General features: G+C 43.8%; 2 protein-coding genes across 10 annotated transcripts in view; both read left to right on the forward strand.

Annotated features, from left to right (window-relative positions):
* Positions 1-8,475, forward strand: part of serinc2l (serine incorporator 2, like) — a 27,632-nt gene extending 19,157 nt beyond the window's left edge. Inside the window, exons 6-11 of the mRNA XM_055903667.1 lie at positions 2,341-2,478; positions 2,808-2,977; positions 3,190-3,280; positions 3,770-3,920; positions 4,288-4,497; positions 4,838-8,475. Of these exons, the coding sequence (XP_055759642.1) occupies positions 2,341-2,478; positions 2,808-2,977; positions 3,190-3,280; positions 3,770-3,920; positions 4,288-4,497; positions 4,838-4,976 (899 nt within the window). The 3' untranslated portion in view covers positions 4,977-8,475. The remainder of the gene's footprint in view (positions 1-2,340; positions 2,479-2,807; positions 2,978-3,189; positions 3,281-3,769; positions 3,921-4,287; positions 4,498-4,837) is intronic.
* A 22,355-nt stretch (positions 8,476-30,830) lies between these two features.
* Positions 30,831-113,858, forward strand: LOC129837473 (transcription factor HIVEP3-like). 9 transcript variants are annotated; one of them, XM_055903659.1, is made up of 8 exons: positions 30,834-31,063; positions 79,021-79,215; positions 92,652-97,313; positions 97,599-97,735; positions 106,372-106,547; positions 109,325-109,426; positions 111,035-111,669; positions 112,105-113,858. In XM_055903659.1, exons 3-8 carry the CDS (start codon positions 93,063-93,065, stop codon positions 112,678-112,680), a joined length of 5,877 nt encoding a protein of 1,958 aa, XP_055759634.1. In that variant the 5' UTR covers positions 30,834-31,063; positions 79,021-79,215; positions 92,652-93,062; the 3' UTR covers positions 112,681-113,858. The 9 variants fall into 9 exon arrangements, with proteins under 9 accessions (XP_055759641.1, XP_055759639.1, XP_055759638.1 ...); XM_055903660.1 differs by having other exon boundaries at positions 79,021-79,131; XM_055903664.1 differs by lacking the exon at positions 79,021-79,215 and having other exon boundaries at positions 30,833-31,063; positions 112,620-113,858.
* The last annotated feature ends 30,321 nt before the right edge of the window (positions 113,859-144,179 follow it).

Genomic DNA, 144,179 nt, shown 5'->3' on the forward strand with positions numbered 1-144,179 from the left:
CGCCGAGTGCTGAAGTGATTTAATAAAAAATGGTCTGCAGTGGTGTAAAGCTTGCCGCCATTGGACTCTGGAACAGAGGGGTGATGAATCAAGCTTCACCATCTGGCAGTCCGACGGACAAATCTGTGTTTGGAGGATGCCAGGAGAACGCTACCTTCCCCAGTGCGTAGTGCCAACTGTAAAGTTTGGTGGAGGAGAAATAATGGTCTGGGACTGTTTTTCATGGTTCGGGCTGGGACCCTTAGTTCCAGTGAAGGAAAATCTTAACGCTATTGTATACAATGACATTCTAGATGATTCTGTGCCTCCAACTTTGTGGCAACAGTTTGGGGAAGGTCCTTTCCTGTTTTAACATGTCAATGCCTCAGTGCACAAAGCAAGGTCCATACAGAAACACCTTTGGGAGGAATTGGAACGCCGACTGCGAGCGTCCTAATCGCCTAACATCAGTGCCCGACCTCACTAAAGCTCTTGTGGCTGAATGGAAGCAAGTCCCCGCAACAATGTTTCAACATCAAAACTCGGCAATAAAAGAAACGTCCCTCTTTCAGGACCCTGTCTTTCAAAGATAATTCGGGAAAATCCTTCACAGATCTCCATTGTAAAGGGTTTAAATACTGTTTCCCATGCTTGTTCAATGAACTATAAACAATTAATGAACATGCACCTGTGGAACAGTCGTTAAGACACTAACAGCTTACAGACGGTAGGCAATTAAGGTCAGTTATGAAAACTTAGGACACTAAAGAGGCCTTTCTACTGACTCTGAAAAACACCAAAAGAAAGATGCCCAGGGTCCCTGCCCATCTGCGTGAACGTGCCTTAGGCATGCTGCAAGGAGGCATGAGGACTGCAGATGTGGCCAGGGCAATAAATTGCAATGTCCGTACTGTGAGACGCCTAAGACAGCGCTACAGGGAGACAGGACAGACAGCTGATCGTCCTCGCAGTGGAAGATCACGTGTAACAACACCTGCACAGGATCGGTACATCCGAACATCACACCTGTGGGACAGGTACAGGATGGCAACAACAACTGCCCGAGTTACACCAGGAACGCACAATCCCTCCATCAGTGCTCAGGCTGTCCGCAATAGGCTGAGAGAGGCGTGTAGGCCTGTTGTAAATATTGGTGCAGTCCATGAGGAGGAGATGCACAGCAGTACGTAATGCAGCTGGTGGCTACACCAGATCCTCACCAGACATCACCGGCAACAACGTTGCGTATGGGCACAAACCCACCGTCGCTGGACTGGACAGGACTGGCAAAAAGTGCTCTTCACTGACGAGTCGCGGTTTTGTCTCACTAGGGGTGATGGTTGGATTTGCGTTTATCGTCGAAGGAATGAGCATTACACCGAGGCCTGTACTCTGGAGCGTGATCGATTTGGAGGTGGAGGGTCCGTCATGGTCTGTGGCGGTGTGTCACAGCATCATCGGACTGAGCTTGTTGTCATTGCAGACAATCTCAGTGTTGTGCGTTACAGGGAAGACATCCTCCTCCCTCGTGGTACCCTTCCTGAAGGCTCGTCCTGACATCACCCTCCATCATGACAATGCCACCAGCCATACTGTTTGTTCCGTGTGTGATGTCCTGCAAGACAGGAATGTCAGTGTTCTGCCATGCCCACCGAAGAGCCCAGATCTCAATCCCATTGAGCACTTCTGGGACCTGTTTGATCGGAGGGTGAGGGCTAGGGCCATTGCCCCCAGAAATGTCCGGGAACTTGCACGTGCCTTTGTGGAAGAGTGTTGTAACATCTTACAGCAAGAACTGGCAAATCTGGTGCAGTCCATGAGGAGGAGATGCACTGCAGTACGTAATGCAGCTGGTGGCCACACCAGATAGACTGTTGATTTTGACCCCCCCCCCCCCAACCCTTGTTCAGGGACATTTTTCCATTTCTGTTAGTCACGTGTCTGTGGAACTTGTTCAGTTGATGTCTCAGTTGTTGAATCTTGTTATGTTCATACAAATATTTACACATGTCAAGTTTCATTTACACATGAAAATAAACTCAGTTGACAGTGAGAGGACGTTTCTTTTTTTTGCTGAGTTTAGTAGAGAGCCTTCCCAGAAGTGGAGGCTGTTATAGCAGCAAAGGGGGGACCATCTCCTTATCAATGTCCATAATTTTGGAATGAGATGTTTGACGACCAGGTGTCCATATACTTTTGGTCATGTGGTGTATACTTTTATAAACAATGGAAAACTCACGTTTCATCCCCTCACAATACCGTAGTGTTAGTTAAACCTTGATGTCAATCAACATGCAATGGGTTCCAGGAAGTTGGTTGTATTTATATGTTTATTGATCTGCCTCTTTTCTCCTCCGGCAGTATGGTTTTACTTTGGCGTGGTTGGCTCCTTCATCTTCATCGTCATCCAGCTTATCCTTCTCATCGACTTTGCCCACTCTTGGAACAAGATATGGGTGGGGAACGCCGAAGAGGGCAACTCAAAGTGCTGGTTTGCAGGTACAATTACAGTACTTTCTCCAGAGGACATAGTACCTTAACGCTGCTCAAGAAGTTATACTACCATGACTGTGTTTATTCTTCTAAGGCAGCAGGGTTCTTCAACCAGCCAATCAACCAATCATCAACCCTTGATACGTTGAATGTGGTGTTAGTAGTAATGGACTGGAACAAAAGCCTGCACACCTTGTGGCTCTCCAGGACCACGGTTGAAGAACCCTGCTGCTCTAGAAGAACATAGAACGAGTATATGCATCTGAAGAGTATGGGGGTGTTCGTCATACAGGACTGTTTTTACCGACCCTCTCCATGTTGCCCCTCTCCCTCAGGCTTATTGTCGTTCACCTTCCTCCACTACGCACTGGCCTTCACCTCAGTGGTGCTGTTCTACATCTACTACACCCAGCCTAACGACTGCACCGAGCACAAGGTCTTCATCAGCCTCAACCTCATCTTCAGCGTCATCATCTCCATCGTCTCCGTCCTGCCCAAAGTACAGGTATTGTGGCGGTTTCATTGTTCCTTCATTTGAGAAGGAGGGCAGTTTTAGCAATTATATCAGTAATAATTTGTACAATGTTTGGTAAGGGAATGCTTTTAGTAGTCCGTTTTCGTTGATAACGGTGTTGACAATTGTATGCATTGCAGGATGATGAATTTGTTTCACTGCATACATGTGTTTACCAGTGCCTATGTTCTTGTGTGTCACAGGAAGCCCAGCCCCAGTCTGGTTTGCTCCAGGCCTCTCTCATCTCCCTCTACACCATGTATGTCACCTGGTCCGCCATGACCAACAACCCAAGTGAGTCTCAGCCTCTTTCCCATTCCAGTTTCAACAGAGTTTCTGCCATTGTTGTCATTTTGACTTTCTCCCTCCAGTTTGTTTATCTTTGCTTTCCAAACCACTGCAGCACTATGAGTGTTTCCTACTGGTGAGTTTGGCCGACTTTGGTAGTTCACGTCACCTTCCCCAACTCGTTACATTTACTAGGGCCTGGAGTTGTTTTCTTGTTAAGTCACATGGTCAGGAAAAACTCCTGGTCCTACTTATGGCCCGTGCTTGTGCTTGTAGTCGGTCCGTGGATAAGCTCAGACAGGTGTTGGGTTGTCTCTGCAAGAGCCTGCACTCAAGTGCTGTATTTAAGAGACACTTGGTATATCTGTTGTGATAGTTGGTTTAGAGCCCTGGCTGTTGCCTTCCTCAAGACTGCAGGTCACTTTATGTGGTTTTTTTTCTTCCCTATAACTATCCTGCATTCTATGGCTGATTTGCTGTGTCTGTCTTTCTCAGACCGTAACTGTAACCCCAGCCTGCTGAGTCTGGTGTCAAATGTCAGCTCCAGTGAGCCCACACCCACCAGTGCCCCAGGACAGGTGCAGTGGTGGGACGCCCAGAGCATTGTGGGTTTGGTCATCTTCCTCTTCTGCACTCTCTATGCCAGGTAGCTAGCTACTCCAATTTGAATCCATATCATGGCTGCTTATTGAATTGTCCGTTATGCTATGATCTTAATAGATCTCCCATGCTCTCGCCCCTTCTCTCTTCTTTCTCCCTTGCTCTGTCTGTCTCGTTCACTTTTTCCCATTCTCTTTCCTTTCCGACCACACCTTTTTAGCTTTGCTTTACCTTAAGGTGCTTTTTAGTCAGTTGTTATTGTTATGCTTTTGTTTTTTATCCTCTTATGTTTGTTGTGTAGTAAATAGTTATGTTTTTATTTTCTTATTTTTTTTCCTGTGAAGCACATTGTGTTGCATTCCATGTCTGAAATGTGCTGTATAAATAAAGCTTGATTTGACTCCCTCCCCCAGTATCCGTTCGTCCAGCAACACCCAGGTGAACAAGCTGATGCAGACCGAGGAGGGCGGGGGTTATGGAGGAGAGGGCGAGGTAGGGGAGGACGGTGTGCGACGTGCCGTGGATAATGAGGAGGAGGGGGTCACCTACAGCTACTCCTTCTTCCACTTCCACCTCTGTCTGGCCTCCCTCTACATCATGATGACACTCACCAACTGGTACCAGTAAGTAGAGCAACAGCTGACCATCAGAGCCACAGCTCAATAGAAATGTTAGAACATTTTACAATATTTCTAGGTGTGATATTGGGTATGTTTTGTATGTATGTATTCCTTGTCAGTTTGAAAGCCATGGGATCAGGAGGGATATATCTTTGGGTGAACCTCAATATCCTTTGTGTGAAAGCTTTGCGAAAGCAAATCACTAATAGGCAGCGTTAATCCACCATATTGCTCTGACCTGTTCTGTGTTTTCAGATTAGTCTAAATTAAGGGGGTGAGACAAGGATAGAAATACTATCAAGATCCACTCTTTAAACTGACACCTTCTCCCTTCATTCCTCAGGCCTGACACCACCACCCAGGCCATGCAGAGCAGTATGCCAGCTGTGTGGGTGAAGATCAGCTCCAGTTGGCTGGGACTGGGCCTCTACCTCTGGACCCTGCTCGCCCCTCTCATGTTTCCCGACCGAGACTTCAGCTGAACAGCCCCCCATGGGGTCACCATGGGCTTGTAAGATGTTGTGAGGAAGTTTATTATAATTCTTTAAAATACAAGTCCGCATTTTTGCATTGGTCTCTGTTGGTGTGTTTAATCTTTTGTTTTGAATTATTTTACATGTTATTAATTATTTACCTTGGCTGCATGGGGTATGGTTATCACTACATTGTTAGATATTATTGGATGCTTTTAAGGGGCTTTTAATATCCATACTGAGAATGTTTTATTGATTTAGCCATTCAATTATTTTATTTGCCTATATGCAAAACTGCACTTAACTCTGTCTACCTTAACACAATCTTCTGAGATGAGCATCGGTTTGTCCCAGAATGCACATTAGTGAACTATAGCAAAGACTTGATAACAGGCGCTTATTACCTCACTTTTACAATAATATATTAGTTGGGATTCCCATGTTGTTAAAGTAGGCCTGGTTCCAGTTGATTGTATTTGTATTTATTATGGATCCCCATTAGCTGCTGCCAAAGCAGCAGGTTGGGGATTCCCCCTCATTGGCTGAGCTCCCGCAGTTCTGGAGCTTTAAGAGTGACCCTCTCCAGAGCCCTAGAGAGACGGTGTGTGAGGGAGATAAACCAGGGGGGCACACCCTCGAGGGGGTTCTCCGAGTCTGAGCCCTCTTACTGAAATGATGTAATATGTACACATCCTGATTAAAGCTCACTGGACTGTGAAGTATCAACCTACCCCCTGCTCTAACTACATATTTCTGAACCCTGGAGGTCAGTTGTAATACCTCCTACCTACCCCACCCTAAGGCTTAGCTCTCTACCCCAACTATGCCTGATTCACGTAGGGCCGACCTGAACCGTACTGGTTCAGATATTTTCTTTTCCCATGATCCTTGCCAGCACGGTTCCAGAAACTATGGGGGATGCATATTCAGGGCAGTACAGCTCAGACTTGGTTTGGCTCAGGAGTGTGAAAATGGTACTACAGTGCTCTCAACACCAACCTTAGCCCATTTAACTCTGGTGCTACACCATGCCCTGTCCCTAAAGATATCTGTGTTTCTGCTCTATCTCTAGCCCTGTTTCTGGGTCTTCTATAGTCATGGGTCAGTGCTAGTACATGCTTGTATCTGCAGTGAGGTGACATATTCTGATCCGATAGTGTCAATCTCTTGGGGGCAGTTTCTCGGACACAGATTATTTTATTTCACCTTTATTTAACCAGGGAGGCTAGTTGAGAACAAGGTCTCATTTTCATTTGCGACCTGGCCAAGATAAAGCATAGCAATTCGACACATACAACAACACATGGAATAAGCAAAACATACAGTCAATAATACAGTAGGAAAAAAGAAAACAAAAAAGTCTATACAGTGAGTGCAAATGAGGTAAGATAAGGGAGTTAAGGTAATACATAGGCCATGGTGGCGAAGTAATTACAATATAGCAATTAAACACTGGAATGGTAGATGTGCAGAAGATGAATGTGCAAGTAGAGATACTGGGGTGCAAAGGAGCAAGATAAATAAATACAGGATGAGGTAGATAGATGAGCAGTTTACAGATGGGGTATGTACAGGTGCAGTGATCTGTGAGCTCCTCTGACAGGTGATGCTTAAAGCGTAGTCCTGGACTAAGACGATATTTCAATTGAGATTTTCCATTGACCATGGTTTTTAGTCCCGGGCTAGGCTTAATCTGTGGCTGGAAAACTGTCCCTTGAAGTCTACAGGGGTTTAGGTGAGGAAGTGGGATTCTGAACCTTTCACTTCTGCTCTGAGAAATGCCATATGTTGCCACGATGTTACTGAGTCAGTTAATTAATCAGTCAATAGTGTACAGCTCTATAACAATGCATTTCAAGAACGATATGTTGGTGTTTGATGATATTTTAAATGGTTATAATTCAATGGATATTGCTTTCAAATATGATAATTATGAGTTGTTGCACACATTCATGTCAGATTATTTACCTGTTAATGGATATGAAGTTTCCCAATGTGACTGAAATAAGATCAATATGTTTCACTCGTGGTGAAAAGATTGGTGTACTTAAGAGATGTGACATTTTTAAATTGGTGGTCTATTGAAGAATCTTGACTGAACTGTACTAATTATAAAAATACAATATTTAACCTTTATTTAACTAGGCAAGTCAGTTAAGAACACATTCTTATTTACATTGACTGCCTAGGAACAGTGGGTTAACTGCCTTGTTCAGGGGCAGAACGACAGATTTTTACCTTGTCAGCTCGGGGATTTGATCTAGCAATCTTTCAGTTACTGGCCCAACTCTCTAACCACTAGGCTACCTGCCGGCCCAGTGCAAAAATTTGAGTATTGTGAATTTGATTGTTTAAAAGTGAAATTGAAGACAATAATTCAATTCTGATAAACATTAAAGTGTACAGAACACGGTCCTAATTTTGAGTTGCACACCCTTTTGCCCTCAGAACAGCCTCAATTCGTCAGGCCATGAAATCTACAAGGTGTTGAAAGCATTCCACAGGGATACTTACAACATTCCAGTTGGCTGGATGTCCTTTGGGTGGTGGACCATTCTCGATACACATGGGAAACTGTTGAGCGTGAAAAACCCAGCAGTGTTGCAGTTCTTGACACACTCAAACCGGTGCGCCAGGCACCTACTACCATACCCCGTTCAAAGGCACTTCAATCTTTTGTCTTGCCCTTTCACCCTACACACACACAATCCATGACTCAATTGTCTCAAGGCTTAAAAATCATTATTTAACCTGTCTCCCCTTTATCTACACGGATTGAAGTGGATTTAACAGGTGAAATCAATAAGGGATCATAGCTTTCAGCTAGATTCACCTGGTCAGTCTGTCACGGAAACTCAGTGTATTGTACAGTATATGTTGCATGTGAGCATAATGTATTATGGTTCATTGCCCATACAGATGAATTAACCCAAGCATGGTTTCAAGTGATGATCCTTCAGTATTGAATGAAGAATTATCAAGGGTGTTTTTGAGAACAACAATATTGAGTGCCTTTTTATATATAAATGCATTTCAAAAAGAGCTTCTGGTAGATATAAATTCAAACCTGCAATAACGTGGCTTCCACATTTTGTGTTAAATGCATGTTTTAGCATGTCACAAGGAGTGTCTCAGCTAATTTCATAGTTTGGTTATATAGGTACAGTATCTGAAAATTATTTTTCAATAAAATCATCAACATAATCCCATGAAGGTATTAAAAAAAATCATCTTTACAGTATACTTTCTTCACAATTGCAGTACGATTAGTGCTCATGTTGCCCACTAGGTGGAACTGAAGCGCCTTAAATATTGTTTTCTTTGCTGTTATCAGATACCATACTACACAGGAGACTGCAGTACACTACAGAAATGTTATAAGGATATTTTCTAATCAACGGACTGAGGTTGCTCAGAGCTTTACCCTGTGCTCTGAGAAACTTGAGAACTGCGAAGAGTGAACGTGATGTGACCCAATAAACCTGTCCTCTGGATGTTGTTGATTGTACAGTATGCTGTTGATCCTTATTGACACAAAAGGTCTCTTATTTTGGGAAGTTCACCAGAGGGAGAAATCTTGTCTATTTGCTGGGATTATGATAGCATTTCCATCAGATTGCTACTGTAAGGGGACCCCACAGTCCTCACAGCACAATCAGAGATTCGACTGGGGAGGCACTGGGGATGGATGGGGACAGAAGAGGGCCAAAAGGGGGCACTGCAACTTTTTGTCTTTCACTGTAGCCTATCCATGAGTCTATCGTGTACAAAATCAAACCTGCACTTGTTTGATATTCATTGATCATGTTATTTAAAACAACCTGAAGTCACTGAAGGTTTCTGAGGAACATGGGACTGAGTTACACTGCCATAGATGTAATATTTAGTTTTTAGGTACCGGTTGTGTAAAAAGTAGTCCCAATTGTTGATCCCTTTCCCTTGATGTAAAGACTTCTTTTGGCATTACTCAAATTAAACCACCTTTGAATTGATCGTTTCAGTTAAACATATGCCTTAAATATGACAATTGTCTGACCGGTGATGCTTCATACATTGTTAATTATTGTGGTATGGCCTCTGTGGAAATGTTGATTATGTCCATGACAGAATGCCAAGCACATGACTTGAGTGCTTGGTTAACCCTAAATCTAGTTTTAAAGGGTGTTTGCTTTTCATGTGTATGGGGTGACACTAGGCAAGTTTCCATAGACCGCTTTCCGCACAAGTTGGTGGCAGAACAAGGAGTTCGTTTAGAATGCCAGCAAAAAAAAGACTGTTTGCATGTTGCTTATGAGAGCATGTCACACTACTTTTGGATTATAATTGGATTTTAAGGCTCGTATGAATGTCCCGCTTAATATAATGTAGGTGTCATCATCGCAAATCAACTGCATTATTCTTAAAGACTTCAAACGGTAAAATGGCTCTTTGGCTAGCTTTTGCTACAGCCTATGTCAACGAGCGTTAGCATTCCAGCTAACAACTGCTGCATCCAAAATAGATATTTTGCAAAGATCACAACCAAATATAATCTTAGCGACTGTTCAAGCAAGAATGAAAACATGTGAGAATCCTAAAAAGTTATTTTGTTTAGAAGTAATAACATATAGCCTAGATTTATGTTGAATGGGTGCAGATGGCGTTCTTACTGCCGCGCTTGACGTCAGTGTGTTGTGTACTGGAAAGGAATCTAATGACCCAGGTTTATTCGACAAAAGCAATGTTGCAACAACAAAAAAATCATTGCGACGTGTAATGGAAACAGCAGATGTAGAAATGTTCTAAAGATTGAATACATTGATCGGTTCGGCAGGGGTGGATTTTTCTTTTGTTTTAACTTTATTGTGACAAATGATCATGGAAACAGTGTTTCTCAAATCAATTATTATTGCCGAATAATTTTGAAGGTAGGCCTACACAGGGCAAGTGATTTTATACCGTAACTATAACACTCCACTTCACATTTGATTCTAAATGCCTACTGCTTGCAAAATCCATTTGTTCAACTATAAAATAATGTTTATTTTCTGGAAAAAGTTTGTCTTGACTTTCAAGAATGCCTGAATTACTTCACATTGCAATTTAAGTTTCACCATCAAATTGTTTTAGCTCTAGATCTAGGTTAGTACAAATTACTGTGGCAATAAGTAGGCACGTGAGAAATATTAGAATATGGCAAATATTAGAGAATTCTTGCATTCTATCCATGCAAGTTTTTGCGGGCTACTTGAGACATGAAACAGATAGGTGGGAGGGCATTCATGCTGTCACCACTTTATTAATGAGCCTATAATGAGCCTATAATTTGCCTAGTAGGATAATGGAAACACTTCAAGCACACTTTTTAATCCACTTTTTAATCCACGTTCTAGGTTTTTTGCGAAAACCTTTTTTCTAAGGTGTGACGTCATTACGTCCAGCTGTTTTCATCGACACGGTATTTCAATGGAAACGCACTATGACATGCAATTGTTGTATTTAATTTCTATGTGAAAGTTCTAAATGTAGAGAACCAAAAAAAAAGTTTATGGAAAAAAATATATTGACAAACTAAACTGGAAAATGTAAAGAACATAAAGGTCCAATACAGATGTTTTTTTTTAAATCTCAATATCAAATAATTTCTGGGTAACAATTAAGTACCTTGCTGTGATTATTTTATTAAAGATGCACTATGTTTGTTGCAAAAATTCTAATAGTTCGCCTCATTTCCATTTGTGACAAAAGCAAGTATATAGTAGAGAATCATTGTAATATCTAAACCACTGCAATGTATTTTCCAAAACCAAAAATATTGTATTTTCAACTGTCTGAAGCTGTTATACAAAACCGCAAGTAAAAGACGCAAAAACAAAACTTATGAAGAGGAAGCCTAGAAAAAGTGCACATAGAACAGATCTACTGCTTCTTAGACCTGCTTTCAATGAGAATGACATATCTATAACACACATTTCTGTGTGAAATTGGTCAAGTCGCCCAAAAAGTTACATATTGCAGCTTTAAAATGGTCTAAAAGAAACAAAAATAGCTTCTTAGCAATTTCTCAAGCAAGAATTTTGCTTGGACTGAGTGAAGTGAGTGAGTGGGGAGGGTAAAACTGAAAGCTAGCTGTTATTGGCAGAGGTTTGGCTTATTTGTCTGTTAACTAATTCACCAGGAAGGCCCTAACTCCATCCCACCAAAACAGGCTGAAATTTCTGGCGGTCTCTTCAAACAGCCTTACACTAAAATGCCATTATGAACATTTTCACAATTTCCCAGTATTATTCCAACCTGACTGCACTGGGCCTTTTAAATTGACATTCTTTTCTCATAGCCTTTTCATTGCCACCAAAGCATCTGAGAATGAAATCCATCCCATACTGTAAGATTTTATTTGCCAACAAAGCATTATTAATATTCCCATAAAACACAGTAGTGTGTTGTATGTTTTAGATTGTAAGATTTCAAGTGGGTCTATCTAGAGTACTGTAGATCTAACCCATTTGGCTCACTAGATGATGGATATAGAGATTTGTCTGGTCTGTGCTGGTCTTGGTGCTCTATGTTCCAACCAGAGACTGAGACAGGGCTCCATGCAGCTGTCTGCCTCCTCTGTGTTATTTCCTTCTGGCCTCACTGGCAGACGGGGCATGTTGACTTTGGCTGCTCCTATCACAGACTCCAGTTGGCACAGCCTGAGTCCTTAGGACATTCTGCCTCTCGTCACTGCTCCTCTCCCTGGCTGGCTTCCCTCAGCTTTCAACTGGTCACAAGGTTTATGCATTGTGTCACAGGCTGACATTGGGAAAAGAGTTCCCAAACAAGTAAAGAGTGGGGCCAGATAATCAAGGCTAGACGACTATAGACAGACACACGAAGTATGAGAAGAGCATTTTGCTATGTTGTCACACACATGTATACACAAACTTGTACAAAAACACAAATTCCTGTTGATTGTCCCTACACTACATTTCACCCTCTCAGAGCACACGGTCATTGCAGATAGTGTCTGATGTGAATAGAAGTGGGATAGTCTATCTGGACCATATAACCTATTCCTCTACAAACCTGTTATGGCCTTTTCGTTCTTAATTGCTTCAGTCTCGTAAGACACACAAAGGTTTTTAAAAATAACTGTCCTCAAGTTCTGGAACCTCCTGCAAACCTCCACAATGTTTCTCCTTTCTGTCTCCCACATTCTCCCTGATGAAAATTGTACAGTGCACTCGGCTCAGAGCTTGCACAGAATAAAACTCCCACTCAGTTCACCTTCAGATGGCTCATCCCGGCTCTCTAGCTCGCTTGCTTTCTCCCACAGAAAAACTAAACCAAAGAATAGATATCAGATACACACAAACACCTTCACATATTAACCATCACCTCATAAACTCCAGCTATCGAAAATGTCAACTCTAGTGGAGCTGTAGTGAACTGTGGAAACGTCTTCTCAATGACAACGCATCTCAGATGGGCTGAGAGCTTCTCCATATTCCCTTCCCACTGTAGCCATCAGTTTCACCGTCATAAATCCCATCTTCATTTCCTTGTGGGATAATTGGTGTAATTTGTAGGCGAATGATAGCTAGCATAACGAACCATTCCGTGGTAGTCCCCCACCGTGCTTGGTTGAGCCTCAATGGCATTGTTCAAAACAGACTGTGTTTCCTAGTTACTGCGACCCCGGAGAGTGACTCTGTCTGTCCTTATCTACTGTAGTTAGAGAGACTTTCACAGCTAAGCTTAACCTCTCCTCCCTTTCTTGCCATTTAGATCAAGTATGCACAGGGGTCTATTCAGAAGGGTGCAACAATACAAACTGTTCAGAAGGAAATACACTGAGTATACCAAACATTAGGAACACCTTAGTTGGCCTCTGAGGGCCCTTTTGCCCTCAGAACAGCCTCAGATTGTCAGGGCATGGACTCTACAAGGTGTCGAAAGTGTCATCCTCTGAATGGTACACACACAATCCATGACTCAATTGTCTCAAGGCTTAAAAATCATTATTTAACCTGTCTCCTCCCCTTTATCTACACTGATTGAAGTGGATTTAACAAGTGACATCAATAAGGGAGCATAGCTTTCACCTGGTCAGTCTATGTCATGGAAAGAGCAGGTGTTCTTCATTTTTTATATACTCAGTATATTTTAAAGAACAAATACGTTTTTCTGTACGGTAGCATAGGGAATTGTTTTCTCTATTCATTACATTTCTATCGTCAACGTTCATAATGTTTCACCTCATTAGACCCCAGATCTTCATCAGAGTTTTCTCCTCTGCAGTCTTTTTGATATGTCAACCCTTTTCCTGTTGGATTCATTCATTGTGCCAGGTAGTCAGTTGGAATTTTTCACATCATGAACTCCATTTCGATGTTACAGAAAAACAGGTCCATTAACAATAATCTCCTAAGGATAATTCATAGTCTCCAGCCATATCATATTGATTTGGATAAGACCCCTGACCACCACTAATTACAGAATGACTGGGAAAGCCCGTCTGATGAGTAATTGCATTTTAAGTGTGGGATCCAGGCACACTGAATTACACTGCACAGAGGAGGAGCTTATTCAGTCTAGGCCCTGCTGGCATGTCTATGCTGGAAACATTTAGATCCCAATTAGGCCTCTCTAGGATGAGGAACCTGGCGCTAGGTTAGGGGGTGGGAGGGAGCTGCCTGGTAGATAGGGTCTGTGTCAGGCCCCCTCAACTAGATTCACTCTGACAGGGAGCCCCGGTAGGACTGGTCCAAAACTGTAACTCATCCACCATGGGTTCTGCTGAAGGTATACTGATTGGGTATCAAGTGGAGCTGTACCAAGTCATACATTTTAATTTCATACTTATGGTTATACTATATTTCCATTGGTTCTGTATTTCCATCCTTCACACTCCTATCCCCTGTAGATCCCGTGTGTGTGTGAGTGTGAGTGTGAGTGTGAGTGAGTGTGTGTGTGTGTGTGTGTGTGTGTGTGTGTGTGTGTGTGTGTGTGTGTGTGTGTGTGTGTGTGTTGGCTGCAGTACAGATCTCGCTCTAGTGCTGGCAGGCAGTGAGTGCTGTGCGCATGCTCTGGCCAGCTCAGAGGAGCTGTTAATGTAGTTATACAACAGGCAGTGCAGCTGGCGTCTGCTGAGTGCCAGGCCAGCCTGGTTACGTAAGCCTGTCAGAGTCATATTGTAGCAGCACGGAGAGCTCACACCACAGTGTGTTCCTGCACCAGCTTCTGCTCCTCCCACCGTCTCTTGCTCTGTCTATCGCTCCCTCATACTCTGCTTCTCTTCCTCCCTATTGCCCTCCCTCTATTTTTTTCTCTCCCTTTCTCTCTCTGTCCTTCCCTCCCATCTCTTTCTGTTGAGGTTCTGGAGTCAACTGAGGGAACGAAGGCTGAACACGCTAGAGGATGCAGATGCATAGACTTAACATGGCTCAGGGGGGTATGTGCACAAAGGTATTTTTTTATATAAACATCATGACTGCACGCTATTGCGAGAGAATAAACAAGCAAGCGTCCCCTCACCCCCATGGCTTGTCTGCGTCGCCATGGCACTATTTGATATGAAGTGACAGGGGCAAGCGTGCCGTGACTCACCACCTAAGAGCTCTGATGTCCACTGACCTTTAAACGTCTGGTTGGCCCCCTGAGGGGCCGTCCCTTTACCTTTACTGACCATGTTCCTCACAGCACTGCCATCCCACACCATCACCACAACACTGCATCAGAGCCACAACAATTAATGGGTGGCATGAGTCACACTTCCTGAAGTCCCCTAGTATGGATTATTAGTGTGTGGCCACTGCCCAGTGCCCAACTACTACGGGGAGCATGGGTTACACTTTAAGGTCCCCTTGATATGAAGGGGAGAGAGGCAAGCTGTGTGGAAGAGCTGCTGCCTGACAGGAAATGAAAGTAATGTACATTTGCTATTGTGATGCACACAGAGGTCCTTTCTTATCATTTACATAGTTACTTTGACGACTATCTCTGTGTCACACAGGCTGTAAATGTGCAATCACCGTTTGGGCATGCATTATAATTATAATTATAAATTATATGGCTTATAATGGTGGCCTCAAATTAAAAGAAATTGTCAGATTTAGAAATGCCAGGGCCTATTTCGTGTCTCAGTCTGCCCCTTTCTGGAAGAGAACATAAATCAAAATGTTTCATGATTTACTAGACCTGACTAGTTTGCTGCTCTTTTAACAGTTTTAATAAAGTGTCATTAATCCTGCCCCACAATTTACTATGGTGAAAAAAAAATATGCCTTAATGTATTCCTCTGTATGTTTTCAACCACTGAGTATAACTGCGCAAAAGCAACACAGGAACAGAGGTTTGTGAAAATAGGCATTAAGCTTAACTCTACGTTGTAGCGACGCAACGGTCTAAGGCACCGCATCTCAGTGCTAGAGGCGTCACTACAGCCACCCCGGTTCGAATCCAGGCTGTATCACAACCGGCCGTGATTGGAAGTCCCATAGTGTGGCGCACAATTGACCGAGCGTCGTCCGAGTTTATTTTTTTTAACGTAATTTAATCTTCAGGCGTAACTGCTAAAGTTCAGGTTGACAGTCACTGGATCAGGGTTCCTGTCCTAACCCTAACCTCTGAATTTGCTACAATAAAATAAAATATATCTTTACTGTGCAGTCTACAGGTAATGTACATTCTTTACCTTGCTCTTTTCTCTGAACCTCCCTTCACTCTCACTCTAGGGAAGGGGCTAATTGAATCGAGACACACATGTATCTGTGGCTTACCCCTGTAATAGTCCCTTTGTGGGCAATGCATTATGTTGCCATTGATGATCGGTTAAGTGATTTAAACTTGCAAGGAGGCCACAAGCCTAGAGTTAGCTTGAATCAAAGTTGGCAGCAACCCATCAACTCCCCACGTACAATCAACTAGTAGGCTATTGTAACCAGAATGTGAGTGATGGTGGTGAGGGAGGTCATAATTCTTGAACACTGGGGGATCCTCTGTTCTAATTGATGCTTTGGATCTTGATGTAATTTGTGGTGGGTATAGAGCTTGCCAGTTTGTAGTACTAAAAAACAGAAATGAGTTACCTCTGGTTCGTTCAGCCATTCCTATGGGGGAAACGAATGGGGAAAGAATGGGGTTTTGGGATAAATGCTGAAAATAAGGTCTGAGGTTTACTCAGGCTTTGGACCTTATACGTTTTGTTCTATGAGATAATATTAGTGAATTAACATGACCTTTATGAATTATGAAGCCTTTATGTGCTTGTTTTGATTACATAACGTCAAGAAAACAATGCGTTTTTATGATTCTGATGGCCAGATAGCTAGCAACAATGACAAGAAATTGTCGTGGTGAATTTTAAGTGGCTCGTTCCAGCTCGTTTGATCTTGTTCTTGATACCATGTCATTTATTGAGGGGTTTTAAATGTCACATCTATGCTAATATGGCTAACTAACCAACAAATGTAACAATATATTTGCGAGACAAGTGGTCATTGTGCAACTTTATTTTTCCATATAGTTTACATGTTATTAACAATCTAAGCCAAGCCTGTCTGTTTTGCCGCATCGGTTTTGTTACTAAACAACCAACCCGTCTATAAGCTATGCTTCAGAGAAGGTTTCAGAGAGGGCTTCTTGTTGCTTGAGCATGGGTCCATTTGCAGGAAGTGTCATCCATCAAGGTGTATGGCTGGTGCTTTCGTTTCCACATTTATCCCATTTTGTGTGACTTGCTTCAGCTCTTTGAAAGTATTTGTACGCTTTGATAGTAGTGGAAAAAGTTTAAAACATTTTAATTAAGTGAAGCTGTCACACCCTGGCCTTAGTATTCTTTGTTTTCTTTATTATTTTAGTTAGGTCAGGGTGTGACATGGGGAAGTTTGTGTGTTTTTTGTATTGTCTAGGGTGTTGTATGTTTTAGGGAGTTTAGTAGAGGAGATGGTTTAGTGTTCAGTGTAGGTGTCTAGGAAAGTCTATGGTTGCCTGAATTGGGTCTCAATTAGAGACAGCTGGTTATTGTTGTCTCTGATTGGGAGCCATATTTAAGGGAACCATAGGCTTTAGTTTTTGGTGGGTAATTGTCTATGTCAGTGTGTAGTGGTCAGTGTCAGCACCATTTTCTGTTTATATAGCTTCACGGTCGTCTGTTTGTTATTTTGTTGGTTTAGTTGTATAGTGTTCGTTTCGTGGTTTTTCCCTCTTCTTAATAAAGAGAAGATGTATTTCTCACACGCCGCGCCTTGGTCCTCTCTATCTCCCTGTGACGATCGTGACAGAATTACCCACCAATGCAGGACCAAGCGGCGTGTAAAGCGGCAACAGGACCCACCTACACAGGATTCATGGACATGGGAGGAGATACTGGATGGTAAGGGGCCTTGGGCACAACCGGGAGAATATCGCCTCCCTCGTGAAGAGCTGGAGGCAGCTAAAGCCGAGAGGAGGCGATATGAGGAGGCAGCACGGAAGCAAGGCTGGAAGCCCGTGAGTACAACCCAAAAATTTCTTGGGGGGGGGCCTTAAAGGGAGTGTGGCGAAGTCAGGTAGGAGACCTGCGCCTACTCCCTGTACTTACCGTGGAGAGCGAGAGTACGGGCAGACACCGTGTTACGCAGTAGAGCGCATGGTGTCTCCTGTACACGTGCATAGCCCAGTTCGGTACATTCCAGCTCCACGTATCGGCCGGGCTAGATTGAGCGTTGAGCCGGATGTCATGAAGCCGGCCCAACGCATCTGGTCACCAGTGCGTCTCCTCGGGCCGGCTTACATGGCACCAGCCTTACGCATGGTGTCCCCGGTTCGCCTACATAGCCCGGTGCGGGTTATTCCACCTCCCCGCACTGGTCGGGCGAAGGGGAGCATACAACCAGGTAAGGTTGGGCAGGCTCAGTGCTCAAGGGAGCCAGTACGCCTGCACGGTCCGGTATTTCCGGCGCCAACTCCCCGCCCCAACCCAGTACCACCAGTGCCTCCTCCACGCACTAGCCCTATGGTGCGTGTCTCCAGCCCTTTACCACCAGTGCCTAAACCACGCACCAAGCCTCCTGTGTGTCCCCAGAGTCCTGTGCGTCCTGTTGCTGCTCCCCGCACTAGCCCTGAGATGCGTGTCCCCAGCCCGGTACCACCAGTTCCGGCACCACGCACTAGGCCTAATGTGCGTCCCCAGGGTCCAGTATGCCCTGTTCCTTCTCCCCGCACTAGCCTTGAGATGCGTGTCCCCAGCCCAGTAACACCAGTTCCGGCACCACGCACCAGGCCTACAGTGCGCCTCAGCCGGCCAGAGTCTGCCGTCTGCACAGCGATGCCTGAACTGCCCGTCTGCCAAGCGCCATCTGAGCCATCCGTCTACCCAGCGCCATCTGAGCCATCCGTCTACCCAGCGCCATCTGAGCCATCCGTCTGCCCCGAACCATTAGAGCCGCCCGTCTGTCCCGAGCCGTCAGAGCCGTTCGTCAGTCAGGAGCCGCTAGAGCCATTCGTCAGACAGGATCTGCCAGAGCCGCCAACCAGACAGGATCTGCCAGAGCCGCCAACCAGACAGGATCTGCCAGAGCCGCCAACCAGACAGGATCTGCCAGAGCCGCCAACCAGACAGGATCTGCCAGAGCCGCCAACCAGACAGGATCTGCCAGATCCGCCAGCCAGCCATGTGCAGCCAGATCCGCCAGCCAGCCATGAGCAGCCAGATCCGCCAGCCAGCCATGAGCAGCCAGATCAGTCAGCCAGCCATGAGCAGCCAGATCAGTCAGCCAGCCATGAACAGCCAGATCCGTCAGCCAGCCATGAGCAGCCAGATCCGTCAGCCAGCCATGAGCAGCCAGATCCGTCAGCCAGCCATGAGCAGCCAGATCCGTCAGCCAGCCATGAGCAGCCAGATCCGTCAGCCAGCCATGAGCAGCCAGATCCGTCAGCCAGCCATGAGCAGCCAGATCCGTCAGCCAGCCATGAGCAGCCAGATCCGTCAGCCAGCCATGAGCCGTCCAGCCAGGATCCGCCAGAGCCGTCATCCAGCCAGGATCCGCCAGAGCCGTCATCCAGCCAGGATCCGCCAGAGCCAGCGAGCCAGGATCCGCCAGCCAGCCAGGATCCACCAGAGCCAGCCAGCCAGGATCCGCCATCCAGCCAGGATCCGTCCCTCAGTCCGGAGCTGCCCCTTATCCTGGTGCTGCCCCTTATCCTGGTGCTGCCCCTTATCCTGGTGCTGCCCCTTATCCTGGTGCTGCCCCTTAGTCCGGTGCTGCCCCTTAGTCCGGTGCTGCCCCTTAGTCCGGTGCTGCCCCTTAGTCCGGTGCTGCCCCTTAGTCCGGTGCTGCCCCTTAGTCCGGTGCTGCCCCTTAGTCCGGTGCTGCCCCTTAGTCCGGTGCTGCCCCTTAGTCCGGTGCTGCCCCTTAATCCAGTGGGGTTAATGTGGAGGGTGGCCATTTGGAGGAGGCTACGAAAGCGGGTAGTGACTATGGTGGGGTCCGGACCACGACCAGTGCCAGAGCCGCCACCGTGGATAGACGCCCACCCAGACCCTCCCCTAGACTTGATCTTGGTGCGCCCGGAGTTCGCACCTTAAGGGGGGGGGTTATGTCACACCCTGGCCTTAGTATTCTTTGTTTTCTTTATTATTTTAGTTAGGTCAGGGTGTGACATGGGGAAGTTTGTGTGTTTTTTGTATTGTCTAGGGTGTTGTATGTTTTAGGGAGTTTAGTAGAGGAGATGGTTTAGTGTTCAGTGTAGGTGTCTAGGAAAGTCTATGGTTGCCTGAATTGGGTCTCAATTAGAGACAGCTGGTTATTGTTGTCTCTGATTGGGAGCCATATTTAAGGGAACCATAGGCTTTAGTTTTTGGTGGGTAATTGTCTATGTCAGTGTGTAGTGGTCAGTGTCAGCACCATTTTCTGTTTATATAGCTTCACGGTCGTCTGTTTGTTATTTTGTTGGTTTAGTTGTATAGTGTTCGTTTCGTGGTTTTTCCCTCTTCTTAATAAAGAGAAGATGTATTTCTCACACGCCGCGCCTTGGTCCTCTCTATCTCCCTGTGACGATCGTGACAGAAGCGGTGAAATATAGTCAAAGTTCAGTATATTAAAATATCTGGTCTGATTACTTTGATAGACTATATCAACGTTATTACTTATTATTACTTATTACCTTATTACTTTGGACTGTGTTGAATGCTGAGCTGTAGTCAATGAATTGCATTCTCACATAGGTGTTCCTTCTGTCCAGGTGGGAAAGAGCAGTGTGGAGTGCAATAGAGATTGCATCGTCTGTGGATCTGTTTCGCCGGTATGCAAATTGGATTGGGTCTATGGTTTCTGGGATAATGGTATTGATGTGAGCCATTACCAGCCTTTCAAAGCACTTCATGGCTATGGATGTGAGTGCTACGGGTCTGTAGTCATTTAGGCAGGTTGCCTTAGTCTTCTTGGGCACAGGGACTATGGTGGTCTGCTTGAAACATGTTGGTATTACAGACTCAATCAGGGACATGTTGAAAATGTCAGTGAAGACACATGCCAGTTGGTCATCACACGTCCTGGTAATCCGTCTGGCCCCGTGGCCTTGTGATTTTTGACCTGTTTAAAGGTCTTACTCACGTCGGCTACGAAGAGCGTGATCACACAGTCGTCTGGAACAGCTGATGCTCTCATACATGCCGCAGTGTTGCTTGCCGCGAAGCAACGTAAAACGTTCAGTGTAAGTTAAGTTTCATTTTAGTTGGAGGATGATATAATTATTAGAAAGTTCAGTCTATTATTTGGGGAGAGAAATATGATGGTGCATCTAGTGATGACAGCACTTGAAATTATTTTTGTGGTAGTTGAAGAACTATGTAGAGTAGGTTCGTATGTAGAGCTACAGCTAGCTATCAGTAGGTCTATCTAATAAATAAGCTCTTTAGGCTAACAGTGATCACTGAAAAGTACATTTTCTGAAGGAAAGTATGTTTTAAAGTATGGTTTTGAAATAACTTCTAGTCGTGATAGTGTCTGCAGTAATAATGGTGGTGAATGGTTATAGTTGAAAAGGTAGGTTGATTGATTGGATGGCTGATATGGTAGCCTTAACATGTGAGTTAGTTTGCTGTTTAAAGCTTGAACGTTTCAGGAGTTACAATTGTTGTTGTTGGGTGTTATATATTAATCTATGCACACTTATGTAGTTAGAATTTATAGTGCAGACCAGAGCTAGACAAGAGCTAGTGCAAACCAGAGCTAGCTAGCTACACCTAAGACCAGAGCTGGACCAGAGCTAGTGCAGACCACAGCAGTAGTTGTGTGGTCAGTAATTGTGGTCAGTAGTTGTGTTGTTGGGATTATTAGTTGTGTGGTTCAGTAAAATTGAGGTCAGTAGTTGTGTTGTTGTGGTCATTAGTTGTGTGGTTCAGTAGATTTGTGGTCAGTAGTTGTGTGATTGTGGTCAACAGTTTTGGTAAGTAGTTGTGGTTTGTAGCTGTGTGGCCAGTAGTTGTCAGTAGTTTTGGTAAGTAGTTGTGTGGTTGTGGTCAGTAGCTGGGGTCAATAGTTGTGTTCAGGAGTGGTTAGTAGTTGTGGTCAGTAGTTTTGCAGTTGTGGTCAGTAGTTTTGTGGTTGTGGTCATTTAATTGTTTGGTTCAGTAGTTGTGTGGTCAGAAGTTTTGGACAGTAGTTTTTGTCTTACTTGTTGGGAGTGGTCAGAACAGCAGTTATTTCAACAACACAAAAGGAGTTGATGCGCTTACTAAACTAGCTGTAACATAATAATAATAATAATAATAATAATAATAATAATAATGTATAGTGCAAACAAGAGCTAGACCAGAGCTAGTGTAAACCTGAGCTACCTAGTGTCACGTCCTGACCATAGTTCTTGTGTGTTTTGCTTGTTTAGTGTTGGTCAGGACGTGAGCTGGGTGGGCATTCTATGTTGTGTGTCTAGTTTGTCTGTTTCTGTGTTCAGCCTAATATGGTTCTCAATCAGAGGCAGCTGTCAATCGTTGTCCCTGATTGAGAATCATATATAGGTGGCTTGTTTTGTGTTGGGGATTGTGGGTGGTTGTCTTCTGTCTTTGTGTTCTGCACCAGATAGGACTATTTTTGGTTTTCACATTTATTGTTTTGTTGTTTGTAGTGTTCAGACATTCTTTATTAAATTATGTTTAACACTAGCCGCGCTGCGTTTTGGTCCTCTCCTTCATCCCAGGAAGAAAGCCGTTACACCTAGCTATGCCCAGGACTAGTGCTGGACCGGAGCTAGTGCAGACCAGAGTAGCAGTTGTGGTCAGTAGTTGTGTGGTTTAGTAGTTGTGGTCAGTAGTTGTGTGGTTATGGTCAGTCGTTGTGTTCAGTAGTGGTCACTAGTTGTGTGGTTGTGGTCAGTAGTTTTGGTAAGTCAGAACATGCTGGCAAACGTTTGTGCTATGAAACTAAATAAATACTGCGCTCTGACACTCAACTTCTTTGCTAGACTCATGATAGTATTGTTAGACAAAGCAAGGAAAGTTAATTTCAAAACGTGATGCTGTTCTATTGGAATTTGCAGCTATTTTTGGTAATGAATCTGCTAGCATCTGACATTACTTACTGCATCTTTAATGAAAGCTGTTGATGGGTTACTAAAACAGCTTTATTTCTTGACTGGTGGAAGCTATTCTGGTTCTGATTTGAAAAGCAGATAAGTAGAGGAAGATTTCATATGCTCTACTTTTTTGTCTTACTTGTTGGGAGAGTGGTCAAAAAGTGTTTCAAAAAGTTAGGGGGAAAAAGCAGTTCATGCAGTTACTAAACTAGCTGTACCGTTTGATTGGAATAAGGTATTTTTGTTCTGAGTTCAGATTTGAATAGCAGAGAAGTATATGAAGATTGCATACCCTTTAACTTTTTGGGAAATGTATCAATATTTCTGTTGTTAATAAAAAGTTAGAGGAAATGTTGTTGATGCAGCTAGCAAAACAGCTGTATTGTTTTATCAGTAGAATATATTTTTGTTCTGACTTCAGATTTGAAAAGCAGAGAAGTAGAGGAAGATTTCATTCACCCTCACTTTTTGTCTAATTACACTGAACAAAAATGCAACATGTAAAATGTTGGTCCCATGTTTCATGAGCTGAAATACGCACAAAAAGCTTATTTCTCTCAAATGCTGTGCACAAATTTGTTTACATCCCTTTGACAAGACAATCCATCCACCTGACAGGTGTGGTATAGCAAGAAGCTGATTAAACGGCATGATCATTACACAGGTGCACCTTAATGAAATGGCTCTAAAATGTGCAGTTTTGTCATACAACACAATGCCACAGATATCTCAAGTTTTGAGGGAGTGTGCAATTGGCATTCTGACTGCAGGAATGTCCACCAGAAATGTTGCCAGAGAATTACATTTTCATTCTTCCAGCATAAGCCACCTCCAACATTGTTTTAGAGAATTTAGCAGTAGGTCCAAACAGCCTCACAACTACAGACCAAGTGTATGACATTGTGTGGGCGAGAGGTTTGCTGATGTCAATGTTGTGAACAGAGTGCCCCATGGTGGTGGTGGGGTTATGGTATGGGCAGGCATAAGCAATGGACAACGAACACAATTGCATTTTAACGATGTCAATTTGAATGCGCAGAGATACTGTGACGAGATCCTGAGGCCCATTGTTGTGCCATTCATCTGCCGCCATCACCTCATGTTTCAGCATGATGATGCACAGCCCCATGTCACAAGGATCTGTACACAATTCCTGGAAGCTGAAAATGTCCCAGTTCTTCCATGGCCTGCATACTCACCAGGCATGTCACCCATTGAGCATGTTTGGGATGCTCTGGATCGACGTGTATGACAGCGTGTTCCAGTTAGTGGTCAAGGTAGCTAATTTGTTTCAAAAGTCACAATGTTTACTCATTGTCTCATGCTTAGAATCTGCTCCCCCATTGTTAGAATTGTATATAATGGCAATTCATTCAACATTGGGCAGTTAGCTAAATTAGTTGATGTGGTGACTAAAACAGCTGCACCTCTTGATTGGTAGTAGATATTTATGTTCTTATTTCCAGATTTGAATAGCAGAGAAGTAGAGGAAGATTTCAGACATTCAAAGTTTTTGTCTAAAGTGCTGGGAAAGGGGTCAAAACAGCAGTTGTTTGAAAATGTTGTTGAAGCGGTTACTAAAAGGCGTTTGATCCGTAGAAGTTTAAATGCTGTTCCTAACTTAAACGGTGTAAGAGCAGAGCACAGAAGAATAATAATAAGTATGACGACGATTTAAAGTCAGGACTTTTGCTTCGCAAGTCCCACCTAATAAGAAGTATGACTCCTACAGACAAACGTTCACATGTCCTTTACCATAGTGCGCTTATTGGAGCTGTCCTTTGTGACTGAGACTGGTAAAAGTGTACATTCAAAACAATGTACATGTGTTGATAGCTAGGCATTCAAATAAGAATCTTTCTTGATACATTTGAACGGAGGTCTAGTTGTGACCACAACCGGACTAGATTGTGAACGGCTCTTGGCGGAATGCATTGCTTGACTGCCGTGAGAGTGATTCCCCGTTTACATTGTTACGTATTTCATTACACCAGTATGTCATCTTCACAGAGTCTTGTCCCGCTACTGAATGGACAAGTGTACTGTTTGTAGCGTAAGATGGAGGAGAGCCTGTTTCTCGTCAGAGATCTCATTTATTTTGGGAGATTGCAAAATATGACCTTTTCATTCAAGACAGGATACATACACTGCTCAAAAAAATAAAGGGAACACTAAAATAACACATCCTAGATCTGAATGAATGAAATATTCTTATTAAATACTTTTTTCTTTACATAGTTGAATGTGCTGACAACAAAATCACACAAAAATGATCAATGGAAATCAAATTTATCAACCAATGGAGGTCTGGATTTGGAGTCACACTCAAAATTAAAGTGGAAAACCACACTACAGGCTGATCCAACTTTGATGTAATGTCCTTAAAACAAGTCAAAATGAGGCTCAGTAGTGTGTGTGGCCTCCACGTGCCTGTATGACCTCCCTACAACGCCTGGGCATGCCTTTGATAAGGTGGATGGATGGTCTCCTGAGGGATCTCCTCCCAGACCTGGACTAAAGCATCCGCCAACTCCTGGACAGTCTGTGGTGCAACGTGACGTTGGTGGATGGAGCGAGACATGATGTCCCAGATGTGCTCAATTGGATTCAGGTCTGGGGAACGGGCGGGCCAGTCCATAGCATCAATGCCTTCCTCTTGCAGGAACTGCTGACACACTCCAGCCACATGAGGTCTAGCATTGTCTTGCATTAGGAGGAACCCAGCCGCACCAGCATATGGTCTCACAAGGGGTCTGAGGATCTCATCTCGGTACCTAATGGCAGTCAGGCTACCTCTGGCGAGCACATGGAGGGGTGTGCGGCCCCCCAAAGAAATGCCACCCCACACCATGACTGACCCACCGCCAAACCGGTCATGCTGGAGGATGTTGCAGGCAGCAGAACGTTCTCCACGGCGTCTCCAGACTCTGTCACGTCTGCCACATGTGCTCAGTGTGAACCTGCATTCATCTGTGAAGAGCACAGGGCGCCAGTGGCGAATTTGCCAATCTTGGTGTTCTCTGGCAAATGCCAAACGTCCTGCACGGTGTTGGGCTGTAAGCACAACCCCCACCTGTGGACGTCGGGCCCTCATACCACCCTCATGGAGTCTGTTTCTGACCGTTTGAGCAGACACATGCACATTTGTGGCCTGCTGGAGGTCATTTTGCTGGGCGGTGGCAGTGCTCCTCCTGCTCCTCCTTGCACAAAGGCTGAAGTAGCGGTCCTGCTGCTGGGTTGTTGCCCTCCTACGGCCTCCTCCACGTCTCCTGATGTACTGGCCTGTCTCCTGGTAGCGCCTCCATGCTCTGGACACTACGCTGACAGACACAGCAAACCTTTTTGCCACAGCTCGCATTGATGTGCCATCCTGGATGAGCTGCACTACCTGAGCCACTTGTGTGGGTTGTAGACTCCGTCTCATGCTACCACTAGAGTGAAAGCACCGCCAGCATTCAAAGTGACCAAAACATCAGCCAGGAAGCATAGGAACTGAGAAGTGGTCTGTGGTCACTACCTGCAGAACCACTCCTTTATTGGGGGTGTCTTGCTAATTGCCTATAATTTCAATCTGTTGCCTATTCCGTTTGCACAACAGCATGTGAAATTTATTGTCAATCAGTGTTGCTTCCTAAGTGGACAGCTTGATTTCACAGAAGTGTGATTGACTTGGAGTTACATTGTGTTGTTTAAGTGTTCCCTTTATTTTTTTGAGCAGTGTTTATTGTTTCAGGTGATAATGAAACATGTTTTGTTTAGTTACATGTTTCTCTAACTTTATAGCAAGTCAATCTAGCTTGCAATGCAGAGCAGGTTGAAGATATATTTTATTTTATTTCACCTTTATTTAGATACATTGTACCTAGCGACCACCACCTAATAATTATCATCAAAAACAAACATCATTACCATCACAATAAACTTAAAATGGAGGCAACAGTCATATAATTGGCTTAACAGCCAATTTGTATTATTTAACATTACTATTAAAATAGTACTCATAGGAATGAGTAATTGTTTACAAGTTGCTAGCTATCACATAAAGCCATCACAAAAATTCACATATTTTCATCTTCTTCTGTGGTTTGACGGACTCTGGCTGGACTGAAGATGATGCAAAGTTTGACAAATTTAAAGTATGTGGCATCCATCCAGTGTTGCCAACTAATTTTCAGGAGAAGTTGTTAGAGGCAGGTCGATTTGTTGCTAAAAGTTGCTAAATGATGTTGTGATGTCATTGCACGATGACGTCATTACGTAATCACGTTACTCAAATTGACTGGCTATCTCGGTGAAAAATATGATTTGACATTTGTTAGTTTGGATTTGTTTGTTTATTATCATATTTTTTTATTTGTAAAAATAATATAAACACAACACATTTTATATGATCACATATTTTTTAAACACAACACATTGAATTATTGAACAATTACATTTTATTTTATTTTTAACTAGTAGACCTACACATTCTGAACAAATATAATTTTAAGCAGTGTATTGGTAGTTAGTTAACATGCTACCTAACTGATCAACAGTTATAGGTACAAGCTAATAACAAGGTATATATGCTATCTTATTGAACAAGCAACTTAACTCAAATAATGATGTGTGCGCTAGGCATCTCTCTCCAGCTCTCTCCAAGTTGCTGTGCTGCTTGGCTTGCTAGCTGATCAATGGTTTCCTCCAGATATTGCCACTGTTCTCGCACACACTGCAGTACACACTGCCACCCACCATCAGCTGTGTGTCTCCGCCAGTATCAGAAAGTACTGTAAATATGATGAATCATAGATTGGCAAGGAAATCCTCTTCATCTTCAATGTCCAACTGCATTGTCACGGAGCTGGAACCAGCAGTAGAGGATGGAGTGGCCCTAAAGCTGTATGCTGCTGTGGTGCCAAACTGCTGCAGAACTAAACTTCAGTTCATGCTGGTAACAGGTATCACCAGCCAGCTTCAGTACATACCGCACCAGGAGTATGGAGCGGAGAGTGTGCAGTGACATTCTATTTCTTAACTTTGACTTGACCACACTCACTTGGCTGAACAGCCGTTCAACCTCCGCATTCGAGTGTTGCAAGGAGAGGGCATCGAGTGTAGCTTTGCACAGTTCTTCAAATGGACTTGACCCGGAAGAGTCTGTGTAGTTATTGACTTCACTCCAAAACTCGACTGTATTTTCAGTTGAGTCCCACCTAAACAGATGGATGTTTCTCCATTGGGAAACAATTTGATCAATTGTTTGGGGCTGGTATCCCAGCAGCTCAGCTACTTTAATAATTTCAGTGATGCCTTTATTGTGCTTTAGCGTTTCCTTAACACTGAACAAGGCCATGTTTCGCAATGCTTCAAGGTTGTCTGGGAGCCTTGCTTGCAGCTCCTTGCTTAAAGCAACAATGTAGTTGATGCACTGTCTCCGAATGGCCTTTTTGTCCTCTGGCGCAAGACTGAGTTGGTACACCGTGCTCTCGAAAAGGTACCCAAGGTATGGTGATTGACTGAGATGTCCATCAATGGCATCCTTCAGGACATCAATTTTTGACATAGGGTTGACTACTCTGCTGCAAATTGATGTTAAGAGGTGTGCCAGATTGTCCAAAAGCTAGACAGGATCTGTTTGCTCTCCCTCAAATGACTTCACTGCAACTTGTACATCGGACAGGATTGTTTTCAAGAATGTCAGGTAGACATAGTTGGTCTTGTCCATGTACATGGCGTGGAGCACATGCGCCATGAAGCAACGCTCAATGGCCTTGGTCAACTCAAAGTGGAGTTTCAGTTCTTCCCACTGGCTCAATATACGAGTTACCGCAGGCTCAATGGATAGCCAACGAGTGCGTACAAAGCATACACTGCTTTGTACACCTCGTGCCGTTTTGGGGAAATCGAAAACCAGTTGCAGGTTTCCCTGATTACGTACTCAACACTCCTAGGGATGGTTTCTTTGGATGCTGCACTGACAGCCAATTGTAAAGAATGGCACACACAGCGGATGAGTACCAAATTGGGAAATGCACATTCTTCCTTTAAAACCTTGTCCACCCCGTTGTGCACCTCAGTCATCATAGACGCAATATCAGTGCCAATACCCTGAAGATTCTCTTTTTTAAGGTTACACTTCTCAAGAAACTCAACTACCGCCTTTGCTATTGATCTGGCATCGCCCCCCTCCAATTCAACCAGACCAAGAAATGTGAACACAACGGTTCTTTTTTTTAGCACTGAAATACAGAATCACCACACCCAGGTATTTCGAGACACTGACATCAGTGGACTCATCCAAAAGGAGACTGAACTTCTCACCCCCCCACATCTGATGTTACTCTTTTGAGAAAATAAGGTGCCAGTACCCCCCTAATCATTTCTGTGCACTTGGTGTGGTGCATTTGGAAGTTTGTTGTTGCCACAGAATCTGAAGAGGCAGCTTTGCAAGCCATACCTAAATGGTCGCATGCTAGCAGCGAACAATGCTCCGCAATGGCCATTGCCATAGTAGCTTCTGCTCTTTTGCAGTTATCCACTTTCTTAACCAACTGTGGTAATGTAGACTGCGTTGAGGGGTTGTACGGTTTTGATTTATTTATATGCTTTGCTGTAAAAACAATGTTTTTTTGATGTCATACATTTTTGCAAGCATATCTGATTTGCAGTACGCACAGTATGCCCAACAATCTGGCTTCAGCCACCCTTTAAATTCAGGGTACAGACTCCGACTCTTTTCTGTACTTCTGGCTGTACAATTTTGATTGAGACATGTTAATTGATGTTGTAAGTTATGTTCAAGATTTGCACCCACCATGCAACCCACTGTTGCACCCACCATGCGTCATGTCCGCAATGGTCATGTGAGGTGAAATGTGTATATTTTGGGATGTGAACACTGTGACCAGACGAAGATCCATTTCGGATCAAAACGTTGTCAATAAGTGATGAATTGGGAGCTTTAACTTGTTCTATACTAGTATTCTTTATTAGCCCAGCACCTATGTTTTTAAGGATGTGCATATGACCACAAACTTTCCTTTCTAAACATAGCAATGTGAATGCAAAGAGGACTTGGTCCACAAAATAGTTGATGTGAACTGGCAAAAGAGTTGAGAGTTCATTCAAAGGAAAGGGCAATGTGAATACGAATAGAACTGATTTATTTTGCTCTTTTATTTACCCCAGAGTTCACTCTAAAGAGGTTCTTTTAAAGATAACTATATGTGAAAACACCCTTAAATAGCTGAGCAGTATACCAATATGTTATACCCTCTAAAGTGCTGGGAAACTGGTGAAAATGTCAGTTTGTAAAAGTTGAGACAAAAAGTAGTTGTGGTGACTAAGCTGTCTTTTTTATTGGTAGCAGATAATTATGTTCTGATTCCTGATTTGAATAGCAGATAAGTAGACCAATATGTCACACCCTCTAAAGTGCTGGGAAACTGGTGAAAATGTCAGTTTGTAAAAGTTGAGACAAAAAGTAGTTGTGGTGACTAAGCTGTCTTTTTTATTGGTAGCAGATAATTATGTTCTGATTCCTGATTTGAATAGCAGATAAGTAGACCAATATGTCACACCCTAAGTTTTTGTCTAAAGTTCTTGTGACAGTTGTAAAAATGTCAATTGTTTGGAAGTAGAGTTTAGATTTCATATGCTTTCTGTTTAACTTGTTGGGAAAGTGTTCAGTGTAGCATATTTTTGTCAAAAGTTGTGTTGTTCACAGTGAATGGTATGTTGGAAGTCTGGGTGTTGATTATATCACAACAGGACCTTTAGAATGTTGAAGGAATCCCATGAAAATGAATGAAGATGGACAAAAAAGGACAAAAAGCTTAATAGTTATAAAAGTATAAAAGATCAAAAAGTTGTACACACACACACACACACACACACAGGTCCTGACCGGTGTGCACATTTTAAAGTTTGAATGAGGTGTTTAGCTTAAAGCTGCAATATGTAACTTTTTGGATGACCCATTTTACATAGAAATATCAATTATAGATGTCATTCTCATTGACAGCAAGTCTAAGAAGCGATGGTAGATATGTTCTATGTGCGCTATTTCTATGATTAGTTTGATTAAGTGAAATTTTTGCATCTTTTGCTTTTGGTTTTATACACCAACTTCAAATACCTGAAAATGCAATCTTTTTGATTATGTTAAAAAATTTCACAGCGGTTTAGATGATACAATGATTTTCTACACTATACATAAACTGAGATTAGGTAAACGTCGTTTTCCAGGTAGTAATTATAAGAAGTATGACGAATATTTAAAGTGGGGACTTATGCTTCACAAGTCCCATCTATTTAAAATGTCCTAGCAAGCCAGGCCAATGGGAGACGAGGAAAGGGGGCGGGATCCTTTTGACGTCTCGTGCGGCGGCGCTGAGTGTTTGCTTAGCGCGAGATTGTGTTTTTGTTGTTCTAATCAGCTGAATGTGGCTTCGTAGTTCCAGTTTGACAAGGCGTAGGGAAAGCCCCCCCAGTTTGTTTAATGCCAGATCTGCACTGCACACACCGCGACACAGCTGAGGAAATGCGGACTTCTGGCCCTTTCGCTACACTACCCACACCGTAGCAAGCTGGTAAGTAGTGCTAAACGGTGTAACTTCACGCTATGTATTTTAGTCTTTCGAATGACCGGGTTCGTGAATAATTTGATGCCATTATGTTCAAGCTCTATGAAATAAGAAGAAATATGGCAGTTGTAGGCTAATGCTGTGAAGTGGAGGACTTTGACACTCACTCTATTTTTCCAATATTTGAGCTGCTCAAGATTCAAGTTGCCTAATCTCAGTGTGAAGTGGACAGTATTACATTGCTACTGTAACGGTATTGGAACTGTAGTACATGCCGTGAATTGAATTGCACTTCCTGACTGTCAAATCACAGAGTTTCTAAACCCAGAGTCACAACATCGCAAGACTTTCGGGAACGCTTGCGAAACAGACCAACAGACCAGTTCCAGGTTTGGTGTTTGTTCAATGAGAGTAATTCTTCCGTAGTTAATGTTCTCGAAATGTAAAGGTACAACCTTGATTCGAGCCAATCTCTTAAATAGTTGAACACTCCAGCCTCTTGAAGGTGACAAACTAACGTTTTCATTTAATTCAGAAACAACTTCATATCGAAGGAGGGCCTTTATCTGACGGCCTGCACATGCGTAGTTTGGTGCGAGACGACCGTTAGACCATTTACGTGTTTCTGCGCATGAGTTTCGCGAGCTAACATCGCCACGACATCGCCAAGTGTGATCGTGGATCTCTACTGAACAAGCAGTTTCTGCCTATCTTCATACTGTACTGTCTTTGATCAAATTCTGAATATGTTATGTTATTATTGATAGGAATGTTGAATGTGTTGTATTTTGACATAGGATAAAATAAGAATATGCTATATATTTGACATGCGCGCAACTGTCCGTTGAAAACAGACCGTTTTTTTTGTAATATAGCCTAATATCGTGCATTTCTAGTATCAATTGTGTGCGTAAAATAAATGTACATTTATTTGTGTTTTTTTGGTTACATTCTTGTGCATTCGGGAAAAAGAAGGGTGGCAAAAAATCGTTCGGCCTACCTGCCTTCATTCACCAACGTCAAGTCTGACCATTTATATGAATTAATGTGCTAACTTGCTCAACATAGTCTTGATGATTGCAGTTGATCATGTTATACAGTGAATAATAGCTTAGAATAGTCTACATAGGCCTACATCTGCCAAGATGCGAGTTCTAGAAATATCATCTTGCAATGTGAAAGCAAAGAATGCATTCAACCAGTTTTGGCTTACCTATATGCCAGTCATCTGTTGATGATGAATTCTGGAGAGCGCCCACTGCCCAGAATGAAATTACTTATAGCCTAGCGATGGGCTGCTTTGTTGGGAAACTTGAGTCGGTGCACTGTAGTGGGTCGCCTGGCTGAAAACCCACATTACAATAATGCTGATCGTATGAGATCGCCTTCTTATACTGGTGATATGACATTTTCTGTGCATTGGTCATAGGACATGGTCAATACATTTTTGTTATTGTCTGCGTTTGGTGCGATGCGTTCGTGGTTCCTTTTTACGCACGCTAAAAGGTACTGCCATCAGGGGCATTTTAGGACAAACAGTTAGACTATACTGTAGGCCTACATGACATGCCCATGATATAAAAAATATGTTTTTAATGAAATCCTGAAGCGTTTGCTTTGCATCTATTCCTTATTTCCTTTATATTTTCTATTACCTTTATATTAATGGATCATTACTTATTAGTGTGTGTAGAAATCTGCATACATTTCTTTCATTTTTTTATACTGTCCTTCATTCAGAGAGAAGTATCTCGCTCTTTTGGAAGTTTAGAATTTTCACTGTGCACATTCCTAATAATCTCATTAACAACCCATCAGTGTTTCATTACAAATAAATCTACCCATTTCAATCATCTGTTCCCTCCGTCTTTATCATTTTCCATGTACAAGTTTCATTACAGCTTAAGTGTAATACTGACTAGTGGTCCCGTGTGGCTCAGTTGGTAGAGCATGGCGCTTGCAACGCCAGGGTTGTGGGTTCAATTCCCACGGGGGGACCAGGGTTCAATTCCCACGGGGGGGACCAGGATAAATATGTATGAACTTTCCAATTTGTAAGTCGCTCTGGATAAGAGCATCTGCTAAATGACTTAAATGTAAATGTAAACTAGCACCACCAAGACATTTTCTGACAGAATGTGTCCAAGATGCCCTCTGATCGCCCTCTGCAATTGGTTGGTTGGTCGCTTGATTTTGTTGTTCGATTTGATTTATAATTGATTTCTGCCTCCTCTCCTAACAGCTAAGTAGAGGATGTCACGTCAATATATTATTTCACTTACAATGTGTACTGCATTGAAACATAAACATTTTGTTTATATTTGCCCTATTTTAAAACAAACATCGTGTTCCTCTAGTAACTAAAATTGTATTGGTCGCATACACATACTCTATTTAGTAGATGTTATCGCGGGTGTAGCGAAATGCTTGTGTTCCTAGCTCCAACAGTGCAGTAATATCTAAGACACACACACACACAAGTAAAATAATGGAATTTAGAAATATTAGGAGGAGCTGTGTGTGTAGTGCATTCGGAAAGTATTCAGACCCTGTGAATTGTAATGTATGTAAAAAATCCTCATCAATCTACACGCATTACACCATAATGACAAAGCAAAAACAGGTATTTAGAAATTGTTGCAAATGTATACAATTAAAAAAATGGGTCATTTTACATAAGTATTCAGACCTTTTACTCAGTACTTTGTCTTGGGTATGATGCTACAAGCTTGGCACACCTTTTATTTGGGGAGTTTCTCACATTCTTCTATGCCAGCAGCATACCACCCTGCATACCACTGCTGGCTTGCTTCTGAAGCTAAGCAGGGTTGGTCCTGGTCAGTCCCTGGATGGGAGACCAGATGCTGCTGGAAGTGGTGTTGGAGGGCCAGTAGGAGGCACTCTTTCCTCTGGTCTAAAAAAACAATATCCCAATGCCCCAGGGCAGTGATTGGGGACACTGCCCTGTGTAGGGTGCCGTCTTTCGGATGGGACCTGACTCTCTGAGGTCATTAAAGATCCCATGGCACTTATTGTAAGAGTAGGGGTGTTAACCCCGATGTCCTGGCTAAATTCCCAATCTGGCCCTCAAACCATCATGGTCACCTAATAATCCCCAGTTTACAATTGGCTCATTCATCCCCCTCCTCTCCCCTGTAACTATTCCCCAGGTCGTTGCTGCAAATGAGAACGTGTTCTCAGTCAACTTACCTGGTAAAATAACGGTTAAATAAAAAATAAATAAAAATAAATGTAAAAAAAATCCTCTCAGGCTCTATCAGGATGGATGGGGAGTGTTGCTGCACAGCTATTATAAGGTCTCTCCAGAGATGTTCAATCGGGTTCAATTCCGGGCTCTGGCTGGGCCACTCAAGGACATTCAGAAACTTGTCCCGAATTCACTCCTGCGTTATCTTGGTTGTGTGCTTAGGCTCGTTGTCCTGCTGAAAGGTGAACCTTTGCCCCAGTCTGAGGCCCTGAGCACTCTGGAGTAGGTTTTCATCACAGATCTCTCTGTACTTTGCTCCGTTCATCTTTCCCTCAATCCTGCCTCTGAAAAACATCCCCACAGCATGATGCTGCCACCACCGTGCTTCACCGTAGGGAAGGTGCCAGGTTTCCGCCAGACATGAATCTTGGCATTCAGGCCAAGGAGTTCAATCTTGGTTTCATCAGACCAGAGAATCTTGTTTCTCATGGTCTGAGAGTCCTTTTGGTGCCTTTAGGCAACTCCAAGTGTGCTGTCATGTTCCTTTTACCTCATTACTTGGCTTCCGTCTGGCCACTCTACTATAAATGCCTGATTGGTGGAGTGCTGCAGAAATGGTTGTCCTTCTGGAAGGTTCTCCCATCTCCACAGAGGAACTCTGGAGCTCTGTCCGCGTGACCATCGGGTTCTTGGTCAACCCCCTGACCAAGGCCCTTCTCTCCTGATTGCTCAGTTTGGTTGGGCGGCCAACTCTAAGAAGAGTCTTGGTGGTTCCAAACTTCCTCCATTTTAAGAATGATGGAGTCCACTGTGTTCTTAGGGAACTTCAATGCTACAGAAATGTTTTTGTACCCTTCCCCAGATCTGTGCCTCGACACAGTCCTGTCTCGGAGCTTTACGGACAATTCCTTTGACCTCATTACTTGGTTTTTGCTCTGACATGCACTGTCAACTGTGGGACCTTATACTGTAGACAGGTGTGTGCCTTTCCAAATCATGTCCGATCAATTGAATTTACTACAGGTGGACTCCAATCAAGTTGTGGAAACATCTTATACATGATCAATGGAAACAGGATGTACCTGAGCTCAATTTTGAGTCTCATAGCAAAGGGTCTGAATACTTATTTAAATAAGGTATCTGTTTTTTATGTTAAATAAATTTGCCAAAAAAAATCTAAACCTGTTTTCGCTTTGTCATTATTGGATATTGTGTGTAGATTGAGGGGGACATTTTAATTGAATCCATTTTAGAATAAGGCTATAACATAGAAAAATGTGGAAAAAGTCAAGGGGTCTGAGTACTTTCCTAATGCACTTCAGTAGCGTTCACTTCAACTGAGCCCAACTGAGCCGCGGGATCCAAAATCCCAAACTATATGAAATCAAACTTTACAAAGAAACACTGTCAGAAATTTACTAAAACAATATACCGAGGTCTCTCGCTCAGATGACATAATTGCTTTTAACCTCTCTTGGGTAGGGGGGAAGTATTTTCACGTCCGGATGAAAAGCGTGCCCAGAGTAACTGCCTACTACTCAGGCCCAGATGCTAGGATATTCATATTATTAGTGGATTTGAAGTTTCTAAAACTGTTTGAATGATGTCTGTGAGTATAACAGAACTCATATGGCAGGCAAAAACCTGAGAGAAAATCCAACCAGGAAGTGGGAAATCTGAGGTTTGTAGTTTTTCAACTCTTTGCTTATCCAAGATACAGTGGAAATGGGGTCATATTGCACTTCCTAAGGCTTCCACTAGATGTCAACACGCTACTGTCCCACATACCCTAGAGAGGTAATACTCACAATACTAGCTAGCAGTAGCTAGCAGCAGTAGGATAAAATATGTGTATCTGAAGAATACTTAGGATAATGGCTGTCGATTTTATGAGCTCTTAACCAACTGGGCTATTTTTTATATTTTTTATTTTATTTGTAACTTCTTGTATACCACACTATCTACCTAGAGTTTTCATCTGTATTTTTCGTAGCTGACTACATACCACCACAGACCGATGATGGCACTAAGACCGCACTCAATGAGCTGTATACGGTCATAAGCAAACAGGAAAACACCCATCCAGAGGTGGCCAGGGACTTTAATGCAGGGAAACTTAAATCCGTTTGACCTAATTTCTACCAGCATGTTAAATGTGCAACCAGAGGGAAAATAACCATCTTTACTACATATACAGAGACGCGTACAAAGGTCTCCCTCGCTCTCCATTTGGCAAATCTGACCATAATTCTATCGTCAAATTAAAGCAGGAAGCACCAGTGACTCTGTAAATAAATAAAAAAGTGGTCAGATGAAGCAGATACTAAGCTACAGGACTGTTTTGCTAGCACAAACTGGAATATGTTCTGGGATTCTTCCGATGGCATTGAGGAGTACACCACATCAGTCTCTGGCTTCATCAGTAAGTGCATCGGTGACTTCGTACCCACAGTGACTACGTACATAGCCCAAACAGAAGCCATGGATTACAGGCAACATCTGCACTGAGCTAAATGCTAGAGCTGAAGCTTTCAAGGACCGGGACTCTAACCCGGAAGCTTATAAGAAATCCTGCTATGCCCACCGACGAACCACCATACCGTGGAAAGCGTGAATACAGGACTAAGATCAAGGGCTAAATTACTTCGAAGCTCGCTTCGAGGCAACTAACACTGTGATCACGCTCACCGCAGGCGTTGAGAGTAAGACCTATTTAAACAGGTCAACATTCACAAGGCCACAGTGCCAGACGGATTACCAGGACGTGTACTCCAAGCATGCGCTGATCAACTGGCAAGTGTCTTCACTGACATTTTCAACCTCTCCCAGTCTGAGTCTGTAATACCAACATGTTTCAAGCAGACCACCATAGTCCCTGTGCCCAATAAGACTAAGGCAACCTGCCTAAATGACTACAGACCCGTAACAGTCTGTAGCCATGAAGTGCTTTGAAAGGCTGATCATGGCTCACAACACCATTATCCCAGAAACCCTAGACCCACTCCAATTTTATACCGGCCCAACATTCACAGATGATGGAATCTCTATTGCACTTCACACTGCCCTTACACCTGGACAAAAGGAACACCTATGTGAGAATGCTATTCACTGACTATAGCTCAGCGTTCAACATAGTGCTCTCAAAAGCTCATCAATAAGCTAAGGTCCCTGGGACTAAACACCTCCCTCTGCAACTGGATCCTGGAATTCCTGACGTGCCGCCCCGAGGTGGTAAGAGTAGTTAACAACACATTCGCCACGCTGATCATCGACATGGGACCCTTCGCATGCGTGCTCAGTCCCCTCCTGTAATCCCTGTTCACTCATGACTGCACAGCCAGGCACGACTCCAACACCATTAAGTTTGTCGACGACACAACAGTGGTAGGCCTGATCACCGACAACAATGAGACAGCTTATAGGGAGGAGGTCAGAGACCTGACCGTGTGCTGCAAGGACAACAACCTCTCCCTCAACATGATCAAGACAAAGGAGATGATTGTGGACTACAGGAATAGGAGGACCAAGCACGCCCCCATTCTCATTGACGGGGCTGTAGTGGAGCAGGTTGAGCGCTTCAAGTTCCTTGCCGTCCACCTCACCAACAAACTAGAATGGTCCAAACACACCAAGACAGTTGTAAATAGGCCACGACATAGCCTATTCCCCCTGAGGAGACTGAAAAGATTTGGCATGGAGCCTCAGATCCTCAAAAAGTTCTACAGCTGTACCATTGAGCGCATCCTGATGGGTTGCATCACTGCTTGGTATGGCAACTGCTCGGCCTCCGACCACAAGGCACTACAGAGGGTAGTGCTTACGGCCCAGTACATCACTGCGGCCAAGCTTCCTGCCATCCAGGTCCTCTATACCAGGCGGTGTCAGAGGAAGGAACAAAAAAAAATCAGAGTCCAGCCACCCTAGTCATAGACTGTTCTCTCTATCGCATAGCAACTGGTACCGAAGCGCCAAGTCTAGGTCCAAGAGGCTTCTAAACAGCTTCTACCCCCGAGCCATAAGACTCTTGAACATCTAGACTGCTCTCTGTTATCTATGCATAGTCACTTTTTAATAACTCTACCTACATGTACATATTACCTCAATTACCTCGACTAACCGGTGCCCCCGCACATTGACTCTGTACAGGTACCCCCTGTACATAGCCTCGCTTTTGTTATTTTACTGCTGCTCTTTAATTATTTGTTACTTTTATGTGTTTTTTGTTGCTATTTTTCTTAATTGCTTTGTTGGTCAAGGGCTTGTAAGTAAGCATTTCACTGTAAGGTCTACACCGGTTGTATTCGGCGCATGTGACAAATAAGATTTGATAAACTATACGCAACAGCCGTGATGCAACATTCAAGAAGACACTCATTGTTTGACATGTGTTGATGTTGGTCGCATACACATACTGTATTTAGCAGTTTGGGCTCCCGAGTGGCGCACCAGTCTAAGGCAATGTGTCTCAGTGCTAGAGGCGTCAGTACAGGCCCTGGTTCGATTCCAGGCGGTATCAAAACCGGCTTTGATTGGGAGTCCCATAGGGCGGCGCACAATTGGCCCAGTGTCGTCCAGGTTAGGGCTTGGCCGGGGTAGTCCGTCATTGTAAATAAGAATTTGTTTTTAACTGATTTGCTTAGCTAAAAATATATATATATGTTGGACATGTGAGCCTTTTGTAGTGAAAGTGGAAATAATTGATCTGACAGGATCAGGCAACACCACTTGTTGGATATCTGGCCTTGGTCTCATTTTAAGAGAGGCAGTGCTGAGTCAGACATGGGCCTTACAGCCCTGAACTAACTGGGCAGATTAAGAACATACATCACTCCACATAACTAGTGACTATACACTAGCTGTTTTAATTTAGCTCTCCCTCAGCAAATGCCACCTATGAACCTTATCTCTGGCCTGTCTTAAAAGTTGGCTGCCTGCAATCACTGCTGGATTGTGGCGGTTTTGCTTTGCTGAAAAAGAACACGCAGGGGTTATCCCAAGGACATGCTTGGAAAAGCAGGCAAAATAAAATATAGGTGGATTTATGACTATTTAATTGCACCCCGGGTAAGGTGGCACTTGGCTGGTAATACCAGTTTAAGCCATTGAACAGAGGAAGATAGAAAATACACTCTTAAAGGGATAGTTCTGGATTTTGGCAATGAAACCCTTTTTCTACTTCCTCAGAGTCCGATTAACTCGTGGATGGATACCTTTTTTATGTATCTGTGGCCAGTATGATGGAAGTTAGAGGTAGTTTTGCGAGCCAATGGCGATAATGCTAGTTAGAAACCTCCTTCATACTGGACGCAGAGACATACAAATGGCATCCATGAGTTAATCTGACTCTGGGGAGGTAGATAAAGAGCCTCATTGCCAAAATCCCAAGAAGAATTTAGTGGTTAAGTTTCCAACCTTCCATGATGAAGCAGCCAGTTTTCTTAAGAGAAATTATCTGGTTATGATTTCCTTGCCATGCCCTGATCAAGGTTGCCTATACTGCACCAACACCACACCATCTCTAAACTTCATAGAGAAAACAGTTGAAACCTCTAGGGGCCAGTTTCCCTGATAAGGATTAAGCCTAGTTCTAAACTAAAAAGCATGGTCAATGGCCCCTAGTCTACAGACCTAGATCCAGGCCTTGCTACACAGTCTTTCCACAGCTCTGGGGCTGCAGTGAAGTACAGTCATGCTCTCGTGCTGAGGGGGATCAGTGTAGAGAGGCCAATATGAAATTATTTCCTCGGAGAGTGGTGTTTGAGCCACTTGTTGTGCAGGCGGGGGACAGCAACGCTAGCTCAGCATGGAGCCTGGGGAGGTTTTGGGTTTGTTTCTTCAGGAAGGTCAATTGTTTGAAGTCATTGTAAAGTAAACCACTTGATCATTTAAACCATTTAGTGCTTACTCCGATAAGTACTAATGGTTGTGGTGAAAATGGTGAAAATGTATAGGTTGAGTTTTTATTTTTATAAGTTGGCAGAAGCGGGAGGGATACTGGCTTGTTGTGTAACCTTTATTTAACTCGACTTGTTAAGTATGATTACTTTGATATAAAACTTCAACTGAATGTTATATGAGAACCTCTCATAACTTTACCAGTAGGTGATATTCATAGGGGTGAATGCTAAATATACTAGCTATTCAAGATTTTGCCATTCACTGTTTGATAGGAATTTGAATAGTCCCAATATATCAGCACGCAGGCTGTGCAACACATAGGTACAGGTATTGTGTGGGTGGGTGGGTTGCGGCGTGCATGGGTGTGTGCGTGCATCATGTCTGTTCCCTGTAGTTCTCGTGTCCCTGGCTCACACAGTGCTTCAGTTGGGTGACGGCGATTTTCTGCCAATTAACACAGAAACTCTCTTTCAAACACACACACACACACACACACACACACACACACACACACACACACACACACACACACACACACACACACACACACACACACACACACACACCTTGCGTCCACCTCCCCCTCCTCATCTCTCATACACCGAATCAGCGAAGCAGTTGACATGCCGATTTAAATGCTGTCTGTCCTCTTTTTACTGTGTAGCTTGTGTTTATGTCTGAGTAACTGTGACCATGACTCTGTGGCTGCTATTGTAGTTGTACATTTCCCTTGCTTTGGCCTGCCAGTGTTCATTAAAAACACACACACACACACAGTGTTTGATTCCCAGAGACTGGTCCTAGGGACAGATGTAAACAGGCGGACACAACCTTTTCATGTCCCCGCTGCTGGTCATTAATCCTGTTCTCTGAAACACAAGGGAATAATAGAACCACTGTGTCCCTCAGAGAAGAGGGAGCCAGGAACAAGGCCCTGGACACACACATTTTTTTTGGGGGTGGGGGGCTGAAAACAAGGGACCTGGAGCACTGTTCAGGAAGCCAACTGGCCCACTAGCCTGATTTATTTCAGTAAGGTCATTAATTAATGTTAAAGGCACAACATGCATCCTTAAAATGTAGACCAGAGATCATCAATTAGATTCAGCCGCGGGCCAAACATTTCTAAAAACCTGTTTTCACTTTGCCATTATGGGCTATGTTGATGAGGAAAACATTTTAATTAATCAATTTTAGAATAAAATGTGGAAATAGGGAAGGTGTCTGAATACTTTCCGAATGCCTTGTATATCCATGGCCCAGACCCATCCTAGTGTGTTGGCTACCTCAACGAATGAGTCTTCGGTAGCAGACTCGACTGATGTTATTGTTGTTGGTTCTGCAGTAAGTGTAGATGGGGAGGATGTTGTTACTGTAACACTCCTGACTCCCACAGTAGTTAATCATTACATGTGCTCATATTTACCAACAGAACATGGGCTCATATGAGGGCTTTTGCATGGCTCAGTTGTCAAATAGCTCCCAACATGAAATGGTCTTAATGGTACCCAATGCCTGTAACCACACAAGGCCTTTAGGTAACAGCTCTCCCACTGAGGTTTAGTGTGTGGGGAAAATATTGTCTGTTCTACTTCTGCCTGGACGATATCTTTGTGTAAACTGAAGTTGGCTGTGACAATCCCTCATGTTATAGGCTCCTTTTGGGAGAGGGGATGTGGAGAACGTGGTGTGTGTGTGTGTCTGCTTAGTCTCTTGTGCAACAGTGGCAGTGTGACTGCAATGTCATACACCACAATTACTGTATGTCTGTGGTGGCAGGCTAATATTGGTAAGAACAGTGTTTGGAGGGGTGTCTTGTTTTAGGAATGGATAAGAAAGCTACTGCCCATGCAGTGTCCACTGTCCAGAGCTGGTGACTGGTCTCTCATCTCATTGACATGGGATACCATTGAAATGGAGGCTTACCTGTAACCTTCACACGTTAACATTTTTCATGGAATCCTATAGCCTTAATGTGTTTAGTGCATTCAGGGTCCAAATGACCATGGCTAGATAGTGCTGTGTGGTTGGGGACAGAAGCACCAGATCATCAGCAAACAGTAGACATTTGACTTCAGATTCTTGTAGGGTGAGGCCAGGTGCTGCAGACTGTTCTAGTGCCCTGGCCAATTCGTTGATATACACTACCGGTCAAAAGTTTTAGAACACCTACTCATTCAAGGGTTTTTGGTTATTTTTACTATTTTCTACATTGTAGAATAATAATGATGTCATCAAAACTATGAAATAACACATGTGGAATCATGTAGTAACAAAAAAAGTCTTAAACAAAACAAAATATATTTTATATTTGAGATTCTTCAAATAGCCACCCTTTTCCTTGATGACAGCTTTGCACACTATTGGCGTTCTCTCAACCAGCTTCACCTGGAATGCTTTTCCAACAGTCTTGAAGGAGTTCCCACATGTGCACTTGTTGGCTGCTTTTCCTTCACTCTGCGGTCCGACTCATCCCAAACCATCTCAATTTGGTTGAGGTCGGGTGATTGTGGAGGCCAGGTCATCTGATACAGCACTCCTCACTCTCCTTCTTAGTAAAATTGCCCTTACGTAGCCTGGAGGTGTGTTGGATCATTGTCCTGTTGAAACACAAATGATAGTCCCACTAAGCCCAAACCAGATGGGATGGCGTATCGCTGCAGAATACTGTGGTAGCCATGCTGGTTAAGTGTGCCTTGAATTGAAAAAAAAATCAGACAGCAAAGCACCATCACACCTCCTCCTCCGTGCTTTACGGTGGGAAATACACATGCAGAGATCATCCGTTCATCCACACCGCGTCTCACAAAGACACGGCGGTTGGAACCAAAAATCTCCAAGTTGGACTCCAGACCAAAGGACAAATTTCCACTGGTCTAATGTCCATTGCTCGTGTTTCTTGGCCCAAACAAGTCTCTTCTTCTTATTGGTGTACCTTTTTAGTAGTAGTTTCTTTGCAGCAATTTGAGCATGACGGCCTGATTCACACAGTCTAATCTGAACAGTTGATGTTGAAATGTGTCTGTTACTTGAACTCCGAAGCATTTTATTTGGGCTGCAATTTCTGAGGCTGGTAACTCTAATGAACTTATCCTTTGCAGTATAGGTAATTCTGGGTCTTCTTTCTCTATGGTGGTCCTCATGAGAGCAAGTTTTTTTGCCAATTTTTAACCTCACACTTGTTGTTTGTGTACATGGATTTTATAATGTTTGTTTTTATTTCCTTCAACACCATTTTCCATACATTTGTATAGCAGGCCCTCATGCCAAATTGAGTCTCAAGCGTAAAAAAAAAAATCAACACAGCATGAGAAGACTTTGCCTTGGTTTGTTTGTTTGTCAATTATGGTGAATATGTTGTCTGTTGTACGGTAATTTGGTAAAAAGCGTATTTGACATTTGCTCAGGTTTCTACACGGTAGTTGTTATGGTCACATTTGTCTCCATTTTTGTGGATTGGGGTGATCAGTCCTGGGTTCCAAATATTGGGGAATATGCCAGAGCTGAGGATGCTGTTGAAGTAAAGCCAATTGGAATTTGTGGTCTGTATATTTGATCATTTAATTTAGGATACCATCAACCCCACAGGCCTTTTTGGGATGGGGGTTTTGTATTTTGTCCTGTAGTTCATTACATGTAGTTGGATAATCCAGTGGGTTCTGGAAGTCTTTAATAGTTGATTCTAAGGTTTGTATTTGATCATGTATATATTTTTGCTGTTTGTTCTTTGTTATAGAGCCAAAAAGATTGGAGAAGTGGTTTATCCATATATCTCTGTTTTGGTTAGATAGCTCTTCATGTTTGTTTAGTTTTACAATTTTCCGATAAGTGGTTCGATTCTATGGATTCTTCAATTACATTGAGATTATTTCTGATGTGCTGTACCTTCTTTTTCCGTGGTGTATTTCTGTGTTATAGTGATGGCGTAGGCTCAGATTTTCTGGGTCTCTGTTTTTGGTTGGATAGGTCTCTCAATTTCTTTCATAGGTTTTTGCATTATTCATCAAACCATTTGTCATTGTTAATTTTCTTACGTTGTCTGCTTGACAGTTGTAGATTTGCTAGGGAAGCTGAGGTCAAATATACTGTTTAGGTTTCCTACTGCCAAGTCTACACCTTCACTATTACAGTGAAACGTATTGTCTAGAAGGAATTGAATTTGTTGTTGCCTAATTGTTTTTTGGTAGATTTCCACACTACTTTCCTTCCACCTATAGCATTTCTTAAAATGATTCAGTTCCTTTGGCTTTGATGCCTTATGATTGACCATAGCTCTGTTCAAGTAGTGTGATGTTTGCTGTGATCTGATACGGGTGTCAGTGGACTGACTGTGAATGCCCTAAGAGACTCTGGGTTGAGGTCAGTGATAAAGTAGTCTACAGTACCACTGCCAAGATATGAGCTAAAGGTATACCTACCATAGGAGTCCCCTCAAAGCCTACCATTGAGTATGTACATACTGCCATGACGTTGCCCTGTTGGGTGTGGTTTATGACCCCCCCCCCCCCCCCCACAATAAATACCATGGTAACATCAAATGTTTTGGGAATGGAACAATATTTACCTTTCTCAACCAGTTGAAAGTGTCCGTTGGTACTTAAAGAATTTGACGTCAGATCAGTTTGTTTCTGGGACATTATATCTGATGATAGGATGACATAAATTGTATCTTGGAAAGTCTACATGTTCTAATTATCAGATTCACATGGAATTGTTGTGCAATTTAAATGTTTAAATATGAAACTATTTGTGAAAAGATTAAATGTAATTTTAGCCTCCTAAATAAGATATTTTTTTCGTAGTAAAACGTAGGCCTACTCAGTGGCCATGCCCAAGTGAACAGACCATTGGTTGAGAACTATAAAACATGCCCTTCTCTCCCCCAGTACAAAAGCCCGTTGACGGTAGTCAATCTCCGTTCCCAACGAAATGAGGACTGGTGTCCATATATTTAAAATGGCTAATTTCAACGTGAAGGTGACGATCACCACGCTGGAATGGAGAATTTCGACTAGACCAGCCAGAATACAGCGCAAGCTGATTATGGCAACATGGTATGAACTTTGAATGATTATTCACTGAAGAAGAAGTGATAACTCAACGTCTAGGAGGTATCAGCTGTAAACATACGTGGCCTAGGAAAGGACAGACAATCTCAGAAGAACGACAGGGTACTTTAACGTATCCGCTCTACAACACTACGACCAGACAGATTCTTCAAAAGACAATGGTGATCTTTGCTGGGTAAACCAGTCTTCCATCTTTGACCCATCTATCGAAGCGCAGCTCAGCTCAGAGGAAATATATATATATATTGCATTTTCCTCTAACAAATGGGCTTGTTATTAGAATGCGTAAGATTCTGTATTTACTGTAGCATAGCTTCTCAAGATCCGATAGAGATTCAATCCCTTTGTCCCTCAGTCTTCCCGCTCTTTCATTAAAACCCAACCCCCTTCCTTTGTGTAGCCAGCCGTCATATCGGGTTAGTCCACTAGAGGCTTTTCATGACATTATTAGTAATCGATGTGTGATCTATCCTCGTGTGTGTGTGTGATTATTTAGCTTATTAGCTAGGGTTTGTGCAGATAAGCAAGTACTTACGACAATCAGAATGAGATCGATCGAGGTGACGATTAATAATTGACTGCTATTGATATAAAAGATCTTCAGATCTTTAAGAGAGTGGGTTCGGGAGATAACAGCTCTATATAAATGAATGCTTCCATGGTACCCCAGGTTATTAATGGTTTAATTCAATCACGTAATCAATTAAACATGATGTAATTGATTTGATAAAATAGCATGTCATATAATTTGATCATACTAGAGTCACGACAATACCCAGCGTCCGGCAGAGCTGCAGGAGTTGTGACCCGATTTTGTTGGTTATGTTGTCGTAGTTGTGTCTAGGGGGCATATGGGGGAGGGAATGCTGTCACCTCCAGGTAGGGGTTTGTCCCCCTGTGTGCTGAGGGTGTCAGCTTCTGGCATTTAGGTTGCTACAGAATAGTAAATGTCCCTGGGCCTGAACATTGTTGATCTCCCCTTCTAGGATGGAGAAGCTGTCATCGTTAAAGTATGGGGATTCTATAGTGGGGATATAGGTAGCATACATGAGGACATTTTTCTCTGAGATCATTTCCTTATTAATTTCTAGCCAGATGTAAAATGTTCCTGTTTTGACTAATTTAATAGTCTGTTAGGGGGCATGCTCATTTGGTATAGAGAAGACCTGTCTCTTCCCTGTTCACACCTGGTAGTTTGGTGGATGGTACTACCAGTGCTCTGTAACCTGGAGGGCAACCAGTGGGTCTGTCTCCTTTATACCATGTTTCTTGTAGGATGACATTGTCTGTATTTCCAAGTTCTTTGAAGTCTGGGTTTCTGCTCTTTAGGCCAAAGGCAGATGACCTCAGACCTTGTATATTCCAGGATGAGATGGTAAAAGCTTTGTGTTCTACAGTGTCTAGTGTTATTTTTGTGTGGTTTAGGACCGGACCATCTCTGTGAGCAGAGCATGTTGAGCATCTGATACATACCTCTTAGGTCGCAGGATGGGGCTTGGGCGGGTGTAATATTGGGGGTTGGGCCTGTTGCTCTGCTCACGACCTGGGCATGTGTCCTACTGTCATGTTGAGGTCCTTGCCACAGGGGAGGGGGGCATGGGGTGGCCAGAAGGGGTATAGGTCTGATATGGGGTGGGGTGCTATATAGGGTGTGGCCAGGGATTGCTTGGGGTGGTCTTAGCTGGTTGGGGTGTGGCTGGTGGTGCTATGGTCTGGGTGTAGGTCCTGTTGGTGTGGGTTCTCTCAATTCAGGTCCTTCAGGAGGTCTCGGAGGGTGTCTCGCTGGTCTGGGCAGGGTGTCCGTTGCTCCTGTGTGAGGTGCTGGGGCTACTCTGTGTTGCATTGAGAGATCAGGCCAGATGCATTACTTGCAAATGTATCGATTGGTCTTGCAGGCAAGGCATTGCATTTCAATGTGGGACAGACAGAGGTTTTATAGGTACCAGGATACACAGGCCCTCAGCTGAGTGTGTTGGAGGGTATGCCCTGTTTTCACAACTTCCCAGAACTTAACCTTTTTAACAAGTCTTCATTGTTCATCTTAATTGTACCTTTTAACTTCCCGACTAGTGACACGCTATTCTGTGAAGATAATGGCTGAAAATCAAGTAAAGCTATTTTTTTGCGCAAAACATTTCAACTAAAAAAAGCTTGTTTCGAAGCCAAAACTTGGAAACAATATGTCAGCTGTCTTGTACTTTACCTCCCTAATCTGTTCTTCTCAAATGTGTTCTCGCTTTCTCTTTTCTCTTGCTCTCTCTTCTCTTTGCCACACTCTCTCCCTCTACCCTTCTTCCCCACACCCCCTTTTCTGTCCATGTGTAGTATCTGCATGTCCTCTTTAGACTCAGCCTGGTCACACCTCAGTGATTAAGTGAGGGAGGCCTGTGTCTGCCTGTGCATACCAGAGAAAAAAGGAGGAATTACTTCCTCAGTATCTGTCTCTTTTCCGATCAAGCTTTCCACTCCTCTGTAACCTGTCTCCCCTGTGAGAGTAGCAGTGCTCTGAGCAAGGCTGTCTCTGTGTTCCTTTGTGCTTGTGTGGAAGCCGTCTAGGTCAGTGGTCCCACACAACTGGGCCGCGTGCCGGTCCGCGGCACATGCGCTACCGGGCTGCACGGAAAGGATATATAATGTATTTTTTTAATCTGTAAAACAATAATTATATACAATTATAGGCTATTTGTGCAGTAATTACATTGAACTTGATGCAGTCTGTTGGTTATTTTTTCACCACTCTAATATCTCTGTCACGTCCACAATAGTGGACTTTTGAACATGAGTAATGCGGCTGGTAGCCTAGTGGTTCGTGTTGGGCCAGTAACCGAAAGGTGGCTAGATCCAATCCCCAAGCTGACAAGGTAAAAATCTGTCGTTCTGCCCCTGAACAAGGCAGTTAACCCACTGTTCCTAGGCTGTCATTGTAAATAAGAATTTGTTCTTAACTGACTTGCCTAGTTAGTTCATCACAGTCTGCGTCAGCTGTGTTGCCCACCAACTTTGTACTAGCAAGCTTCGTTTTCTGACATGAATAAAAACAAACAAACGTCGCTGGAGAGCTTCTTCGGAAGGGGTAAGGGAGATAAAAGGCCCAATGACGATGTCGACAATGCAGAGCCCGAGACTGCAAAAAAAAGAAAGCCTCATTTAATAGAAAATATGAGTCCTACCTAAAATATGGCTTAATTGCAACAGGTGACTCGCATGCTCCAAGCCCCCTGTGCGTAGTATGTGGAGGTCGCTTGCCAGAGTGTTTGTTACGAGAGCTACTGCAGAGATTTCTTTCAGAAAAAAAGTCACCACTGGCAGCACATGTCGATGACGAGGAATGGGTCGCAAAACTTATTACCTGTGCGACATATTCAACCTGCTTAACGAACTCAATCTGTCACTTCAGGGGAGAATGACAACTGTCTTTAAGTTGGCAGATAAAGTGGCTGCATTCAAAGCCAAACTGGAACTGTGGGGACGGCAAGTGGACAGGGGCATATTTGACATGTTCCAAACATTAGCATGATTTTGGGAGAGACTGGGCACTCTTTCTCCCAGCTGGTGCGTGATCACCTAGCTTCGCTGTCAACGGCGTTCGAGCGTTATTTCCCAACCGCCAAAGACCCACGAAGTGCGAAGGAATGTATCTGCAACCCATTTGTGAATGTCCCAGGTGACTCGTCCATGTCCGTGCAGGAAGAAGATAAACCCCTTGAGGTTCCAAATGACGGTGGACTTAAGTATGTTTGAGAACTTCTTCATCTCTGCCAAACTTCCTGAGAGAGCCCCAAAAGCACTGAAAACGTTGGTTCCATTTCCAACATCCTATCTCTGCGAAGCAGGGTTTTCCGCAATGACAGCAACAAAAACGAAATTACTGGACTGGACATAAGGAACACCCGTGTCACTGTCTCCCATCACCCCTAGATGGAACCGTCTTGTTGCCGGGAAACAAGCTCAGGGCTCCCACTGATTCAGCGACGTGGTGAGTTGCAATGTTTTTATTATACGGTCATTAGAGAAAAATATGCACTTTGTTTTTTATTATGAAAAAGTGTCTATACTAAACTTATAGGCCTAATCGATATTCCGGTCATGTCGGGATCTGCTGAGTGAATCTTGCTGACGGGAGACGCTCCAGAAAAGCCCCCACAGCGGCTAGATGTGCTTTACCATTCAGTGATCAGATTTGCCACCAATGCTCCTTATAGGACACATCACTGCATTCTATACTCCTCTGTAAACTGGGCATCTCTGTATACCTGTCGCAAGACCCACTGGTTGATGCTTATTTATAAAAACCCTCTTAGGCCTCACTCTACTGCAGCGCTCATCCTCCACATACAGCACCTGTTCTGCCAGTCACATTCTGTTAAAGGTCCCGAAAGCACACACATCCCTGGGTCGCTCGTCTTTTCAGTTCGCTGCAGCTAGCGACTGGAACGAGCTGCAACAAACACTCAGACTGGACAGTTTCATCTCAATTTATTCATTCAAAGACTCAATCATGGACATTCTTAATGACAGTTGTGGCTGTCTCTACCTTCTTGCCCTTTGTGCTGTTGTCTGTGCCAAATAATGTTTGCACCATGTTTTGTGCTGCTACCATGTTGTTGTCATGTTGTGGTGCTACCATGCTGTGTTGCTGCCTTGCTATGTTGTTGTCTTAGGTCTCTCTTTATGTAATGCTGTCTCTCTTGTTGTGATGTGTGTTTTGTCCTTTTAATCGCAGGATGCCTTTTGGCCGTCATTGAAAATAAGAATTTGTTCTTAACTGACTTGCCTAGATCTCTCCAACACTACTGTCTGTGGTGCACCATGTTCAGCCCACAGCAATGTCTGTCTGTCTCGCCTGGTGTGCTTGTATGACATAAACACACGTATTCACTTTTAATTGTTGCCCCTAGGTGTGTGTGTGTGGGTTGCACCAACATGGTTTAAATTAATCTTAGATTAGACCTAATCTAGACTTTGTAAATGTAGGTTTATAATTAATCAGATGTGTTGCACAATTTAATGTTAAACCTAATCTAAGGTAAATCAATACACATGTCATAAGGGTTCAGCATAGCAATTTGTTCTAATTATTTTTCTATGGGAAAAAAAACAGCCTTGCTTGCGTGCTTGCTTGCTAGCAAGGTGAGTTCACTTTGTGCTAAATTATGAAATTAATTGCACTTTTTTTGTCAAATTAGTTAGTTAGTTAGCTAGTTTAGTTTTACAAACATAATAAGCTAAAGGAAATAGCATTTCAATCACACCAAAAACAGCACCTACACTGACATTTGATTAACTTTATTAACTTAAAACCCCCATTCAGTCTTTGTATTTTTAAATCACCACTGTATGTCTAGTAAATCGCTGTGTTTATTTAATGAAAATAACACCAATACACTACCGGTCAAAAGTTTTAGGACACCTACTCATTCAACGGCTTTTCTTTATTTTTACTATTTTCTACATCTGTGAATGATAGACTGTTTCTCTTTGCTTATTTGAGCTGTTCATGCCATAATATGGACTTGGTATTTTACCAAATAGGGATATCTTCTGTATCCCCCCCTTACCTTGTCACAACACAACTGATTGGCTCAAACACATTAAATTTAACAAGGCACACATTTTATAATTTACATGCATTCCAGGTGACCTCATGAAGCTGGTTGAGAGGATGCCAAGAGTGTGCAAAGCTGCCATCAAAGTATAGGGTGGCTACTTTGAAGTATCTCAAATATAAAATATATTTTGATTTGTTTTACACTTTTTTTTGGTTACTACATGATCGCATGTGTTACTTCATAGTTTTGATGTCTGCACGCCTGCATGTTTGTTTTTCCGCAACCACCAAAGATAAGCAGTTACAAGAGGAGATGGGTCTGTGTGCAGTATGCATGTTGAAGGGGGTGTGTCATCTACCATCATTAACTTACGGAAGTTTACTTGAAAGACGAGTGAACCATCCCTTCACCTCATTTTGTCAACATCTTTAGTCTGACTGACGTTTGTGACAACCAGAATGCATGGCGCCACACATAATTTTAAAACAATGGCTCAAAAATATTACATTTGATCTTGGTTTGGATTAAATTAAACGTATTTTAGAAGTATTACATTGAACGATGATTATTTTACAACTAGGTTTATAGTTTGGCACAACATGATTGATAGCTAAACCTTAATTTAACACAGTTTAAGAGTTAATCCATGTTGGTTCAACACAACCACACATTTGTAGGGTCGGCGGTGGGCGTGGCAGGGGGCGTGGCAATGGGCTCGGTCAGCCAATCGCCATGGCTACATTTATCTTACACACTCATCTTGGCGTTGTAGAGAAATGTTAGCATTTTTAAGCCATTTTCCTGCAATGCTACGATTTTCTCCATGGAGCTGAGAGAATTGTTTTAAAGTGGTTCTTTGGGATTTTGGCAATGAGGCCCTTCATCTGACTCTTAAAGTAGATAAACTCGTGGATACCATTTTTATATCTCTGCTAGCAGATACCCATAGACTTCCAATCATTGCACTAACGCTAGTTAGCATTGGTTTTTCGAAAATACCTCTAACTTCCTTCATACTGGACACAGAGACATATAAATGGTATCCACGAGTTCATCTGACTCTGGGGAAGTAGATCAAGGGTTCATTATCAAAATGACGCAAATCTATATTTTCTACAAAGTTTATATCTGGTTTAAGTTGACACTGAAAGTGTTTTTCCACCCTGAAAAGTAACAAAAAATATATAAAAGGTTTGGGGTCACTTAAATGTCTTTGTTTTCCATTAAAACATGTATGAAATTAGTTGCAAAATGAATAGGAAATATAGTCAAGATGTTGACAAGGTTATAAATAAGGATTTTTAATTGAAAAAATTATTGTGTCCATCAAACTTTGCTTTCGTCAAAGAATCCTCCATTTGCAGCAATTGCAGCCTTGCAGACCTTTGGCATTCTAGTCGTCTATTTGTTGAGGTAATCTGAAGGGATTTTCACCCCATGCTTCCTGAAGCACCTCCCACAAGTTGGATTGGCTTGATGTCTTACGTACCATACGGTCAAGCTGCTCCCACAACAGCTCAATAGGGTTGAGATCCGGTGAATGTGCTGGCCACTCCATTATAGACAGAATACCAGCTGACTGCTTCTTCCCTAAATAGTTATTGCATAGTTTGGAGCTGTGCTTTGGGTCCTGTTGTGTCCTGTTGTAGGAGGAAATTGGCTCCAATTGCAAAATTTAGTTATAGCCTTCCTTCTTCAAGATCCCTTTTACCCTGTACAAATCTCCCACTTTACCAACACCAAAGCACCCCCAGACTATCACATTGTCTCCACAATCCCTGACAGATGGTGTCAAGCACTCCAGCATCTTTTCATTTTTTCTGCGTCTCACTTATGTTCTTCTTTGTGATCCGAACACCTCAAACTTAGATTCGCCTGTCCATAACACTTTTTTCCAATCTTCTGTCCAGTGTCTGTGTTATTTTGCCGATCTTACTCTTTGTTTTATTGGCCAGTCTGAGATATGGCTTTTTCTTTGCAACTCCTCTGCCTAGAAGGCCAGCATCCCAGCATCGCCTCTTCACTGTTGACGTTGTGGCTGGTGTTTTGCGGGTACTATTTAATGAAGCTGCCAGTTGAGGATTTGTGAGGCATCTGTTTCTCAAACTAGATACTAATGTGCTTGTCCTTTTGCTCAGTTGTGCACTGGGGCCTCCCACTACTCTTCTATTCTGGTTTGGGCCAGTTTGCCAAGTTCTGTGAAGGGAGTAGTACACAGCGTTGTACGAGATCTTCAGTTTCTTGGTCATTTCTCGCATGGAATAGCCTTCATTTATCAGAACATAAATAGACTGACGAGTTTCAGAAGGTCTTTATTTCTGGCCATTTTGAGCCTGTAATTGAACCCACAAATGCTGATGCCCCAGATACTCAACTAGTCTAAAGAAGGCCAGTTTTATTGCTTCTTTAATTAGAACAACAGTTTACCGCTGTGCTAACATAATTGCAAAAGGGTTTTCTAATGATCAATTAGCCTTTTAAAATGATACATTTGGATTAGCTAACACAACGTGCCATTTGAACACAGGAGTGATGGTTGCTGATATTGGGCCTCTGTACGCCTATGTAGATATTCCATTAAAAAATCTGCCCGTTTCCAGCTACAATAGTCATTTACAACATTAACAATTTCTACACTATTTCTGATCAATTTTATGTTATTTTAATGGACAAAACATTTGTTATTCTTTCAAAAACAAGGACATTTAAGTGACCCTAAACTTTTGAACGGTAGTGTGCTTTATATTTCACACCCAAGGATTACAATGGCAGGAAAATCCCTGCATTTGCATGCCACCAATACACCTCTACATGTAAGGCTGAAGGTTTATAATACCTCTCAGCTTCTTTTAGAGCTTGTTGGGCTCCCGAGTGGCGCAGCGGTCTAAGGCACTGCATCTCAGTGCAAGAGGCGTCCCTGGTACGAATCCAGGCTCTATCACATCCCGCCGGGATTGTGAGTACCATAGGATGGCGCGTAATTGGCCCAGTTTCGTCCGGGTTTGGTCAGGGTAGGCCGTCAATGAAAATAAAAATTTGTTCTTAACTGACTTAGTTAAATAAAGGTAAAAAAATGTAACAGAACAAAAAGCAGCAAACAAGTTCTCAACATATGTGGTAACTCCTTCAAGACTGTTGGAAAAGCATTCCATGTAAAGCTGGTTGAGAGAATGCCAAGAGTGTGCAAATCTGTCATCAAGGCTACTTAGGGTGGCTACTTAGAAGAATCTCAAATACAAAATGTATTTTGAATTGTTTTACACTTTGTTTGGTTACTACATGTAACAGAACAAAAAGCAGCAAACAAGTGCTCATCAGTGTTATTTCATAGTTTTGATGTCTTCACTATTATTCTACAATGTAGAAAATATTTTAAAAAATAAGAAAAAACCCTTGAATGAGTAGTTGTGTCCAAACTTTTGACTGGTACTTGGATGTGTAGTGTCAGTGTTTGTTGCTGGCATGTCATGCCTAAATTTGCTTATCTTGCCAATGAAAAAAATCATTAAAGTAGTTGGAAATATGAGTTTTTTTTTTGTGATGAATGAGCCTTTTCCCCAAAAATTACATTTAAGGTGCTCTAAAGCTTTTTTACTGTCATTCTTTGTCATTTATCTTTGTTTTATAGTGTAGTTTCTTATTTTTATTCAGTTTCGTCACATGATTTCTCAATTTGTAATAAGTTTTCCAATCCGTTGTGCAGCCAGAATTATCTGCTCCGAATTAAGATTCAACGATGCCTGCAGAAAGAAAGGGGTGTCAGCTATGCCATGACACAATGATTTTGAAAAAAATCTATTTTAGTTATTGAACTACAGTAAGTGAAGTGGATTTACACCCGGTAATGGAATTGCTGTAATGGAATTTCATCATGGCTCCCTGATGATCTGTACTACACAGAAATGCATAATTATGGATATGAATGTCATTCTCTTCATGGTGATGTATCCTAAATAGGTACACAAAGGTATAAATATGCAACAAAAAAATATACCAAATCTAAACCAATTCTAGACGTCTATGTTTAACAAGTTTGGACATCAAAGTACAGCACAGTAGAGCTCAGTACAGTAGAGGTATTGTGTAATCAATTCCTCTAGTGTACTCAACTACTGTCTACTGAACTATACTCTACTTTTATTTCCTTTACTATACTGTAACGTACTGTGCTGTCCAAACTTGTGAACATAACTGTGGTTTGTAACTACTATGATTTCCCATTGTAGCCAATTCAATTGACTCTTCGCTAAGTCCCGCCCCAGAATTTTGGGCAACCAATCGCAGCGCTCCAATGGATAGCAACTGTCGTTGAGTCCAACACCTCGGACAAGCTCGCGTTTGAAATACATGAAAGACTTTGAGGGCATTACAAAAACGGAGCGTTTTTCATCCAAAAACAAAAATCTAAATCAAATGATAGTCTATTGGTCACGTACAAAAATTTGCAGATATTATTACAAGTACAGTAAAATAAAGTAAATAGGGGGGAGGAGCAGAATAGAGATACATTTTATATTGATTTGTATTCCATTCCTCTGCACCAGTGTTAAGGAAATAGCTTTTTCCAGCCATGCTCCTATAGCTCAGCACGGACTCTGGTGTGATGGCTAACTAATGAAATTAAAATAATCAGACGGGTAACTGGGGACAAGGTCATGTATAACTTTAAAAAACATCAACAGTTTGACCTGCACCACCCGTAGGTAAACTGGAAGCAATTCTGTTCCCTGAAATTATTAAGGCCAATGTGCGTCCTAGGGCTGAGCTTGAGTATAATTGTCATTGGGCCGTTTTTGAAGTTTGTCCTTCAGAATTTTTATAATGCCACTTTACCATGAGACACAAGCATAGTCATAGTGGCACTGTAACAGAGATTTTGCCAGGGTCCACGTAGTCTCTGTATCCAGGAACTTGGCTACCCTTGCCAGGAACTTTGTTCTGGAGTGAACCTTTCCAGTTACCTTCAGAGGCATGAGTTCACAAGTCATGTGTTGGTCCAATTCACACCCAGAAGTTGGAAGAGTTTCTCACTTTGTGTTTGGATCCAAACAGGATACATTTCGTCTTGCCTAAATGCAGAGACAGTTTGTTGTCAGATAACCACTTACTAACTTTAGTCAGTTTGCTGCTTAGGGTCTTTTCAACCCTCTCTTTATTCTTATGGGAAACCAAGAGGCAAGAATCATTCGCTTACAGGAACAGAGGGCATGAACAGTCAAAGTCCATGTCATTTATGTAAAGCAAAAAAAGCAAAGGTCCAAAAATGCTCCCCTGGGGACACACCACAGTTGATCTCCTTAGCATCAGACACTGTCCTGCCCACATGCCCCTTTTTTTAACCCCATCAGTTACGTATGACTTCACCCATAATAAGGAGTTGGTGCCAAAACCAATTGCCTGCAGTTGCATGGTTCACAGTAGGCTTTTGTAGGTCAAGCATGACTATACCATATAAGTTGCCCGTGTCAATTTCTTTCCTGATCAAATCTGTAAACACGTGCTGGTAGAAGGATTTGAAGGTTATATAAAATGTTATGGTCATCAATGTACTTTAGGATCTGTTCATTGAGTGCTCTTTCTAAAACCTTTGGCAACACACTCAAGATTGACACTGGTCTGTCATTCCCTTGTTTAACTTTGCATGTTTCAACTCTTCTGGTACCTTTCCATGTTGAATGGAAAGGTTGATGACATGTGTTTACATAAGTTCCAATACGATCAGCAGCGTCACTTGGGAATGTTATCCAGTCCTGTGGTTTTCTGTTTGTCTAGATCTTTAAGCACCTTTGTAACATCTGAAGTTGAAACCTGGGAAAATGCAAATTGTCCTTTCGAGATGCCCTTGGCTGAATAATAGGTTTGATGGTTTCCAAAGGTGCCAGAGCAGTCTGGGAGTTGGTCAACAAGGTTGCTGGCAATGGTGGTGGAAAAACTCATTAAAATGATCAACCACATGTGCTCTGTCAAAGGTTAATATACCATTGATGTTCAGTCCAATGCTGTTTGACTTTTTTTTGGGATTGTTGCTAGTGCCTAGATCCGAGTGTCTTCCAGAGCTCCCTCAGGTTATTTTTATTGTCCTGGATCTTGTTCTTATAGAAGGGCCGTTTTGTTTCATCAACCTGCCTTTGAACTGTATTCCTTAGGTGTTTGTATTGAGTGAAGGAATCTAGCAATTTTGACCTCTTAGTCTTTTATAGCATTGTAAGGTATACACCTATTGTATTTGGAGCACGTGACAAATGCACTTTGATTTGATGGAGTGGAGCATTCCCTTACTAGTCCAGGGTTCTGTCCTTTGTTTGATCCTCATAGTTTTTAGGAAGTGATGCACCGACTATTACATTTTTGGCCGATATCGATATTTTCCTTGCCAAAAAACGATACCGATTATTTAAAATTTTAGCGGCCTTTTAAGAATTATATTACAGTTAAATAGTTAACACATGGACGCAGCGGACTAAGGCACTGCATTGCAGTGCAAGAGGTGTCACTACAGTCCCTGGTTCGAATCCAGTCTGTATCACATCCGGCCGTGATTGGGAGTCCCATAGGGCAGCGCACAATTGGCCCAGCGTAGTCCGGGCCATCATTGTAAATAAGAATGTGTTCTTAACTGACTTGCCTAGTTAAATAAAGGTTACACACACACACCACACTGACCAAAAAGTAATTTTTGCTGGCATTTACGTATGTCTCCATTACCAGTAAAACATAATCAAAACCTATTTCTTTCACTTACTTGTTGTGGTGTTTCATTGTTGATTTATTCAGTCGTTTCATACTCAACCAGGATTTCTATGGAACGCCGTTAGGGTCTTTCCGTGTCAAATAACACCACTGTTTGACCAATCAAGACCTGAAATATGACTGCACGTCACATAATAATTTAACGCGTTCATACATTTTTTACGTAGTCATTACACATTGATTACAATATCACGATTCATCGATAGGTATGCTATGATGATGGTAAAGTTGTCTCGCGCACCTACAGTGCTGGTCATTAAAAAAAACGCTAGCTAGCTCATGGATGAAAACAATGTTCTTCCCCAAAAACATAGCAAAACGACAGTCTAGATGTCATCTAAAATAACCCTAATTTATAAGACAGTTTTTATTTGATTAATGGTGGTTGGACCCATCTGTGAAGCTAGCCACAATAGTGGACTTTGCGGTTAGCCTTCAGAATAAAAGTATGGCATAATTCTACTATTTGAATTAATTTGCATCACTGTCAATGACATACTTTTATTTTGAAGGCAAACCGCAAATTCCACTTGTGCCTAATCCTTATTGTGGCTAGCTTCACAACACATAACCCGGTCCGGTCGAGCCTCAATAGCCAGATGAAGCTAGCTGGCTGCTTATAACGTTAGCTTTGGGCAACAGGGTTAAGTAGCTGGCTAGCTATTTATTTTCATGAACTGAATTTAAATTTCAATAGGCGAATTAAGGAAAGTATCCTCTTTTGGAAAACAGGAAAAACAGAAAAAATTATTTATTTGTGCCCTGGTCCTTATAAGAGCTCTTTGCCACAACCCAGCTTGAAGGAAGTGACACTCACACTCATTCTTATGTTTAATAAATGTATAGTGTGTGTGGCAGGCTTACAATGATGGCAAAAACCAACATTGAGAGTGTGCTGACCCTGGTGCTAAAGGGTGTACGCAGCTGGAGGTTGAATGTTTGAAGGGGTACAGGACTATAAAAAAAGTTTGGGAACCACTGTTTTAAAGGAAGTAGGCTTTCCTGTGTGTACCGTTGTCTAGTTGCAACTTTAGTTTCCATGGTTCCCACAGGTGAGAAGCACATCAAAAGCAGCGAAACATGTTTCGGGGTCCTTCTCATTAAATTTAGGCAACAACCGTAAGTTCCCAACAATATCAAATGTGTCCGGGGCACGACCAAAAGAGGAACGACCCCTAGGTAAATCTGGGTCACCTTCCCAGAGCAAACTCTCCCCTGAGAGCTTTCCTTCCCTAACCAGCTCTAGCCACTCTTGTTGCAGCTTGATTTTAGCAAGCTCCACATCCTGTTTAAATTCCCAATTCCTTTTCATATTTTACACAATCATGCTCTAGCTGTAACAGAAGCAGTTTTTTCTGCTGTTCAAAAAGAAGACTACTAGGACTAACAGATGGAGCGGCCATTGTAACGTTACGGGGAGACGGCGAGTCCTCAGCAGAGGCTGCCCCAGTGGTATTTTCAAGAATACCACTCTCCATCAGATTGGCCTTCATTATTAACCTATTCGAATTTGACGTTTATCACTAATTTCAACCTTGTAGTGTTCAGCAATCTGCAACAGCTGTTCTTTAGTATATAATTCTAATAGTTCCTCTGATGGAAAGAGAATGAACTCGCCTACATTAGACACCATAGTCAGAAGTAAATACCCCAAAAAGTATTATCTCACTATTCCCCTCTGCTGAACACACCAGACCACAAGAGAAGTGACAATCACACTGGGCACCACAGAAGAGAGATGAGATGTATATGGAGCTTCCCCAAAACCTACAGTAACTCAACCCTAGTCTTCGTGCAGATTTGCGGTGGGTAATTACGCACTGGAGGAAATAAACCACCCAGCACACTGGCAGATTCCCCCAAGCCACAGATGTGCCCCCAAGACAACTGCTCAGTCCAGACACCACACAAAAAAGAACAAACAAAATAACCATGCCCAATGTATTCCAAAATGAAACGCGTCGCTAAGCCTAACAGGGAAAAAAGGCTATAGCTCCGGGTAGTAAGTGTCACTACCCTACCCAAATCTCCCACTGAGGTACACAGCAGACTGTACTCACCTCCTCGGACCGATGTCCCAACAGCGAGTAGATCAAGAGTCTCCAGCCTGGGCAAGGGCTTGGAAACGAACCAATGTACTCTCTCCAATGCAGCACACAACCAACTATCCACTGCAGTGGCAAATTTACGAAACAAACAAAGGTAACCAATACTGGGCACCAAACATTACAACTCAAACAAGCTGTAACAAAAAATGCAAACAAAGCACCTACAGAATTTAACATTAACTCCACATTTTCTCCCAAACACAATACCTTCAAGATCCCGGACGAGCCCCCACTTGTCACGAACCGGCTCGAAGTTCGTAACAAAAGGGAGACAACGTGGAGATAAGGAACAACAAAATATATTTATTAACTGAAGTTAAGTAAATACAATTAACAATGATGTGTGTAGTCAGTAGTGTGAGTGGCTGCGTGTATAAATGTGATAATGAGGGGTGTTGACAGGTGCCAACGCAAACAAACAAAACAGCCACAACCAAAATCTGTGCCTGTCTGCATGGAGAGTCTTCCCAATGAATGGGGAAGAGGTGCATTTATCCTTTGTTCCATTGTTTTGCTGAGCTGTCACAATGCTTGCGCAAATGTACATTATCCCAGAAGCGTTGGCAGACACAATGTAAGTAACCAAATTTACAGTGGTTCCTCAATTTAAAAGTTATAAGCTTATGCTGCGACTGTTTGCAGTAGATGGTGGCATTCTGTCATTGCACCACACTATCACAAGGGGGGGTTAGAATGCTGATCTATCAGTAGTCTCAACTGTGGCAATTAATGGAGATGTTTTCAGTCTGAGAGTCTCCTCTGGCACTAGAGTCCTGCATCAGGTAGAAATAACAAACTGTCGGTGGTCCTGGAGTAAAGAGAGAACTTGGGGAAATACAATGGGGAAATTTCACTTGACTGACGATATTCCCAGAAATAGGCACGGTGGGCTTTTGGTTTCTCTCCCTCTAAAAACAGAAATAATTCTAAATAACAAACTGGCTTTATCTACAAATTAGTAAGAACGTCTCAACCCATGTTCAAGAATGACATTTCTCTCTTTATTCAGATTACAATCACTCACTTTTGGTTATTTGAAACAAAATCATCTCAAAAATATAATTATTTAAACAATGTGATTATTATTAACCCTGCATTATAATTATATAAAAGCTCCTTAGATATTCTCACAGATCAGATTTGCCCTGACAAAAATGCCCCTTAGATATTAATTTACAATCCTCCAATCCTCTAAATTGAGTTATTGGTGGAGAGTAATGCCATTGGAAAAAGTATTTTTAGATATTCTGTAGCCCTACCGTAGGCGACAAGTCTCACTAGTGTTGAGTAATGTGTTGTTAAAAGTGTTGTAGGTCTTTATTTAACCTTTATTTTACTACATAATGGTGTACTTACTCTGCTGGCGTCTTGACCCAGTTTATGCCCTCATTTGCAATATAAACTATAACGAATTACTATGGGAATAAATAGAAGAGGCAAGTGGAAGGGGGGAAAGTGAGGAACTTCCCTGTTGGCCCTGGAGGCCTTTTGAAAACATGTTTTCACAAGGGCTGTTTGCAGGACAATAGACACGATGTTGTCCCAAAAACACCTCTCTGACGTAAGGTCCAGCATATCTCGATGATGCTCGGGCTGATTCCTTTGTGAGTTATCTGGCCCAAATGTATTACTTGGGGCTCGGGCTGATTGGGGCTACTCTCTGGCAGATGATTACACGGGCTGATTTTATATAATTAACATTTCATTATTTATTCATTTTTTCCATATTTTCTCATTGTTTCTGTGATCAAAAAATATTTCAATTAAAGTCTTTAAGAGTCCTGTTTAAGTAGTATTTTAGTATTTTGATACTTTTCATGGCAGTTGATGAGCATTAAAAACTTTGGATGGGGCGTCCCAAGTGGTCTAAGACACTGCATCGCAGTGCAAACTGCATTGCTACAGATGCTGGTTCGATACCTGTGCCGGCCGTGACCGGGAGACCCATGAGACAACGCACAATTGGCCCAGCGTCGTCCGGGTTTGGCCGGGCGGTAGGCTTTTGGTTTCTCTCCCTCTAAAAACAGGGAGAGAAAACAAGCATAGCAGGCTGTGAATTCTAGAATGGGCTATTAGCAGGACAATACTTTTTTTCTTGTGTTCAGATTACAACCGTTCACTTCCGGTTATTTGAAAAAGAAATAATCCCCAATCATTATATTTTAAACAAGGACTTGAAAATGAGATCGTGAACTCTGCAAACAACGTTTTCAGTCCGAGAATGGTAAATGACTGTAATACATTCGTTCAATACATAGGAATACAAAATAAGCCATCCATCCACCCATTCCGGTAGTCTCGGACTGGGCTATTAGCAGGACAATAGACTCTTGCCAAGGAGGGTAGGGGGAGAATTGTATCGTTACGGATGAATGTTTTCAGTTGATGCCAAACAAGTTTGATCAGGTTTAAATCAGGAGACCTACATGTAAAGATGCAAAAAATATTTTTAGATATACTGTAGGCCTACCGTAGGTGTTGTAGGTATTTTATTTATTTATTTATTTTGGTGCTACCCGTTCCAGGGTTAGGACTGTAACCACCAGAGGACTTGGAAATGAGCCGGAGCTGAGAGGGATCACCAAAACTAAAGGTATTTTGGTTTCAGTGAATTTTCTTTAAAAAAAACATTTTTATATAGCCTATCAATGTGTAGGCATACTGTATAATAAAATTGATAATTGTGTACTATAAACGTGAATGTGTTTTAACAGAGCTTACAACCGTACCGACAACCATCCGTGGAGATCAGAGAACAAAGGGCTGGACAACGGGCCGCACCGAAAAAACGCATGGTTCCACAGAATACCAACTGGGATGAATCCCGAGGAAAATGTGGCTTATTGTTTGTCAGACGAATCATTGGGTTGAAACTACAAAACAAGAGAACACACATGGTTAATGTTATGATTTTTTTTATATATATATTGGTCATGGCTCCCGAGTTGGTGCAGCGGTCTAAGGCACTGCTTCTTAGTGCAAGAGGCATTACTACAGTCCCTGGCTGTATCACATCGAACTGTGATTGGGAGTCCCATAGGGCGGCGCAAAATTGGCCCAGCGTCATCTGGATTTTGCCGGGGCAAAACTCTGACTCTGAAAGAAATTAAAAGAAAGATGCCTTAGGCTTGCTGCAAGGAGGCATGAGGACTGCAGATGTGGCCTTGGCAACAAATTGCAATGTCCGAACTGTGAGACGCCTAAGACAGCGCTACAAGGAGACAGGACGGACAGCTGATTTGTCCTCACAGTGGCAGACCACGTGTAACAACACCTGAACAGGATCGGTACATCCAAACATTCGAACACAGGTACAGGATGGCAACAACTGCCCGAGTTACACCAGGAACGCACAATCCCTCCATCAGTGCTCAGACTGTCCGCAATAGGCTGAGAGAGGCCTGTTGTAGGTCCTCACCAGACATTACTGGCAACATCGCCTTTGGGCACAAACCCACCGTCGCTGGACCAGACAGGACTGGCAATAAGTGCTCTTCACTGACGAGTTGCGGTTTTGTCTCACCAGGGGTGATGGTTGGAATCGCGTTTATCGTCGAAGGAATGAGCGTTACACCGAGGCCTGTACTCTGGAGCGGGATCGATTTGGAGGTCGAGCTGTCTGGGGCTGTGTGTCACAGCATCATCGGACTGAGCTTGTTGTCATTGCAGGCAATCTCAACGCTGTATTTTACAGGGAAGACATCCACTTCCCTCATGTGGTACCCTTCCTGCAGGCTCATCCTGACATGACCCTCCAGCATGACAATGCCACCAGCCATATTGCTCGTTCTGTGCTTGATTTCCTGCAAGACAGGAATGTCAGTGTTCTGCCATGGCCAGCGAAGAGCCCGGATCTCAATCCCATCGAGCACGTCTGGGACCTGTTGGATCGGAGGCCTAGGGCCATTCCCCCCCAGAAATGTCTGGGAACTTGCACGTGCCTTGGTGGAAGAGTGGGGTAACATCTCACAGCAAGAACTGGCAAATCTGGTACAGTCCATGAGGAGGAGATGCACTGCAGTACTTAATGCAGCTGGTGGCCACACCAGATACTGACTGTTACTTTTGATTTTGACCCCCCCCCCCCCCCTCCCCTTTTTTGTTCAGGGACACATTCCATTTCTATTAGTCACGTCTGTGGAACTTGTTCAGTTTATGTCTCAGTTGTTGAATCTTATGTTCATTCAAATATTTACACGTTAAGTTTGCTGAAAATAAACACAGTTGACAGTGAGAGGACGTTTCTTTTATTTACTTGAAAGTCTACTAATGTGAACCTTTGTCCTTTTTGTGTTTCTTGGTTATTTACATTGTTTTGTTCACAAGATGGTTTTTTTTCAATGTTTGAGTGTATGCGAAGACACATCAGCTACTGGTCAGATTCTCATATGTCACTGGCCGGGACACTAACTGGCGACTCCAGTGGCTCAAGTGCCCTCATTGCCACTGTAACCTCCTGCCCTTAAAGGGGCAGCTGAACATTTGTCTCATCTGTGATATTTTGGTTACTCTGGTCACAAAAACATTCATAAATTGTTGTAATATACCACATCACTTCTTACTAGTAATACACATATTGTTTTAGAAACATTAAAAAGCATGCTCAACCCTTTTTGTTTTCTGGTGTAATTATGGGGGGGGGGGGGGGGGGAATATTTTGTCTGGTAAATAATCTGAGTGGTTGTTAGATTTTAAAATCTAACTGCCACAGTTGCTGGTGAACCTGAACTGATCTATTTTGTTACCAAAGCTTGAGTTTTGAAATACACTATGGTCTGAAGAACAATATTGGCAGGCCAGGCATATAGACAATATTCTGTGATAATGTATAACGCCTGCCTTCTGCATGAACCTCATTCCTTACAGAACAGGGTTTTTGTGGGTAATGTAAAAAAAAAAAAAACTAAAAAAAAAAATTATCTGAGCGATAAATCTTTATTTTTGACTGTAAAAGTGATCTTTCCTTGGAAAAGGTTGGTGATCCCAATTGTAAAAGTACAAAGAGTTCTATAAGCAGTTGTTACAACAAGAAAATAGCTTCAAGTGTTGTCCAAATACTGGTGGAGACAACTAACAAAAGAATGGACGATCTGACCAGAGAGGTCCAGGACCTGAAGAACAGCTTGCAGTTCTCACAGGGGCAGCTTGATGAGTTTAAACAGGAGCAAGATGACAGCAATATGTAAGTCATTGAGAGAGGACATCAGTTCTCTGTGAACCCATGATGACAATGACAGACAACTGATTATCTCAAGGAACAATCAAGGTGGAACAACATTCTTGTGGACGGATTTGCAGAATCTCCACATGAGACCTGGATGGAGTCTGAGGACAAAGTGAGGGAAATGATCACTGAAAAACCAAAGGAATATTGTGGTGGAGTGCGCCCACAGGACTGGAAAACCCAGCACCGGTCCATAGTGGTGAAGTTCTTGAGGTTCAAGGACAAGGTAACTGTTCTAGAAAGAGCCAAGAACTTGAGAGGAATGTACATCTTCCTCAACAGGGACTATCCTGAAGCTGTGCGCCAGAAGAGGAAAGAACGGATACCAGCTATGAAAGCTGCCAGAGTGCGTGGGGACATTGCTTACATCCGCTATGACAGGCTCATTGTCCAACAGCCTTGAAGGTATGAGAAAGCCAAGCCTGTGGGTTTGTAGCGTCAACCCTGTAGCACACACACACACATTTACACACACCAACTGGTTGATGTACTGCTGAATAACGTTTTTTTCTTCTCTTGCTTTGTTTGTTCTTTTCCATATTTTGTCTACCTCTGATAAGCTATCCAGGAAAGGGCAAAAAATAGCCCACATTAATATATGTAGCCTTAGAAATAAGGTTAATGAAATCAATAACTTGCTAACATCAGATAATGTTTATATATCAGCCTTTTCTGAAACTCAGTTAAATAATTCCTTTGATAAAGCAGTAGCTGGAATTCGAAATTCGGCATGCCGCCCCAGGTCCTCAGCAAATACTACTGCTGCACCATCAAGAGCGTCCTGACCAGTTGCATCACGGCCTGGTACGGGAATTGCTCCGTCCAGGACTGTAAAGCCTGGGTAGTGAAGACAACCCAGTACATTATTGGGACCATGCTCCCACCCATTCAGGACATCTACACTAAATGATGCCTGAGGAAAACACACAGCATCATCAAGGACCCCACAAACCCCAGCCACAAGCTGTTCTCTCCCTTAACGTCGGGCAGACGGTATCGGAGCATGAGGTTTGATACCAACAGCTCAGAGACAGTGGCTATCTAGAAGCCATCAGACTGCTGAACACCTAAACTGGACTGACCACCTGCTCTGATTCTCTGCACCTTAGCACACGTGCACTCGCTCATGCACACACCCACATACACGGAGTATACCAAACATTAGGAACACCTTGAGTTTGACCCCTCCCCTCTTGCCCTCAAAACAGCCTCAGTTTGTCGGGGCATGGACTCTACAAGGTGTCGAGAGTGTGTACCAAAGGGATGCTGGCTTATGTTGACTCCAAAGCTTCCCACAGTTCATTCGAGTTAGCTGGATGTTCTTTAGGTGGTGGACCATTCTTGATACACACAGGAAACTGTTGAGCGTTAAAAAAAACAGCAGCACCTAGTACCATACCCCATTCAAAGGCACTTACATATTGTGTCTTGCTCATTCACCCCCTTAATGGCAAACATACACAATCTATGTCTCAATTGTCTAAAAGGTTAAAGAATGATTTTAAGCCATCTCCTCCCCTTCATCTACAGTGATTTTTAAAGGGGATTTAACACGTGACATAGCTTTCACTTGGATTCACCTGGTCAGTCCATTTCATGGAAAGAGCAGGTGCTGCTGCTACCAGACTCTTATTATACTGCTCAACTTATACACTTGCACCCCATCCCCCTACTTTAACGTAACGCTTTTAAAAATGTAATCAGGGGAGCTCAATTGAGACCAGGGTCTCATTTTCAATGGTGCCCTGAGACATGAAGTAAAATATATCAAAATGTGTATCGTGTACTTATGACTAAGAAAATTTCAAACTTCAACTAGCAATACAAGGACAAAACTTCAAGGAAACAATACAAGGATATATATACGGGAAGGTGTTTCTGTATGTATTCAGAGCCATCTGCATAGTTGTGGTTGCAGGTTGACCTGCCTCGCCTAAAGGCAAGGGTGTTGCTATAGGCCACCAAGTTGTTACATTACAGCCTTATTCTAAAATGTATTAAATCATTTCCCCCCCTCATCAATCTACACACAATACCCAATAGTGACAAAGCAAAAACAGGATTAAATGATATTTTTTAAATTTCAAATGAATTTATAATCATGAAATATGACATTTACATAAGTATTCAGACCCTTTCCTCAGTACTTTGTTGAAGCACCATTTGCACTCATTACAGCCTCGAGTCTTCTTGGGTATGATGCTACAAGCTTGGCACACCTGTATTTGGGGAGTTTCTCCCATTCTTCTCTGCATATCCTCGCAAGCTCTGTCAGGTTGGATGGGGAGTGTCGCTGCACAGCTATGTTTAGCCTCCAGAGATGTTCGATCAGGTTCATGTCCTTCCTGGCTGGGCCACTCAAGGACATTCAGAAACTTATCCCGAAGCCACTCCTGCGTTGTTTTGGCTGTGTGCTTAGGGTCGTTGTCCTGTTGGAAGGTGAACCTTCGCCCCAGTCTAAGGTCCTGAGCGCTCTGGAGCAGGTTTTTTATCCAGGATCTCTCTGTACTTTGCTCTGTTCATTTTTGCCTCTATCCTGACTCGTCTACCAGTCCCTGCCACCGAAAAATCCCCACAGCATGATGCTTGGCATGATGCCTGGCACCATGCTTCACCGTAGGGATGGTGCCAGGTTTCTTCCAGATGTAATGCTTGACATGGAATAATCTTCCAGAAGGACAACCAATCTCCACAGAGGAACTCTGGAGCACTGTCAGAGTGACCATCGGGTTCTTGGTCACCTCCCTGACCAAGGCCCTTCTCCCCCTTGTTCAGTTTGGCCTGGTGCCCTTCCCCAGATCTGTGTCTCGATACAATCCTGTCTCGAAGCTCTACGGACAATTCCTTTGACCTCATGCACAGTCAACTTTGGGACCTTATATAGACAGGCCTTTCCAAATCATGCCCAATCAATTTAATTTACCACAGGTGGACTCCTAACAAGTTATAGAAACATCTCAAGGAGCTCAATTTCGAGTCTCATAGTAAAGGGTCTGAATACTTATATAAATAAGTTTGTATATTTTATATAAAAATTCTAAACCTGTTTTTGCTCTTCTCATTATGGATTATTGTCTGTAGATTGATGAGGAAAAACATGTATTTAATCAATTTTAGAATAAGGCTGTAACGTAATAAAATGTGGGAAAAGTCAAGGGGTCTGAATACTTTCTGAATAAACTGTATACTTGCATGGTCATTCAGTGACCTGGTATGACCATATAAATTATAATATGACAGGAGAACTCTAATCTAACTCTATCTGTTTTCTATGCCCCCTGGTATAGTTAAACTCTGCCAGCTCAGTTTCATATAAGCTGATAGATATGACCTCGGGGACAGCTCAGTGAACATATGCAGTGTAGGTTTGAGGGATGCAGCAGCCCAGAAGGCTGTGGTTCAACCTGCCTACTGCCTCAGATTAAGACTCCAGCTCACAGTCGGTCAGTATTGAATGGCAGATCAGCCGTGCATACCTTGGAAAGAGCGAACAGAAAATCAATGCACGTAACATCTCTTCTACTTCGATACAGTGCCTCACCTTCCCTACATCTCTCCCTCTCCATTTCGCTCTCTCGCTCTGAATGTCTTTCTCTGCAACGCAGAACTCCTTTAATGCTTAACAGAAAGAGTTACATTACTGTAAACTGTGTGTGTGTGTGTGTGTGTGTGTGTGTGTGTGTGTGTGTGTGTGTGTGTGTGTGTGTGTGTGCATTTGTAAGCCTTCTGTGTGTACTTGAGTATACTCAAACAACAATTGCACATGCTCTGTCAAATTCTATTTGTCAAATGTGCCGAATAGACTTCACCGTGAAAACCTTACTTTACAAGCCCTTTCCCAACAATGCAGAGCAAAAAAGAAAATAACACAATAAAATAACAATTACGTGACTATATACAAGGAGTACCAGTACAGTGTCAATGTGAGGTAGTTGTGGTAATATGTAGGGGTAAAAATTACTAGGCGATCAGGGTAGATAAACAAAGTAGCAGCAGCATACGTGAACAGTGTGAAAGTGTTCCTATGTGGGTGGGTGTGTGTGACGTCAAAATGTGTGGGTGTGTTTGTTGCGTCAGTCTAATATGTTTGAGTGTGTGGGGAGAGTCCAGTGAGTATGCATAGAGCTGGTGCAAGAGAGCAAATAAAAAGAGGGTCAATGCAAATAGTCATGGTAGCCATTTTATTAACTGTTCAGCAGTCTTATGGCTTGGGGGTAGCAGCTATTCAGGAACCGTTTGGTCGCTCCGGTACACACAAGAATCAACGTGTGCAAGAACATTCATATCAGCCTTACGGTTGCGCTATAACAGGCACATGTTTATATCTTGTGATCTGTTTGACTCCGAAGATTAAATTTGGCACACATGCTCAGGGATATCAAATCAAATGTATTTATATAGCCCTTCTTACATCAGCTGATATCTCAAAGTGCTGTACAGAAACCCAGCCTAAAACTCCAAACAACAGCAAGCAATGCTTGCAAGCAATGCTAGAGGCTAGTCCTCTTCTGGCTGTGCCAGGTGGAGATTATAACAGAACATGGCCAAGATGTTCAAATGTTCATAAATGACCAGCATGGTCAAATAATAATAATCACAGTAGTTGTAGAGGGTGCAACAAGTCAGCACCCTCGACAACTATGAGTTTAGCTAATCCACACGATAGCTCAGACACCACTGGCCCAATTTTGACGAAACATATGTGAATGATGCGTCTTGCCATAGAAATCCGGAGCTACAGGGTTAGCATTTTCAAACTTTGAAAGGTCACGCTACTTACCCCGTTTGACCTAAAGTCATGACATTTGGTACATTTGGTACCTCTCCTCACAATGAACCAATTTGACGAGACCCATGTCTGCCATGATGGAATTTCCACCATTTTGAATTTTGTTAAAAAACAAATACTTAAAACACTACTCTTCTGGCATGGAATGGTTGATCTGCACAAAACTTCATATGTGGCATCTATTTACAAAGGTCTCTCAACTCAATATTTTTCAGACTTGTACCTAAAACAACATGGCTGCTATTGAGCAATAAACATTCACGTGGGCGTGGTCTGGCACTTAAATGCATATCAAAAAATCTAATGAAATTGTATTTGTCACATGCGCCGAATACAACATGTGTAAAAAAGTAAAAAATGAAATAAAAAGTAACACAAGATTACATAACAATAACGAGGCTATATACAGGGGGTATCGGTACCGAGTCAATGTGCGGGGGTACAGGTTAGTCAATGTAATTTGTACATTTAGGTAGGGATAAAGTTACTATGCATAGATGATAAACAGCAAGTAGCAGCAGTGTAAAAACAAAGAGGGGTGTCAATGCAAATAGTCCAGGTGGCCTTGTGATTAATTGTTCAGCAGTCTTATGGCTTGGGGGTAGAAGCTGTTAAGGAGCCTTTTGGACCTAGACTTAGCGCGCCGATACCACTTGCCGTGCGGTGGCAGGCAGAACAGTCTATGACTTGGGCGACTGGAGTATTTTACAATTTTTGTGGCTTTCCTCTGACACTGCCTGGTATATAGGTCCTGGATAGCAGGAAGCTTGGCCCCAGTGATGTATTGGGCCGTACGCACTTCCCTCTGTAACGGCTTACGATCGGATGCCGAGCAGTTGCCGTACCAGGCGGTGATGCAACCGGTCAGGATGCTTTCAATGGTGCGGCTGTATAACTTTTTGAGGATCTGGGGACCCATGCCAAATCTTCTCTTCTGAGGGGGAACATTTTTTGTCTCTCTTCACAACTGTCTTGGTGTGTTTGGACCATGATAGTTTGTTGGTGATGTGGACACCAGGGAACTTGAAACTCTCGACCCGCTCAACTACAGCCCAGTCTATGTTAATGGGGGCCTGTTCGGCCCTCCTTTTCCTGTAGTCCACGATCATCTCTTTTGTCTTGCTCACATTGAGGAAGAGGTTGTTGTCTCTGACCTCCTCCCTATAGGCTGGCTCATTGTTGTCGGTGATCAGGCCTACCGCTGTTGTATAGTCAGCAAACATAATGATGGTGTTGGAGTTGTGCTTGGTCACGCAGTCATGGGTCAACGGGGAGTACAGGAGGGGACTAAGCACGCACCCCTGAGGGTCCTCAGTGTTGAGGATTAGCGTAGCAGATGTGTTGTTGCCTACACTTACCACCTGGGGGCGGCTCTTCAGGAAATCCAGGATCCAGTTGCAGAGGGAGGTGTTTAGTCCCAGGGTCCTTAGGCTATATGGTGTTGAACACTGAGCTGTAGTCAATGAACAGCATTCTCACCTAGGTGTTCCTTTTGTCCAGGTAGGAAAGGGCAGTGTGGAGTTCGATTGAGATTGCGTCATCTGTGGATCTGTTGGGGTGGTATGCGAATTGGAGTGGGTCTAGGCTTTCCAGGATGATAGTGTTGATGTGAGCCCATGACCAGCCTTTCAAAGCACTTCATGGCTACCAATGTGAGTGTTACGGGGCGGTAGTCATTTGGGCTGGTTACCTTCACATTCTTGGGCACAGGGACTATGGTGGTCTGCTTGAAACATGTAGGTATTAGACTCGGCCAGGGAGAGGTTGAAAATGTCAGTGAAGACACTTGCCAGTTGGTCCGCGCATGCTCTGAGTACACGCCCTGGTAATCCATCTGCGGCCTTTTGAATGTCAACCTGTTTAAAGGTCTTGCTCACATAGGCTACGGAAAGCTTGATCACTCAGTTGTCCGGAACAGCTGGTGCCCTCTTGCATGCATCAGTGTTGCTTGCCTCAAAGCGATCATAAAAGGCATTGAGCTCGTCTGTTAGGCTTGCGTCACTGGGCAGCTTGCGGCTAAGTTTCCCTTTGTAGTCTGTAATAGTTTGCAAGCCCTGCCACATCTGACGAGCATCAGAGCCGGTGTAGTAGGATTCAATCTTAGCCTTGTATTGAAGCTTTGCCTGTTTGTTTGTTCGTCTGAGGGCATAGCGGGATTTCTTGTTAGCGTCCGGCCTTCACCTCTCCCTAGTCCGTAGGGGAGTTGCAGCGATGGGACAAGACTAACTTCCAATTAGATGTCACGAAATTGGGGAGAAAAAGGGGTAAAAGTTTTAAAAAACAATCTATATATAAAATAATGTAATAAGAAATGTGTGAGGACGTGGTGCACACAAGATAAAATGTTTTGCTTAAGTTTTCATGTACCGAATAAAGATCTAAGTTCAATGAATAAAGATCTAAGTTCAATGTGTTTCCGTCACTTTTTCAACTCTACCGATAGTTTAGTCACAAAAACTGTTGCGTTAAATAGCAAATGTGCCTACTATGGTTTTGGCGCGTGCACTGTAGAAAAACAGCTCGCAGACACAGTGGGTAGGCTGTGCGGGTAGGCAAGTCTGCATTATGAGAATATTATGGATAAGAGCAAGAATATTTGTATTTGTCAAACGGCAGACAAGCATCGATGATCATGTCACCAGAATAAGACACTCAATATTTATTGGAACAGAGCATCAAGCTCATCACCATGCATTTTCAGCACCCTGTGAAGCATCATAACTTATTTCATCTGTAACATAATAAACTGGATGTCTCGAGTTGTAGTGGGAGGACCACACACCATATCATCACGTGACATGATGGTTATTATAGGTTATTATATGAATATTTGCACGTAAAGAAATTTCCACTGTCATTTCTTACGTAATTAAGTTTACAGACATAAAAACATCCCACCATGCCGAACACAAAAATGATGTCGGCATTTATAAAATTGTACCGAAACTTCCAGTTTCCATCACAGCTGTCTTTTTTTTTTTTTATACGATATGACTTTTGTGGATGGAAACGTAGTAATGAGTAAGACGTGGAATCCAAACAAATGGTCAAAAGCCACCCACGGACACTCCACTCCAGTCCCAACCCAATAAGTATGCAGTGTCAGTTCTCTATGTCTGACAAGTAGTATGGAGCTGCGGCTCGGAGTAATGTTTCTTTATCCTATGTAATGTATTCTTATAGAATTTGGGGATAGTTTTTTATCCATGTTCAGAGTTGTTAGGTTTATATCCCATCATACATCCTGGTATTACCAGGTTCTGACCACTATATGGTACTGTTAAGGACATAGGAGAATATCTCTCCCTAACACTATTTCTGCATTATGGCAATGCAGTGTACTGGCCTGGGCAGAGCGGGAACAGAGGGGAGGATTTTGTTAACTGTAAACCAACTCTGGGTCTGAATGGAGGTGTTTGTCGCTGTGGGCAGAGAGTTATTACTTAGATTGGCTGGGCGGTGGTGTGGGTAAACTCCCTCCTTAGCAGGCTGCCTGCCGTGGCAGGCTGGGAGATCTATTTACCACCGGAAGACCCCTGACATCCAGCAACCTGTTGCCCTTGTTTGAACACATTTAAACACATTTAACCCGTTGGGCACTCCCCTGAGCCTGTGTTTGTGCAGGGGAGTGCCCAACAGGTTAGACTTCATTAGCATAGTTTAACATAGTCACAGCGGTTACAAAGATCCGTTGATATGGCGCCCGTTTACACTCAACGCACCAATAGTGATGGCAGGCCTGGGATTCTGCTATACGAGGGTAGCTCTGGAGGGAATTTGAATGGGTCTTTCCCTGCCTGTCGTGGTGTTGCTTCAACCACTCGGTTCCTGATGTCTTGTCAGGTTTTGGATTTTAGTTGAAAGTGATGGGATGTCTTTGCTCAGTTGTTGAGTTGTACTGTGAGTTATTCCATTTTTTTCATACAACTCCCTCTCTATTTTCAAATTCTCATTCACCTCAGATTATGGTGACCTTAGAAGGACTTTATTGGCTCTGTGGGACTATAGGCTGAGTGTGAGTTTTCTCTAGACTGAGTGAGTGTAAGTAGAGGAGTGTGAAAGATGGGGTGAAAGTGTAAAAATATTTGCATGCTGTCCAGACGCCTACGCAACAGCAGCGAAACCTGTGTGTGTGTGGGGGGGGGGGGCATCTATAAATGGCACTTCCTCTTTCTATTTTTGTCTTCTATCTTTCCCTCATGCCATGACGCGTCACATTTTCTTTCTTTCCTTTGTGTATCTCTTTTGTCAGTTCTATGTCTCTGGGTTGTTTTGGGTTGGGTTCAGACAGCTACTGTGGCAGTTGAAAATACTTAGACCGACACTAAGTGTTTGGTTTACTTCTGTTTGCTTTCTGTGTGGGCCTTCTTTGGTTGTCTGCCAGTGCATGTTCCCAGCTGGGTCGTTTCACCAATTCAGTGCCTTTTGAGAAGTGTCATTTGGTAAAATTCTGTCATAAAGAGCTCATGTTCAACTTCATAATTTTTTTTCTTCCCGAATCTAGAGGTTAAATAAAAAAAATGTGGCTATTAAATTAACAGGGTTGGCAGTGAAGGGGTTGACTATTTCTTCTTAAATCAGCCATAAATTCCCTTGTAACAAGGGGAATGGAAGCTTGTTGAGGTCATACAAGAAGTTTTGTAGTGATTCTTATGTTGATGATGTAAAGAATATTTGCTGGTCTGTGGTGTGTAATGAGGAGCAACCAGACACTGCACTTGACACATTTCTGAAATTGCTTATTCCAGTTACTAATAAGCAATAATGACTGTAAAAACTGTCAAATCCCCTTGGATTGATGAGGAATTGAAAATGGTATGGTTGAGAGGGATGAGGCTAAATGTATGGCAAATAAGTCTGGCAGCCCAATCGATTGGCAAACGTACTGCAAATTAAGAAATCATGTGACTAAACTAAATAAAAATAAACTATACTATGAAACATAAATAAATAATATAAAGAATGGTAGTAAAAAGCTTAGGGGCACCTTAAATTACATTTTGGGGAAAAGACAAACTAATTATTTTTTCATTGGCAAGATTAGCAAATTTAGGCATGACATGCCAGCAACAAATGCTGACACTACACATCCAAGTATATCTGACCTAATTATGAAAAACAAGCACTGTACTTTTAAATTCCATAAAGTGAGTGTGGAAGAGGTGAAAAAGTATTGTCTATCAACAATGACAAGACCCCAGGGTCTGACAATTTGAATGGAAAATTACTAACAGCGTGCGATATTGCCACTCCTATTTGCCACATCTTCAATTTAAGCCTACTAGAAAGTATATGCCCTTAGCTTCCCGCCAGGCCTAAAGACATTCTGCTACCCAAGAATAGTAAAGCCCCCTTTATTGGCTCAAATAGCCGTCTAATCACCCTGTTACCAACCCTTAGTAAACTTCTGGGAAAAAATTGTGTTTTACCAGAGTCAATGCAGTAAACAAATTGATAGCAGACTTTCAGCACGCGTATACCGTAGGGAAGGACATTCAACAATCACAGCACTTACACAAATAACTGATGATTGGCTGAGAGATTGCAGTTTGCTCAGAACAGAGCAGGACGGCTGGGCCTTAAAAGTACACGGAGAGCTAACATTAATGACATGCATGTCAATCTCTCATGGCTCAAAGTGGAAGAGAGATTGACGTCAACACTACTTGTTTTTGTAATAAGTTTTGACAAGCTGAATGTACCGAGCTGTCTGTTTAAACTACACAGATGGGACATCCATGCATACCCCACAAGACATGCCACCAGAGGTATCTTCAGCCCAGGAAGAGTAGCTGCTGCCTTGGCAGCAACCAATGGGGATCCCTAATAAATACAAATACAAACGGGGAGTGGCAATTGAATGCAAGCTTCATAAAAAAAAAATGAAATTGCTCAAACAATTTTAGCCCGTCTATAACAGGCTAACAGGGTTGACGTGTTATGCTCGACCCGCTCAGTTTTCCACCAGAAACACCAGAAAATTACCAAAAACAGTAGAACCAGCTCACCTGCTTTTATTTAGAAAAAATGTATTTTATTGTTTTATATTGTGGTGGTACAACATTCAACCCACATAATGTGTAGTGCATTTAATGTTTTATTTCAAAACCACTTTTTTTTGTTTTTACAGAACCGACCTCAAAAGCACTAATTAGCCAGCACTATGGAGTTTTAAATAATATTATTCGTCTATTTCTTTTTGTCATTCTGTCCTTTTTTGTCAAGTGTAGGAATCTTCTGCAGCATAGAACTGCCCCAGTGAGATGGAAAAGAAAAAATGGAAAATGAGAGTCGGGTCCCCAGAGGGTGATAATGGTAGTGAGAGAGAGAGGCAGGGTGGTCAATCTGTGTTTTACCGGATCAGATGTCAGATCTGGCTGAGAATAAGTATCGATTGGGATTAACAAAAGACTCCCATGCAGGACTCCATTAGCTGCCAGAGAAGCTAGTCGGCTTGAACCTCTCTTTCCTTCTCACTGGAGTGGAGCTGTGTGTTTGTGTGTAGTCATAGGTGTGTGTTTACTTTTGTGCTTTCTACCTACTTAGTTAAGGCAATACTTTGCCCTGGTATCATGGTCTATGTGTTACGAAAAAGCTACGCCATCCCTCAGTGGCAGTTCCTTGAGGATAGTCTATCTGCAGCGTTGAGGTAAGCCTTCTTGTAAGGGGTATCTGTTTTTCACCCCCAGCCTACGCAAATACAAAAAACAGGCAGAAAATGGGACAGAGCCAGGCTGTGGCCCTCTATGTAAATGTAAACTAGGTGGGCACAGTCTAAATGGATCCTGTTTATATCATAACACCACAGTCTGTGCACAGAGAGGTTCGGCTTAACGTAAACACACACATCTTAAATAGGCTGCCTTCTGGATTGGAGGAATTCTTCAGTTTGCTCCGTTTTGGCCCTTTTTGCGGTCTATGTCTCCAGTTTACGGGGTGCAAGTCCGAGAATATGCCATCTGTATTGCTGTCTGTCAACAGGCAACAGGATAAACAGTAATAGCAGCATAATTGATGAGTCAAAAGAGTTAGTTCAAAAAGGGTAAATGCAGATAGCTACCTGGACTGTTGGTTAACTATTTAACTAACCATTTTGCAGTCTTATGGCTTGGGTGTAGAAGCTGTTCAGGGTCCTGTTGGTTCCAGACGAGGTGCATCATTACCACCTGCCATGCGGTAGCAGAGAGAACAGACTCTGACTTGGGTGGCTGGAGTCTTTGACATACCGCCTGGTATGGACTTCCTGGATGGCAGGGAGCTCGGCCCCAGTGATGTACTGGGCTTGTACACATAACCCTCTGTAGCTCTTTGCGGTCAGATGCCTAGCAGCTGCCATACCAAACGGTGATACAGCCATTCAAGATGCTCTCAATGGTGCAGCTGTATAACTTTTTGAGGATCTGAGGGACCATGCCAAATCCTTTCAGCATCCTGAGGGGGAATAGGCGGTGTTGTGCCCTCTTCATAACTGTGTTGGTGTGTGTGTGGACCATGATAATTCCATAGGGATGTGGACACAGAAGAACTTGAAGCTCTCAACCTGCTCCACTACAGCCCCATCGCTGTGGATGGGGGCGTGCTCGGCCCTCCGCTTTCTGTTAAACCACGAACAGCTCCTTTGTCTTGCAGATATTGAGAGAGAATTGTTGTCTTGGCACCAAACTGCCAGGTCTCTGAACTCCTACCTGTAGGCTGTCTCATCATCGTCGGTGATCAGGCCTACCACTGTTGTGTTGTCGGCAAACTTAATGATGGTAATGGAGTTGTGTGTGGCCACGCAGTCATGAGTGAACAAGGAGTACAGGAGGGGACTAAGCACAGACCCCTGAGGGACCCCTGTGTTCAGCGTGGTGGATGTGTTATTGCCTACCCTCACAACCTGGGGGTGGCCTGTCAGGAAGTCCAGGATCCAGTTGCAGAGGGAGGTGTTTAGTCTCAGGGTCCTTAGTTTAGTGATGAGTTTGGAGGGTGCTATGGTGTTGAATGCTGAGCTGTAGTCAATGAACAGCATTCTCACGTAGGTGTTCCTTTTGTCCAGATGGGAAAGGTCAGTGTGGAGTGCAATAGAGGTTGTGTCATCTGTGGATCTGTTGGGGTGCTAGCGAAACAGTCTTGTAAGCTTAGCATCCCATTCATCGGACTACTTCCGTATTGAGCGTGTAACTGGTACTTTCTGTTAAGAGTTTTTGCTTGTAAGCAGGAATCAGGAGGATAGTCTTGCGGTCAGATTTGCCAAATGGAGGGTGAGGGAGAGCTTTATATGCATCTCTGTGTTTGGAGTACATTTTGTTCACCTCTAGTTGCACAGGTGACATGCTGGTAGAAATGAGGTACAACTGATTTCAGTTTTCTTGCATTAAAGTCACCGGCCACTGGGATCGCCGCCTCTGGGTGAGCATTTTCTTGTTTGCTAATGGCCCTTTTCAGCTCATTGAGTGCAGTGTTAGTGCCAGCATCAGTTTGTGTTGGTAAATAGACAGCTACGAAAAAGATAGATGAAAGCTCTCTTGGTAAATATACTGAAAAAAAATGTAAATGCAACATGCAGCAATTTCAGAGATTTTTACTGAGTTACAGTTCATGTAAGGAAATCCTTCAATTGAAATTAATTCATTAGGCTGTAATCTGTGGATTTCAAATGACTGGGCAGGGGCACAGCCATGTGTGGGCCTGGGAGGACATACGCCCACCCACTTGGGAGCCAGGCACACCCAATCAGAGTGGGTTTTCCCCACAAAAGGGCTTTATTACAGAAATAAATACTCTTCAGTTTCATTAGCTGTCTGGGTGGATGGTCTCAGATGATCCCGCAGGTGAAGTAGCCGGATGTGGAGGTCCTGGGCTGCTGTGGTTACACGTGGTCTGCGGTTGTGAGGCCGGTTGGACGTACTGACAAATTCTCTAAAACGGAGTTGGATGCGGTATATGGTAAAGAAATGAACATTAAATTCTCTGGTAACAGCTCTGCTAGACATTCCTGTGGTCAGCATGCCAATTGCATGCTCCCTCAAAACATGAGACATCTGTGGCATTGTGTTGTGTGACAAAACTGCACATTTTATTGTGGCATTTTATTGTCCCCAGAAAAAGGTGCACCTGTGTAATGATCATGGTGTTTTAATCAGCTTCTTGATATGCCACACCTGTCAGGGGGAACGATTTATCCACTCTCCAACGTAATCTCGTCAGGTATCCTGCATGCCGGCCTCTATGCTCTGTCTCCTCCTTCGAGTGTCTGGTGTTTTGGGCCTGGTCCAGGATAATCAATGTCTTTTGCCTCCGATTCATTGCAGTAAAAGTCCTCGGCCAAATTCCTTTGTCATTTCTGGCATTATTGAATTTCCTACTTTCTGTTTCCTTTTTTCCAGAGTGTCACTGAGCTTGCAGCCTGGTCCCCAGCCCTTCTCATCATCATGCCAATGTGTAGCAGCTTCCCTGTCAACAGAGGCTGTATTGTCCCTACCTACCGCCCATCCACTGTAAGCCCCACTCCTTCCCCAGTTTGAAGAACAGAGGACAAAAGGATGGGTGAAACTCCCTCTCTGGGAAGTACAGTATGGGAGGTGTGTGCTGCGGCTGCCGTACGGCGGCCACAAAGATCACATTCATCCCAAACACAATACAGTACAATACTATAGAGGCCCTTCGGCCAGGACAGGACCTGCCCCAGGCCACCACAGCACCACAACGCCTGCCTGCTACACAGAGTTGGGGGTTAAGGTTAGCATTGAATGGGACTAAAAATAGAGAGTGGGACAGCGAAAGGGTTGAGGGGAATGTGGATAAAAAAAGAGGAGACTAAGAGAGAGGGACAAAGATGGGTGAAGAGAAGGTGGATAATGGAAAACTAGCAGGGGGCAAAGGTTAGCAAAGGATATAGAGAGAGGTTGAGAGACTGTAGAAACACCCGTAGTGACCTGCACTGTCTTTCACTGTATCTCATGCCTGCCGCCCAATAAGGAGAATGGTAATGGTCCCACTGGGTAATAATTAGCAGACAGCGCTCCCACCCTTGTCTGTATGTGTGTCGGTTGGGCTCGCGGCTCGCTGTGTGCGACTGTTTATTTTCGAGTGTGACTCACACTTCCTGTGCTCTGCCAGTGAGGCAAGCCTCAATGGATCAGCAGGGCCTCCTCTCATTCTCAATTCCACACGGAAATACTGTGCGGGGGCTTGAATGGATGAGGTGGCTCTGGAATTCATTTACTAGTGCACAGGCACCGCAGATTTCTTTGGAAGGTACATTTTTTATATGTAAAGGAGAGAGCACAGTCTTATACGACTGATGTTTTGTTAGCAGGAAAAGACCGCCGTTAGACAGTCATTGTACGTTCCAGTGTTTCTTGGGTGAAATCTTCTGGGAATTCAACATGCCTTCATCACTACTTCCGCTTACTTAGTCAATAATGGTTGGCGATGATGACGGGTTGCTGGGTTTTTCCCCAGGATCCGTCTCCCTTCGGTGTCCTGTGCTCCGCTCCGGGGAAAAGACCTGTTTTAAGACCTGTTTGTAATGGAATCTATAGCCGACTGTGCCACTGTTTATTAAAGGTGCAAAGAGGAGCAATTGTGAGGAGAGGTCTCGAAGCAAGAGGATTTAGACCTGGTTTGAATGAGTGTGCGTGTTTTCATTCATAGTCCTGGCACGATATTTATTTTCCTCATAAAGTCTGACCACAAACGTTAATATTAGGGATGCACGATATATCGGTAAGCATATCGGAATCGGACAATATTAGCTAAAAATCTAGTTTAACGCCAATGTGCAAAACCGATGTCAAAGCTGACATGCATACCTATATAACGTTGGTAGATGACGTAATGACGCCACGAAGAATACAGTGCTACACGTGCAATACAGCATTCCTCACCTAGCCCATAATGTCTGCTGTGTGGATCTATTTTGAAGTTTCAAAGGAAGATAACTAAAAGGCCATATGCAACGTTTCTGCTGCTATTATTTCTCGAGGAGGGGAGAAAGTGAAATCGTTCAATACCACAAACCCAATTACTCATTTGAAAGTTCATCACCCCCCAGATGTTCAGCGACTACAAAAGCAGAAAAAAAAGTGCACACTTCCAACGACTAAACAAGTTCAAGTCGAGCAGTCATTTGAAAGAGTAAGAACATTTCAGTGAGACAACTCAAAGGCGAAATCCATTAACGCCAAGATAATGGGATTCATTGCCCTTGACAATCATCCGTTCTCTGTGGATGATGTGGGCCTTCGCCGACTGATCGAGCACCTTGAGCCCCGCTACACACTACCAAGTTGGCGCTATTTTTCAGATGTTGCCCTACCGGAGTTACACAGTATTATTGAAACACACATCCATGAGCTACTTGCTATGGTCGTCACTGCTATTAGCTTCACAACTGACATTTGGACCAGCTGTGTCAGCCCCGTGAGCATGCTGGGTCTGACAGCACAGTGGGTCGACGAGGATTTCGTACTGAGGAAAGCCTTATTGCATGGTCAAGAATGTGCTGGTTCTCATACCGCTGCTGCCATTTCAATGGCATTTGACAACCTGTTTGAAACTTGGAAACATGAACACACTCCTAGTTCCATTCGAACAACTGACTCGAGAAGTAAGCTCTCATCAACTGCGTCTGCAGCAGATGTGATACCCTCTGTCATGGCATTGAAACGCCTGCTCAACAAAACTGCCGACACAGACCGTGGGGTTAAAACTTGAAAAAGTACTCTACTAGAGGCTGTGAACAAGCTAATTCGCTGGCATTCTCTCTGAGCCTCTTTACTGTGTCGCCACCATAGATAGATAGATAGATAGATAGATAGATAGATAGATAGATAGATAGATAGATAGATAGATAGATAGATAGATAGATTTACTTACTAGAATGCTAAATATCGGGTGTAGTTTTTTTTGGCAAGGAAAAATAATGGATATCGGTATCGGCCCAAAATGTCATATCGGTTCATCCCTAGTTAATATGCTTCGATGTTACAACAATGATGACGATCTTGATAATGATTGTAATGATGATGATCTTGATGATGATGGTAGCAACTTTGTAGGTCCCTCCTAGCTCTCTCTTAGCTATTTAAGTGTTTTCATCCATCATCCCTCTACTTAACTCTTTCTCTCCATCACTCTCTTTTCACCTCACCCCCTCCCTCTCTAAGAAACACACCCACTCAAGCACTCATATCTGCTCACTCTCTCCCCGAATGTCTCTCAGTGACTCTGAAGCTCCTCCGAGGGGTGAAACCAGACTACTCTCTCCCAGGTAAACTGCTCTCCATCCTCCCTCGCTCATTCTCTCTCTCTCTCCATCCTCAATCTCTCTGTCCTCTTTCACTATCTCGCTCTTCGCTCTCCTCTCTCTCACAACTTTCTCTCATACACTCTCTGAGGCTAAATGGTCACTGTAATGGAATTAGTCTGTTAGATTGGGATTGATAGTCCTCATAACTGTCTGTTGTGTGATCTGCTGCTGTACCATAGGTAGTGTTTCTATTTGTTTGCTTTCTCTGAATGGGTTGCCGTTCCTGATTTGTCTTCTTTTCTCCAGTTTGCTTGAGTGTGTTATGTACTGGATGTGAGTGTAGCAGCTACCTGAGTTCTAGTTCTTTCTCATGTTTGAGTGCAGCTAAATGGTAGTGAGTTTATTAAAGGGCATCTCTGAAAAACAAAGTCCTCAATACTCTCCATTTGTTTTTGGAGGGTTAATGGTGGATAGAGAGAGGATGACTAATCAGTGTGTGTGTGTGCTCACGTGTATGGGAGTGTGTGATGAGTGGTCTACATATGCATGATTCAGGCATCCCTCCACTTCCTGGTGTGGGTGGGCTCTTTGCCTTTCTTAATACGTTCAAAAGGCAGTAAAATAAGTATTGACAGCGTCTACGGGCTAATCAGCCTGGTCCCACTGGATTGGGTTGAATCACTAGACTTTGTGAAAATATGAGAGAAGCATTTCGGTTAGAGCTTTGGTCAGTTCCGCTTCTTATAATGTTACCTGAATACATGATCAATGACCTTCATCCTAGCCCCTTGTACATTTCTGTCAAATCCTCCTGGGCTTTTCTTGTGGTTTATATTAGGGGTGTGAACGTTTAAACTAAATTGGGATTTTTAACATGAAGTGAAATCCCTAACTGAAATTTTTTGTTGTTGTTGTTCCCCACCAAATTATCACATTCTTTGCAGTTATCACAAAACTCCTCGCGCTGGCTCGCCTGCTCTTTCTCCTCGCTAATGATGAGTGTGTGTATCCAGTTTTCGGTCTGTTGCGTGTTGAATATCCTAGCCTATTCACTGATTCTAAGCCCGCTTTACTGGAGTTGCGAGACATTGCATGCCACAGCATTCCATTGCGATATACAGTTGAAGTCTGAAGTTTACATACACCTTAGCCAAATACATTTAAACTCAGTTTTTCACAATTCCTGACATTTAATCCAAGTAAAAAGTCCCTGTCTTAGGTCAGTTAGGATCACCACATTATTTTAAGAATGTGAAATGTCAGAATAATAGTAGAGAATTCATTATTTCAGCTTTTATTTTTTTCATCACATTCCCAGAGGGTCAGAAGTTTACATACACTTAATTATTAGCATTGCCTTTAAATTGCTTGACTTGGGTCAAACGTTTCGGGTAGCCTTCCACAAGCTTCCCACAATAAGTTGGGGGAATTTTGACCCATTTCTCATGACAGAGCTGCTGTAACTGAGTCAGGTTTGTAGGGCTCCTTGCTCGCACACGCTTTTTCATTTCTGCCCACAAATGTTCTATAGGATAGAGGTCAGGGCTTTGTAATGGCCACTCCAATAACTTGACTTTGTTGTCCTTAAGCCAGTTTGCCACAACTTTGGAAGTATGCTTGGGGTCATTGTCCATTTGGAAGACCCATTTGCGACCAAGCTTTTACTTCCTGACTGATGTCTTGAGATGTTGCTTCAATATATCCACATAATTTTCCTGCCTCATAATGCCATCTATTTTGTGAAGTGCACGAGTCCCTCCTGCAGCAAAGCACCCCCACAACATGATGCTGCCACCCCCGTTCTTCACGGTTGGGATGGAGATCTTCGGATTGCAAGCCTCTCCCTTTTTCCTCCAAACATAACGATGTTCATTATGGCCAAACAGTTCTATTTTTGTTAGACCAGAGGACATTTCCAAAAGTACAATCTTTGTCCCCATGTGCAGTTGCAAACCGTAGTCTGGCTTTTTTTATGGCGGTTTTGGAGCGGTGGCTTCTTCCTTGCTGGGCGGCCTTTCCGGTTATGTCAATATAGGACTTGTTTTACTGTGGATATAGCTACTTTTGTACCTGTATCCTCCAGCATCTTCACAAGGTCCTTTGCTGTTGTTCAGCGATTGATTTGCACATTTCGCACAAAAATACATTCATCTCTAGGACACAGAACGCGTCTCCTTCCTGAGCGGTATGACGGCTGCGTGTTTAATGGCACAGTCAACTTAGTGTATGTAAACTTCTGACCCACTGGAATTGTGATATAGTGAATTATAAGTGAAATAATCTTTCTGTAAACAATTGATGGAAAAGTTACTTGTATCATGTACAAAGTAGATTTCCTAACCAACTTGGCAAAACTATAGTTTGTTAACAAGAAATGGGTGGAGTGGTTGAAAAACGAGTTTTAATGACTCCAACCTAAGTGTATGGAAACTTCTGACTTCACTGTACAGCTTTTGATTGCCGATGGATAGGCTTAGTGCACAGTTCCTAGCGGAATCGAATCTTGACCCTCAGAAATGGGAGTCGACATGCAAGGAGTCGAGGAATCAACTATTTTGGAGTCTACTCTCCACCACTTTGTCATCAGCAGCGAAGTCCTGTATGGCAATACTTTGAGAAGTTAAACGAGAACGAAATGCAAACTTTGCGAAGTGAAATTGAGGTACAGTAATGGTAGTACAGGTGCATTGCTTAACCATCGGAGACACAAACCGTTGCTGGTAGCAGTGCAGCTGCATTGTGAATTCACGTGGTTATTATAGTTTAAACATTACGATTTTTTTCCCCCATTTTTGTCACATCCCTAGTTTAGATGTACATTTCGCTATGCCTTTGTGCTGCTTGTGTTTGATTTGGAGGGTAGAATTGACCGACAGTCCAATCGGCTTGTGTTTAATGAAAGTGAACATGGTGATCGCTGTGAACTGCCTGTCTTATCAAAGCCCTCTGAAATCCTGCTCTGCCAGCTCACGGCCTTCGAGGCACAGCAGAGCAGACCTCAAAGGGACTGCTTGTATGCAGTTTAAGAAAATTCCCTCTGTGGGTGTGTACATCTCCTACTACTAGACACAGTGGGAGTAACCCTAGGTGGGTCTGGGGCACGTTGGTTTTACATGCCATCTGATTTTTAGAGCTTCTGTTCCCTGGGTTTCTTTAATTGTAAGTTCCAGTAAAAATAGCTTTATTGTGTTTTCGCCCCTTGGTTACAAAAACACCCTCAGGTTTGGGCATTTGATCTGGTAAAAGTGCTTACACTCTCTCTGAGAAAGAAAACCAAGAACATGGTTTGAGCTAATGTCACTTGCACAGACCTAAGTAATGAATGTAAACAAGTTGCCCCTGAGACACTGATCTAACACCAGTGTTGCATTGTCATGACCTGATGGTTACGGTGACAATTTGGTGAAGGTAAGCTAGATCTGTAGGCTGCTTTCTACCTTCAGCGACCCTCAAGCCCAGGGGTCAGGGGTTAGGGGCTGTTCTGCATGGATGCAGAAGTCAGGCTGTTCCACCACTTCCTCCTGCTAGCGTGCATCTGTACCCAGAGAGGATGCTGGGTGATACATGTAGCCCTCCAGCTCTCTCTCCATCTGCCGTAGCTCAGAGTAGACCCGTTTCCATGGAAACCAACAGCACCAGGCTGCAGCGAGGAAAGGAGAGGCGGACAGAATGACAGACGATTATTTTTATTTTTTTTGAACGCACTTAAGAGGGTTTATCGCTTCTCCAGGCACAAGCTAATTTAATGTTTAGCCCATATTTTTATCCATAATTACCAGGCGTGGAAAGACCTGCCAAAATGAGCACAAATACATAACCCGGACTGCTCTTTATTCTTGGTGTCTGTTCATATTAATATGAAAAACAGTTCTGATATTGTACTAGTGCAGCTTTTTGCATATTGAGTGACTGAATGGTGATTGTGATGATGCCTCATGTTATGTGACCTCAACTTATCAAAGTTACAGTAGATCAAGATTTGTTGCTGTGTCTCAATCTTCAGATGTCAAGGTTAACATAGCAGGATTTGCAGCAGACCCGGTTGCTCAAAGAACTCTAACAACGTAATCGCAATGTTGCTAGCTGTCATTGGCATGATCAGGTTTCCTCTGTCTTTTACAAACCTCCCACCAATGTCAGAATAATCTTGCTGCCTAAAGAAGGGTTAGAACATTAGATTGGAGCCTGAGTGAACATTTTGCTTAAATAGTCAGTGCTGTTCCTCTTATGTCGTCCACACATTACAACCAATTTTAACAACATTTCCTCGCAGTTTTATCAACAGACCTCGAGAGAAGAGTTTAGCCTTTAGTTGGAAATGCATAGTTCCTTTCACCTGGAAATGTCTCGGAAAATAAATCTAGTCAGGTGTCAGTCTATTTTAATCTCCCCCTCAAGACATGAAGCAAGGTATCAAGCAAAGTGCTTCTGTAATCAGTACTGAAGAATAATGCTCTGATACATGTAAGCTGAGCCCTAACTCCGTGGCTGCCATATTGATAAGGCTGATGCCCTACGAAGCTGCTATCTTTTCTGTTGATGAAATTCAGGGGTAACCCCTCAGGTCTTTGTGAAGTGAAGAGTGAAGGGATATTTAACTTGTCCTGCATTTAAATACTGTATGTCTCTGCAGACTCACTGCAAGTGTTCCATGGAACAATAAGAGAGGGAGCCTCAGAAAGCTTCTTCCCGGGTCTCCTTTGCCCTGGGTACCTCCACCACTGTTTGTGTTTCTGCAGACGGTGCACCGCACTCCCCCTCCTCCACCCACCCCCCCTCTCCTCTCTTCCTAGTTTGCGCTAGGCAGGAGCTAGGAAATCCCTTTCAGACCATGATATGCACACCTCACACGCATGCGCACACACACAGACATAAAAAGACACTCACACCACACCCCGAGTCTTCTTGGTACTGTGTCCAACTGATGACAGCAAAGGAATGTACTGTACAGACAGAGGTTAAAGATAGACACTAGTAGACAGCAGAGAGGTGTGTCCCATTACAGGTTCCCATACTGAAGGACCTGATTCTGCAGGGTACAGGATTAGCCGTTTCATTTCCTGATACTAATATTAGCTCTGGAGTTTTACGTGTGACAACTCCTATCAAAGGAATGTGTCACTGTAAGAAAAGAGAACAGAGCTGCGTCGTCGGCTTCGCTAACAGTACATTCACACCCCATAGACTATAAATAGATCTTTGTGAATGAGTGAATCAGCAACCTTTTTCCCCGTCTGCATTCATCCACAGTATACTTCTGATTACCATCCTGAGGTTCCAGCATTGAAGTGTTTGGACTGTCAGCCTTCAACTGCTGTAAATGTTTTTTGTCTCACTTCCTTCATATGGTTCCTTCTACCTGGTTATCGTAAAGCATTATTGTAAGGTAACGGGGTCAGTGGGAAGGAAAAGCCTTTGTGAAACAACAGGAGGAAACATTGAGAGCCACCAGAGCCACTGGGATAGCAGGATCTCTTTACCTGATCTGACTGTCAGAATGGATTTGAGACCGACAGGCTACAGAGGAGGGTGTTCTGGGCAGTGTAACGTGTGAGCGAGTTGGTGCGTGCATGTGTTTCAAGAAAATAACATGACAGTCTCTGCCATATTTCCCCTACCCAAGGTGATTGCTCCGTGTGTAGTACAACCATTAGGAATTAGCCTATTATTTCTAAACAGTGTAGTTTCCTATCCCTTATCCAATCTCAAATAATTGTGAAAGGAATACAATAATGACAATGTAGCCAAATGAAATGAATGTTATTAATACGTTTAATAAACTCAGTCTGTATAGGATTAGTTGTTTGATTCATCTCTCGTTGAACAGCAGTAACCAACTCTGGAGTTCCAAGCTCTAACCAACCATATATTTGAGCCAGTTGAGATGAGTTTCCAGGTGATTCATTGCCTCTCCAATGGTGTGCCTGCCTTCTGACTGGTAGCCATTGGCAGTATGGTTGTTGAGCTTATGCGCCATCAGAATGCCTCATCACCGGACTCATCTTTTGAGTCAAAGTAAAAGTTGCCAGACTCAGTCGGACTCAAGTTGTACACTGACATTTTTAAAGTTAAATGCTGTCAACCAAAGGATTTTGAAGCTTGCTATCTCTGAAGGTGAGAGGATGCTAAGGTAGAGGGGAATCTGTGTTTAGAATTATTCTGAATTATAGAATGTTATTGCTGGTATCTATGGCAATCCAAGCTTCCTTCTCTTGTGATGTACACTACAGTTCAAAAGTGTGGGGTCAATTAGAAATTTCACAAGTCCTCAACTGGCAGCTTCATTAAATAGTACCCGCAAAACAGCAATCTCAACGTCAACAGTGAAGAGGCGACTCCGGGATGCTGGCCTTCTAGGCAGAGTTGCAAAGAAAAAGCCATATCTCAGACAGGCCAATAAAAAGAAAAGAAAAGATTTAAGATGGGCAAAAGAATACAGAAGCCAGCATCCCGGAGTCGCCTCTTCACTGTTGACGTTGAGACAGGTGTTTTGCGTGTACTATTTAATGAAGGAGTCCTTTTCTCCCCATTCATCTTCCCACTCTTTACCTGTCTTTTCCTGTCTCTCCCACTCATACCTTTTTTATTTCTCAGTCTCACACTCCTGTAATATTCTCACCCTCACTTTTCTTTCTTGGGAATTGTGTGTGAAGAGACCACTTTGGTACATGACCTAGCTACAGTATAAAACCAATCCCTTTTCTAACTATTCTAGCTAATTCCCAAGGCAAACACCACAATGTAGCTGGACAGCTCAGAACATTTTCTCGTCTGCCTCTCTTACTGTGAGGCGTTTGAGTTCATTTTAATGCTGTCACTTCAGTCTGTTATTCTTAATAACTGCTACTGTTGATAGTACTCTGCTGTAAACAAAGTTAACCATTGTGTAGTCTTAACATTCTATATACTCCCCTTGTCCCAAGGGTAAAAAATTACCCGCCTTCACTAAACCCCTAAAATAAAGCAGCTTAATTGAATTTTAAAGCCCAAATCTATTTTGCATGAAGAAACAACCTATCATTCCTCACAAACATTGAATATCTGTGTTTTCCCTCTTCACAATTTAGAAAGACTGCATTTAATCAGTGGACACCACTCGTTTTTACTACAACACACCTGTCATAATTGTTTCCTTTACTAAAGTAAAGGTTTATGATTATTGTTATTATTATTGCTAAAGGTACGGCATAGGTGTAAACAAATTTTCTAGCAAGAGATAGCACTTGTATAGCCTAAGAAAGTAGCAGAAATGTGCAGAAAGTAGTTTTGATTGTATTTTATTGAAGGGAAACAATGACAGTCTTGAACTTTTTTGGCAACATAGTGATATATTCTTATATACTGTACAATGAGGAATTCAACTACAAAATACTAGTCTTCTCCCATTTTTTAACCATTGCCCCCACCCACAAGGTGTATAAACAACAACAATAAATAAGAATAAGATAATAGATACAAAACAAAAACGTGAAGAACAAATCAATCAACTCTAATTTGCAGATGTAGGACAGTATGCAAGTGTGTGTGCATGGACTTTGCAGATGTATTTCTCACATGTGCAGCACATAGTATTTTTTTTAATAGTTGTTCTTTGGGGGGCAGAATTTGCATCTCCTCCTCTTGCCTGCCCCAACTGCAGCCTCAGGTGGATCAGGACAAGATTCAGTCTCCTGAACAGCTTTCACAAGCGCTGCAGAGGCTGCTGTGCGGGGGAGGCGCTCCCTTATTTGAATGTGTGGGGTTTACAAGTGCCTTTCCCAGCTGCTCCAGGAACACCCTCCTCTTGTTCCGCTTATCAAGCATCCAGGTAGGGTTGATCTTTTTCCGTATCACGAAGGCATTGTATTAGGACACATCAATGATGTTATGGAAGATGGCCAGAGGGCAGTCATCCTCCTGCAGCTATAAGTTCCAATCACCTTGAGCAGGTTGTCCACGCCTCCTTTGTTGTGGTTGTAGTCCAGGATGATGGCTGGCAAACTTTGATGAGAAGTCCTCTCTGCCCCTTGTTGATGAGAAGGCTTCCCTCCCCCTCTGCATCCCAGAGACTACATGTAGCCTTGCCTTGGGACCTATACACACCCGCTAAGATTAGCAGCCCTATGAAGGTACGCAGGTCAATCTCATCCATCCTTTTCCAGTTGTCTCTATATTTACGGAAACCCTCCAAATTTGTCATCTCCAGGATGATTTTTTTGATGGCTGGTGTGATGAACATGTAAAATGTTAAGGTGATGTCCTGGGCATGGGAAACTGCATGTCTTGTGGGCCCTGGGGTCATCCTTATGACATTTTGTGCTGCCATTCTGCCCTGGTTGTCATATGGTGACAAGGATCATGTTATTTTGCTGTTCTTTTGACAAAAAATGTCTCTCTTTCAGCTTGGGGGTTTTCTTCTTCATCTGAAGATGATGCATTGTTCTCTGGGTTGTTTTCTTCCCCATCTTCTTCTTCAGATACCTCTTCTTCTAAATCATTGATCTCTTGTTCCTCCTGGACATCTGAAAAAAACAGATCTACGACCTGTTGTGCACTGAAACGTGCACTCATGGCTTCAGCAAAGAGAGAACTGGGGGGACTGTCATCTGCAGCACCTTTATAGCCTAAATAAATGTATTTAGTCTGAAATAGTTTTTATTTTGTCTGTGAACTTGTGTCATGTGTGGGGTCGTGGAGGGGAGATGCTGCACATGTACAATAACGTTTTTGTTTTGTCTGAGTGTGTGCTACTGATTTGAAATCTCAATTTCTCATTGTGTGTGTGTGTGTGTGTGTGTGTGTGTGTGTGTGTGTGTGTGTGTGTGTGTGTGTGTGTGTGTGTGTGTGTGTGTGTGTGTGTGTGTGTGTGTGTGTGTGTGTGTGTGTGTGTGTGTGTGTGTGTGTGTGTGTGTGTTTTTTTGGTGTGTAAATTATTTTATAACTGCTGGGTCAAAAATAACCCCAAGAAAATGTTTGTACCCTGGTAGTGTACAGCTTTCATGGACATATGAACAAAGGCGACGTTTCACTTTTTCTAAAGTTGGGGTCACTTTAGGAAAAGTCATCAAATTTCAAGTTGGAAAAAATATAATGTAAGGGGTTTTCTCTGCTATCAAACAGTGTCGGGTCATTTTTGACCCTTGCGACAACACAAGCGTTAACTTCTGTTCGGAGAAACAGACTAATTGTATGATCATCAGATGTAGGGGAACATGGAAATGGAGCGGAGAATCTGTCAATTCACTTCCAAAAAGGAAGTGTGATTCTCTGTTTTATTTTCCACTGTTAAGAAGCCAGACTGTGCTGTGTTTTTCAGGAACATATGGAGAACGAGTGAAACCCGGGCTCATTAAAAAACCTGTCCCCGCTGCCCCAGCTGGAGTCAGTCAGACTAGTCTTCTACTAGGTCTTTTTAGCCAGCCGCTGGGACACTGAATGACTCCACACAGCCTCTCAGAGTGGAATCTCTCTCTCTCTCGCTTGAAGACTCACTCACCTTGTCAACCTGTCAGTCTCTACCTCTGCCACTGCTTTTGCCTTACCCAGGGAAGGTGGGAGGGAGACACAGTGTTAAATGCACTAGCTTATAACCCCTACATCTATTCCCTCCCTGAAAGTGGTATTCTGAAATATGATTTACTGAGAAGTGTGTTTTGATGGCTCTGCTCTGATGATGGATGTCAGTGGATGGGTCTCAGCTCGGACTGTCAGCAATTGGCTACGACAGCTCAGTGACATTTTTTGATTGGCTCTGACTGCTCCCAGAATGTGTTTTGATTGGCTGCAGTACAATAATAATGTGTGTGGAGTTGAGACCTGGGTTTCTCCTAAAGTGGGAAATTTAACATCAGATATGTCTTGATAAAAGAGGGGAGGTACCCTTCCCCATCTTCCTACAGTCTTTTTTTCTATCTTCAACTACTTCACCTGGCATCTCATCCCTGCCATGCTGCACCCTAGTGGCTGTACATGACAGTGCAACACAGGGGTAGAACCTGAAGGCCTCTTGCTGTCATCTCATCTTTACTCATTACAAGAAGATAGCCCCTCTTCCCCCAGCTTGAGAACAAGATCGAATAAGCTCAGGCTAAATTGCAAATGTTTGTTTTTCCACTTTTTCACTTTTACCCTCTGTTGGTGCAGCTGCCCTGGATGTTGACCTGTCTTGGCCTTCTCAGAGCAGTGGTGTCTCGTGCAGACTGTGCTCTAGCCAGATGGTTTGGAGTCAGAGATAGATACATAGTGGTGTGGTAGAGTTTTCTCTCTCTCTCTGTGTCTGAGCTCTTTTTAGAACTAGGAGGTATTATGTTGGATGTTGCACGTCAGTGCATTGAGACCATTTGAGCACATTTCCGCATACAGAACCAACATTACAGGGTAGAAGTACACTGAAATAGACCTTTTCTGTATGTGGCAGAGACTCCGGCATACAGGTAGAGCAAGAATAGATCAGAGCAATAACACGGTGTTACCGCAATTACCTCGCTAATGTGATCATTAGAGCACTTCCTCCACTTATCAGGCTAAGGAAATGTGGCCTTATTTGTCAGGGTATGATTTGTGGCAGCAATATCAACGTGAGAGTCAGTGTTTGGTCACAGGGCTTTGACTAGGCCTAAACTCCATGACAAACAGTTTGTTTTTGGGGTCTTTAGGGACTGGCCACCTAGTCATCGATAGTGTCACGAGTCACAACTAATAATGATGAAGCTAATGCCTAGGTGTATTTCGTCAGGTCCGCCTAAGCTCTGTGACTCACTTCTGCTTATTTCTGTGTTTCTGCAGATCCAGTGAGGTACTAGGTTTGACCAGTGACGGCCTAAGAGGAACAAGAGAAGACCCCGAGTTTTCTACTCACCAGAGCCACAGTGTCAGAACGGTCCAGCAGTATGCCAAGCCAAACCCTCATCTAGCTCCCAGTCCATAGTGAAGACCTATCACAATGGCTCAGACTTACTCCGTGATGAGAGAGGATCTATGTTTACCTACATCCTCTATGCTGCTCTGGGGCACTTTTTAATTATGTCTTATTTGGTCCTCTTGAATGACTTTTGGCCTGCTCATAAAAAAGATACTCCGTTAGATGTTCCCTCGTCCCAGGCATCTCTGCGGCACTGTGTCTAGCCCCATGAGGCTGTGTGGCGCACTGCTCCCAGAGGCATTCCCTGTGTGTCTGTAAGGCCTCCTCCCCACTCTATGGAGGCGGAGCCCAGCCACCCTGCTGATGGGGAGCGATCCGGAAGACAACAGCAGCCTCTTTCTCCTGGGGCCGCTGAGCCCCCAACAGGGTCCCGTCCACCTCAGCCACAGCAGCCGCCATCCAACCCCCGCCCCATCCACGGTGGCCTGGGATGCCTCCACCACCGCAAGCCTAAACGTAGCGACCTGCTTCTCATGCTCCAGCATCAGCACAAGACCCAAGCAGCATGTCAGCTCTCAACAGACACCCCAGGTCCTTCAGGAGGCAGCTTCTCCTCCCCTTCCACCTCATCCCTACAATCCTCCTCTACCCAAGGCCACAACACTCAGGGGGTGCAGTCCCAGCCCAACCAGGAAGTCCTAGAGGGCAGCCCATCTAAAAGAGGCGAGAGGAAGCTCCAGAAACCGGGGAAGTACGTATGCACTTACTGCGGCCGTACATGTGCCAAACCCAGCGTTCTCCAGAAACACATCCGCTCTCACACAGGGGAGAGGCCTTACCCTTGCGTCCCCTGTGGCTTCTCCTTCAAGACCAAGAGTAACCTGTACAAGCACCGCAAGTCCCACGCCCACCGCATCAAGGCAGGCCTGGCATCCAGCCGGGACGAGCTGAGCCTGAGTGGACCCGAGATGAGCGCCCTGGGAGAGGATCCCGAGGAGCCCACGGAGGGGGAGAGCACAGACTCTGAAGAGGAGACTGGTCAGTACAGGAAGGAGCGGCTGGTTAAGCAGAAGAGCAGCAGCAGTTTGGCGCTGTCAGGGCAAGAGGAGGGCCAGAGATCTGACGACTCCCAGGCCGTGAAGCAGAGACTGGCCATGAGGCTGAGCGAGAGGAAGCGTGGCCCGGACGACCCTCCCTCCGCCTCCTCCTCACTGGACCCCAGCAGTAAAGGCAGCCAAGAGTCAGGCTACTTCTCCCTTTCGAGGAGCTCTGAGATGAGTCGAGCTGACTCTCAGGTGAGCCCTCCCAACGCCAAAACCTATGCCGAGATCATCCTGGGCAAGTATGGGCGGCTTGGAGGGCAGCAGCGCGGTCCCCATCAGCAGCACGCCCAGTCTTCTTCATCGGGGATGGAGGAGAAGAGCAGCATGCCCTTCAGCGTGCCCAAGATGCAGGTCATCGAGCACATCACCAAACTCATCACCATCAACAAGGCGGTTGTGGACACCAGCGAGATCGACAGCGTCAAGCCCAGGCGCTCCTCGCTCTCCAGGAAGAGTAGTCTGGAGTCACCCAAGTTCTTCTCCCCCAAAGATCCCTATGTGTTTGAGCCTAAGGGAGAAAGCCCAGGCCCCAGTATGGCAGGCCAATCATTCCGTCCCCATATCCAAGACATGGGCCCATCGGGGGTCCAGGAGTCCTCCTCATTGCCTCTGCTGAGAAGCCACTCCATGCCCACCCCAGCAGGCCAGGGAAACCACTCAACCACCTCTCCCTGGGGCTTCTGTCATCTGAGCCACTCCTTTGATGAGCAGCAGGCCGTGGTGGCCAAGATGAGGGTGGGCGGGCAGCACCATTTGCTGAGGCGCCAGCCCGCCATCGAGTTGCCCCTTGGGGCTGATCTCAGCCTGGAGGAGGCTAGCTCCTCCTCCTCCGTAGCTACAGAAATTGACCTAACCAGGAAGCAGCACCAGCAGCAACGCAAAGGTCCAAAGCTGTATGAGTGTGAGGCCTGCGGAGTCCGCTGTAAACAAAGGGAGAGTTTCGAGGCCCACAGGGGTCTCTGCACAGGCAAGCCAATAAAGGAGCGGGAGAGAGGACAGGTGGATGGGGCGTTTCGGGATGACCGCCCCCAGATGATGCACTATAAATTCCGGGCGCTGGCCATGGCAGTGAGGAAGAGGCGGAAAGAGGAGAGTCTGGAGGAGGATCCTCCCAGCCCCGGGCCTACAGCTGTTGTGACCTGCAGCCCTGCAACCACCACTGCAGTGCCAAACCTGGTGCAGCAGAGTGAGGCCTTCTCAGGTGCTCCCTCACAGGCTGAGCAGCAGCAGCAAGACAGGAAGGGCATCTCGGTCATCCAGCACACCAGCTCCTTCGAGAAGCAGGAAAGTATATCCATGGAGAGCCAGGAGTCTATAGAGCTCAGAGAGAGCCAGTCAACACCGCAAAAACAGCCGCAGCCAAAATCAGCGCCCTCCATGTCCCGCCTAGTCCGCCAGCACAACATCCAAGTGCCAGAGATCCTAGTGACGGTGGAGCCTGACGCTGATATGGTGTCAGTGTCGCCCATGGCGATGGCATCCTCGTCCAAGGAGCCAGAGAGAGTGGTAGAGGAGTTCCAGTGGCCTCAGCGCAGCCAGAGTATGGCTCAGCTCCCCGCCGAGAAGCTGCCACCAAAGAAGAAGCGTATCCGTCTAGCCGAGGCTGCTGCCCAGTCTTCCGGGGAGTCCAGCTTTGAGTCGGTATTGCTGGGGCCCCGGAGCCCCAGCCAGGAGAGCAACATTTCCCACTCACCCAGCCTCTCTGCCTTCTTTGAAGACATGGGGGGGAAACCTGCTGAGCCTTCCCCCTGGGACTCTAGCAGCACCCAGGGCTCCCACATGCTAACCGTGCCCTCGGGCCCCCACCAACAATACCAACCCCAAAGGGAGATGCGGCGCTCAGCCTCGGAGCAGGCCCCGGCCAGCCCCCAGCATACGGATGAGATCGTGGAGACCAGGAGCAAATCCTTTGACTACGGGTCCCTATCCCCGCAGCAGTCTGCGTCAGCCTGGAGGGAGAGGAGGAAGTGCCTACTGGTGAAGCACGCCACTCTCGGTGAGCCAGACCACGAGGAAGGGGCCGTGGCCAGCCACTCAGGCCGACCAGGGAGCCCCAAGCCGGGCCCGTCCTACACCAGCCACCCTTCCCTCCACCCAGCTGAAGCCAGCACCTCTAGGCTCAGCCCAGAGGCCATAGGGAAGACCGTACAGCTGTTCCACCAGCCCCGGATACTCCCATTCCCCATGCGACCAACTGGGCATGATCGGTTCCCTCCTGGCCAGTTAGCCCAGCTCCACCCGGTCACCACTGCCATCTCAGATGTCTTCTCCACCCACATCATCCACAGAGCCTTCTTACACACACACCTTTCCCCTCCAACCATACAAGTCCATCCAGGGCAGCTTCACATAGCAGAATGCCTTGGCCTGCCCCTCCATCCTTTTTCACCTCTGCTCTCCCTGCAGTACCCTACTGGGGCTGGCCAGGCTGTTTCTCCTGGGCTCGCCATCCAAGTCCCCACACAGCCCCCCATACCCTCCACTGTGGTTTTCCCTGCCCCAGTCTCTCTACCCTGCCACCATCCCCTGCCTGTCATCGCAACGTGCCTGGCGCAGCTGACGCCAGTCGTGTCACTGGTGGTGCCAGTGCGCCTCCAGACCAACATGATCACCTACGCCAGTGCCCTGTACACCACCCTCTCCCAGATCCTGGCGTCAGCCCGCTCCCAGGAGCCCATCTGCTGCATGGCCATGGTTATTATGGGCCAGCTGGAGCAGGAAAATCTGCAGAGGTCCTACCTGAAGATCCCCACCCCGGACTTCAAGAGCTACCTGCCCCTGTCTCTACCCCTGGAGCTGGGCTCTGTGTCCGGAGAGGGCTATGAACAACTGGGGGCTGGAGGGAGCAAACGCATGCTCTCTCCTGCAGCCAGTCTGGAGCTCAGCACAGAGGCCCAGCGCCAGCAGAAACGAGTGAAGGAGGAAGAGGAGGAGGAAGAGAGGGTGGGAGAGGAAGAGGAAAATAGGGATTCTGGGAGAAAACTGGAAGCAGGGGTAGACAAAAAGAAAGAGACGGAAATGGCCCAGGTAGGAGTAGTAACTGTGAAAGTCGAGGAGGAAGAGAATGTGCAGGACACAGAAGGGCACGGGGAAGAGAGGGAGATGCAAGGGAAGGCTGAACCTAAGAAAGAAAAGGGGAAGGAGGGCCAGGGAGTGAGTGCTTCCTTTGTACCCCAGAGTCCAGAGGGAGCCAAAGCCCCCTCGTATCCCAGCCTCCACACCACCACCTCAGTCAGCTGGTGCTACTTGAACTACGTGAAGCCCAACCCGTCTGCCCAGAGGGAGCCACAAACCTCCGTTTACACCTCCTGGAGCGTCAGCGTGCACAACCCCAACCTGCCAGGCCTGTCCACCAAGCTGTCCCTGTCCCTGCTGCGCTCTAAGCAGACACACAGCTCAGAGACCTACACCATGGCCACAGCTCTAACGCCGGTGACGGGCAAGGTGGTCCCTGCCAGCAGCAGAAAGCCCCACATTTCAGAAGTAAATATAACAGCAATATTCAATATGTAGGAAAACACAGCATGGGCAAATTAGACCAAAACTACCAAAACCCCTGATTCAGTTTTAGTTATGAATTATATAGAATAATGCATGCCCCACAACTCCACAGCTGGAAATGACCAGACACTATGCTGTTAGATTATACACAACCAATACATGAAATGTTTGACATAAATTGTTGTTCCAATATACTGTATATCATCATTGCCAACCAAGATGTCAGGGTGCGTTTGTGAATTTGCCCGTATCTGTCTTTGAGTGTAGATACATGCTACCCCACCCAGCACCCCTGTCGAAGTGAAGGAGCCACCACAGCAGCCTGAGAAGGGGAAGAGAGAGGAGCAAGGGCCCTCCACCTCCAAACAGAGCGAACCTCTCCGTGTTCAAATCTTCGAGGGCGGGTAAGCCCTGATCAGCTAATACTAGTGGAGTTTTCTATGAGCAGATAGATTTCCCTGCGAAATTCATCAGGCAGATATTCAACGTTACTGACAGATAAAGGCAGTAGAGATGTAACGATACAGTAGATGTGAGTCCTTGTATTCAGATACGGTAGCAGTACCAGGAAGCACAGGGCTGCCACCAAATGCTGAGTCTCAAAATATAAATGACACATTATGAGGGGAAAAACAGCAGTAACAGTGGAGAGTGTTTTACACTTCAGCCTTCCAGAATAACAGAGAAACAGGTGAGCTAGCCCCCAGGTACTTCATTTAAACCGACAGCGGAGCCTTTCCCATTCACAGCTGGTAGAAAATGTAGATTTTCAGTGGAGTGTTGAATGGGGTTGGGATTTGTGCGGTGCAGCAGACAAGCAGAAAGCATCCCACCAGATTTGTTTTATGAGATTCTCATTAGTGTTGATATACCGTCCTCTCAATGACACGAGAGCAACTGAAGTTTAGCTGCTGTACTGTACATGCATATGTAGGAAAGAAGTCCCCTAAAGTCTCTTGAGTGAAGGCAATAATTGGGTGTGGGTATTGAACACGGCTAATTGCTACGAGGTGTGTGAGAGTCTTCCCACTGCAGTATATGCTCTCACTGTTGCTTCTGATCGCAGCTCACAAAGCTGCCTTTCCCGTGGCAGCTGCCGCAGTCTAGCCAACAGATAGTGATCTGCCAAGAGCACAGTAAAAGGCAGAGTGTGATAGAGATGGAATTGAAAGGGAAAGACGGAGGGGAAATGGTGGAGAGAGGGAAATATAGAAGGAAACATTTAGTTTCCTTATGACAGACAAGGACATACATGCATGTGTTGGAAAGAGATGGAGACAGAAATACGAACCGATAGGTGTTGATAGAAAGATGTGTGATAGAGAAGTTTTTACAACGAATAACAGATGGACAACATAAACCTCTTATGTTGTCCATCTGTCATTTGTTGTAAAAACTTCTGTGTGTGGGCTGGGGGGTGGGCGATTACGCTTATACAATGCTGTTTGTGATCAAATTGACACTTTTAGGATATTAATAATGATTTCTCATAAAATTGTTACTCATACATTGATTTATTATAACATTTGTGAAGAATGATAATTCCAGCCAAAATAATATATAGGAGTAGAGCTTTCCACAAATCACCATATCATTTTCAAATATAGAGAGTTATAATTAGAAAATCTGAAAAATTTGAATTCCATATAGTTGGTTCCGAACACATCTACATTAATGTGGATGCTACCATGATTACGGATAATCATGAATGAATCACGAATAATGAATAATGAAAGTTAGAGGCATACAGTAAATAGCATACCCCCCCAAAGATGCTAACCTCCCCTGTTATTGGTAATGGTGAGAGGTTAGCATGTTTTTTGAGGCATGATCACACAGTTTTGGAATATAAAAGGAATGAATCCATTAAATATAATGAAAATAAGTTATGTGTTTAATGCATACAGATATTATAAGTCAGGGTTCCCCAACTGGTGGTGGTTTTATATGGCCCCCCCAGGATTTTTTTTTATATATATTTTTGGGAGGGCATGAAAGACTGTACAAACACAAGGGAGTCAGCTTCAAGTGATTCTAATTTTGGTCATCTGTTCCCAAGTATTCCCACGCATAATAGGCGGGTAGGCTGTTTGGCTGGATTTAGGACCACGCGGACGCCACAAAGCGGACGGACAGGCTGTGTGAAGGCAAAGCTTCTGGAAGGCTGGCTGGACCAGCACTGGAGAGTTGAACATAAGGGTGCACGACTCCAGGAATTTAGGAGTTGTAGAAGTCGTGGTTGGAGTCATAGGAGTCGACCCTTGCTCGACTCCCAAAACACGCTGAAACAGAGGCGCGCACACATCCACCTCATTGTTGCAGAGTCCTACTAGGAAGACTACATTTGCATTCTAGAGGACTAACATGAGCATGATGCTGCCCATTTGCCTATAAAAGGGCTATTTTGTTTGAATATAGAAGGTGATGTGTAGGAACTCTAATATTTCAGTGATATTTCTGTTGTGCACTGCCTTGACTGATCCCATGGGATGACGCGGTGCACTCTGCTCATAAGCCTATTCTTTGCCATGATATTGCCCTATTTGAACGGATATTACTAGATACGTTGGTTTTGTAGTTTTTAACCAAGCATGTGCCTTACTCCAGACGAATTCACACACGATTTTCAAAACTGCCGCCTGTAATTCTTAATTTTTCTAATTGAATCGACTCTTATGACGGAAGCCTGGAGTTTTTTTGTTGCTGTAGGCGTGAAGATATTTCAACGTCATGTCCAGACGATAATAGGCTACACTGATAACTCCTGCTTGGCTTCCAAATGTGGTTGGCTTCCAAATGTGCTTGGCTTCCAAATATGCTTGGCTTCCAAATGTATAGGTCTTCCCATAATATTTAAATGAATGAATTGTGATCGTACGTAATCATTATTTTAGCGATCCATCCGTGGTAGACTTCCTTCCTAATAGCAATCCTACTGATTTGAGCTGCTGAACCATATTTGCACTTGACCGTGTTTATGGATGAGAAAGTGAACTTGCCATTTCCAAAAAGTTTAGTGGGGATCCTGTTTTGCGATCTATTTCCTAGGACAGGATTCTCCAGCCCTGTTCGTGGAGAGTTACCATCCTGTAGGTTTTCACTCCAACACTAATCTTACGCATCTGCGTCAATAGTTAGTTAGTTGATAAGCTGAATCAGGTTAGTTACAACTGGGGTTGGAGCGAAAACCTACAGGAAGATAGTTCTCCAGGAACAGGGTTGGAGAGCCCTGATCTAGGCCAGCTAGGGTTTCATTAAATAATAATACTTTTTATTGCACATTTAGGCCTAATTTAATTGATGCATTTGGCGATGTTCAACTTCAATTCACTTCCACTATGAAGAAAATCTTAGCCATACTCATTGATAACCTGATATATACTTGAATATACTTTTGGTGAATTTACGAGGCATTGCTAGATACAGATTGCCAAGATATAGCCTATGCGGACGGTTCTGACTGGCTGTCTGCCTGCCTCGGACTTCTCTCCCTCGCTTGCTCCTCTTTCTCTTCGCTATGAAAATGCTAGTGTGGGTTAGGTCTTCGGTTGTTGTGTGTAGAATAGCTCAGCTTACTTATTGATAGCCCCTACTTTGGTGAACTTGCGCAAGACATTGCAAGCCAAGGAATTGCGAAATACAGCATGCCTTTAGCCTACAGATTTTGATTACCTGCACGCTTCTGACTGTCTGCCTGGTAGCCGACATGTCTACCTATGCCTGGCTGTGCCACTTCCATCTCTCTCTCTCTCCCTCAGTAGCTTTGCTCTTTCTTTGCTGTGAAAGATGCGAGAGTTTGTGTTCTCTTAGTAGACTACAAAAAACGGTTTCCTCCGTTGCAGAAATACTGAATCTCAGGAGTCGAGGAGTCTATTCCTAGCCAAATCTAAGCTTGACACCCAGGAATGGGAGTCGACGGGCAAGGAGTCGTCTCCCCCCCCCACTAGCTGAACATTGGCAGCTGCTATCGGAAACTCATATGTTATGCAACTCTAGAAACTCGTATGTTATGGTCTTGTGAAGTCTGTTTTATCTCAGCATGTCTACAGATTCTCCCTTCTCCCTGTTTTTGTTTGTTAGGAAATGTTGATTCTGGAGACTTAACAGAAGAAACTGTGTAACCAAGCATTTATAGCGGCTAAGAAATGCATTGCCATTAATTGTAAGGTTGGTTATCCTTCCACAATGTCACAATGGATGGCAGAAATATCAAGTTATGTATCACCAGATTTGATTTATTACAAGTTTAATGGTATACTGGGCACTTTCATAAGGTCTGGATTAGGGCTGGGCGATATGACGATATATATCGTGTGACGATCGAGAAACGTCTATCGTTTCATATTATGCTCTATCGTTTATTTCGTTGTGTCGCAAATCACAGTCTTTACGGCAATATTTTTAGTCAATTGGACGATGCAATTTGCAACACAAACAAACATGGAGGAGAGTGAACATGACACAGGGCACGGAGACACAGAGCTCGTATCGATAAGAGGGGCTACTTCGGACGCGATTTGGGTATGAAAAGTCTGACACGGACCAGAAAACCGTCCTCTGCAAAATATTCCGCAGGCCGATCCCGACAACAGGCTCAAACACCACTAACCTCTTTTACCACTTATGCAAGAATCATGTGAAACAGTACGGGGAGAGTCTACGGATGAGACCCAAAAAAGTACAGAGGAGTGCTCAAAACAAACTCCCGACTTAGACGTTGCAAAAGGCTTTTGCCCGCGGCACACCATATGGCAAAGAATCACGAAGATGGAAGGCGATAACAGCTCCCGTTACAACTTACATCCGCAAAGACATGGCCCCAATTTACACGGTCGAGAAACGGGGGTTTCGTGAGTTGGTGCTAACACTCGACCCAAGGTACCAAATGCAATGCATGTGACACGTATTAATGCCAAAATAACATGCAAAACAGGCAATCCCCTAAAAATATATGTTATATATTTTAGGCCTATATATATTTTGTTTGCAACTATAGTTGAAATGTTTTCTATTTACCTTTTTATATTTTTTATATATCCATATTTTAAATTTTGTTACATGATTAATTGAAAATTTGCACAAAGGTTCTAAAGAAAAGGAGAAATAATCAAATATGAGTAAGTTCCTTTTATTAGTTGAGTATAATTCAAAATGTAATAAGAAATAGGCCTTTACATGTGGTCATTTTATATCAACAAATTATTCATTGAATTTACAGAAAATGTGCTATATCGTGATATGTATCGTTATCGGGATATGAGATTTTGGCCATATCACCCAGCCCTAGTCTGGATGCCTTATATGGAATGCAGTACTACAAAAGCAGTCTATTGAAAACATGCCCAAGTCAGCAGAGATGCCTTTTTAGGCAATCCCTAGCTGCTGGACTGCTCAATCCTGGCCCTGGGGGATCTGCTGGCTTGTGGGTTGTCACTCTGGCCTTGGCCTAACACACCTGAAACCAGTCATTTATTTTTCTCTAAGATCCTAAAGCTGGGTGGTGTGTGTTGGATTGGGGCGCTGCAGGGTGTTGCACTCCTAGGAACAGGATGGGACGACCCAGCTGTATTGTGTGCAAGTAAAAAGATCTCTACAGTACTATTAGGCCTATGAGATTAATTATATGGGGGATTTGCTGTTTCTGTGTTAATTTATATTTGAGGTGTATGTGTTTTTTATTTATTTTACTTTACTTTTGTGTCCAAACACAAAAAAAGGTGGGAAGGAAATTGTGTTGGGGGAGAGTTGAGTTATGTACTAGACTGGTGGGGGTCGGGCGTGCAGGCAGCTCAGGCTGGCTAGGCGGTCTGGCAGAAATGTTATATAGATGTCTTTAATAAAGACAATCAAGTCTTTGTATTTTTGTTACTTTGTTATGTTATTGTTTAAAGGTGCAACACAAAATTGATTATTGATTTACCTTTGATCTAGTTCAGTCTTATCAATCACTTAAACATATTTAATAATGATCTCTTACCTAGCTTGAAGACTGTGGGCATTTGTGTTTACTTTTTGTTGTTCTAAATAGAGACAGCATATTGGATTGTGTAGAAATGCAGGAAATTAGCTATAGATTGCCCACAGCCAGGTTATGCCCCCCACACACACACACATCTAAAACCAAAGTTGCGCCCCTGCTATCATCAGGGGTTTACAATTTTCAAGCCATAAAATGTTGACCTTAAAGGGACAGTTCAGGGATTTTACATATGTTAAATATTTGTTTAAATTGAAAGCAATCTATGGAAAAGTAGTGACTGCAATCCATACTTTGGCTTTTTGAAACTAGCCATTGCAAACAATTAGCAACATTAGCATTTTGGGAGGCCTTGTTTTCCTTGCCTAAATCTCAAAATAATTGTTTACCAATTCATTGAGTAACACAATCAATTTAAGAGGTGATTTGGGCATGAAATGTGATGTATGCTAAACGGGGAAGATTGACTTGGGGAATGGGGAACAGCTGCTGCGCATCGGGAGACAACACAATGGCATAAACAGAATTTTGACCTCTGGGAGATTTTTCTAGAAGCACTGTGCTCAAATCCAATGTCCAAGTTGCACAGCAAAAAATACAATATGCTACAGCTGACTTCTCTCTCGGTTCCGTAGCCAACAGATTAACCTAACGTAGCAGGCGTAAAATAAAGGCCTGAAACCTGATCCCCTACAATGACCTACATACTGGTCTTGAGGAGAAGAAAAAAAACTGTCGGGAGGTTCTCTTCTGCACTGTTCAACCAATCCAGTGAATGTGGAGGAGGAGTTAAGATGGAGCAGAAGTCCAGTCACAGGTTCTCTTTCCATTTCCCCTGAAAACCGGAACAACCGTTTGTTGGGGACTCGAGCAGAGGCACTTGACATGCGTTTCCACGGTTAGCGCAGCTGTTCATATGGGTATCCCCTCTTAACACATCTCAGACTATGGCAAAAATATCAAACATGTCTGAACAACATTTTTGTGACGTCCCAGTCTTGATCTGGAGAACTTAACAGCATCCATCAAGGCTTGTTGACCATCTCACACTATGAGCAGGAGGACGTGCGAACGAGTCTCTCGGCGTGCACATTTCATCCTTATCTTTTGAAACTTGTCTGGGACACTTAAATCTTGCAAATATTGGGGAACACACACACACAATGCATGTAACACTCCGGAAACAGTGTGTCATTCATTCCACCTCTCTCCTCTGTTCCCAACCACGACTGCCCTCATTGCTACACAACGCACATCGCCACTGTCTATAAATACACGGAAGGAAAGCAGCCCAGCTCTGTTTGTGTTTTTAATGACTTGTATGTTTTCATCCTGATCCAATTAAGTCACGTCTGTGAGGGAGGAGGGACTGACTGGGGGGCTCTCTCTCAGGCTTTTCCTCACTGTTGCTTTTCATATAAACTAAAGGAGCTGTGAGTGTCCTCTGACAGCGGAACATTGGGTTTAATCTCCTTAATCTGCACTTAGAGCAGCTGCAACTGTCTAGTTGCTCTTAACACTGCCAGACGCACACATCTTCATGGAGTAAATACATTGTCACATTTTCTCATTGGCTTGGTGACATGGTCAGCTTTGCTCGTTCCACTGTTAACCCGTGTGGTCATGAGCAGTGTGTTTATCATATTGTATGGTATGAAATTCAACATGTAGGAATGCAGCATTCACCATAATTCGTAGTCACATTCATGCCCAGCATCATCACAACCAGAAACAGATTGAAATTGTCAGTGTGATGTCATTTTTAAAAAAATTGTCCAGTTTCTCTTGCTGGGTGTATGCCGTGTGCCTGCACTCACAGTAGTGACTCAAAACGCTGTTGCATTCCATCAATGACATTATCACCATCCGTTGTTGCTGCTTTGATTTGACCATATTAATGACCTAAGGCTCGTATTTCTGTGTGTTTATTATATTATATTTAAGTCTATGATTTGATATTTGATAGAGCAGTCTGACTGAGCGGTGTTAGGCAGCAGCAGGCTCGTAAGCATTCATTCAAACAGCACTTTCCTGCGTTTGCCAGCAGCTCTTCGCTGTGCTTCAAGCATTGCGCTGTTTATGACTTCAAGCCTAACTCCCGAGATTAGGCTGGCAATACTATAGTGCCTATAAGAACATACAATAGTATGTATTGTCTAACCTAAAACTTCTTAACTGGGAATATTGAAGACTCATGTTAAAAGGAACCACCAGCTTTCATATGTTCTCATGTTCGGAGCAAGGAACTTAAACTTTAGCTTTTTTACATGGCACATATTGCACTTTTACTTTCTTCTCTAACACTGTGTTTTTGCATTATTTACACAAAATTGAACATGTTTCATTATTTATTTGAGACTAAATAGATATTTTTTATGTATTATATTAAGTTAAAATAAAAGTGTTTATTCAGTATTGTTGTAATTGTCATTATTACAAATATATATATAAAAATCAGCCGATTAATCGGTATCGGCTTTTTTTGGTCCTCCAATAATCGGTATCGGTATCGGCGTTGAAAAATCATAATCGGTCGACCTCTAGTTCAAAGTACTGTTGTTGCCTCATTGGAGCTCAATGCGAATACTGATCTTTATTCATGTTGATAAAGTATACTGTATAACACATTTTGTATTTAAAGATAACATCGGGTTGGGTAGTTCATAGTATTTCCGTAAGTATTAAAAACAACATATAAACAAGTCTTTTTTAGAGGAGTAGAGCTAAATGTAGAGTTTGATTTTGTATGTATTGTCTATTTGGGGCAGTTGGCTAAAGCCAGGCTTCCCTCTCTGTAGCTGCTGCTGTTGTTGGCCGAGCCACCCAAACTGAGGATAAAGGTTGGGTTCTCTGCCTGCCTGCCCCGGGCGTAGACAGGCTGGAGAGAGAGGGGACTTAGAGGAAGCAGGGGTTTGGTGGGGCTACTCCGTTCTGGTGTAAAGAGTGCCTTGTAGGCCCAGGGAGCTATCTTTACCTACTTTTAACTATGTATTTTCTTTTTCTTTTCTCACTCCCTCTCCCCCCACTTCCTCTCTCTGTCCGTCTCCCCCTCCTTCCCATCAGGTACAAGTCTAATGAGGAGTATGTGTATGTGCGGGGTCGCGGCCGAGGAAAGTATGTGTGCGGAGAGTGCGGGATCCGCTGTAAGAAGCCCAGCATGCTAAGGAAGCACATTCGAACACACACGGACGCCCGGCCCTACGTCTGCAAACACTGCAACATTGCCTTCAAAACCAAAGGTGAGGAAGAGGAGGAGGAGGAGGTGTGACCTTTCTAAATAGGACCCAAGTCATAATACAGCATCAGTGTTGCTCTGTCTTTGTATATGGTTGAGCAGTTTCTGTAACGTTTAGCTATGCTCCAAGTTGATATTCACGTCATAAGGAGGAGTTCCTCTTGACCACGTCCACAAATTGGGGGAAACAAAACATTCTTCCCCATTGACGCCCATTTGTGAAATAGCCAACTTTGTCAATGTTATTATTAAACAGAAATAACAAAACATGCCGGAAAACTGCTGTGTTGTTCAATGTACATATAACCAGGTAAAAAAATCCCGAACTACGGTTCGCAATGCTTCAACATAAGGAAATGGAACCTACGAGAAGAGCCCTGTGGCTTCAGGCTATTTGGCGTGGAAAATATGGGGGCCGGTTCCCAAGTAGGCTACACGTATAGTGCATTCAGAAAGTATTCAGCATTCAGAAATTCCCCTCATCAATCTACACACAATACCCCATAATGACAAAAACTATTTATAAAATAGAAATTAAAACTATTAACACATTTACTTAAGTATTCAGACCCTTTACTCAGTACTTTGTTGAAGCACATTTGGCAGTGATTATAGCCTTGAGTCTTCTTGGGTATGGCACTACAAGCTTGGCACACCTGTATTTGGGGAGTTTCTCCCATTCTTCTCTTCAGATCCTCTCAGGCTCTGTCAGGTTGGATGGGGAGCGTCGCTGCACAGCTGTTTTCAGGTCTCTCCAGAGATGTTCGATTGAGTTCATGTCCGGGCTTTGGCTGGGTCACTCAAGGACATTCAAAGACTTGTCCTGAAGCAACTCCTGCGTTGTTTTTGGCTGTGTGCTAAGGTTTGTTGTCCTGTTGGAAGGTGAACCTTTGCCCCAGTCTAAGGTCCTGAATGCTCTGGAGCAGGTTTTTTTATCAAGGATCTCTCTGTACTTTGCTCCTTTCATCTTTCCCTCGATCCTGACTAGTCTCCCAGTCCCTGCCGCTGAAAAACATCCCCACAGCATGATGCTGCCACCACCATGCTTTACTGTAGGGACGGTGCCAGGTTTCCTCCAGACATGACACTTGGCATTCAGGCCAAAGAGTTCAATCTTGGTTTCATCAGACCAGATAATCTTGTTTCTCAAGGTCTGAGAGTCCTTTTGGTGCCTTTTGGCAAACTCCAAGCGGGCTGTCATGTGCCTTTTACTGAAGAGTGTCTTCCGTCTGGCCACTCTATCGTAAAGGCCTGATTGGTGGAGTGCTGCATGGTTGTCCTTCTGGAAGATTCTCCCATCTCCACAGAGGAACTCTGTCTGAGTGACCATCGGGTTCTTGGTCACCTCCCTGACCAAAGCCCTTCTCTCCCGGTTGCTCAGTTTGGCTGGGCAGCCAGCTCTAGAAAGAGTCTTGGTGGTTCCAAACTTCTTCCATTTAAGAATGATGGAGGCCACTGTGTTCTTGGGGACCTTCAATCCTGCAGAAATGTTTTGGTACCCTTCCCCAGATCTGTGCCTCAACACAATCCTGTCTCGGAGCTCTACGGACAATTCCTTTGACCTCATAGCTTGGTTTTTGCTCTGACAACTGTGGGACTTTATATAGACAGGTGTGTGCTTTTCCAAAGCATGTCCAATCAATTTCATTTAAGTTCAAGTTGTAGAAACATCTCAAGGATGATGAATGGAAACAATGCACCTGAGCTCATAGCAAATGGTCTCAATACAAAGTCTTGTAGCAAAGGGTCATATTTTTGTATAAATTTGCACAAAAAAATATTAGCCTATTTTCGTTTTGTCGTAAAGGGTATTGTGTTTAGATTGATTGGGGGGGGGGGTTTATTTAATCCATTTTAGAGTAAGGCTGTACTGTAAATAAAATGTGGGAAAAGTCAAGGGGTCTGAATACTTTACGAATGCACTGTAGCTATGTGTGTGTGAAAAACATTTCATCACGTTTAAGACATTTAACTTGTTTAGTATAGTCTGTTTGTAACTCCACTCACTACTTGTAACTGTATAGTCTGTTTGTTTATGTTGGTTTTTGCTAGCCTATAATGTTCTGGTCAGTAGGTAGCTACCACTCACTCACGTGGCTGCTAGCACCGTCAATTTTCCCCCAAATGTTTTATTTATTTATTTATTTTATTTAAACTAGGCAAGTCAGTTAAGAACAAATTCTTATTTACAATGGCCTACCAGAAGGCAAAAGCCCTCGTGCGTCATGAAAATGGGCATGAGGGAAACCCTACAATATTACTTTTAGTAATGAGAATGCTTGGGAGTAGGCAATGTTGAAAAGTAATCTTTAGACATGTTGTACTTTTCTTAAATGTAGTTTTGTAATTGACTAAAACAAGCTGACAAGAAAATTCCGTTTGAAAAGGTCAAGTTTTTGCTGTGAGCCAACGGGGGTAACCTGGGTAACAACAGGTGGTTTTCCCCATCGGCGAACTGTGACGTTCCGTCTAAAAACGACTGGGACTTAGGGTTGCAAAATGCAGGTAACTTTCAATAAATTCCCTGGTTTTACAGAAATCCTGGTTGGATGTTTCTGGATTTCCTGCTGATCCCCTCCTGATTCCGGGAATCTTTCAACCGAGATTTTGGGGAAAAAAACTGGGCATTTATTGAAAGTTCCCAGAATTTTGCAAACCTAGCTATGCTCGACTATTTGGTTGTACTCCGGTCTCTCTCCCCACCATCAATTATTCCTCATCTACCCTGCTCTGGTTCAGTCTAATGTGGCTTTGCTGTTCTTGTTTTCCTTGTCTTCATAGGGAACCTTACCAAGCACATGAAGTCCAAGGCTCATGGGAAGAAGTGCCAGTCAATGGGAACGTCTGGGTCTTCGCTGGACGAGCCGGAGACCGAGGAAGCAGGTACAATACCATAGGGAGGAAACTTCACTCATCAAACATCTTTCCTCAAACCAGACACGATAGCTAGCCTTGTAGCTATATCTGCTCCTCTGAAGAAACTAGAACTGGGCATGACATGTATGTCGGATATGGAAGGCTATATGTTGCTATTCTCCTTACTCTTGTGCTGAAGAGAAATGGGAAAAATATTAAATTAACACATGAAGAATACATGGCCAAATACATTCCATAGAGTCTGTTTCTGGTGCAGGATGGGAGAGATGTACAGTGTTGTTTTCAAGGCGGCAGTCCTGGCCTATAAAGAACAGCATTCCAGACACTCACATCCACCCCCTCTCTGTGCAGGCTCAATGCCACCCATCCCTCCCGGTAGCAGACTGCACTCAACACTGAGCCAAGGACAGCCCATTCAAACAACCCTTCCATTCAAAAGCCAGCTGTAAGACTTCATGAATGGGAACAGCAGCACGATTCCATTAAATCAAACCTTGCCTGTCTGCTCGCTATTTATAGCATCAGGTTGATAGAATGTTATGTTGGGTAGGAAGTCACCCTGTCCTGGTCCTTGTGCCCATTTCACGTGTTTGTGTGTATGAGTGTGTGTTTATATACAGTTAGCTCCAAAAGTATTGGGGTGTAGTGCCCAAATGTTTTATGTTTTGGCTCTGTACTCCATCACTTTGGGTTTGAAATGATACACTGACTATGAGGTTAAATGTAAATGTAAATGAGGTTAAGGTGCAGACTGTCAGCTTTAATTTGAGGGCCATTTCATCCAAATAGGGTGAACCGTTTAGAAATTCCACCACTTTTTGTACATAGTCCCCCCCCATTTTCGGGAACCAAAGGTATTGGGACAAATTTACTTATGTATTTTAAAGTAGGCAAACGTTTAGTATTTGGTCCCATGTACCTAGCATGCAATGATTACATCAGGCTTGTGCCTCTACAAACTTGTTGGATGCATTTTCTTTGTTTGTTTTGGTTGTGGTCAGATATATGTTCTGCCCAATAGTAATGAATGGTAAATAATGTATCGTGTCATTTTGGAGTCACTTTTATTGTAAATAAGAATAGCAGTTTCTAAACACTTCTACGTGAATATGGATGCTACCACGATTATGGATAGTCCTGAATGAATCATGAATAATGATCAGTGAGAAAGCTAGACGCACAAATCATTCAGGACTATCTGTAATCATGGTAGCATCCACCTTTATGTAGAAGTGTTTAGAAACACATTGTGTTTTTATTGTAGCTCGTAGTCCAACCCAATGTGCTTGAGTACAGAGCCAAAACAACAACAAATGTGTCTGTGTCCCAATACTTTTGGAGCTCACTGTAAGTCCATAGTGACTTAGGTGAACTCAGTTTCTGGAGAGCTGCATTGTCTGCTGGTTTTCAGTCTTGCCTTTCAATCTGGAACTAGTTTAGACCGAGCGTTCCGTATTGGACAAGTTCAGATAGTACCTCCCCGTTTCACTCTGTTTCGGACTGCTTTCTTCCATTTCCTGACTACTGAACACAACTGTGTTCATTTAGGTGCAGCCTGGAGGACTGGAGTTTGGAGAATTAGGCTTAGTGTAAGTTTCCCCCTTTTCTCATCAGGAGATATTGAAGAGCGTTTATCTGGCTCCGAGGACCAGGATGACCACCAGTTCTCGGACGTGGAGGATTCAGAGGAGGACGATGACGAGGAGGAGGAAGAGGAGTCCTCATCTCACAACGAGCCGTCCTCCTCCTGCTCACCCGACCGCCGTCTATCCACATGGGGGCACTCCAGCAGCGGAAGACGGTCCCAGCAGGGCACGCCTGACCCCTCAGCCCCAGAACCCCAGCCAGATCCCAGCCCCTGCCCCAGCCAGGAGCCCTCTCCCACCCGTAGACTGTGGCCCAGCGGGCGTGCTTCCTCTCCAGAAAGCCAGAGGGCACTGTTCTGGGACGCCTCCCCCAGGGCCTTCTCCCCTAGCAGTGAGAGCTGCTCTCCCATCCGAAGCCTTTCCCCCAGACTGGAGCTGGCCTCCCCCAACCGACACCTCTCGCCCTCTTCCAAGAGAGAACCATCCCCCATCAGAGCTCTGTACCCCCTGCGGCCTCTGTCCACTAGCCAGTATCAAGTGTTGTGGGCCCGGGCCTCTCCCTCGTCCCTGGGGGTGCAACATAGACCTCGCAGGTCTCCCAGTTGTTTGCCATGGGACATCCCCAGTATGATGGCCAGCGATCGCAGACAGGTGGGTTCAATGGTAAGTTATGTATATAATTCACTTGGTGATCCGGTAGTTTTTCGTGTTATTTTAAGCCACAGTTATTCTTGTCAGTTACAAAATGAGATGTAATTAGCCATCCCTCCACATAACTACATTGTCAGTAATGGTCAATAGTAAACACATCTTATTGCAGAGTAATTTCCCTTTTGGTACTAAGCTAATAGCAAAGACTTAAATACCTAACTCTGCAACACTTTGTGAATTTACTTTTGAGAGAGTTTTCTTTTTCCTATGATAAGGCTCGCGACTGATGGTGTTTTTAATGCCTGTGGTTGCGTCTTGCTTGCTCCCCTCCCCTGTGTTTTAAAACCTGCATTGGAAGCCCAGTTTAGCCAAAGGCAATGTGAAAACATGTTCAGTGTTTTTTTTCTACTGTGTGAAGTAATGATGAGGTACTTGCTCCCCGTACAGGAGAGGATAGGAACACCAAGTAAAGGGCAGATTGGTCCAGAACCCTGCCTGTCATTCCCCCCAGCTTTCCGTCTGTCACCTACTGACAGCCCTAAAGCCCAGTCCCAGTCCATGGACCGCATCTTCAGCCACCTGCCTCTGCACTCCCAGCAGGCCAGGGTGCCCTACCTGATGATCCCCATTGGGGGCATTCAGATGGTGCAGGCTCGTCCCCGCTCCCACCCCACTACTCCCACCTCGGCCTCCTGTCCCCCAATGGAGGGGCTTTTACTGGGCCAGACCAGGAGGGAAACCCCCTGGTGCAGGACCCCCATAACTCAAGGGCTCAGAACTCCTGGGGACCACTGGTCTGACAGCCAGGAAGTAGTAGGAGCCAGCCAATCAGGGCTGTGCATTCCCAGTATAACCCCACCCATATGTTTCAACCCCTCCACCTCGCACCAGGGTAGGATGGACCCAGGGATGATAAACACAATGCAAAAGGACAGCTTACACAGCTCCTCCCACTCCCACAGGTCTGAGGCAGAGACCAGAAAACGATGGCCCTCACACGGCCAGGCAGGACCATCCCCCTAGTCAGCCAGTCCCCCCCTCCCACACACCGGATTGGATAGCTGTTTGAGAGGCAGCAACCAGGGTTGCGGTCCAGAGCGACTGGTTCAGAATTGGTAGAGGAAGGAGCAAAGGCGGAGACTCAACCAATCGAGGCCAGAGCACTTAGTCTCCACCCTTTGATATGTCATGCATCCTTTACGCTTTGTTGCTTTGTTTTTATACAGTTTTCAATCCAATTGTTAACTTAAATGTTAGTTCTTCTGCAATATTCAGGTTTGTTATAAAATGCACTTTTTTATTGTTGACGATTTCTTTAAATCTCTTGATCTTACCTTCTGTATCTCTATAGATACTGCTATCTTAATATATATTTAAATATACATGTCAAATAAATATGAATACATTTGTAAATGACCAAAATCTTTAATGAACAATAAATGCACATGTTGTTTTGTCTCTTTGTCCACTATTACCCAAACTGTAGTTACTTGTGCCTTTTCTTTCTGGGTTTGTGTCTTGAGATGACGACAAAGAAAAAAGGCTGTGAAGTTTTGATATACACTCTGTGTTTCCAGGAAGGGGGTTCCTGTGTGGCGTGATGATTGTTTGTATCCTTAAAGGGATAGTTTGGGGTTAGAGGTAGTTTCGTGAGCCAATGCTAACTAGCTGTACCCGAAGACTTCCAGTCTTTGCACTAAGCTAGTTAGCATTGGCTCGCGAAACTACAGAACCTCTACCTTCCTTCATACTGGATGCAGAGACATAAAAATGAATTGCCAAAACACCAAACTATCTGTTTAAGGCCATTGCATTGATGTCAGGGTATTCTAAAATATGGTATATGAGGTGGTATACTGAAGGAACAGTGCTTTGCAAAGAAAATGCACTGAAGTCATATTTTTTATAAAAAGATATGTCAATGTTATGTCTCTGTACAGGGAAGAGTGCTCCATATTTATTATTTTGTTAAACTATGAAAGTCATTCTTGTTTAAGTTTTTTTACTTCACATTTTTGGAGGAAAAAAAACATGCCATTTTTATTTTGTCATGTGTCTGTCTTTTTCATAATCTTCTCAAGACTTGTGAGGGAGAGGAAGGTCTCTTTTAAGATTGAATATGGTACAAGGAGGAACAAGTGCCCTAAAGATTTTCACACAGGACATTTTTTTTTTCAGAACCAATAAAAATACTTCTGTGAGGCTGTCTACTTGTTTTGTTTTCTTGTTTTTGAAAAATGGTATGTCATTTTTTAATAGATCAACCAAAATACTGATTGATTAATACATTTAGAATGCTTCTGTTTGAATTCCACAAAATAACAATTGGAGCTAATATCAACAAAATCAAATAAATTGTTATTTGTCACTTGCTTCGTAAACAACAGGTGTAAACTAACAGTGAAATGCTTACTTAAGGGCCCTTCCCAACAACGTAGAGAGAAAAATTATAGGAATAAATACACAATGAGTAAAGATAACTTGGTTATATACACGGGGTACCAGTACTGAGTCAATGTTCAGGGGTACGAGGTCATTGAGGTAGATATGTACATATACACTGAGGCCAGTTTATTAGGTACACCACCCTGTTCATGAAAATGGTTCTCTCCTACAGACAGTGAGTCACTTGACTGTGACTTGCTATTTAAAGCAGGCGGACAGACAGGCATTGAGGTATTCAGTTACTGTTCAGTTGAATGTTAGAATGGGCAAAACAAGCTTTTCACGCACGACAGTGTTTAGGGTTCACCGAGAATGGTGCGACAAACAAAAAACATACAGTCTGTGGGCGAAAACAGCTCGTTGATGAGAGGTCAAAGGAGAATGGCAAGAATCTTGCAAGCTAACAGGCGGGCAACAAACAGGCAAATAATGGCGCAGTCCAACAGTGGTGTGCAGAATGCCATTGCAGAACACGCAACTCATCGGCCCTTGTCACAGATGGGCTGTTGCAGCAGATGACCACACCGGGTTCCACTCCTATCAGCTAAAAACAGGAAGAATAGTCTCCAGTATGTTGCGCGATCACCAACACTGGATAAGTGAGGAGTGGAATCGCCTGGTCTGACAAATCCCGGTTCCTGTTGCGTCATGCTGATGGCAGAGTCAGGATTTGGCCCCTCCTGCCTGGTGTCAACGGTACAGGCTGGTGGTGTTTTTCTGTTAGGTCCCTTGATACCAATTGAGCAATGTTTCCCTGAAGAATTCAGGCTGTTCTGGAAACAAAGGCGTTCCAACCGGGTACCTAATAAACTGGTCACTGAGTGTAGGTAGGGCCAAAGTGACTAGGGAACAAGGTAGACAATTAACAGTAGCATCAGCATATTTAATTAGGCAAAATAGTTATTGCAAAATAGGTCAATGCAGATAGTCTGGGTAGCTATTTGGTTAACTATTTAGCGGTCTTATGGCTTGGGGTTAGAAGCTGTTCAGTGACCTATTGGTCCCAGACTTGGTGCATTGGTACCGCTTGCCGTGCAGTAACAGAGAGAACAGTCTATGATTTGGGTGGCTGGAGTCAAATTTTTAAGGCCGCCTTCTTGCACCGCCTGGTGTAAACCTCTGACAGTTATAACATCTTAAAGGCTTCAGTACATAAGCCCTCACATAACAACTCATACATCCTATGGTTACTTTATTTGGCAGTATCCGGTCCTTGAAGTGTAACAGAATAGACTGGCTATCTACCCTAACTCCACCCCTTGTTGCTTGCAATCTTTGCAAGCTTGCAAACATTCACTAGAACGCCTCCTCTCATGTTAGTGTAACACTCACAGGCACTCCTGTTATCACCCCTTTAATCCACTGCTTCCCTGTTTGATCAGTCCAGCTGCTCGACACCACCATACACTTCCCGATTTGCTTCACTCTGAGAACTGTTTCCCTCTGTGCCATGTCCTTACAGAACACCAAGGAGTTCCCGTCTCTTAACACTTTAGCATTGACAACTTCTCCAACTTTTATCACAGCCGTCCACCTTATCGGACTCATCGCCCCAAGTCCCCCTTCCTCCCTAAACTTCCGAATCACTTAACTCTCCTCCTCACCTCCATGCTACCCTCGTAACTTATCTTGCCCTTCCTCAGAACTCTCTACCTCCGAACTGCCGCTAGCGTTGGAAAACTATGTTGCTCTTCTTTTCTGCCTCCTCTCTGCCTACATAGACCTTTCGCTCCCCTTCAAACCCCTACTCACTTTCTCTCCCACTTTGTTTTTGTCTTTCTCCCCCTTTATTTGTACCACTATGCTCCATACTTGCATCACTTTTTTCTCCATTATCTACTACCATCTCTGACCCAGTCACAGTTTCAGCCTCTCCCTCACTTCTGTCCCCGTCTCCTCTTTCCCAGGCAACCTTGGCTTTAGTTAGCCCATGATTTATTACAGTTAACCTTCCACCCCAAGAAAGGTAGTACACATATCAATGTGTGCACTGTACACATGTATCAATATGCATCATTACAAAATTGAATGGGGGAAAAATATAGTTATACCTTTGCCTATTCGATCTGGCCACTAACATAGGCCTACGGCATTGCACCAAATTCTTGTCTCAAATTCTTGTCTTTTCTGTTATCCAGAACCAAATATTTGCGCGTCTTGACAAATTGGCGTGCGAAGGTGGGTGCACATATCCAGATTAGATTCCATCCAGATTAGACCAGAAAGTGCTTGTTTCATTTTCTCCGGTTTTGCCTGGCAAAAAACGTTCATACTATCCATATAAAATACAGTTTAGCAATCTGTTACGAAGGCATCTTTGACAGAACAATAGGCTACCTTGCAATGTCTTTGATAATTTTCATATTTCAGATAGGCCTAGTTTGGGTGGGTTAATTATATACCTCAGTGGTGGGTAGGCCTGCTGGCTATATGTCTAAAGGTAACTGTAACATCGTACTGCCTTCAATATTTAAGGGATGAAGATGTAACATATTCTGGTGAATTAAATACCATATTTGTGAGGAAGAAAAAGGCTACAGACCGACCATGCTTTCCAAGCGCGTCATGCACCCATTGTTTTAGAGGGGGCACGGAGAACGTGAGGATGGATGGATGGGGGGGGGGGGGGGGTTATGTAAGCGTACCTCTTTACCTGTTCAATTGCATTTGAATGACGCTGTCATTCCGACTGTTGTAATCCACACATCTCATACTGCACAAACATGTCTAGGATATTACATCCACATTACAACAGTACATGGGATAATACCACACATCATCAACACAGGCACATATCATGGCATCATGATATTGCAGGGGTCGGTTTTGAGACCTGTTCTCTTTACTATTTATATAAATAATATTGGTCTATCTATTAATATAGATAGACCAATGTAATATTAATCCGTATGCAGACGATACGGTTATGTATGCCATTGCACCGACTGTTGACCAAGCTATGTTAGAGCTGCAATCTGATTTTGTTACATTACAGAATGCCCTTGTTGATTTAAAAAGTGTACTTAATGCGGGCAAAACTAAATATACTGTATGTTCTCTAATTCACAAAATTATTTATTTGATGAACTACATGTCTACTCAATGGATCGTTCTCTCATCGAGCGGGTTCCTGCCTGTAATATCTGGACATTTGGATTGATAAAGATCTAAAGTTTAAAACGCATACGGAAGAGCTAGTTAAAAAGCTAAGATTTAAATTGGGCTTCTTTTTCATTTAAATAGATCTTGCCTCTCTCTAAACAGCAGGAAGCAGATTGTACAATCAACATCCCTGCCAGTTTTGGACTATGATGACACCATTTATAAAAAATGCAGCAGACACCACTCTAAAACCCTTGGATGCAGTCTACCATAGCGCACTTCACTTTATCACAGGTGACAGGTTTAACACTCATCACTGCATCCTGTATCAGAAGGTCGGCTGGCCCTTACTAAAGTCGTGTAGATCACTTTCTTGTAGATCACGCTGCTGAAAAATCTTCCAACATACTTCACTGTTAAAATAAGACACCAAACCCGTTCACAGGGATAGTTCCACTAGTCCGTACCGATCTAGGTAGATCACTTTCAGTTTTAATGCCCCCGATTCCTGGAATAGCCTGCAGAAATCCTTACATCTTGATTCCCTGGGGCTGCCAGGGCAGTTTAAGACTAGTATTACTGTAGATGTGTTGAATGAGATTTGCAGTTGGTTTGATTAAAATAAGTGATTGTTGTGGTTGTAATGTTGAAAGTTGTACTGTAACTTGTAGTTTTTTTGTTAGTGATCATTTTGTACTGTTGTGTAGTTGTATTGCTGTGCTCAGGGCACCTTTGAAAATAAGACCCTGGTCTCAATGGGTTTCCCTTAACTAAATAACAGTTAAATAAATCAAATCATAATTAATACACAAATATGATATTATCATAAGGTGCTAGATTACATTTAAACCTCTTGAGCTATCGGTATCCTCCTGACTGGTCCAGTCAGTGTGCCCCCTCCGCAAAATATTGCTGACAGGTATTTTTTATAAATAATTATGACAAAAAGTTGGCTTAGAAATTCTGTTTAGTAATTAATTTAACATCTGAAAAGGTTTCAAAAACAGGACACATCTGAGGGGGCACATGCCCCATGCCCTTGTGACGCCTCTGTCTTCCATCCGATCCTGCAACCTCCCTGCCTAAATTATTACCACCTGTAGCACTCACGTTGGTAGCCATGAAGTGCTTTGAAAGGCTGGTCATGGCTCACATCAACACCTATGTGAGAATGCTGTTCATTGACTACAGCTCAGCGTTCAACACCATAGCGCCCACAAAGCTCATCACTAAGCTAAGGACCCTGGGACTAAACACCTCCCTCTGCAACTGGATCCTGGGCTTCCTGACAGGCCACCCCCAGGTGGTAAGGGCAGGCAACAACACATCTGCCACGCTGATCCTCAACACTGAGGCCCCTCAGGGGTGCGTGCTTACTCCCCTCCTATACTCCCTGTTCACCCATGACTGCGTGGTCAAACACGACTCCAACACCATCAATAAGTTTGCTGACGACACAACAGTGGTAGGCCTGATAACCGACAATGATGAGACAGCCTATAGGGAGGAGGTCAGAGACCTGGCAGTGTGGTACCAGGACAACAACTTCTCCCTCAATATAAGCCAGACAAAGGAGCATGATCGTGTACTACAAGAAAAGGCGGGCCGAACAGGCCCCCATTAACGTCTCCAGGCTGTAGTGGAGCGGGTCCAGAGTTTCGAGTGTCCACATCACCTATGAACTATCATGGTCCAAACACACAAGACAGTCGTGAAGAGGGCACATTCCCCCTCAGAGGACTGAACATTTTTTGTATGGGTCTCCAGATCCTCAAAACGTTCTACAGCTGCACCATCGAGAGCATCCTGACTGGTTGCATCACCCTCTGGTATGGCAACTGCTTGGCATCTGACGGTAAGGTGCTACAGAGGGTACGGCCCAGTACATCACTGGGGCCAAGCTTCCTGCCATCCAGTATCCATGTACAAATTACCTCGACTAACCTGTAGCCCCGCACATTGATTCGGTACCGGTACCCCCTGTACATACCCTCGTTATTGTTATTTTATTGTGTTACGTTTTATATTTTTTTACTTTAGTTTATTCAGTAAATATTTTCTTCACTATTTCTTGAACTGCATTGTTGGTTAAGGGCTTTTAAGTAATCATTTCACGGTAAGGTCTACACCTGTTTTATTCGGCGCATGTGACAAATACAATTTGATTTGATTTGATCCAGTTGGGCCTTATGATCCCGCCTGGACCTGGCAATGAGCAAAGAGATGCCTAGGCAGGATGCTAGACACTCTAGTGCATGCAGTATCGTCAGTGGAGGAGGAGAGAGAGTGACAAAACATAGCAGCACGCCTTGCCCTTAACTGCGAATACAGAACTAACATCAACAACATACATGCCAGTCTTCCTGGTTGAGAGTTGACGAGAGATTAACTGCTTCTCTTTCGGTTTTGTACACTTGTTTAAAACAGTTGAAAAGTACAACATTTCTTCTAATTAAAAATATATTTCACAGTGGTTTAGATGTTACACTTGTTGCTTGTTTTGTCACATACACTGAAATTAGGTGAACTAGTAGAAATTTTAGCAACCAGGAAATGGAGCAATTTCTGCACATTGCACCTTCAATATTAATATTCTACTCCCCTACATCTTACTACATTTTAACACTTAATTTACCCACAACCTCTGGGTGACTGTTGTTCTCTGATAAAGCGGTACCTCTAGATTTCACTACTGACTCACATAGAGATAAGAGATGTTTGCACTTCACATTTCTAGCTGCCTAGTTTGCAATCTGTACAGCAGCATGGGTCTGTCTGAGCTGGGCTGTTTAACTTCGAAAGAGACACCTTATAGTTTGATTTTTATCGAAGTGCAGGAGCACAGTAGAGCAGAGCTTACTAGGGCTCCTCATCTACCTTCAATCTACCGTCAAAAGGAGATTATGCTTGTCATCCCTGAGCCATAAAGAACATTCAAGATTTAACAGAATAATACATCTCAGTATCTCTGTTAGTGTATGGGTAATGTGCAGTGCACGAGAGCTGAGTGCCATCTCCATTTGTGTTTTATTATGTCAACACAGTCATAATGCATCATACATTTCTATCACTGTATAAAAATTAACACTCATCACTGTAGCTAATATCTGATATGACAATCATTTAAAAAGGCATTTCTAAATGCAGTGACTGAACTGGTTTTGTAAACCATTTATCATTCCATGTTATTTGCAGGAATGTAAAACCATATTTATATAAAACTATGTTCACATAAAACAGTGCCTTTTAATGTATGTACTTGTAAGTCGCTCTGGATAAGAGCGTCTGCTAAATGACTTAAATGTAAATGTAAATGTAATGCCCCCCATTCTTGGAATAGCCTGCAGATCTCCTTGCATTTGGATTTCCTGGTGCCGCCAGGGCAGTTTACGACTGTAGTGTTAGATGTGTTGAATGAGATGGGCAGTTGTTTTGATTGAATGAAGAAATTGTTGTGGTTGTAATGATAAAAGTTGTAACTTGTTGTTTTATTTAATATTGTATCTGTCACACCCTGATTGGTTTCACCTGTCTTTGTCCTGGAGGATCTGAGGACCCTCCAGGTGTCGCCCATCTCAAGTCAATGAATAGCATTGTCCAGGTGGGAAAGGGCAGTGTGGAGTGCAATAGAGATTGCATCATCTGTTGGGGCGGTATGCAAATTGGAGTGGGTCTAGGGTTTCTGGGATGATGGTGTTGATGTGAGCCATGACCAGCCTTTCAAAGCACTTCATGGCTACAGACGTGAGTAGTACGGGTCAGTAGTCATTTAGGCACGTTACCTTAGTGTTCTTGGGCACGGGCAATATGATGGTCTGCTTAAAACATGTTGGTATTACAGACTCGGACAGTGGGAGGTTGAAAATGTCAGTGAAGACGCTTGCCAGTTGGTCAGCGCATGATCGCAGGACACGTCCTGGTAATCCATCTGGCCCTGCGGGCTTGTGAATGTTGACCTGTTTAAAGGTCTTACTCAAATCGGCTGCGGACAGCGTGATCACACAGTCTTCCGGAACAGCTGGTGCTCTCATGCATGTTTCAGTGTTATTTGCCTCGAAGCGAGCATAGAAGTAGTTTATCTCGTCTGGTAGGCTTGTGTCACTGGGCAGCTCTCGGCTGTGCTTCCCTTTGTAGTCTGTAATGGTTTGCAAGCCCTGCCACATCTGACGAGCGCCGTAGCCGGTGTAGTACGATTCGATCTTAGTCCTGTATTGAAGCTTTGCCTGTTTGATGGTTCATCGGAGGGCATAGCGGGATTTCTTATAAGTTTCCAGGTTAAAATCCCGCTCCTTGAAAGTGGCAGCTCTACCCTTTAGCTCAGTGCGGATGCTGCCTGTAATCCACAGCTTCTGGTTGGGGTATTTACATACAGTCACTGTGGTGACGACGTCCTCGATGCACTTATTGATGAAGCCAGTGATAGATGTGGTGTACTCCTCAATGCCACCTGAAGAATCCCAGAACATGTTCCAGTCTGTGATAGCAAAACAGTCCTGTAGCTTAGCATCTGCTTCATCTGACCACTTTTTAATTGAGGTAGTCACTGTTGCTTCCTGCTTTAATTTTTGCTTGTAAGCAGGAATCAGGAGGATAGAATTATGGTCAGATTTGCCAAATGGAGGGTGAGGGAGAACTTTGTATGTGTCTCTGTGTGTGGAGTATAGGTGGTCCAGAGTTTGTTTTTCCTCTGGTTGCACATTTAACATGCTGATAGAAATTTGGTAAAACGGATTTAAGTTTCCCTGCATTAAAGTCCCCGGCTACTAGGAGCATCGCCACTGGGTGGGCGTTTTCTTGTTTGCTTATGGCGTAATACAGCTCATTCAATGCTGTCTTAGTGCTAGCCTCTGACTGTGGTGGTATGTAAACAGCTACGAAGAATACTGATGAAAACTCTCTCGGTAGGTAGTGTGGTCTACAGCTTATCATGAGATACTCTACTTCAGGTGAGCAATAGCTTGAGACTTCCTTAAATATCGTGCACCAGCTGTTATTTACAAACATACATAGTCCGCTGCCCCTTGTCTTACCAGACGCCACTGTTCTATCCTGCTGGAACATCGTATAACCAGCCAGCTGTATGTTGATATTGTCGGTGATCAGCAACGACTCTGTGAAGCATAAGATGTTACAGTTTTTAATGTCCCGTTGGTAGTTTAATCTTTCGCGTAACTCATCGATTTTATTCTCCAAGGATTGCACATTTGCAAGCAGAATGGAGGGAAGTGGGGGTTTATTTGATCGCCTACGAATTCTCAGAAGGCAGCCCGCTCTTCGGCCCCTCTTTCTCCGCCTCCTCTTCACGCAGATCACGGGGATCGGGGTCTGTTCCCGAGGAGGCAGTATATCCTTTCCGTCGGACTCGTCAGAGTCGTGAAAGAAGAAAAGGATTAGCAACATTATGTACAAAATAAGTAAAAAAAATAAGTTGCAAATAAATAAACATAAAACACAATCGGTTGGGGGCACGTAAAACGTCTGCCTTCTTCTCCGGTGCCATCTTACAACCGGTGCCATCTTACATATAGTCGAGGTAATTGAGGTAATATGTAAATGTAGGTAGAGGTAAAGTGATATGGATAATAAACAGAGAATAGCAGCAGCGTAAAAATGGGGGGTGGGGACAATACAAATAGTCCAGGTAGCCATTTGATTAACTGTTCAAGAGTCTTATGACTTGGGGGTAGCTGTTAAGAAGCATTTTTGACCTAGACTTGGCACTCCGGTACCACTTGTCGTGCGGTAGCAGAGAGCACAGTCTATGAATAGGGTGGCTGGAGTCCTGGCAATTTGTTGGGCCTTCCACGGACACCGGCTGGTATAGAGGTCCTGGATGGCAGGAAGCTTGGCCCCAGTGATGTACTGGGCCGTACGCATTACCCTCTGTAGTGCTTTGCGGTCAGAGGCCGAGTAGTTGCCATACCAGGCGGTGATGCAACCATTCAGGATGCTGTCGACGGTGCAGCTGTAGAACCTTTTGAGGATCTGAGGACCCATGCCAAATCATTTCAGTCTCCTGAGTGGAAATAAACGTTGTCGTGCCCTCTTCACGACTGTCTTGGTGTGTTTGGACCATGATAGTTTGTTGGTGATATAGACAACAAAGATCTTGAAGCTCTCAACCTGCTCCACCACAGCCCCGTTGATGAGAATGGGGGCGTTCTCTGTCCTCCTTTTTCTGTAGTCCACAATCATCTCCTTTGTCTTAATCAAGTAGAGGGAGAGGTTGTAGCTAGTGATAAGGTTGAGAGATAGGTTTCCTATCTTGATGATTAGCTAAAGTCAACTTCATAAAATGGCTAGCTGGCTAGTATGACCGAGAAACAACAGAACATTTTTGTCCAGCCCATCACCGGCAGCTAAAATCAAATCAAACGCTGTATGTCTTTGTTGCTTGGTGCACCTTGGAAGGAACCACTTACTAGGGACAACAAGAGATTGGTCCTCTTTGCCTGGTCCAGTCAGTGTGCCCCCTCCGCAAAATACAGCTGACAGATCTTTTCATAAGTAATTATGATAAAACGTGGGCTTAGAAATTAGGTTGAGTAATTGAAGTAATGAATTTAAAATGAAAAATCTGAGGGGGCATGACGCCTCTGCAGACAGAGGTCATGAGTTCATCCCATAAGGAGCACAACCCCTCTCAGTCTCTGCAGCAGAAGCAGCAGCAACACACCACAACACATCCCAAAAGGCAGCAGCCGACTTCATATCAATGACAATGGAGTGTCTGCAAGTCAAGGAAAAGCAAGATAAGCAGTTTATACACTAACCCCCTTCTGTTTAGAAAGTAGAGTAGAGGGCTGAGTCTCTGAATAGTCTTTGTTCCTTGCTGTTGGTATTTTGTTTTTAATTTTCTACCACACCCCCATGCACAATTACTCATCTTTAATAAACTCCCCAACCCAACATCCCCTGCTTCCCTGTTGGTCTCTGAACTTTCACCTCCTCTGCACACTGCCGTGGAGGAGGTATGGAGTATTCCAAATCACTTCCTCCCTTTTATTTGGGACATGAAACCTACAAAATAGGGTGTCTTCAGATGTTTTGTGTGCAAGTCAATAAAGTATTCCCCTTTTTCCCCTTTGATGTGCTCTGACTGCCCGCAGTCTGTTTGAAGTGTAGATAACCCTACTGATGTCTCTATGTCGATTTGTGAACGACCATCCTCAAGAGTGGATGGATACAGTTGGGGATGTAGATAAATACGCAACGCAGAGACAGAGGACGAGAGGTCAAGAGGACGAGAGTCAATAGAGTACTAACGATAAATGGAAATAGTGTTTTTTTCTGTAATGGGGAATTATTGATCAATGGTTCAGAGACATGGGAGGAATATGTCTTCTGAAATAGGATACTTGTTTTTTGGCCATTGGCTAGTTTTATTGCAAGGAATTCTAATTGGTCAACCACAGGCTAGGGCTGGGTTATAAAACTACATGCTGTCCCTTTGTTCTGGGGAGAGAACCACTGGAGAGAACAACTGAAGAGAACCACTGAGAGAGCATCACTGATGACAGGGGAGAATGACCATCTACCTCTCAGCATAACATCTATGGTTTATCCTCTTGGAATAAACCTAATTCCCTCCCCATGATTTGCTTTGGGGTTTGTGTTATTGAAGAGTAACATCAACGGCTAACAGGGACAACAGGGGTTGGGTGGGCAAGCAGTGGTGTAAAGTACTTTAGTAAAAATACTTTCAAGTACTACTTAAGATGTTTTTTGGGGTATCTGTACATTACTTTGCTGTTATATTTTTGACAAATTTTACTTTTACATTACTACATTCCTAAAGAAAATGATGTACTTATTACTCCAAACATTTTCCCTGACACCACAAAGTACCCGTTACATTTTGAATACTTAGCAGGACAGGAAAATGGTCTAATTGTAACGGCTGTTGGTGGAAGAAGGTGAGGACCAAGGTGCAGCGTGGTACGTGTTCGTCATTTTAATGGAAAAGCTGAACACTAATACAAAAACCAACAAAAACGACAAACGAACAGTTCTGCAAGGTATACACACAAAACAGAAAACTACCCACAAACACAGGTGGGAACAGGCTACCTAAGTATGGTTCTCAATCAGAGACAACGATAGACAGCTGCCTCTGATTGAGAACCACACACGGCCAAACACAAAGAAATAGACAACATAGAACACCAGACATAGAATGCCCACCCAAACTCACGACCTGACCAACCAAAATAGAGACATAAAAAGGATCTCTAAGGTCAGGGCGTGACACTAATTCACACACTTATCAAGAGAACATCTCTGGTTGTCCCTTCTGCCTCTGTTCTGGTGGACTCACTAAACACATGCTTCGTTTGTAATTATGTCTGGATTGAGCCTCTGGCTATCAGTAAAAAAATGAAACGTGAGAATCTGCTTAGCTTAATATAAGCAATTAGAATTATATTTTTACTTGACCTGTAAGGGGTGCGTACTGGCGGCAGAGAAGTCAGACGCAGGAGTGCAAAAACAGTGTTTCCAACGGCGCAGTTTAATAATAAAAAACACCGGAAAACAGGACAATATATAAATGGGTATAAAACCCGACGCACACCAGACATAACGTGCACAAGCACTTACAATAAACAATTCCGGACAAGGACATGTGGGGAACAGAGGGTTAAATACACAACATGTAATTGATGGAACTGAAACCAGGTGTGTGGAAAGACAAGACAAAACAATTGGAAAATGAAAAGTGGATCGGCGATGGCTAGAAGACCGGTGACGTCGACCGCCGAACGTCGCCCGAACAAGGAGAGGGACCGACTTTGGAGGAAGTCGTGACAGTACCCACCCCCCTTGAGCCGCGCATCGACACCGGCCTCGGGGACGACCCGGAGAGCGAGGCACAGGGCGATCCGGACGAAGACGGTGGAACTCCTGCAGCATTAAAGGATCCAACAATTTTGATACTTTTCATACTTAAGTATATGTATAAGTATATTTAAAACCAAATACTTTTACTCAAGTAGTATTTTACTGGGCGACTTTTAATTTGACTTGAGTCATTTTCTATTAAGATACGTATCTTTACTTTTACTCAAGTAGGACAATGGGTACTTTTTCCACCACTGTGGGCAAGGCACAGTTTTATGTGAATATAAACATTGTCTTATATTCCTGAAAATAGCATATAATGATAAATGGTTAACAAATCAGTGCAATTACTGCATTTAGAAATGCATTTTTTAATGATTGTCATCAGATATTTGCTACAGTGCTGGAAGTATACATTTTTAGACAGAGTGATAGAAAAGTATGACATAATAAAACATAACTGGAGATGGCACCCAACTCTAGTGCACTGCACTTTACCCATAAACTAACAGAGATACTGAGATTTATTATTCTGTTAATTAAATCATGAAGGCTCTTTATGGCTCTGGGATGACAAGCATAATCTCCTTTTGACAAGGCAGATGAGGAGCCCTAGTGACCTCTCCTCTACTGTGCTTCTGCACTTAGATAAAAACCAGACCATGAGTGTCTCTTCTCGAAGTAAAACAGCCCAGCTCAGACAGACCCTTGCTGCAAACATCTCTTATATCTATGTGGATCAGTAGTGACATCTAGTGGTACTGCTTTATCGGAGAACAAGCAGTCGCCCAGAGGTTGTAGGTAAATTAGGTGTTAAAATGTATTAAGAAGTAGGAGAGCCGAATATTAATAATTCAGATCAAATATTAACATGCCCTACCTCTAATCACAAATAGGCCCATGCACAGATGATGGTTAGAACATTTGAGCAGGGTTTATTGGGAGTGTGACTGTGTCTCTAACCAGAGGCCAAAGGAGACAACACCGACTGGTGAAGTTATGTAATCCCTTTACCGCAGACAATGTCTCTGTGTAGTGAGCTAGTATGGCAGTACTGATATTGGGACTGTTTTATTGGTTCAAATCACATGGTAAGCCTATCAGTGCGTATAGGACCACTACCACAGCTTCTTCATGCACTACTTAATGAATTTGAACGTGGGGCCCTAGGACCGAGTTTGGGAAACCCTGCACTAGAGTATCTAGTGTCCTGTCTAGGCGTGGTAACACTTTACTCGACACCCAGTGTCTTAACACGTTATGACACGGCATAACCATGTCATAATATGTAATAACAGCTGACATAACTTGTCATAACCTGTCATAATATGGTCATAACACTGTCATGATCTATATATTTACACCTGTTGTGACACATATTGCGTTATATTATGGCTGGTTATGACACCTTCGTAAGTGTCAAAACCCACATTTTTTCAAATTAGTTTTTTCTGCCAAGAAGTTTCCTTTCGTTTGAAAGTTTGTTTCTTAAATCCTTTGTTGTTGTAATGAATTCTTCACGGTCATGTTTTTTTTCTCATCATATTTTAAATAACTTTTAGAAAATACACTTTATGACACTGTCATGAAGCATTATGACTGTCATGAAACATTATGACCACCCTATTTCACTTTACTTTGACTAAGAAAATACTGACTAAGAAAGTTTCGTAAAAAATGTTTTTTAAACTGGACAATCTCAGGGGGCATGTGACTTGGTGCCCCCTATGGGCATGACGCAGCTGTCTTTCTGATCCAGGAATGTTTTATTTAAAAATATATATTTCACCTTCATTTAACCAGGTAAGCTAGTTGAGAACAAGTTCTCATTTACAACTGCGACCTGGCCAAGATAGAGCAAAGCAGTGCGACACAAACAACAACACAGAGTTACACATGGAATAAACAAGTGTGCAATCAATAACACAATAGAAAAAAGAAAGAAAGTCTATATACAGTGCGTGCAAATGGCATGAGGAAGTAAGGCAATAAATAGGCCATAGTAGCGAAGTAATTACAGTTTAGCAAATTAACACTGGAGTGATAGATGAACAGATGATGATGTGCAAGTAGAAATACTGGTGTGCAAAAGAGCAGAAAAGTAAATAAAAACAATATGGGGATGAGGTAGGTAGATTGTGTGGGCTATTTAAAGATGGGCTATGTACAGCTGCAGCGATTGGTTAGCTGTTCAGATAGCTGATGTTTAAAGTTAGTGAGGGAAATATAAGTCTCCAGCTTCAGCAATTTTTGCAATTTGTTCCAGTCATTGGCAGCAGAGAACTGGAAGGAAAGGCGGCCAAATGAGGTGTTGGCTTTGGGGATGACCAGTGAGCTATACCTGCTGGAGCGCGTGGTACAGATGGGTGTTGTTATCGTGACCAGTGAGCTGAGATAAGGCAGAGCTTTACCTAGCATAGACTTATAGATGACCTGGAGCCAGTGGGTCAGGCGACGAATATGTACCGAGGGCCAGCCGACTAGAGCATACAGGTCGCAGTGGTGGGTGGTATAAGGGGCTTTGGAGACCAAACGGATGGCACTGTGATAAGCTGCATCCAGTTTGCTGAGTAGAGTATTGGAAGCTATTTTGTAAATGACATCGCCGAAGTCGAGGATCGGTTGGATAGTCAGTTTACGAGGGTATGTTTGGCGGCGTGAGTGAAGGAGGCTTTGTTGCGAATAGGAAGCCGATTCTAGATTTCATTTTGGATTGGAGATGTTTAATGTGAGTCTGGAAGGAGAGTTTACAGTCTAGCCAGACACCTAGGTATTTGTAGTTGTCCACATATTATAAGTCAGAACCGTCCAGAGTAGTGATGCTAGTCGGGCGGTCGGGTGCGGGGAGCGAACGGTTGAAAAGCATGCATTTGGTTTGTGGAGGAATCAAATCAAATCAAATTACATTTGTCACAAGCCCAGAATACAATAGGTGAGTGAAATGCTTACTTTCAAGCCCATAACCAACAATGCAGTTTTAAGAAAATACAAAAAGGTAGTTGAGCATCAAAAGTCGTGCTATAAATTCTCAGACAACACAAAAATTCCTTGATGCCCTTCCAGACTACTTCTGCCTACCCAAGGACGTCAGAGGACAAAAATCAGTTAACCACCTAACTGAGGAACTGAATTTAACCTTGCGCAATACCCTAGATGCAGTTGCACCCCTAAAAACAAAAAAACATTTGTCATAAGAAACTAGCTCCCTGGTATACAGAAAATACCCAAGCTCTGAAGCAAGCTTCCAGAAAATTGGAACGGAAATGGCGCCACACCAAACTGGAAGTCTTCCGACTAGCTTGGAAAGACAGTACCGTGCAGTATCGAAGAGACCTCACTGCTGTTCGATCACCCTACTTTTCCAACTAAATTGAGGAAAATAAGAACAATCCAAAATGTCTTTTTGATACTGTTGCAAAGCTAACTAAAAAGCAGCATTCCCCAAGAGAGGATGGCTTTCACTTCAGCAGTAATAAATTCATGAACTTCTTTGAGGAAAAGATCATGATCATTAGAAAGCAAATTACGGACTCCTCTTTAAATCTGCGGATTCCTCCAGGGCTTAGCTGTCCTGGATCTGCACAGCTGTAACAGGGCCTGGGATCGGGAGAGACACTTAAGTGTTTTAGTACTATATCTCTTGACACAATGATGAAAATAATCATGGCCTCTAAACCTTCAAGCTGCATACTGGATCCTATTCCAACTAAACTACTGAAAGAGCTGCTTCATGTGCTTGGCCCTCCTATGTTGAACATAATAAACGGCTCTCTATCCACCGGATGTGTACCAAACTCACTAAAAGTGGCAGTAATAAAGCCTCTCTTGAAAAAGCCAAACCTTGACCCGGAAAATATAAAAAACTATCGGCCTATATCGAATCTTCCATTCCTCTCAAAAAATTTTGAAAAAGCTGTTGCGCAGCAACTCATTGCCTTCCTGAAGACAAACAATGTATACGAAATGCTTCATTCTGGTTTTAGACCCCATCATAGCACTGAGACTGCACTTGTGAAGGTGGTAAATTAACTTTTAATGGCGTCAGACCGAGGCTCTGCATCTGTCCTCGTGCTACTAGACCTTAGTGCTGCCTTTGACACCATCGATCACCACATTCTTTTGGAGAGACTGGAAACCCAAATTGGTCTACACGGACAAGTTCTGGCCTGGTTTAGATCTTATCTGTCGGAAAGATATCAGTTTGTCTCTGTGAATGGTTTGTCCTCTGACAAATCAACTGTACATTTCGGTGTTCCTCAAGGTTCCGTTTTAGGACCACTATTGTTTTCACTATATATTTTACCTCTTGGGGATGTTATTTGAAAACGTAATGTTAACTTTCACTGCTATGCGGATGACACACAGCTGTACATTTCAATGAAACATGGTGAAGCCCCAAAATTGCCCTCGCTAGAAGCCTGTGTTTCAGACATAAGGAAGTGGATGGCTGCAAACTTTCTACTTTTAAACTCGGACAAAACAGAGATGCTTGTTCTAGGTCCCAAGAAACAAAGAGATCTTCTGTTAAATGGAAAAGCTGAACACTAATACAAAAACCAACAAAAACGACAAACGAACAGTTCTGCAAGGTATACACACAAAACAGAAAACTACCCACAAACACAGGTGGGAACAGGCTACCTAAGTATGGTTCTCAATCAGAGACAACGATAGACAGCTGCCTCTGATTGAGAACCACACACGGCCAAACACAAAGAAATAGACAACATAGAACACCAGACATAGAATGCCCACCCAAACTCACGACCTGACCAACCAAAATAGAGACATAAAAAGGATCTCTAAGGTCAGGGCGTGACACTAATTCACACACTTATCAAGAGAACATCTCTGGTTGTCCCTTCTGCCTCTGTTCTGGTGGACTCACTAAACACATGCTTCGTTTGTAATTATGTCTGGATTGAGCCTCTGGCTATCAGTAAAAAAATGAAACGTGAGAATCTGCTTAGCTTAATATAAGCAATTAGAATTATATTTTTACTTGACCTGTAAGGGGTGCGTACTGGCGGCAGAGAAGTCAGACGCAGGAGTGCAAAAACAGTGTTTCCAACGGCGCAGTTTAATAATAAAAAACACCGGAAAACAGGACAATATATAAATGGGTATAAAACCCGACGCACACCAGACATAACGTGCACAAGCACTTACAATAAACAATTCCGGACAAGGACATGTGGGGAACAGAGGGTTAAATACACAACATGTAATTGATGGAACTGAAACCAGGTGTGTGGAAAGACAAGACAAAACAATTGGAAAATGAAAAGTGGATCGGCGATGGCTAGAAGACCGGTGACGTCGACCGCCGAACGTCGCCCGAACAAGGAGAGGGACCGACTTTGGAGGAAGTCGTGACAGTACCCACCCCCCTTGAGCCGCGCATCGACACCGGCCTCGGGGACGACCCGGAGAGCGAGGCACAGGGCGATCCGGACGAAGACGGTGGAACTCCTGCAGCATTAAAGGATCCAACAATTTTGATACTTTTCATACTTAAGTATATGTATAAGTATATTTAAAACCAAATACTTTTACTCAAGTAGTATTTTACTGGGCGACTTTTAATTTGACTTGAGTCATTTTCTATTAAGATACGTATCTTTACTTTTACTCAAGTAGGACAATGGGTACTTTTTCCACCACTGTGGGCAAGGCACAGTTTTATGTGAATATAAACATTGTCTTATATTCCTGAAAATAGCATATAATGATAAATGGTTAACAAATCAGTGCAATTACTGCATTTAGAAATGCATTTTTTAATGATTGTCATCAGATATTTGCTACAGTGCTGGAAGTATACATTTTTAGACAGAGTGATAGAAAAGTATGACATAATAAAACATAACTGGAGATGGCACCCAACTCTAGTGCACTGCACTTTACCCATAAACTAACAGAGATACTGAGATTTATTATTCTGTTAATTAAATCATGAAGGCTCTTTATGGCTCTGGGATGACAAGCATAATCTCCTTTTGACAAGGCAGATGAGGAGCCCTAGTGACCTCTCCTCTACTGTGCTTCTGCACTTAGATAAAAACCAGACCATGAGTGTCTCTTCTCGAAGTAAAACAGCCCAGCTCAGACAGACCCTTGCTGCAAACATCTCTTATATCTATGTGGATCAGTAGTGACATCTAGTGGTACTGCTTTATCGGAGAACAAGCAGTCGCCCAGAGGTTGTAGGTAAATTAGGTGTTAAAATGTATTAAGAAGTAGGAGAGCCGAATATTAATAATTCAGATCAAATATTAACATGCCCTACCTCTAATCACAAATAGGCCCATGCACAGATGATGGTTAGAACATTTGAGCAGGGTTTATTGGGAGTGTGACTGTGTCTCTAACCAGAGGCCAAAGGAGACAACACCGACTGGTGAAGTTATGTAATCCCTTTACCGCAGACAATGTCTCTGTGTAGTGAGCTAGTATGGCAGTACTGATATTGGGACTGTTTTATTGGTTCAAATCACATGGTAAGCCTATCAGTGCGTATAGGACCACTACCACAGCTTCTTCATGCACTACTTAATGAATTTGAACGTGGGGCCCTAGGACCGAGTTTGGGAAACCCTGCACTAGAGTATCTAGTGTCCTGTCTAGGCGTGGTAACACTTTACTCGACACCCAGTGTCTTAACACGTTATGACACGGCATAACCATGTCATAATATGTAATAACAGCTGACATAACTTGTCATAACCTGTCATAATATGGTCATAACACTGTCATGATCTATATATTTACACCTGTTGTGACACATATTGCGTTATATTATGGCTGGTTATGACACCTTCGTAAGTGTCAAAACCCACATTTTTTCAAATTAGTTTTTTCTGCCAAGAAGTTTCCTTTCGTTTGAAAGTTTGTTTCTTAAATCCTTTGTTGTTGTAATGAATTCTTCACGGTCATGTTTTTTTTCTCATCATATTTTAAATAACTTTTAGAAAATACACTTTATGACACTGTCATGAAGCATTATGACTGTCATGAAACATTATGACCACCCTATTTCACTTTACTTTGACTAAGAAAATACTGACTAAGAAAGTTTCGTAAAAAATGTTTTTTAAACTGGACAATCTCAGGGGGCATGTGACTTGGTGCCCCCTATGGGCATGACGCAGCTGTCTTTCTGATCCAGGAATGTTTTATTTAAAAATATATATTTCACCTTCATTTAACCAGGTAAGCTAGTTGAGAACAAGTTCTCATTTACAACTGCGACCTGGCCAAGATAGAGCAAAGCAGTGCGACACAAACAACAACACAGAGTTACACATGGAATAAACAAGTGTGCAATCAATAACACAATAGAAAAAAGAAAGAAAGTCTATATACAGTGCGTGCAAATGGCATGAGGAAGTAAGGCAATAAATAGGCCATAGTAGCGAAGTAATTACAGTTTAGCAAATTAACACTGGAGTGATAGATGAACAGATGATGATGTGCAAGTAGAAATACTGGTGTGCAAAAGAGCAGAAAAGTAAATAAAAACAATATGGGGATGAGGTAGGTAGATTGTGTGGGCTATTTAAAGATGGGCTATGTACAGCTGCAGCGATTGGTTAGCTGTTCAGATAGCTGATGTTTAAAGTTAGTGAGGGAAATATAAGTCTCCAGCTTCAGCAATTTTTGCAATTTGTTCCAGTCATTGGCAGCAGAGAACTGGAAGGAAAGGCGGCCAAATGAGGTGTTGGCTTTGGGGATGACCAGTGAGCTATACCTGCTGGAGCGCGTGGTACAGATGGGTGTTGTTATCGTGACCAGTGAGCTGAGATAAGGCAGAGCTTTACCTAGCATAGACTTATAGATGACCTGGAGCCAGTGGGTCAGGCGACGAATATGTACCGAGGGCCAGCCGACTAGAGCATACAGGTCGCAGTGGTGGGTGGTATAAGGGGCTTTGGAGACCAAACGGATGGCACTGTGATAAGCTGCATCCAGTTTGCTGAGTAGAGTATTGGAAGCTATTTTGTAAATGACATCGCCGAAGTCGAGGATCGGTTGGATAGTCAGTTTACGAGGGTATGTTTGGCGGCGTGAGTGAAGGAGGCTTTGTTGCGAATAGGAAGCCGATTCTAGATTTCATTTTGGATTGGAGATGTTTAATGTGAGTCTGGAAGGAGAGTTTACAGTCTAGCCAGACACCTAGGTATTTGTAGTTGTCCACATATTATAAGTCAGAACCGTCCAGAGTAGTGATGCTAGTCGGGCGGTCGGGTGCGGGGAGCGAACGGTTGAAAAGCATGCATTTGGTTTGTGGAGGAATCAAATCAAATCAAATTACATTTGTCACAAGCCCAGAATACAATAGGTGAGTGAAATGCTTACTTTCAAGCCCATAACCAACAATGCAGTTTTAAGAAAATACAAAAAGGTAGTTGAGCATCAAAAGTCGTGCTATAAATTCTCAGACAACACAAAAATTCCTTGATGCCCTTCCAGACTACTTCTGCCTACCCAAGGACGTCAGAGGACAAAAATCAGTTAACCACCTAACTGAGGAACTGAATTTAACCTTGCGCAATACCCTAGATGCAGTTGCACCCCTAAAAACAAAAAAACATTTGTCATAAGAAACTAGCTCCCTGGTATACAGAAAATACCCAAGCTCTGAAGCAAGCTTCCAGAAAATTGGAACGGAAATGGCGCCACACCAAACTGGAAGTCTTCCGACTAGCTTGGAAAGACAGTACCGTGCAGTATCGAAGAGACCTCACTGCTGTTCGATCACCCTACTTTTCCAACTAAATTGAGGAAAATAAGAACAATCCAAAATGTCTTTTTGATACTGTTGCAAAGCTAACTAAAAAGCAGCATTCCCCAAGAGAGGATGGCTTTCACTTCAGCAGTAATAAATTCATGAACTTCTTTGAGGAAAAGATCATGATCATTAGAAAGCAAATTACGGACTCCTCTTTAAATCTGCGGATTCCTCCAGGGCTTAGCTGTCCTGGATCTGCACAGCTGTAACAGGGCCTGGGATCGGGAGAGACACTTAAGTGTTTTAGTACTATATCTCTTGACACAATGATGAAAATAATCATGGCCTCTAAACCTTCAAGCTGCATACTGGATCCTATTCCAACTAAACTACTGAAAGAGCTGCTTCATGTGCTTGGCCCTCCTATGTTGAACATAATAAACGGCTCTCTATCCACCGGATGTGTACCAAACTCACTAAAAGTGGCAGTAATAAAGCCTCTCTTGAAAAAGCCAAACCTTGACCCGGAAAATATAAAAAACTATCGGCCTATATCGAATCTTCCATTCCTCTCAAAAAATTTTGAAAAAGCTGTTGCGCAGCAACTCATTGCCTTCCTGAAGACAAACAATGTATACGAAATGCTTCATTCTGGTTTTAGACCCCATCATAGCACTGAGACTGCACTTGTGAAGGTGGTAAATTAACTTTTAATGGCGTCAGACCGAGGCTCTGCATCTGTCCTCGTGCTACTAGACCTTAGTGCTGCCTTTGACACCATCGATCACCACATTCTTTTGGAGAGACTGGAAACCCAAATTGGTCTACACGGACAAGTTCTGGCCTGGTTTAGATCTTATCTGTCGGAAAGATATCAGTTTGTCTCTGTGAATGGTTTGTCCTCTGACAAATCAACTGTACATTTCGGTGTTCCTCAAGGTTCCGTTTTAGGACCACTATTGTTTTCACTATATATTTTACCTCTTGGGGATGTTATTTGAAAACGTAATGTTAACTTTCACTGCTATGCGGATGACACACAGCTGTACATTTCAATGAAACATGGTGAAGCCCCAAAATTGCCCTCGCTAGAAGCCTGTGTTTCAGACATAAGGAAGTGGATGGCTGCAAACTTTCTACTTTTAAACTCGGACAAAACAGAGATGCTTGTTCTAGGTCCCAAGAAACAAAGAGATCTTCTGTTAAATCTGACAATTAATCTTGATGGTTGTAAAGTCGTCTCAAATAAAACTGTGAAGGACCTCGGCGTTACTCTTGACCCTGATCTCTCTTTTGACGAACATATCAAGACTGTTTCAAGGACAGCTTTTTTTCCATCTACGTAACATTGCAAAAATCAGAAATTATCTGTCCAAAAATGATGCAGAAAAATTAATCCATGCATTTGTTACTTCTAGGTTAGACTACTGCAATGCTCTACATTCCGGCTACCCCGGATAAAGCACTAAATAAACTTCAGTTAGTGCTAAATACGGCTGCTAGAATCCTGACTAGAACCAAGAAATTTGATCATATTACTCCAGTGCTAGCTTCCCTACACTGGCTTCCTGTTAAGGCAAGGGCTGATTTCAAGGTTTTACTGTTAACCTATAAAGCGTTACATGGGCTTGCTCCTACCTATCTTTCCGAGTTGGTCCTGCCGTACATACCTACACGTACGCTACGGTCACAAGACGCAGGCCTCCTAATTGTCCCTAGAATTTCTAAGCAAACAGCTGGAGGCAGGGTTTTCTCCTATATATCTCCATTTTTATGGAACGGTCTGCCTACCCATGTGAGAGACGCAGACTCGGTCTCAACCTTTAAGTCTTTACTGAAGACTTATCTCTTCAGTAGGTCATATAATTGAGTGTAGTCTAGCCCAGGAGTGTGAAGGTGAACGGAAAGGCTCTGGAGCAACGAACCGCCCTTGCTGTCTCTGCCTGGCTGGTTCCCCTCTCTCCACTGGGATTCTCTGCCTCTAACCCTATTACAGGGGCTGAGTCACTGGCTTACTTATGCTCTTTCATGCCGTCCCTAGGAGGGGTGCGTCACTTGAGTGGGTTGAGTTACTGACGTGATCTTCCTGTCTGGGTTGGCACCCCCCCTTGGTTTGTGCTGTAGTGGAGATCTTTGTGGGCTATACTCGGCCTTGTCTCAGGATTGTAAGTTGGTGGTTGAAGATATCCCTCTAGTGGTGCGGGGGCTGTGCTTTGGCAAAGTGGGTGGGGTTATATCCTTCCTGTTTGGCCCTGTCTGGGGGTATCATTGGATGGGGCCACAGTGTCTCCTGACCCCTCCTGTCTCAGCCTCCAGTATTAATGCTGCAGTAGTTTATGTGTCGGGGGGGCTTGAGTCAGTTGGTTATATCTGGAGTACTTCTCCTGTCTTATCCAGTGTCCTGTGTGAATTTAAGTATGCTCTCTCTAATTCTCTCCTTCTCTCTTTCTTTCTCTCTCTCGGAGGACCTGAGCCCTAGGACCATACGTCAGGACTACCGGGCATGATGACTCCTTGCTGTCCCCAGTCCACCTGGCCTTGCTGCTGTTCCAGTTTCAACTGTTCTGCCTGCGGTTATGGAACCCCTACCTGTCCCAGACCTGCTGCTTTCAACTCTTAATGATCGGCTATGAAAAGCCAACTGACATTTATTCCTGATTATTATTTGACCATGCTTGTCATTTATGAACATTTTGAAAATCTTGGCTCTCTCTAATTCTCTCCTTCTCTCTTTCTTTCTCTCTCTCGGAGGACCTGAGCCCTAGGACCATACGTCAGGACTACTGGGCATGATGACTCCTTGCTGTCCCCAGTCCACCTGGCCTTGCTGCTGTTCCAGTTTCAACTGTTCTGCCTGCGGTTATGGAACCCCTACCTGTCCCAGACCTGCTGTTTTCAACTCTTAATGATCGGCTATGAAAAGCCAACTGACATTTATTCCTGATTATTATTTGACCATGCTTGTCACTTATGAACATTTTGAACATCTTGGCCATGTTCTGTTATAATCTCCACCCGGCACAGCCAGAAGAGGACTGGCCACCCCTCATAGCCTGGTTCCTCTCTAGGTTTCTTCCTAGGTTTTGGCCTTTCTAGGGAGTTTTTCCTAGCCACCGTACTTCTACACCTGCATTGCTTGCTGTTTGGGGTTTTAGGCTGGGTTTCTGTACAGCACTTCGAGATATTAGCTGATGTACGAAGGGCTATATAAAATAAACTTGATTTGACTTGATTTGATTTGAGGTAATTATGTACATGCAGGTAGGGTTAAGTGGCTATGCATAGATGAAAGCAGAGAGCAGCAGCAGCGTGGGGGGGCGGTGCAAATAGTCTGGGTAGCCATTTGATTAGCTGTTCAGGAGTCTTATGGCTTGGGGGTAGAAGCTGTTTAGAAGCCTCTTGGACCTAGACTTGGCGCTTCGATACCACTTGCTGTGCGGTAGCAGAGAGAACAGTCTATGACTAGGTTGGCTGGAGTCTTTGACAATTTGTATGGCCTTTTCTGATATCGCCTGGTATAGAGGTCCTGGATGGCTGGAAGCTTGGCCCCGGTGATGTACTGGGCCGTACGCACTACCCTCTGTAGTGCTTTGCGGTCGGAGGCCGAGCAGTTAAAAAATAAAATGTATACCTTTATTTCAACAAGGAACACAGACTGAGACCAAGGTCTCTTTTACAGCTGGGCCCTGCATATACATGTTTACACATACAGTTTAGGTACAATGATTAAAAAACTAACAAGACAAACAAAACGATCACAGATAATAAATAAAAAAATACAGCAACAGATTTCATTTACACAGATTATTCTACTAACAGCACATGCATGAGAGCATGCCATACCAGGCGGTGATGCAACCAGAGGATGCTCTCGATGGTGCAGCTGCAATACCTTCTGAGGATCTGAGGACCCATGCCAAATCTTTTCAGTCTCCTGAGGGGGAATAGGTTTTGTCGTGCCCTCTTTACGGCTGTCTTGGTGTGCTTGGACCATTTTAGTTTGTTGTGGACACCAAGGATCTTGAAGCTCTCAACCTGCTCCACTACAGCCCCGTCGATGAGAATGGGGGTGTGCTCGGTCCTCATTTTCCTGTAGTCCACAATCATCTCCTTTGTCTTGATCACGTTGAGGGAGAGGTTGTTGTCTTTGCACCACACAGCCAGGTCTCTGACCTCCTCCCTATAGGCTGTCTCATCGTTGTCGGTGATCAAGCCTACCACTGTTGTGTCATCAGCAAACTTAATGATGGTGTCAGAGTTGTACCTGGCTGTGCAGTCATGAGTGTACAGGGAGTACAGGAGGGGACTGAGCACGCACCCCTGAGGGGCCCCCATGTTGAGGATCAGCCTGGCGGATGTGTTGTTACCTACCTTTACCACCTGGGGGAGGCCAGTCAGCAAGTCTAGGATCCAGTTGCAGAGGGAGGTGTTTAGTCCCAGGGTCCTTAGCTTAGTGTTGAGCTTTGAGGGCGCTATGGTGTTGAACGCTGAGCTGTAGTCAATGAATAGGATTCCACATACGTGTTCCTTTTGTCCAGGTGTGAATGGGCAGTGTGGAGTGCAATAGAGATTCCATCATCTGTGGATCTGTTGGTGCAGTATGCAATTTGGAGTGGGTCTAGGGTTTCTGGGATAATGGTGTTGATGTGAGCCATGACCAGCCTTTCAAAGCATTTCATGACTACAGATGTGAGTGCTACGGGTCGGTAGTCATTTAGGCACGTTACCTTAGTGTTCTTGGGCACAGGGACAATGGTGGTCTGCTTGAAACATGTTGGTATTTCATAATCAGACAGGGAGAAAAATGTCAGTGAAATCACACTTGCCAGTTGATCAGCGCATGCTCGGAGTACACGTCCAGGTAATCCGTCTGGCCCAGCGGTGAATGTTGACCTGTTTAAAGGTCTTACTCACATCGGCTGCGGAGAGCGTGATCACACAGTCTTCGGGAACAGCTGATGCTCTCATGCATGTTTCAGTGCTATTTGCCTCGAAGCGAGCATAGAAGTTACTTAGCTTGTCTGGTAGGCTCGTGTCACTGGGCAGCTCTCGGATGTGCTTCCCTTTGTAGTCTGTAATAGTTTGCAAGCCCTGCCACATCCGACCAGCGTCGTAGCCGGTGTAGTGCGTTTCGATCTTAGTCCTGTATTGATGGTTGCCTGTTTGATAGTTCTTCGGGAGGCATAGCGAGATTTCTTATAAGCTTCCGGGTTAGAGTCCCGCTTCTTGAAAGAGCCAGATCTACCCTTTAGCTCAGTGCGAATGCTGCCTGTAATCCATGGCTTCTGGTTGGGGTATGTACGTACAGTCACTGTGGGGACGACGTCCTCGATGCACTTATTGATAAAGCCAATGACAGATGTGATGTACTCCTCAATGACATCGGAAGAATCCCAGAACATATTCCAGTCTGTGCTATCAAAACAGTCCTGTAGTTTAGCATCTGCTTCATCTGACCACTTTTTTTATTGACCGAGTCACTGGTGCTTCCTGCTTTAATTTTTGCTTGTAAGCAGGAATCAGGAGGATAGAGCTATGGTCAGATTTGTCAATTGGAGGGTGAGGGAGAGCTTTGTACGCGTCTCTGTGTGTGGAGTAAAAGTGGTATAGAATTGTTTCCCTCTGGTTGCACATTTAACTTGCTGACAGGTGGGTAAAACTGATTTAAGTTTCCCTGCATTTAAGTCACCGGCCACTAGGAGCGCCACCTCTGGATAAGCGTTTTCCTGTTTGCTTATGGTGGAACTACAGCTCATTTTGTGCGGTTTTAGTGCCAACCTCACTATGTGGTGGTATGTAGACAGCTACGAAAAATACAGATGAAAACTCTCTAGGTTGATAGTGTGGTCTACAGCTTATCATGAGATTCTCTATTTCATGCGAGCAAAACTTTGAGACTTCCTTAGATATCGTGCACCAGCTGTTGTTTAAATAAATGCATAGGCCCCCGCCCCGTGTCTTACCAGAGGCTGCTGTTCTGTCTTGCCGATAGAGTGTATAACCCACCAGCTGTATGTTCTTAATGCCATCGTTCAGCCACGACTCGGTGAAGCATAAGATATTACAGTTTTTAATGTCCCGTTGGTAGGATATACGTGCTTTCAGTTCGTCCCATTTATTTTCCAGCGATTGAACGTTAGCTAGCAGAACGGAAGGCAAAGGCAGATTAGCCACTCGTTGCCTAATCCTCGAAAGGCATCCTGATCTTTTGCTCGAAATCTCAGTTTCCTTCTCCAGTGAATCACGGGGATCGGGGCCCGGTCGGGTGTCTGCAGTATATCCCTCGCGTCCAACTCATTGAAGAAGAACTCCTCGTCCAATTTGAGGTGAATAATCCCAGTTCTGATGTTCAGAAGCTCTTTTCATTATGTACAAAAAAATAAACAAAATAGCATGATTGGTTGAGAGCCGATAAGACGGCCGCCCTACCCTCCGGCGCCATCATGGGCTATAGTGCAGTAGTATGGGAATTTCAGGAGGAGGAAGTGTTTTTTCTTGTTACCTCTGGTAGATATGGCAGATTAGCTCTGACAGTTGATACTATGAGATACTGATAGATAAATCTGTTAATCTCTCATTCCCAACAGTCTAGCATTTGGATCCCATGATTCACCCCATTATTCTTCCATGGTTGTAAATTCTACAATTAGAATAGTACCAAACATTGTTTATGTCTCATTAATGTGAATGTCATACTTGATTTATGTGTGTTTAGTTTACCCAGGAAATGTTGTCTGTTGTGGCATGCCAAGCATCCTTGTGTAGGAAAAGTACCAGTTTAAAGAACTTGTACTCTGTTAGATTCCATCTTAATCTCACCGAAGTAATTTCCCAGCAGGCACGCACAATTTCACCAAAACAAAGTACATGTAGTACTCACAGAGAGTTGCCATCCCTTTGACTCAGGGAACATATCTAGGAATATTTGCACAAATAGGTGGGGCAGTATGTAGCCTAGATGTTAGAGAGGCGGAGGGTTGCGGGTTCGAATCTCTGCACTATACTGTGGCTGTAACTGTCGTCGAAGTCGTTCTCCTCCTCAGACGAGGAGGAGCATGGATCGGACCAACACGCAGCGAGGTATGATGACATACTGAATTTATTTAACAAGACGAAACACTATGAACACTTGAACAAACTACAAAACAATAAACGAAGTAGACAGACCTGAACTTACGAACTTACAATAATAACACGAAGAACGCACGAACAGGAACAGACTACAAACACGAACGAAAACGAAACAGTCCCGTGTGGTGCGACATACACAGACACGGTGTCACGCTTCTTCTACAATTGAACCCAGAAGCAGACTAGGACAAGGAGAGTAGGACGAAGGTGAGTATTTATTTACAAGTTTAAACGTAGCGGTAGAAAGATCCAGGTGGTGGAGCGGGCAGTGGAGGTGAGTTGATGGGAGTGAATAGGCAGATCCAAGGGAGTAACAGAAGCCACCGACGACCAGGCAGGGATGGGGTGAGTGTTCCGGATGAATGACTGTAGACAGAACAAACGGAGGTAAGTTCAAGGCAAGCAAGACGTACAAAACAACAAAACATCTATCAAACTAGAGGCTGATACGCTGGCACAACATACTGTTCATGGCTAACGATCCGGCAGTGAATGGATGTCAGGTCAGCGCTTATGAAATGGAGGGGTGATGATCAGGACCAGGTGTGCAGATAGCTGATGGGATACAGGTGCGGGTACTCAGAGATCTTCCAACTAGCTACGTCGCCCGGCAACCAGACAGGGTGCGTTCCAGGACACCGGGAAAAAAACTCCAGAACAGAACACAGGCAAAAACAGACTCAGGAAGCGGGATTCGTGACACACGGAAGACAATCACCCACAAACAAACAGTGTGAACAGCCTACCTTTATATGGTTCTCAATCAGAGGAAACGTCAAACACCTGTCCCTGATTGAGAACCATATAAGGCTAATTACCAATGAACCTAAACATAGAAACACATAACATAGAATGCCCACCCCAACTCACGCCCTGACCAACTAAACACATACAAAAACAACAGAAAACAGGTCAGGAACGTGACAGAACCCCCCCCCCTCAAGGTGCGGACTCCGGGCGCACCCCTAAAACTCAAGGGGAGGGTCTGGGTGGGCATCTGTCCGCGGTGGCGGCTCCGGCGCAGGACGAGGACACCACTCCACCATTGTCTTTGTCCCCCTCCTTAGCGTCCCTTGAGTGGCGACCCTCGCATCCGACCATGGTCCATGAACCTTCACCAAGGCCCCTCCTAAATATAGACAACTCAAGACAGAGAGGTAGCTCAGGACAGAGAGGTAGCTCCGGACTGCGTGGCAGCTCCGGACTGCGTGGCAGCTCCGGACTGCGTGGCAGCTCATGACTGCGTGGCAGCTCATGACTGTGTGGCAGCTCATGACTGCAGGGCAGCTCCTGACTGGAAGGCAGCTCATGACTGGAAGGCAGCTCATGACTGGAAGGCAGCTCATGACTGGAAGGCAGCTCATGACTGTAAGGCAGCTCATGACTGGAAGGCAACTCATGACTGAAGGGCAGCTCATGACTGGAAGGCAGCTCATGACTGGAAGGCAGCTCATGACTGAAGGGCAGCTCATGACTGAAGGGCAGCTCATGACTGGAGGGCAGCTCATGACTGGAGGGCAGCTCCGGACTGGAGGGCAGCTCCGGACTGAGGGGCATCTCATGACTGGCAGATGGCTCTGGCGGATCCTGGCTGACTGGCGGCTCTGGCGGATCCTGGCTGGCTGGCGGCTCTGGCGGATCCTGGCTGGCTGGCGGCTCTGGCGGATCCTGGCTGGCTGGCGGCTCTGGCGGATCCTGGCTGGCTGGCGGCTCTGGCGGATCCTGGCTGGCTGGCGGCTCTTGCTGCTCCTGTCTGGCGGAAGGCTCTGGCTGCTCCTGTCTGGCGGAAGGCTCTGGCTGCTCCTGTCTGGCGGAAGGCTCTAGTGGCTCCTGTCTGGCGGAAGGCTCTAGCGGCTCCTGTCTGGCGGACGGCTCTAGCGGCTCCTGTCTGGCGGAAGGTTCTAGCTGCTCCTGTCTGGCGGATGGCTCTGATGGCTCATGACAGACGGGCGGCTTTGAAGGCTCAGTACAGACGGGCGGCTTTGCAGGCTCAGTACAGACGGGCGGCTTTGAAGGCTCAGTACAGACAGGCAGTTCATGCGGCGCTTGGGCAGACGGGCAGTTCAGGCGCCGTTGGGCAGACGGGCAGTTCAAGCGCCGTTGGGCAGACGGGCAGTTCAGACGGCGTTGTGCAGACGGGCAGTTCAGGCGCCGCTGGGCAGACGGGCAGTTCAGGCGCCGCTGGGCAGACGGGCAGTTCAGGCGCCGCTGGGCAGACGGCAGACTCTGGCCAGCTGAGGCGCACTGTAGGCCTGGTGCGTGGTGTAGGCACTGG

The sequence above is a fragment of the Salvelinus fontinalis genome, chromosome 38 (assembly GCF_029448725.1).
Source record: "Salvelinus fontinalis isolate EN_2023a chromosome 38, ASM2944872v1, whole genome shotgun sequence".
Classification (NCBI taxonomy): Eukaryota; Metazoa; Chordata; class Actinopteri; order Salmoniformes; family Salmonidae; genus Salvelinus; species Salvelinus fontinalis.

What these genes read in the sequence shown, in the direction of transcription:
- LOC129837473 (XM_055903659.1), top strand. Translation starts at nt 93,063, where the DNA reads ATGGAGGCGGAGCCCAGCCACCCTGCTGATGGGGAGCGATCCGGAAGA. An exon ending in CATTGCCTTCAAAACCAAAG is followed by an intron (nt 106,548 to 109,324) that starts GTGAGGAAGAGG and finishes TTGTCTTCATAG; the next exon opens with GGAACCTTACCAAGCACATG. An exon ending in GCCGGAGACCGAGGAAGCAG is followed by an intron (nt 109,427 to 111,034) that starts GTACAATACCAT and finishes TTTTCTCATCAG; the next exon opens with GAGATATTGAAGAGCGTTTA.